This window comes from Pogoniulus pusillus, chromosome 12 (genome assembly GCF_015220805.1).
Source record: "Pogoniulus pusillus isolate bPogPus1 chromosome 12, bPogPus1.pri, whole genome shotgun sequence".
In the NCBI taxonomy this organism is placed as follows: Eukaryota; Metazoa; Chordata; class Aves; order Piciformes; family Lybiidae; genus Pogoniulus; species Pogoniulus pusillus.
The window spans coordinates 13,841,906-13,963,977 of record NC_087275.1 but is presented as its reverse complement, the minus strand read 5'-3'; the positions used below and the strand labels follow the sequence as shown (position 1 = coordinate 13,963,977).

Here is a 122,072-nt window from a genome sequence, read left to right as displayed (position 1 = left end):
TGGATATGTTGCTGTGCAGCCTGATCTGGGAAAACCTTCTTTAGCAGGAGCAGTGGACTAAATGATGGGCAGTGGTCCCTTCCAGCTCCTATAATTTTGTGATTCTGTGATTCCTAGAAATATGAAAAAAAGAGGATTTTCCATCTTTTTAGTTTTGTACAGAAGGAGAGCATGCCCAAATTGATGAATGCCCAGAGCCATCATATCCTGGGTACCTGTAATTGGCTTACAACAGTTGCATAAGTCACTTGCTGCTAGCGGGATGAATAGTACTTATTTTTGACACACATGTAAAATACCAGTGTAGGTTTTAAATCGGGTTCTATCTCAGGATAACCAATGGCATGCAGCTTTACAGCATTTTTTAACCTTTTTTTTTTGTGGAACACAGAATTCAGGCAAGAAGTACTTTTGAAACTATGAGGATGGTGGTGGTGATCTTTGTTGAGGAATTTCAGGAACAGCAGGAATTCTGCGCTTCTTTTTCTCTTTACTCAACTGAGAGAGAATGGCAAAAAAAAAAAAAACCTCTTGTAGGAGCAGTCCTTCAAATGTTAAGCCTATTCAAATCCATAAAATGGCCTCTGTTCTGGAAAATGTGGAGGATAATGATTCTCTTTCCCCCTGCAAATGACAAATGGCCTTGGATATATTCAGCTACATTCTAGCCTTCAGATACGTATGCTACCATGAACTACGCATTCACTTGCATAGCATATTAGTATAGGCTGCTTTTACCCTGGTACAATAACGGAACAAACAGTTGTAAACCACTCATTTTTACATTCTTTGTTGACAAGCAACCGAGATTTTTCTACTCTGAATTCTAGTTATGATGTCTCTTACTACAGCACAAGTTCATCAACAATCTTTGTGCTATCAAAAAAGTCATCTTTATTTTGCATTGTGATGCTGACAGTGCTAAAGATGTTACACATTTGAACTTATTACTTAGTGCTACTTACCTGTAGCATTTGGATCGTAAGATAGAACTTGCCTTCTATTAAAGATTCTGTTGATGGTTTTCAATGTAACTCACAAAAGAATAGTGAACTGAGTGCTCTGTGGGTAGCTGTTATCATCCAATTTAATTTAAGGTTTGATAAACAAGGGGTACAAAGCTCAGGGACAGCTCACAAAGGAAATCCTTGCCACTTCTGAGAATTATTTTTCTTTCCATCCATCTCTCTGTTCCTGTTATTCTTTATGTTTCTCATTGTGGCTTCCAGATAATAATTGGGATTTGGTCCTATAGTTCAGTATCTTCCCATTTTATGAGCTTGCATATAGATGTTCCTGCAGTTAGCACCTTCTACAAGCTTTGAGTGTACACATGATGAGCCACATCCTTATTTGTTGTTGGCTGGTATAACTGCTCAGATTTTGTTGGCTCTACATCAGTTTACAACATCACGAATTCCAAACATAAATGGCATGTTTCAAATATCTGTCATGACTTCAGTGTTGCATCTATTGGGTTAGCTGTGGGAGACGTGCTCAAGGCCCTGACAGATCAGTGTGATCAAAAGCAATGTCACATGGACTCCAGACGATTCAATGTGAATTATGCCAGAGACTCTATTGATTGTTCTGACTCTCATTATGTAGTCTTTGAGCATAGAGCACACACCTACACGTTATCATAATTAGACAAGGATAACCCAGTCTATCTGCATAAACCACACCCTGTTTTCCTCATTAACAAGGTGTCTGTTATCTATCCTTTCTGAGATAAGGTAGCCAGCAGCTGGTGGGAACCAAGGTCAGCATCAGCCTGTTATTATCCTTCTTCACATTGCATTCCCACACTTAAGCATTATGGTTTTGGTTTGGTTTTTAATTGGAATGCTAAAGCATGATTTACCTTATCCTCAGAACACTGTTTTTAAATGTTTTGGGGTTGTATTAAATTTTAAATGTTTAAAATACTTTATTATTATCCCAGCTGTCATCATGCCCTGTGAGGATATTTCTGTCAAATAAGAGTCAGAATATCACTGTTTCCTGAAGAGGTCACTCCTTGACAGCTTGTCACATGCACACAGAGTATTATTGACCAATAACATTGCCTTTAAGAAATCAAAACAGTATTTCTTTTGATGGTCATGGCTATGAAGGAATAAGTATTACATGTGCCAACTTTGTTTTTAAATGTTTTAGTAAAACTACATGTGGCCAGGTGATGTAATACAGTGGCTGTAATTTAGACAGCAACTTTGTTTTAGAGGTAGTATTTTCTACTCTGAATAGAGAAAATACCAGTCACTATGTGATAGCTGTCTGCAAAGCCTAATTTTCACTGGCAATCACTTTACTGGAATTAATGACATGCAAACTTATGCATAGGCTGTGAAACATCTTTAAGATTACTAACATTCATTGTTACTTTTTTGATTTTAGATGGTGCTGCATTACCAGCTGAGTATATACAACCGAATGCAAGAGACCTTTGGAGATGATTTTCAGAATCTACCTTTTGTAGCTTCAGATTTCTAGCCAATTTCCCTGAAGTGACCCTCATTGGTGATCAACCAGTTATAATAATTATCACCATAAGCAGATGAATGGAATTTTAAACTTGTGCTTTATCACAGGAATGTCTGATAGTTCCTGATATCACAGGAAGATAAATAGTAAGTGCAATGTAGGAGGCTGGTTTCTTCGATAGATAGGGACTCCATAGAGTCACAGAATGGTAGGGTTTGGAAAGGGGACCTCTGGACATCATCTACTCCAACCTCCCTGCTAATGCAGGTACACCTGGATCAGGTTGCACTGGATCATATCCAGATGGGTTTTGAAACTCTCCAGAGAAGGATTCCACTACCCCTCTGGGCAGCTTGTTCCAGTGCTCCACCACCCTCAAAGTTTCTCTTCATGCTGAGGTGGAACCTCCTTTGCTCCAGTTTGCACCTGTTGTCCCTTGTCCTATCCTGAAAAATGCCCAGCACCATCCTCATGACCTCCATCCTTTAGATATTTATAGGAATTTATAAGATCTCCTCTCATTCTTCTATTTTCCAGGCTAAACAGTGCCAGGTCTCTCAGCCTCTCTTCTTAAGAGAGATGCTGCAGTCCTCTAATTACCTTTGGACACTCTCTCAGTAGTTCCCCATCACTCTTGAACTAGGGAGTCCAGAAATGGATACAACACTCCAGGACAAAGTAGAGAGGGAGGAGAACCTCCCTCAACCACACTCTTCTCTAATGCACCCCAGAATACTCTTGGCCTTCTTTGCCATGAGGGCACAATGATGGTTCATGGTGAACTTGTTCACCAGCACTCCCAAGTACTTCTCCACAAAGCTACTTTCCAGCAGGTCAACCCTGGAAACAGAACAAAGGATATGGAAAGGATATGCTCATTACATATACTGTGCCTTGCATAGACCTCTGGCCCAGTTTTGCTCACAGAAAATCACCCAACCAGGAAAGCTTTTAAAAAAAACATTAACAATGGTTGGCAGAGCAGCTTGGGCAGCCCTGCTGATTTCCAAGCCAGAACAAGAGAAGGTAATACCAAGAGTAGAATGGGAGCATGGGTGCATGATGAGTTGGCTATTTTTGGAGGAAGTTGTGCTGCCCTTTTTTTGCAGGACTGAGCTCATTTACAGTTTCCATATTGACATAATACCCTTGATTTTCATGGGAATTGCCCTGAGCTGGCAAGAGAATCTAGGCAGCTGTCCTGTGAGTGAATTACATGATTGCATTGGTGTGTTCTTAGTAAAATCCCACACCAATCAAATTTGACACGCGGGGAAGCTAGGTAGCAAAGAGCTGTAGAGACATGAATTTCCAACAGAACAGATTTTTTAGGCACTCAGCACCAACATGCTGATACAGATTTTCCCTATGTCCCTTCCTCATCCATCACCCATCTTCCTGGCACCCTAAATAAGTCTGCACAGACTGTTGCTTTTGTGACACAACGAGGACAAAGTCCTGTGCTGCAACACTTTTTCACAAGCTGACCCATTCTGGTGTCTAAATGGGAGCTTCAGAAAGAATGTCCCCAAGGGTAAGGGGGTAGGGGGCTGAAGTCCTTGATAAAATGTTGCACTTACTGCATCCAGTGCATGTGGATTAATGCAGGAGGGAAGAATTCGCTTTCCCCTATCCTTTGTAAAAAAATAGTTACTAATTGTATACATGGTAATTCATTGTACAGGGATAAATCTGGATAGATGCAATTAAATCTGAAAGTACACAGAGATGTGTTCTCTTCTGATTAAGTTAGTAATCTCTTGGCATAGTTCCTACAACCCATTTTAGCAAGTCTTTCATCACTCTGAAAAGATAGTTTTTTCAGTTCCAAAATGGAATGTATATGCCTTGATTATAACACACGCCTCTGCCTTATGATTATATGCCTGTGCTGTTCCAGTCCTTTGCTTTTCAGTTCCACATCTTGTGTCACCACACGATGAACTCTGAAGAATACAATTAACAGCTGCTGTGCTGCTGGCAAGGGTGACACTGCACACAAGCTGCCTCCCAATTTGAGAGAAAAAAAAAAATATGAGAGATTGAAAATCTACCCCCAAAGTTAAGGTGTACCACAAAAAATCGGGCCATTGCTCGAAAAAGGATCACCTGAACTGTTATGGTAACAGGCCATGAAGTCTCTAGAAAATGTTTTCTTCTTCAAAATTTATTCCTTAAACAAAAACCTCTGAGCTTTGATCTTGGCAGGAAAGAGTGGGACCTAAAAAACCTGAAATGTCTGAAAAGAATAAAGAAGATGTATTTGTCATTTGTTAGACATGTTGTAATTAATAGCATTTTTCATTCCTGTTAACAGCCCCTCAACCCCAGTATGTCCATTTTATGGCAAGAAGTCTTTGCAAGATGTCTGTAAGGCACTTCTTAGAAGGGTGAGCTTTAATCTTCTATTTATTAGTCCTTGGCACTTGCTTCTGAATCCCTGTATTTCTTCTCTGTATCTAGCCCCTGGACTTGAAGATTTTAAGCTTAAGAAAGCTCTTGTGTGTGTATATGCTTGTAAAAATATTTAGATGTGCACACACATATATATGTGTTAGGAAGAAAAACCATGTGTATAGTTTTTATATTGCCATACTCGATATCTGCATTTTGAACTGGAGTAAAGCCATAATTCTCAAAGCACCTTTTTCTTTTATATGTGTGACCAGAGTGTGGTGCAAGTTTTGTCAGCTTTCTCACCAGAATCCCTTGAGTTGAAACCAGTCTGCTTAATATTTCTACTGCTATATTCAGGATAATACTCATGACTGCACTTGATCAGGAGCTCAGGTTCATTTAGGTTCAAATCTTCCTCCTGTCGTTGATTTATAGTGAATTAGAAAAGACGTTCAGTCTCTTTACCTTATTTTCTTAACAGAGCAGGAAGTGGAACACCACTCTAAGAATACTGACAATCTTTTTCTTCTAGAATACTTTGTTTCATGGGGGTTGATACAAAGATGATTGTACACAGCATTGAAAAAAAGGAGACACAATTTGCTCAGTTGAGCTTTTCTGGGAAGCTGAAAAACATGTAGCAACTGTGGGCATGTGGGGTTATTTTGCCTCAGCTTATTAATACAAATCACTTGTTTCTATTGCCAGTTCTAGTGAACTAGCAAGGTGCCAAGGTGCTAACGAGAATGACAGTCTGAATAGTTAATTCCAGTGCCACTGGCCAAGATGATTAGGAACGTTGCTGAATATAGATAGGGTTGTCTTGACCTTTCTCTCTGCCTTCAACATCAATGAGTTTTACCCTGCTCCAAAACATTTTTTCATCATCTTTAACTGAAGAGTTTAGAACGTTTTGGATTGATTTTTAACTGCCACTTATGTCAGATGGAGAAATAGGCAAAGATTTGCTCCTACATCCTAAAGTTACTCAAAGAAGAGCATTTTGTCCAGAGCAATTCTAAAGCTGAAGGTAATACAAGTGGCCACCTTCAGACGTGTGTCTTTGAGCTCTTTCGTAGTTGTAGAATTGTGATTATGGTATTTGGGTTTCTTTCTCTTCCCTATCTCGTCAACTCATCTGGTGCTGCTGTTTCTCATATTAATTTATGTAACAGTTTGAGGTGTAGACATGCAAGCCAAAAAAATTCTGAAAGGCAAGGCACTGAGTTCAGCTAACAGGGTCTGGGTTCTTTCTTGTGTGACAATTTAATGAAATAATGTTGTCACATACCACTCTCCTGTTTCAATCCTTGAAACAGGATACCGAAAGGGATAACAAGGAGGCAATTACTGTAGGCTATCTGCTGAGTTAGTGACATTTCACCATCATTTCCATGAGGACCATGTTGGACTGACATCCTTTCAGATCAGCTATCTCTATAGCTCCTTAGGCTTCAAGAGGGAAACTTAAGCTTTTTTAGCGCAATGGTTCCTGTCAAGTCACTCAATCTTGAGAAGCACCGAGAGCTACATAAATTTTGTTGCAACTATGAGGATTATAAGGATGCAATACAAGAGATGCCCTTTTAAAAAGAGCAGATAGCTATCTTTGCCCAAGCAAATAAGTAAGAACATAGCATTACAGAAGATTACCTGCTTCAATTCTGCCCTGTTTTTAACTCAGCTGGCAGCTGAGTCCTGGCATTCTGCTCACAACAGAGGGGTTTCTCCTTTCCCCCTGCCTCCTCCTCCCCTCTGGGTGGGCAAGGAGGAAAAAGACCTGGGAGCCAGAGATGTTAGATGAGATAAGGACAGTTTACTACTTTACTGCAGGGATGTAAGGTTACACAAAGGAGAACAGAAATAGCAGCAGCACTACTGGAGAGGTCCTCAAAGACTGGAAGCTGCCAATGTGATGCCCATCCACAAGAAGGGCCAAAAGGAGGAACCAGAAAACCACAGACCTGTCAGCCTGACCTCAGTGCCAGGCAAGGTCATGGAACAGGTCATCTTGAGTGCCATCACAAAGCATCTACAGGATGGCCAAGGGATCAGGCCCAGCCAGCATGGGTATAGGATGGGCAGGTCCTGCCTCACCAACCTGATCTCCTTTTATGATCAGGTTACCTGCCTGGTGAATGTGGGGCAGGCTGTAGATGTAGTCTACCTGAACTTGAGCAAAGCCTTTGACAGCGTCTGCCACAACAAGCTCCTGGCAAAGCTGGCAGCTTGTGGCTTGGACAGATTCACTCTTATATGGGTCAAGAACTGGCTGGAGGGCCAAGCCAGAGAGTGGTGGTGAATGGTGCCACATCCAGTTGGCAGCCAGTCACTAGTGGTGTTCCCCAGGGATCAGTGCTGGGCCCAGTCCTGTTCAGTATCTTTATTGATGACCTGGACCAGGGGATTGAGTCCAGCATCAGTAAGTTTGCAGACGACACCAAGCTAGAAGCAGGTGTTGATCTGTTGGAGGGTAGGAGAGCCCTGCAGAGGGACCTAGATAGACTGGATGGGTGGGCAGAGGCCAATGGGATGAGATTTAACAAGGTCAAGTGCAGAGTTCTATACTTTGGCCACAACAATCCCAAGCAGCTCTACAGGCTGGGGACAGAGTGGCTGGAGAGCAGCCAGGAGGAAAGAGACCTGGGGGTTGTGGTAGATATTAGGCTGAACATGAGCCAGCAGTGTGCCCAGGTGGCCAGGAGAGCCAAAGGCATCCTGGCCTGGATCAGGAACAGTGTGGCCAGTAGGACAAGGGAGCTTCTACCCTTATCATACCACCCTCTTCTCATAAATAGTAACTTAATGTCAGCCTCTGCCATGTTTTCAGAGGTGTAGCTTTGTTTTCATTGTATCTGACAGATGATGACATTTCCTATTAACATTACAGGACAGTAATATTCACTTGTAAAGAATTAACTTTATTAAAAATAATATTTAGTATTTTCTATTTACAAATTCCAGCTCAAATTCTTAGGTGTGACATCCCTGAATCAACATGTGAGAGAGATTCAGCAGTATCCATAGTTCCTTCAGTCCTGGGCTGCTCATCTTTTCCTAAGACACAAAACTAAATATTAGAAAAATGCTACATCTTGACTGCTGGTAATAGCCCCTGACAAACTATGGGGATTTATGACTTTCTGGGGTACATCACTTTTCCTGACACCAAAATAATTTGGTACAGAGCTCTGCATATTATTTCAATGCTTTCTAACATAATTGAAGCCTTGGCTGATCTTCTAAAATGCTGTGTAGAAGGAATGTGAAAAATAAGTGATAAGGACATTGATATAACATTTTAGCTTGGTAATTTCCACCTTGTTTCTCATGCCCATATACACTTTGTTCACTGACTAAACTTCGCATTCTAAAAGAGGATGCTCTTCACAAAAACTTACCATTTTCCCCTAAAAACCATGTGCAGGGTAAAATTTTCAACTAAAGTCCCTGAAGTATGAAAGGACAATAAGCATGGTTAGTGAATTTTCTCCAGGTTTTGTTACTGTTGGCTAGGCTTCCCAAGTTCTGCTGATGAGTTTATTATGCAAGTGTTTAATTAAGGAAACCAAGTGCCTGTATTTTTACATATTGTTTATCAAGTCTGAAGGAAAATCAGCCTTTCAGCAGATGCCTATTGTCAGCATAGGGTTATAAATCACCATCTGGTGCTCTACTTGAAAGGATTCAGCATTTTTTAGACATTCTTTGCTCTTAGTAAAAGTAATGCCAAAGGTCTTCCACTCTTTCCCTCCCTGACAATAAATGCATGAAGAGGATATAAACCAGAAAAGGTCTATCTTGAAAATAATTTTAAAAACATTCACCTACCCTCTCTGCTGCCTTAATCTTTTCTAGAGGCAACTTGTAGGTAAAGATTTCACCAGCTCTTACACAAGTTTACAAAAATAGTGTATTTTCACCTGTAGTACTAGAATAATTCTGCAGACATAACCATTGTAACCACAGAGATTACATCTATCTTAACGTAGTAGATGTAACTGAAGGGGTCATAAGAGATGTTGTTTGCTGCCTAGGAATAGCAGCATCCCTGCATTATGCTTTTTGCAAGCTTTATACAGGAACAGGCAGGAGGATTGAATACATTCCTCATGTGACAGAGACTGACTGTCTGGGCAGAGAAGACTCTCTCATAGCCTTCTAGGAGCTCTGTGATAGATTCCTCAGTGTCAAAGGTACTGGTAGAGAACAGAAATCCCAAAAGAGATAATAAGGTGGCTTGCATGGAGGTAAGTAGCAATGTAGTCAGAGCCAGCAGTTTTGAAAAAGAAAGCAAGCTCTTTTTTTTGCCTTTTTTTGTTGTTATAGTCATTAAATAGTGCATGTACAGCTATATGCCAATACCACAATAAACTTAATACGTGCTAATGGAGCAGTGAGGAAAAGACATGGCACTCTGTCAAGAGGATAGACTTTGATATTGAAAATCCATTTGAAATGTTGCATTTAGCATTCAGGCCATCCTCATTAAAAAAAATAGCAGAAAGAACATCCCAAAGTGGCAATAAAACTGATCAGAACTGTGAAAAGATTTCCATTTAAAAGAGAAGAAAAGATTGAGTCTTTTTGACTAGCGGTGAGGTAAAGGGAGAGAGAAGGAGATCAGAAAAATTAAAATCCCAGTTCAGCTAAAAGTGGAATCACTGGGAAGCCTTTCATTAACTTTGGCACAGGTTGGAGTATGCCCTCTGTCAGCTGATCTTGGTTGTTATTTCACAGTGCAGGAGAAGAGAAGATACTGAATGAAGTGTGAAATGAAATTACACTCATCATCCAAACTAAAGTGTATCTCTGTACTGTCTACTGCTGGGCACTGACACAAGGAACCTACAGGAAAACAAAGGTGATGTTTACATTTCTCCTAGATGGAAGACCACATACAGGCACTGCTCCTGACTTGAGAATCACATTCTCAGATATTACAAAACCAGGAAGAGAAGATGGTGCTCTGAGGTGCACAATGTTCAGAACATGAGACTACCTTTTCATGCTATTACCTGATAATATGAAGCAGAGCTGAACAGATATTTTTCTCACTGCTCCTCTTTCTAGAACCAGGAGTTTGCTGCTGCAAACTTTGCAGATGCTCAGAAGTTGGTTGTAGTAGAAAATATGTAGAAAATTTATCTTTTCCCATGTTGAGTCAGTTAGCAATGTAAGCTCAACAAGGGACCTCCTTAGTATGTATATAAGGTATCCTGTTAATTGTTTTGAAGTGATTTCTCTAGAGGTAGTCTAGAGGTAAAGAAGTTTAAATGTTTGTCCTGAGCATGTGCCTGTTTCTCTATTAAGATTCCTCTAGTGCTCCATGTGTGATAATTACTGTTTCTAAACTACTAATTAAGCTTCTGGAGACAGAGATGCCTGATTACAGTGAGTTTCAATATAGTAGTGCACTGGGAACAAGATTTTCTCCTTGAACTGTGCCTGAAGATTAGCACTTCAGGGATAGTACACTTAACATAATGTTATCAATCTTCTGTGCTTTTCAAAACCATCACTAAAAAGTCATTTCTGATAAGAGATGATTTTCCCATCATGTGGTGCTGATAGGGAGTTTTATAAGGAGTATCATCAGGGATAGGATTTTAGCTCCTTCCTTTGGGTGGTCTTCTTACCTGGGCAGGGGGCTACCCTAGAGCAACCCTTGAAGATGCCCATGTTTATGGAACAGATCCTCCTAGAGACTATGTTAAGGCACATGGAGGACAGGGAGGTGATTCAAGACAGCCAGCATGGTTTTACTAGGGGCAGAACCTAGTGGCTTTCTAAGATAAAGTGACTGTGTTAGTAGACATGGCCTATGGATGTGATCTGTTTGGACTTCTGCAAGGCCTTTGACACAGTCCTCCACAACATCCGACTCACCAAGTTGGAGAGATACAAATTTCATGGGTGAACTGTTCAGTGGATAACAAATTGGCTGGACAGCCACATCCAGAGGATAGTACTCAACTTGAAGTTTAGGTGGAGAGCAGTGACAAGTGGTGTCCATCACGGGTCCTCCTAATGGGGTAATTCGTAACAGTTCAATATTTTTATCCATGATATAGACAGTTGGATTGAGGTTGCAGATGACACCAAGCTGAGTGGTGCTGTCAATATGCCAGAGGGATGGGATCTCATTCAGAGGGATCTGCACAAGCTGGAGAGGTGGGCCCAGGTGAACCTCATGCGGTTCAACAAGAGCAAGTACAGGGTGTTCTGCACCTGAGCTGGAACAATCCTCACTACTAATACAAATTGAGGGGTGAGAGAAAGCAGCCCTGTGGAAACAGACATGGGGTGGATGGACAAGAAGCTGGACATGTGCAGGCAGTGTGAGCTTGCAGCACAGAAGGCAAATCACATCCTGGGCTTCATGAAAGGTGCACTGCCAGCAGATCCAGAGAGGTGATTATGCCACTTTGCTCTGGTGAAACCTCACCTGGAGTACTGCATCTAGGTATGGAAACATAACCCCCACTTTCAAACTGGGAAAGAAGGATGATCCATGGAACTATAGGTCAGTCAGTCTCTCCTCTGTACCCAGTAAGATCATGGAGCAGATCCTCCTGGAGGCACTGCTGAGGCAGAAGAACAACAAAGAAGTGATTAGGTACAATCAACACAGCTTCACCAAGGGCAAATCATGCCTGACAAATCCGATGGACTTCTAAGACAAGGTCACAACATCAATAGACAAGGTAAGAGCAGCTGAAGTAATTTATCTGGACCTGAACAAAGCCTTTGACATTGCCCCACATGATGTCCTGATCTCCAAGCTGGTAAAACATGGGTTTGATGGACCACTCAGTGGATAAAGAATTGGCTGGATGACTGCATCCAAAGAGTGTCTGTCAATGGGTCCATACCAAGTGAAGGCCAGTTAAAAAGTGGAGCCCCTCAGGGATCAGTATTGGGACCAGTCTTGTTTAACATCTTCCGTCAGCGCCATGGCAGTAGCATTGAGTGCACTCTCAGCAAGTTTCCTGATGACACCAAGCTGTGTGGTGTGGCTGACATGCTGGAAGGAAGGGATCCATAGAGAGGGACCTTGACAGGCTGCAGAGGTGGGCCAATGCCAGCATTATGAGGTTCAACAAGACCAAGTGCAGGGTCCTGCACCGATATAGGCTGGGCAGTGAGAAGCCTTGAAGAACTTCAGGGTAGTGGTGGATGAGAACATCAATATGAGCCACCAGTGTACACCTGCAGCTCAGAAAGCCAACCATATCCTGGGCTGCATCAAGAGAAGTACAGCCAGCAGGTTGAGAGATGTCATTCTCCACCTCTACATTGCCTTTGTGAGACCTTACCTGGAGCACTGTTGTCTAATTCTGCAGCTCCTATTCCAAGAAAGATATGCTGGAATGTGTCCAGAGAAGGGCCACAAGGATGAACAGAGGGCTGGAGCACCTCTCCCATAAGGACAAGCTGAGAGAGTTGGGGCTGTTCATTTTGGAGAAGAGAAGGCTCTGAGGAAACCTTATTGTGACCTTCCAGTATCTGAAGGTGGCCTACAAGAAAGCTGGTGAAGGACTTTTTGGGTGTCAGGTAGTGATAGTAGGGGAAATGGATCCAAGCTAGAGGAAAGTAGATTTAGATTAGAGGTTAGGAAGAAGTTCTTCACCATAAGAACAGTGAGAGACACTGCAACAAGTTGCCCACGTTGATAGTGGAAACCTCATCCTTGGAATTTTTTAAGGCCAGGCTGGAAGTGTCTCTGGGCAAGTTGATCTAGTAGAAAGCGTCCCTGCCTATGTCAGGGGTGTTTAGATGATCCTTTCCTTGACATCCTTTCCAACTCTGCTAATTCTGTGGTTCTGTGAAAAGAGACAATCATCTTGAGACCCAGCCCTCAGGTATTTACAGACGTTGTCTTCAACTACTGGGCAGTTTTACACACTAATTATGGGAAACACTGAAATACAACTTGATGAGAGAAGCGTGAAGAGGACTGCAAGGGAAGAAACCAGCAACACGAGTGGAAAAGCAGAAAATAAATACCAACAAAAGACTTTTATAAGATAGTGTGGCATGGTGATCAAAGATGATTAATTACAACCAAAACTTGAAGATGTCAGAGTTTCTGGGAGTTACCTACCAGATCTGAGTCTCCTTTACCTGATAAATTATTTTCTTTGACTACCATTGCTATCTATTGGCAAAACCGTGTTACTTTTTCAAGCTTTTGTTTAGGGATGAACTGTGGCCTGTGGCCAGACAAAGACACAGGAAGCAGATGCAATTCCTTTACCCACCTGGTCTCAGTTTTACTTTCAGCAGCCTTCATGCACAGAGATTTTCTTTTACACATTAAATTCAGACTGTTGCAAAAACTAAGCGATACCTACTGCAGGGTAGTTAAAAAACACAAAAAGTTGTTTTTTTCGTTGACAGTCCAGGTTCTGCCATACATTTAAAAACCCCTTTTGTCTCCATTGCTAAGCAAAGCAAACAGCTTTCAAACGATTTGGCTTGGAAGTTTGGAGGTAGAAGAGCTAAACCTTTAAAAACAATTCACTATCCATTTCTGTGTGAGCCTTCCCCTCTAAGCTGCTGGCAGCAGGAAGCTCTTTATGAGCAGAAACACCTGTGGATGTTTCTCATTCTTGTATGCATACTTCATACTTTCAAAGAGCGTTCCTCGACTTGCAGCTTTTCATGCAAACTCAGGCGTAACTCTTTTGTTTTCTGAGACGGCAAGCTGAGTGATCTTGGCCTCTGGGCCCTGCCTCTGGAAATGCTCGCAAGGTGTTAATTGTGGCAGCAGTTAGAGGGTTATCAAAAGCTACTCTTGAAAAACACTTCAGACCGAGCATGTTTCTAACCTGGGCACGGAAAATCTTTAATCCTGAGCAGCATGGACAAACATAATTGCATTTTTTTAGGCAGCAGCATGGTCACGCTGAGGTTCCTGGTGGCAGCAGACTGCCGAGAGGCAGCTCAGGGTGAAAACCACAGGCACAGCAGCCCCACTGGCAGAAGTCCGCTTTTGCCACCGCTGTGGCTGGTACCCAACCTTTACCAGAGCGCATCCCTTCCCGCACACAGATTCCGCGCTTGCCTTTACAAACAAATCATGACCTTAATCCTACTTTACAAACGACCACTATTTTAATACCACTTTCTAGCACTATTTTAATCCCAGCAGACAAAACCAAAACCGCTCGAATTCAGCGTCTGATCGGGGCAGTAGGAGGACGGCTGTCGAAGCCTTTCACGCCCCTTCAGGGCTCCTCCGCGGGCCTAGCCCCGGCCCGGCGAGGGCCGAGCCGGACAAAGGCGGCGGGAGGCGGGGAAGCGTGAGGGGCCGAGCCGCGACGGGGCAGCCCCGCTGCAGCCACCCGCGGAGCCGCTGGGCTAGCTTGGGGGCGGCAGCGGCGCGGCGGGACGGGCTCGGCCCGGCCTCGACGTCGCCGCCCGCCACCGCCACTGCCACTCTCCCCACCCCGGGCCCGCCACCGCCCCCGGCCCGCCTCCGCGCCGCACCGCGACGGGGCGGTCGGCGGCTCCGTGGCCGCCGCCGGCATGGAGGTAGCGAGGCGGCGCGTCCGGGCCGAGGGGTACCCCCCCTGGGGAGTGCTGCTCCCCCCTTTCCTCCTCCTCCTCTTCCTAGCAGGTCAGCGGGGCCGGACGGGTGCGTGAGGCGGGGGGGAGCCGCGAATTCACAGGCAGCGGGTGCAGGCGGGGCTGGGAGGGCGTTGAGGGCCGCGCTCGTCGGTGGCCCTCACTCTGCCCCCCGCCGGCTGTCGCCGCGGGTAGCTAGGACCGGCCGTTCCAAGGCAGTCGTAGTGGCTTTGCCTTGTTGGTGATTGCGCTGCCAGGGTGCCTCTCTCGCATGAAGTGTGCTGTGTGCGAGTCCCTCTCCTGCTCATGGGAGGTTAGATCTGCACCCTCCAAGAGAGATTCCGTGAGGTGTCCTGGTTCCACGGCCCTGGGCAGAGCAAGGGCATCCCTTGGCACCGCCGGTCCCGGTGAGCACGCAGGAGTGGGAGCCACAGGCGGCAGTTGTGCCCTATCAGGTAGCAGTGCTTGCCAGGCACATTAGGGGCATAGCCAGGGACACAGGCGTTTGTGCCAAAAGCGAGCAATAATGCCAAAGCCATAGGCTGCTGGCATAAGGAGTCCTGCAAGGATAGCATCACAAAGCCTTCGCATGAGGAATCCTGCACTGCAGTCACTCCCTATTGCAGCTCCTTGGCAACAGGGCCTATGCCAGGCACTGGCCTTTCCTCTGCTTACAGATCTTGCAGTCCGTCTGACTCCCCTGGTTCACTTGTTGGCAGGGCTGGTCTCCAGTCCAATGGGTCAGTTGCACCCCTTTTTTCTGTGTGCTCAGTTCTTGGTGAGAGGGTAATGGCACAGGGTTAGGGTGCAGCTGCCTAAGCTGGCCTGCACTGCTGTGTTTTACGGCCCTCTCTGCCCCTCACCCTCACTGGATGCTTGTTTTCAAGCAGAGGCCAAGCATGAGTAGGTTCAGAGAGCTGACTTGCTAAAATCTAATGGACAAGGTGAAGGTTTTGGGGTGGATCTGCAGCACAAGCTGTTTGCTATACTGTCAGTGTGCAAAGGAGCCTCGGAGTGAGGTGAGACCTTGGAGTCAGAAGTGGGGTGGGAACAGGAGTGAGGCAGCAGCTGAGATAGGGTTGGTCCTGCAAGTTAAAAATTGGGCCAGCACAAGTGGAAGGCAGAAACGGTGGGAACAGGAGAGTGGGAACCCCTTACAATGATCAGCTGCCTGGGGAACAGAGGCCACAGCATATTGGGACTGCAGAAGCATAGTTTGTCATCTTCAGGTCTTTTCTGTGGCAGTGTGTATGTTGCCAAAGTGGTCACTATACATTGACAGTATGGAGGGCGAGGAGTCTGTTTGGATCCATCCAGGCTACAACCGAGGCTCTGGCAGTGAGAAAGGAGAGACTGGGATGAGATTTGGGAGGCATAGGAATCCCAGAGGACAGTGCAGTGGCAGTATCCAGAGACCATATAATGTTATTTATTTGGGAGGAGATGATTTAGGACTTTGAAAACACTGAGCTGCAACAGCATAAAATGCCAATAGCTTTAAAATAGCTTCTTGTGGCAGTAAAAGGGTATGTGTTCTTTCATGCTTCTTAATTGTAAAGAGCACTCTCACTGTTGTCGAACAATTTATATTTTTCCTCAGTCCAGCAGAGTTTACTGCTGGAAATGTGACCCTGGCCACCACAGTCTTGGGCAGTGGGGCAAAGAAGGCACTTCTGACTCCTGTGCCACATGCTGGTGTGCCACATGCTGGTGTGCCACATTGGCTATGGCCCTGGAGCTGGATCAGAAAGAGGAGAGCTGCTGCCAGCTATCAGGGGCTGAGGGCTGATTTGCTGAGGGCTGATTTGCACCTGGGGCTGGGCAGGGACTGGGGAAGGTAGTCAATTCCCAGCATGCTCTTTCTTCTCTGCAGCTCAGCATGGCAGGCAGCCTGGCTTCAGGTTTCACACTGAACTCCTTGATGGAGTGGAAAAAGGTGGTCCATAGTGTCTTGATGTTTGAATTTTTTAAAAATCTATTTTGAATTATTAAATATGAGAAGGAACTGATACAGGCATCTACAAAATACTTGTACACAAAGTACCTAACCCTGGACTTTCTACTGAAATGCAGAACAGTGGGAATAGACTGCCGTTAGGATTAGAGGGTCAGGTCATCTCACAAGTGAAGTCCTGTAATTGCTTAAAACTGTTAGATTGCATTTTAGATTGTACAGTTATGCTGTACAGCATTTTGTTGGTGCTGCCGTTTGACTGTGGGAATGTTATTTTTATTCAGCAGAAGACTGTCTGGCTCAGTGTGCTAATGACTGCAAAGCTTACTGCTGTGATGGGACTACTCCCTACTGCTGTTCATATTATGCTTACATCGGGAATGTCCTCTCGTAAGTATATTTGCACTTCAGAAAAAAAACACCGTGTGCTTTGTTCATGGGCTTGATACATGTGTGGATTGCAGGAAACTGTTTTGGCAGTAAACAGTGGGCAGAGTTTGGAGTGGGTTTGTTTTATTTTTTCCTTGCTGGCAACAAACGCAGGTATTCGTCTAAAGTCTCACCTTGGATATATTTTTGAAGCATACAAGAAAGCTTGCTAAAATTGAGGGGTGTGTCCTTAACTTGTGTACAATAATATGTGGAAGTAAGCTTTAGAGGTGGTGAGAACTTTGTTTCAGGCTCTTTAGACAAAACAGAAACCTCGTGTGTTTTGTTGAAATGCTTTGTTACAGCACTTGAGTCAAGCCGCTGTTGACATGGACTTGAGACTGTTTTTGTTTTGAGTACTTTTTAAATATCCTTTTCTTTATTGACTTGTTTATTTTTGTTAATTGTTGTTTTGGCTTTTTGGTGGAATTTATGGAACAGATTCTAGGTGAGAGTTATCTGACCTCTTAACGCTGCAGTATGGATATCATGTTTCCCATTCCTTAACTAAAACTCACAGCACAGCAGGTGAAATGGGGTAGCTATGAATATTTCCTATCTAAAGAAAAAGAGTGAAGTAGAAAAACATAGACTCCAGTGCATCTGTTTAGCTCTGCACAGGTATAAAAGAGGCTTGTGTGCTAGTGGACCTGACTATAGACTAATGACAGCCCCTAAGTATTAAATTCATGTGCAAGGACAAAATGAAATAAAGCATAAAATGTTGTTCTTCAAGATAGGACATCTTCTGTTTCATCAACCGCACCTGTAATTTCCTTAACCTTTAGTGAGCAGTCTGTGGCATCTTTTGATTTATATTCTTGACTAAAACCAGGAAAGGAAAAAAGAGGTACATCATACAGACTGCTCAGTGCTTGGGGAGTAGGGGGAAGGTGGTAGTTGCTTTTTCTAAAAAGACTCCTCTGTTACAGGTTTTGTATGAGCCATAGTACCTGGGGAACATGCCAGTGTTCCCCTCAGCATGTTTTTATAGCACTTTGAAGGAGTAGGCAGAATTATGTTATTTTAATGCAAAATTGATCCACAGTTTTTAAAGCAGATCAGATACTTTCTGGGCTAAAGTAAATAAAATGATGATAAAGCACCAGAATCCTCCACTCCTCTGAAAATAAAAGAGCATGTACTTAAGATTGATTACTGTTGGAGAATGACAAGTGATTTTTTTTTCCCCACTCCTCTGGGAAATGTCTGCTTTGATTTTTTTTTTTCTCATTTCAAAACTGCTTTCCCATTTATGTTTATGGAAGTAGGTGCTGGTCTGTAATACTTCATTCCAGCTCACATGTGGTTAGGAATGATGGGCACAGTAGCATAGGATATGCCATCCTAAGAAGGAGACTTCCTGTAGAGCATGTGGATCACTTACATGTGTGCATCACTGGTGTTTGTCTAAACAGTCAGAGCTGTACTTTGGGAAGGAATGACCTGGGGATTCTTTAGAGTGACTGCTGAAGTATTCAAACCATGCCTGTATTGCCAGGGTGACACCTAGTCCTTTGTATGTTTATTTAACGAGCTGTGCTGGTATGAGGCTAATTGGAATAGTTTGATGAGAGAAATTAGATTATTGGTTGTAAAAGAATAATAATGATAAAGTCTATATCATTCACTGGTTTGCTGAAAGGGATATGACATAGATTAGGAACTTCCCCACACACTACTGAAATTTACCAAACTAGCTCAGACAGCTTGGAAGTAAAATGAAGCTCTATTTACAGCATGGCAAAAATGTGTAAGCATATATACACAAGTATTTACAGTTATATACAAATAGAAATACTACAGAAATCCATACTCCCTCCTGGACAAAGGAAACTGCCCAGAAGGGCTCAAAACTACTCTTTCTTCCTATCTTCCAGACAGACAAACAAAACAAGCACCAAAGCTTACATTTGCTGCTAGCCAAGATTAATGGAAAGATATTTGACCAAGCTAAGAGGAAATTATTAAATCCAGCATCACAGACCAGACTGAATGAGATTGTTGAGAGAGAGAGAAACAGGCTTTGAGTCCCTTCTGGGTATTTTCTTTGTCCAGGAGGGAATTTGGATTTCTGAATTATATCTGCTTTGTATATAATTGTAAAATATAACTATATATACATATAAATTGTAAATCTATTGTGTATATATGCTTGTAAGTTTTGCTTTGTTGTAAATGTGGCTTTATACTTCCAAGATGCCTGAGCTGGTCTGGTAAATTCCAGTAGTGTGGTGGGTAGTTCCTAATTCCACCACACGAATGTAAACAGTTAGTGAATTAGAGCTGAGTGCAAGTGGCTCTGACATGTCCTAAGGGTTGGTGTGTTTCTGAGTGGTTTTGATAACTAGAGGAGCTCTTAAAAGTGCTGTTTGCCACAACGTGTCTCAAAGGAAATGTTTGATTCCTGTATTTTTTTTAATGACTGAGAACTCCAGTTCACAGACTTGAAGACCAGCCAGGAGTCATTATAGTTCTCTGTCCGGATGTTCAGCCATAGGTTTATTTTTTTTCCCTTAAAAGCTGTTTTGGGCGTGTCTTCTGTAAAAATATGTCATCACATTTTGAAAACCTTAGGCAATTAATGAGGTGACCATCTGCTCTGTAAACCATGCTGTAGTTCATTTACTAACATGGCTGGGAAATTTTGCTGGGAAATGAAGGTTGAAATCCCTACTGTCAGCTCTTAACTTATCTATGAGTTTCAAATGTGGCCCTAAATAGTCATCATGACAGCTTTCAACCTTATCACTGAGCTGGGTGAACTCTGTCAGCCTCACATGTAAGATTTGCTTTGGTTTGTTTTGCTCTGCTCAGGGGTCAGTTCTTTGGCCTTCCTTTGAGCTCCCTCTAGTATTTTGACATCGTTCATGAAGTGTGGCTAGAAGAGCTGAGCATAGGATACTGGCAGAAGCCTCTCTAGAATTATTTGTTCCCGTGTCTTTCTCTGAGTACTTGTTTTGAAGCAGCTATCAGTGGTGATCACAAAAGACATAAATGAACTTAGCAATTTGTTCCATCTCTGAGTCCTTAAGTTACAGTCTTCAAAGCATGTCTACCTCTTTAAGACTGCAAACTGTTCTTTATTAGAGTTACTACCTTAATTGCATTGCGAAAGATATTATTGTGGCTCAATGCTCCTTAAGAATTACCTTTTAATTTTATTTTCAAGATACTGGGGTTTTTTTGTTGGCTTTGGGGTTGTTTTTTTGTCAGGCCTTTCCCACTGAAGTTTCTTATTGTCTCATTGCTGAATGCCAAACTGAAGACAGTGCATTAGAAGACACAATCTCTGGAATTTGAAAATAGCCACTAGTGACCTACTTGCATATGTCAGTCTGTTAACAACGGTGTATAGAAGTCTTCTAAAGAACAGTTTTTAATTCAACAAACTGTGTGTCCTGATAATTACATATAAAGCTGCTTTTAAAGACCTTTCTTGTGGCATAATTTTTGATCCTGCTGTCTGCAGTATCAAAATGGGATTGATCTGTGTGGGTGCTTTCAGAAGTGCCTTTTTTCACTATCTTAAATACCATTAGGATTCTGCTGTGTTGTGTGAGCTCCTCTGCTTCTTTAGAGGTTGCCTAAGCTTCTTTATTTGTTAACCACTAATTTATATATATATATACTTTATAATTCTGCATGCCTTTCTGAAGTTTCTGTTATCTGTCTAATCTGTTGAGTTTTGGTTGGGTTTTTTTTCAGTTTTTCACAAACATAACTGTCTCTAGTTTGGGGAAAAGCCTTTTGAATGCAGCAGGTTCTCTTTAAACAGCTCTGTGTTTCATTTCATGCTTCTCAATCTTCTCTTTGTAGACCCCAGAAATAGTGCAGACTAACAAAGTCAATGTGACTGACTGATACTTAAGGTTTTTGTAGCTTTTAGGTGATGAATGATGTCTCTTCACTCATTAAAATTATACTCAACATTGAGATGCCATATAGGCTTTTAGAATTTTCTATTTTGAGAAATCTTTTTAGGACATTAGGGAATCTTTTTCTTTACTCAGATGAAGTTTTCAGCAAACAACCTCCAGGCTGTGTGCATCTGTGATTAGGTCTGTTTTCATTTCCACACATGAAGAACAGATGCAGAATTATCAGCTCATGCTAGTGTTAGGATTTCAGGACTTGTAAGAGATGTTCAATAAGTCCAACCTTAGTTGGACTACAGGTATGATCTGTAAGCTTTCAAGGTCTGTGATTTAGTCATCTGTAATCCCATGAGCATCTCTAATGTAAAGTAGCACATCCTTCCTCCTTCTCCCTCTGTGTCATGATACCGTTTCAGAGCAAGTTGCTACAGCGTTATTGTTGAGGCTGTATTTTTCTTCCTACTAATTTTCAGTAGCTGCTGTCATTTCCTCTGATGCATATGCATTTCCTCCTGTTCATTTGCTTGGCACCTAGTGCTTAATAGTTAGCTCTTCTAAAAATGTTTTTTTTCTTGGACAAATTACAGATTTATATTTGGACTTGTGGAACATAGTGGAGCTGTGTCTGTGGGATGAAGGAAAAGTGCAAGGATGAAGGGAAAAGTGCAAATGCAAGCTCAGGCTGTTCCTCCTGCCTACCTCTTCACTCTCTACCATATAATGGCTTGGAGGCACCCTTCCCAGCCTTCAGCATCATTTCAGCTCTTTGAGTCATGAAACTCAAACTACCGTCATCCTCAGAAGCTAGTTTCTAAACAGTTGAATCATATCTGACCAACAATTAGTTTTCTTCTTCTACATCTGCTTCTACAACTTTCTACCAGGCCAGGACTTCTGAGAACTGCAGCGTGTTTTCTCCATGTCAGATGCATTGGATTTGACCACAGTAGGAGTATCTCTCTAACTAACCAATCAACAGCATTTTGTTTTCTGTCACTCGGAGGAGTTGGTGACATCTCGTTATTGCTTTCAACTCCAGCGCTCCTCAGAGTTGGTATGAAAGAGGATTCTTCTGCAGAACACAGATTTTTATGTGTGTTTCTGACAATGTTCTTTGCATTTTCTTCAGAGAGACCCCAAATTGTCTGGCTCTCATACATATCCTTGTGGCTGCTGGATTTTGTATGGGCTAATTTCCAGTTCACTCTTTGGCACCATGTGGTGCCGTGTGTTTATCACTGTTCACAGGACACTTTTGAGCCACGGGGAACTCTCTGGGCATAGATGTCAGTAGTTGCATGCTGCTGGAAGTGGTTCTGGTTGCTGCCTTTGCTCTTTCATTACACTTCATGTCCTGCACCTGTGGATTGATGTAAAATAATCCCAGATTCCAAGTAAATAGTGGAGCAAAGAGGACATGTGGTCCATCTGTTCTTTCAGATAAATACTATTGGGCCAGATGGATATCCAGTGGAAACAAAGGGACTTAAACCCAGAGTTTGCCCATGGTATTTAGAAAACTTATTGATAAAGTATCCAACCTTGGTGATTGGTGTATATTTTCCTGGGTTAGTCTTTAAGTATAGCAAACTGCAATGCTGGCTTAATCAGCAGAAGAAAGCTAAGGTCCAGTGATGCTACATTACATAGCAAAGGATAGGAAGTTTCTTGGTAAAATGTCATCAGAATTACTTCCTGTAAGGCACTTGATTCTGAGGACTTCAAAACTAAGTGGAGGAAAAAAATGGATAAAAACTTCAGAGAACTGTAATCTCATTACAGATAGTGAACGGTGATTTATTAGAAATAATGAGGAAGCAGCAGCCTGTTCTGTGACAGCTGAAATATCAGGTGTTATTTATATGAACTTAATCTATGTTGCAGGAGGTTTGTTTTGTTTTCAGTCCAGAGGTTGCACAATGTGTCCAGGAAGGCAGACAGAGAGAATGTCCAGAGAAAGGGCAACAAAGCTGGTGAAAGGCCTGAAACACAAACCCTATGAGGAGAAGCTTAGGGAGCTGGGGGTGTTTAGCCTAGAGAAGAGGAGGCTCAGGGGTGACCTCATTGCTGTCTACAACTACCTGAAGGGAGGTTGCAGCCAGGTGGGGGTTGGTCTCTTCTCCCAGGCAACCAGCAACAGAACAAGGAGACCCAGTGTCAAGTTGTGCCGGGGAAAGTATAGGCTGGATGTTAGGAAGTTTTTCACAGAGAGAGTGATTGGCATTGGAATGGGAAATCACTCAGGGAGGTGGTGGAGGCACCGTCCCTGGAGGTGTTCAAGAAAAGACTGGATGAGGCACTTAGTGCCATGGTCTAGTTGACTGGCTAGGGCTGGGTGCTAGGTTGGACTGGCTGATCTTGGAGGTCTCTTCCAATCTGGTTGATTCTATGATTCTATGAATGGGAAGAAAAGAACTGGAGAAGATATTTAATGTAAAAATTGTGCTCATGCTTCAGCCTGCAGAGCTGAAGGAAAGGCAGTGTGTAGTGTATCTAAGTGTGGCATTTGACATGAAGTACTTCATATCCAGTAGTACTTCTGAGAGAAGCAGCTGACCTCAGAAAATGCCATTTTAGTTCATGAAGGAAAGAATGTCTCGGTACAAGAATAGGCTGGAGAGTGGGTATGGAGGAGTGTACGAAAGAAGGAAGTCACATTTTAAGAGTTAGGAATATAGAGATGTAGCCTTTGGAGTTCATAGTGAAAAGAATCCCAACCAAACAGGAAGCTTGTTGTTTGCTGTAGGTTCCAAATAATTAAAATTAGACACTTTCAGGCATCCCACAGTAAATATGTGAAGCAGCAGATGGATTTAGGAGGGTTTTATGTCTGCACTACAGTTTTATGGAACTCTGCTTAAAATAAAATTGTATTGCTTCTCGTCAGAGCAATGTTCAAGATTTCCCATGATTGAAGTGCTTTGGGACCATATGTAAGACTGCAGTTTACCTGGGCAGTGCGATTTCATGCTTCAGGCTGTGCGACTTCTGATGCAGTGCCAGAGCTATGCCAGAGGACTGGCTCAATTATTTTTTCCATTTGGCTTGCATTGTGACTTCTGATCAGAAGAGTCTTCCTGAATGAGCACATGGAGCAGAGCCTGAGGATGCTTATGCTGAGTTCTGAAGGCTGGCTATAAATATGTCATCAATAAAGACAAGGCTCTGATAATTAAACTACAGCCATTCCCCCTTCATTCTGTCTTTAAAAGTGAATAGAATTTCAGCCTGCTAATCCCTGATCTTCAGTGTCTGCAGTGTCTGTGGAAGCACACTATCTGTACTTCAGCTTGGGAAAACCTCCACAAGAGGCATCCAACACCTTCTGTGCAGGGAGCTGATTAATCACAGCTTAGAGGAGGATCTAGGACCATGTTTCCTTTGTAAGATATGCTGGAGGGAAAACTGGTATTCAAAATATGGCCTTTGTGAAGTGTTTGAACTTCCAGTTGTTTTTTATTCCATGCCTATTGTCCTAGTTCATATCCTCTAGCGGAGAATGTGTGATCAGATTTATGACCAGAGTTAGTATCTGCTCTTGATGATGGCTGCAGAGGAAGCCCTTGTCAGCACCAGAGTTAAAACACAGGGCCCCTCTTCTTTAATCTTTTGTGTTTTCATTTCTGACCCTGTGTTGTGACAAGCAGCTCAAAATGGGAAAATACTGTTTTGCTTGCCAAACAGCAGCTCTCGAAAGATAGCTCCCACTTAGTCTCCCACCTCTTTTTTTCTGCAAGATGTCTGACTAATTATTTTGAAATGTTTAGGACTAATGGAATCGAGTTCTTTTGTTTGATCATTTTTGTAAGTTTAAGGGGTTTTATTTTAGCAAGTAGCCATAAGAAGTAGAATGATTTTTTTAGTGAGAATGGGAGTTTGAGGCTAATTGGAGTATTTAATGACAGAAATTAGATTATAGGCTGTGAAAAGAAAGACAATGGTGGTGTCTACTTCACTCATAGGCTTGGTGAGATGTATAAAAACAAGAACACAAATATAGATAGTACAGAGAATGTGTGTCTCTGTTGGAGTTGGTGTCTGTGCTTTTCTTCCTGGGCTGCTTCTGTGTAACTAATCCTTCTGCTTCTAACCCCTCCTTGCCCATCCTCTATACTGACCTTGACTGTAAGGCATACTTTGGCATAAAGTAGACAGGTGAAAAGAAGGTAGAAGTGGGGGTTGGGAGCCCCTCCTGGGGACTCTGATTTCTGAGAGGGGTGTTGTGTTTCTGTATTACCTTAAACTTGTGTATTTCTGTATATATTTGTGATATATTGCAAATATCTCTTTGTATATTGTGCTACGCTGTGGATCTAAAACTTCACTCCTTAACTTCCAGATGGCTGGGTCTAGCTTGAGTGGGGAAGAGGGTAACTCCCAAACCATCACACTGGAAGTCTTTGTAAACATGCAAGTTCAATTGTTTATAAGAAAAAAGGCTAGCACAGTTTTGTGCTAAAACTTGAGTTGTTGACATCTCTGTGGATCATCTGCTTTTCATCATTTGGAGGATTGTCAGACTTTGGTCTGAAAATGGAAGCATTAAGGTATAAATCACGGAAATACTCTCTGTGGCTTACAGAAAACCCTAAGGGGGAAAAGTAAATATTCATAAGGAATTTGGTCATATTAGATTGCTTATACTGTACTGGCTTATTTTTTAAAAAGATTTGTCAAGGAAAAAGAGAGATAATTTTGTGTTTGTCACTTGAAGTGGTCTGTTTTGGAAGCCTGCAGCATTTCCCCATAAGGTTCAGTCATGTAAAACATAAATGTTTTCTTAACACTTAGTAAGATTGACCTAAAGGCCAAGCCTGGGCATTATGTTGATCACAAGAGTACTTTTCCTTTCTTTGTAAGAATTTTACCTGCTGTCTGTTAACTTTATACCCACTTACACACCTTTCCCTTTTTCAAGTAGAGTTTACCTCTGAATTTGGCAAGCTTAACTTCGTTCAGTCATGTGTACATCCAGAGCTTTTGAGAGAATTCATAGAGTCTGCTAGGCAGCAGTTCAGCAGAGTGGTTAAATGCATGTGTAACTTCAAGGTGGTGAGTGGATGTAATGGATAGACCTTTCATCCTACTGAAATCAATAAGCTAATTACTTTAGTGAAGAGTTCATGCCCTTGACTCTAATGGGACAAGTTGTGAGCTGAAGTACCTTGTTGAATGTCTTAGAGCATTTTTTTCCTTTTTTTTTAAATCACATACCTTCTATGTTCACTGCCACTTCATGCTGCTCAATAAGCTGTGTCACTCCTGGAGAGTCAGGAGATACAAAGGACAAGTCCTACCTTATCTGACTCATCCACTCTATGCACATCCAATGCGTGCCTGTCTCCCTGCCTCTAGCTGAAGAATTTCTGTTTTATTGACTAATTCTGAGCTTTCACTGAGCTCACAAGATTATTGAAGAATCTGTTTGTTGTATTTTGTACTGGCCCAGAAGACCAGTTGCATCCCAGGCTGCATCGGGTAGGCATGTCCAGCAGATCAAGAAATGTGACTCTGCCATTTTGCTCTTGTGAGACCTCATCTGGAGTAGAGTCCTGCTCTGGGGCTCTCAGCACAAGAAAGACTTGGACCTGATGGAGAGGGTCCAGAGAAGGGCCACAAAAGCAATCACAGGACTGGAGCACCTTTCCTGTGAAGACAGGCTAGCAAGTTGAGGTTGTTCAGCCTGGAGAAGAGAAGGCTCCAGAGAGACATTATAACAGCCTTGCAGAACCTGACAGTGGCCTGCAAGAAAGCTGTGGAGGGATTGCTGACAAGGACATGTAGCAACAGAACCATAGGCAATGGTTTTGTACTAGAGCAGAATAGATATAAAGTGGGTATTAGGAAAAAGTTATTTACTATGAGGGTGATAGAACACTGAGACAGGTTTCTCAGGGAGGTGGTTGAGGGCCCTTCTCTGGAGACAAGTCAGGCTTGATAGGGCTCAGAACAACCTGATCTAGATAGGGATGTCCCTGTTTACTGCAGGCAGGTTGGACTAGGTGACCTCTAGAGACCCCTTCCACCCCATAGTGTTCTATGATTCTGTTCTATGTTTGTAATATTACACCAACTCAACAAGATTGCTAATGAAGATACTTTGGATCAAAAGATCAAAAGCTGTGCAAGAGACAGAGATGTGTTTGATGCTGTGCAGTGTAATTGCAGCCAGTCCAACTGAAACCTGTAGCACTAATTCAATATTTGAATGATATTGTCCTGGAAAGATAAACTTATTTTAATCTTAAGAGAGGGAAACAAAGCTTGGTGTGTATAAGCAAGTTATTAAAAAATAAAGGAAATTAATTATTAATTCACAGGGCAGTTACAAGTTCCTTTGAGATTTGTAGTCACAGCTTGATAGAAACTCCACAGTTAACATCATCTTTAGAAATTCAATGAAGATTTCTCAATGGTTTTTGTATTTCAGAAAGAAAAAAGTAGTGATTTTTACTCCAAGAACCACATCTGCTAAAAAATTTAAAAAACTTGGGTTTGTTCCCCTGTAATTAATTATTTTTTGTAAAACACAGGGTCTCTCCTGGGACTTAATTCACATGTAAGTATTTAACAGGGGATAGGGAGGCACTACTACTGCAAACTGGGCAGGCATGTTTCATTGTCATGTCTCCCTCTGTTGGCTCATCTACACAGATAAGGAATTTTTACTGCTATCATTAAATGGAGTTACTCTTTCTGCTCACAAGGGAGGCTCAGTTTAATGCTGAGTGTTCCACCTTCTCTCTTATTATTGAGGCCTGTGGTACAGTTTGGCACAAGCACAAGAGGTACTAAGGATCTACAGCTATTGTTGAAACATCTGTTCATCAGCCAAGATGCAATGAACCTTATTTTTAGGTGCCTTGTGGACTTGCTATGCCGCTATTGAAGTGTAAAGGGACTGTACAAACTGCCTCTACTCTAATCCTTCAAACAGTCCATGACCAAGATGGTGCAGAGAAGATATAATTAGGGTACTGCTGTTCTGTAGCTGTTTCCAGCTGCTGAGCAGCCCATAGGGCATTAGTGTTAGTAAACTAGGAATAACATATAAATGCAGTCCCAAATGTATATGCTTATGCTATCACATTAACTGCAGTTTTCATCTCTGATACTATGTACTGCTTATTCCTGTTGTGCTCCTGCGTTTGACGACTTCCTCCCAATAACAGGATAAGAAAGGGTCTGGATGTCAGTAGTGCCTCCTTCCTTCCTTCCTTCCTTCCTTCCTTCCTTCCTTCCTTCCTTCCTTCCTTCCTTCCTTCCTTCCCAGGAAGAAAGAAGTCATCCTTGGAGACTGGCATGCCCCTCCATGGAAGGAGGGGAACCAGCATCACCAGTGAATGCCTTGCACTTCACAGGCCCCCAGAAGCAGTTTGTACCCCTCCATGTAGGGTAATGAGAGAGCAGGAAAGTTGTCAAGGAGAGAGCAGGGAATTGCAGCTGCTGCCTATGATCTTTCCTATATGATGCATTTATATCTTAGAAAGATTTATATGTGTATGTGTGTATGCAAACAATTACTATCTTAGAATTTATTTTCTTCTGAAATTCTGTTTTTCCATTTCCTACAACATTAAAACCATCCAGAGTACTGCCTGGCATTAGTATCTGTATTGTTGAAGCACAATATTGGTGTGGTTCTTCAACATTCAGAGTTCAAGGTGCCATGGAGCCTGTGAGACCCTCTTGCCAAGAGTGCTTCAGGACAGCCAGCCTCTGAGACTTTAGCTGAGGTGGGAAACAGGGAACAAGGAGGAGAGAGAAACAAGATGAGAGGTGCTTGTTCTGGTGTCACAATACCTCTGCAATAGACCTCTAGAAAAAAAGTACCAGAAATATTCTGATAGCAGCCTGAGGACAATTCATAAATGGAAGACAAGGAGTGAAAAGACTCAAAATTAATTAGCTATGTGTAAGTAGCACTTATAATAGGATGTTGTTTAAATGGTACATGACAGTAGCTCTTAATTCTTTTGTTTGGATCAAATCCTTCATGTCTCTGAGCTTTTTCGGGCCTCCTCTTCTGCTGCTTTGTAAATGTAAACCAAGATGAGAGGAAATAAGCAGACAGCTTAAATTTAAGACTTAACTTCTCATTGTTGGGAATAAAACAAATGTAATAATATTTTGTACAAGACCTTGAAGTAAGTTTCTTGGAATCTCTGAGATTTTCCTGGAAGAGTAACAAGTATTTTGTTATTGCTATATTTTGCATAAAGAATACAGCTTCTTTGAAGTTATCCTTGCTTTCTACTCATGTGGTGTATTTACTTCCAAAAGTTTGAAAACAGTTATCATTGACCATTGTTTCATTCTTGTGTTCACAATAACCTGTCAGAGAAGGCAGCAGTGCCTGGGCATCATTGCCTGTCTGCCATCCATGTAACATGTACTCCTGATGATGACAACTTCTCCATTCTAAAAGCAGTATGAACTACCACACAGAAAGATTAATTGTTTGGGTTATGTTCAGAATTTTGACTACTTGGAGCCAGAATTTTGTGTCTGAGCATAGACACTGAATATGCCATGGATAGGCATATTCAGATGAACTGCTCTGGGGATGGAGAATGGCTTTGTATTAGGAGTCTTTTTGTGCCTAGTGCAAAATTGCTGTCATCTGTCAGTAAGAAGCCATCTAAGTATTTAGTATCTTTCCTGCAAAACTTTTGTCAGAGCATCTCATGTGCAAATGTTGCATTCTTTTAAAGCAGCAGTTATTTTTTTCCATCTCTTCTCTGAGAAGAGATGGAGCTTCTCTGGCACTGGAGTTTTCTGACCACTCACTGTGCTGTATGGTCCTAGTCCCCAAAGATCTTGATGACTAATACATTTATATGGCTGAAAGCTAATATTGTTTCAGTCCATGGCAGTAACCCTGTGTTTGGTTTGGCAATGTCTGGCCTATTTACATAAACTAAAATTATGAAAAAGGATGACAGGATCACCAGTCTGCTTGCCTTGCATTGCTTTTCTCCAGTGGCTCCTTGCAGGAATAACTTGACATTAAATTCCAATAGAGAGCTGTCCTGGGTGAATACAGCCCACTCTCACAAGCCCCTCCTCCCACATAGATGGGAGGGAAAGTCATAGACAAAAATCCTGGACTGAGATAAGGAATTTACTGAGATAATACAGTGCACAATTACCTTAGCCTATCTGTAGGAAACATGCAGTGAAATGCAGAAGCAGCAGCAGAAGCCAGCAATAAACCAGTTCCCCCTATTAAAGCACACAGCAGCCAGCCCAGTGGAAAAGACTAACACCCCAAACCCAGAAACCACAACCAGAACAGGAAGCCTCTCACATTACAATCTGAACTTCAAGCCCCATGATACTTTGCTCCAGTCAACACTTTCATTGTAAAGCTGGCACAATGTCAACATAATACTGAATACCATCAGCAGATTCAACTCAACCCATGATGAGAGCCAAGAAATAGAGCTTCAAGAGCATGGGGGATGGATGAAAAGTTATAGCACTCATTCTCCATGTTCAGCAACATTTTAAATTGTCTGAAGTAAAGCACAGGGCATCTTTGTTCCTGAGCCTTCACGATTGTTGAATTAAATGTAATGATTGAATTCTCTTATTTCCAGAAATATAACAGAATGTCAGCTTGACAATAATGCTTTCAGATTTGCCGTCTGACAGGGGTGCTGTAAACATAGTGGCATATCTGCCCAATGGTTTGAATAGAACACTACATTAAGATAAAGTGCTGAGATTAGGAGGGAAGCAATCGTTATTTCAGCTTGTGCATTTGGTAAACTTAGAATGTTGCTGTCTTTGAACGTAGGGTTTTTTTTTTGCTGAAGTTGTGCCAGGAGAAGTTTAGATTGGATATTGGAAAAAATTCACTGAAAGGGTGGTGAGGCATTGAACAGGCTGCCCAGAGGAGTGATGGAATCACTATCCCTGGAGGTGTTCAAGAATTGTGTAGGAGTAGTGCTCCAGGATATAGTTTAGTGGTCATGGTAGTTGGATTACATTTGGACTTAATGATCTTGAAAGTCTTTTCTGTCCTTAATGATTCTGTGATTTTTTTGCATTAAAATTCCATATCAAGAGAAGGTTTTTTTTTTCCCTGCTCACACACCACCCAATCATCCTTTCTTCCAAAGTAGGTGAGGATGAAATACCCTCTGTGGCATGGCTGCCTGTGCTAGCAGACAGTGGATTTCATAGAATCAGTCAGGTAGGAAGAGACCTCCAAGATTATCCAGTCCAACCTAGCACCCAGCCCTAGCCAATCAACTAGACCATGGCACTAAGTGCCTCAGCCAGGCTTTTCTTGGACATCTCCAGAGATGGTGACTCCACCACTTCCCTGGGCAGCCCATTCCAACGGCAAATCACTCACTCTCTGAAGAACCTCCTCCTAAAATATCCAGCCTACACCTCCCCTGGCACAACTTGAGTCTGTGTTCCCTTGTTCTGTTGCTGGTTGCCTAGGAGAAGAGACTGACCCCCACCTGGCTACAACCTCCCATCAGCTAGTTATAGACAGCAATGAGGTCCCCCCCAAGCCTCCTCTTCTCCAGGCTAAACAACCCCAGCTCCCTCAGCCTCTCCTCATAGGGTTTGTGTTCCAGATCCCTAGGAAAACCTAGGAAGTTCTTTTCATATTAGCCACAGAGGTAAGAATTTTTTTTCTATTTTGGATCTGGGCTAAAAAAAAAACATTTTGAAGCTTTCAGCAAGATGGTTGGTACAGGGTTTCTTTTCTGTATTCCTCTGCAGTCACAGTCTGACAGCAGCTGCTTACAAGCTGACCTGCAAGCTGGCAGTCATGCAGCAGACAGGAAACAGTATTTTTTTTTATCCAGCAGGGGCAGTCACTTCTGCATGTGAACTGGCCCACACACTGCTAGGGAAACAGCCCGGATTTACATCACTCAAATTTAGCAAGTTACAAAGCAACTTTGTTTTGGTTTTTGAACCATGAGTCCTTGTGTAAAGGAGGGATGGTCTGGTTTTTCCTCATACAGGAGAAGCTTTGTTCTGCATATCTGTGAGTACTTAGCCAGAAGGATGCTCCAGTAGGCACCTAAAGAGCCCTGTGATGCCCTCCAAATGGCTGGGAAGCTCTGCCAAGGGATCCCACTTGGGCAGATAGGCAGTGGGAGATTGCAGGGAGGCTGCTGTGATTGCCAGTCAGGGCTTCTCCCTGGGTTCTGTGTTGAGTGTCCACAAGATTTTCATGTATTTTTAGGAGTCTAGAAAGAAAACATCTGTAGTTGATCTCCATGCCATTAGAAATGTCATGTGCAAATACGGTTAGGTGCCTTGGAGACAGCATCAATTCAATGTCTTTATACCTCTTTTATATTTTCCTTCCAGAGATTTGTTGTTGTCACAGTGCTACTTGCAATCCCAAATAACCTTGGGAATTTGCAGCACCTAGATTAGACTCTCCTTAAAGGTTGACTCATTTCTTCTGCAAAGAAGTTGCATTGCTTGGAAGTTCTTGTTGCTTAAAACATGGAGAGGTTGCTCCCCAGGGGCAAGGCTTGCTGGGTCATTCAGAAAATCATCGGGACTCTTTCTGAGGAGCTTCCAGCCGGCCAGACTGCGTGGGAGAAGGCAGGGCTGTGGTGAAGAAGGAAGACTGCTGCTTGGTACTCTCTTGCAATGCCTTGTTGTATACTGGGGCTTAAAGGAGTATTGTTCACAGTGTTTGTGCTCTATGACTGAAAGAAGAGGGCAGACCATTATTTTGGTGCTTAGAAGCTCTTCCCAGGCATGTTCAATTGGTGGGGGCCTGACCTTGCTGCTTGTCCCAGTTGGACACTCGCATTTCTCATTCCTGCCCTGCCTATGGTGCTGTGCCCTAGGAGGGGCACAGTTTTGAGTGTGTTGTTCTAGCTTGATACTCAGCCTTTACATAGTGAGTAAGGGCTGGACGGAGGGAGCCTGTAGGAGAAGCTGAGACCTCAGTTGGGAGGACACAGAGGCATTGCAGCTGGTGAGAATGTTCTCTTTTTGCATGAATGCCCTCTTGCACCTTCCTGGTAGTCCCTCAGGGCCATCCCCATTGGGATGCAGCCCTTGCACTGAGGGCAAATGCAGTACCTCTTTCAGCTAATGTAAGAGCAATTCCTACTCTGTGGAACCCGTAGCTGTAAAGCAAGTTACCAGGAGCTGATATTCAAGTCAGGATTTGCCCTTTGGCTTTGTTTCGTGTCAGTAATATATGTTGCAGTTGCTGATAGGGCTTTGTAATGAGATGTTGTTTTTCCAGGCTGAATACTTGCCGTGCTCACAAAGAACACTGAATGTGTGGATATGTGAAACAAGTCAACTGATTTATTACTCTTATCTGTCACTTGCATTGAATGGTTTTAATAACTGCCAGAACTAACAGTTCCTTCATAACCAGCAGTAACACCACTGGAGCTGTGCTGTATTTTTATCGCTGTCATTTTTCCCAACTTTTCTCAGAAGATGCAAACTGTCAATTAACTGGGCAAAGTCCTCAAGTCACTTGATTTATACTGACACACTGACTGAAAATACAATCCAGCAAGAGAAGAACCATCATACTTTTCCAGTTTTGGAGGAAAGTATTTTGGGCTGTCTCTAGCCCACCAAAAGAGCATTGCATCAGCTCTGCAACCATAAGGATTTCCAGTGCTCCACTGGCCATGTTCAGGTGTGAAAAGTACCTTTTCCCATGGTTTTGTCAATGAAATCCTTATATTGGCTTTGCAAGAGCAGCCCAAATCTTTCTGTCCAGATGCCTGTGCCACAAAAGAAGGATTGGAGTTTTCTCCCTCTGTGAACTCAAATCTTCAACTTTTGGTTTTATGTGTTAATTTAAGAAGTTACTTGAGGCTGAACTTCAAACTGGCCCCTGTTTTGTACCCAGATGTTTCCAGTTCTCTTTTCTTCTTCTGATTTTAGCTGCTGCGTCAGAAAATAGCCAGATGATTTTACTCATTGTCTGTCTCCCACCTGCCTGGCCTACCAGTAAACTTGCAAAGTCCTGGTGATGACTGCAGCAGAACAAAAGCCTCAGCTGTGAGAAAGTGTTTTGGAAGAGCTCCCCTCACCAGGCATTTACTTTTCCACTGTGGCAGCTCCAAACAGGCCCAGGAGCCAAAATGAAAATAGTTTGGACTAGAAAGTTCATCTTGTGCCCCACAGGACCATAATGGTTCAGAGGAAAAAGCTTTTTATGTAGGCTCAGCATCACTGCTGCTGTTCCTGTGTGGGCATGATGCTGTGCCTCTCATGCTGTAGGGGTGCATGGAGGTCAGGCAGGTCAGCCTTCCTGAGACAGATCAGGATTCAGGCCCTGGGTGAGATCTGTGAATACCAAGCTGTAGGCAGTACATCTCTTTAGAAGAGATTGTGTGTTGCGGTGGTGTTACTCCTTAGCCCTACAAGCCCATTACTCCTTTTCCCTGTCTGGGAGTCCCATCCTCTCAAAAGGTGTTTGTCCCAGAGCTGTCCGTCCCTGCAAGCAGGATCCAAGCCCTTTTCTCACTGCCATGTGCCCAGTGAGCACTCTCGAGGAACAGATTTGTGACCTTCCATGGGAAGATACCATTACATAACTGCTCCTTCATTAAGAAGTTAAAAGGATTAAGAAGTAGCTGACATGTCAAAAAGTGGAGACAGCAAAGAATTATTGTGTAATGAGGGTTGTTTGCAGCAAGGTTCTTCAGGGATTAGTACTAGCACTGAAAATTTCCCAATGCCAATCAGGACCTAGGATGTAAATGCAAAATCCCCAGACTTAAATGTGTGTGTGAGAAAGATAAATTTTACATGAATGCACTTTGGAAGTTCTCAGATGATAGATTTAGGGGGTTTCTGTAACCTTCATTTGTTCCTCTTTTGTATACTTTGTAGTGCAGCCTTCAATTACATGGTTTTCATGGAACAGTGAGTTTAGAACATTTGTATGTCTTTTGTGGAGATGCTTTCAATGTGTAAGGGGATACACATTTCTGTAGAGATTTTAATTTGCCCCCTTAGTGCATATTGCATGTAGAAGTGGAAAAGCACCTCTGTGTTCTGTTGTGCTAGTTTGAGCCTAGCTGGGATATTTTAGTGAGAGGAATTAGATTATAGGCTATGAGAGGCTTGCTGAGATGTATAAAAACAAGAACATAAACATAGATAACGCAGTTTGCTCTCTGGGTTTGGGCTGCACTTCTCTCTAGCCTGCTGTCTGTGTGACTAATCTTTCTGCTTCCTAACCCCCCTTTCTGACTCTCCAAACTCATCTTGAACGTAAGGCAAAGTCTGGGATAAGATAGAGGGGTGGAAAGGAGGTGGAAGGGTGGTTGGGAGCATCTCCTGGGGACTCTGGTTTCTGGGAGGGCTGTTGTGTTTCTCTATTACCTTTTAAACTTGTATATTGCTGTATATATTGTAAATACCTGCTTGTATATTGTGCTGAGGTGTAAATACAGCTTCATTCTCTAATTTCCAGATCAGCTGAGCCTAGTCTGGGTGATTTTCTTAAGTGTGGGAGGGCAGGTAACACCCAAACCGTCACATCTGTATATGGGAGATTTCAGACTTGAAAGTGCTCAGGCTTCTGATGGTTGAAATCTTTACCAGCTCATACATGTGTTGCTGGCTTCATTCAAGCTGTTACTGAATACAACCAACATTCATCACAGCTGGTGCCAGGCAAAGTATTAGTTGGATAGCTCCAACCAGAAGCCCAAGGGCCAGAGAACTCAGTGTGCAAACGACTTCCAAGGCAGAGCAGGCTTGTTCTTTTCTTGCACACAAACAAGATATGTACTTCTGTGATGTTAGCAAGTCGAGAAAAGACAATAAAAAATTCAGTGTAGTTGTCACTATGATTGTCATACTTCTTGTGGTGTTTCAGGAATTCAGTGACAGTACAATGAGAAGTTGTCTATGCAACCTAATTAAAAACTTAACAAAGTGCTTTCCAGCCTCTGTGTTCAAAAGTGCTTAGGGATCCCAAATTCTATTTTCATGTATCCAGCAAGAGGCTTGCTTCCAGTGGAAATGTTCTGGGAGGCCTCAAAAGACTCCAACTTCCTGCAGGTGGTCTCCTTTGAAGTCACCCCATTTTTTTCGGGACACTTGCTTTCTGTGACCTGAATTTTACCCTCTGTATTGGAAAACTGCATGTCTTTCTGTACACTGACATCAGTGCACTTCCAGACTTTTGGCACCATGACTCTTTCTTGTTCCTTAGAAAAAAAGAAATAGCCCACACATGCACAGCTCAAAAAGCCCTTGCATTCTCTGCTTGCTCAGTTATTCTGATTCTTGATCTTTCCTTAGCTTCCACTAACATATTTGCATTATTTCTTCTAAACCATTAAATATAATAAATTAACTCTTAATCAGATGTGACTGTGTTCCTATTTTTGAAAGCTGTCCAAGATGGTGAATTAAATGAGAGGGAAAGGGTTTGGATTGCACTGTGATCTCTGGTAGCTGAATGCAGGTTGAAAACTTCTTTGAATTAGTGCCATCAGATGTAATATCTGGAGTTTCAGGGCATCTTCTCAAAGGTCAAGAAGAGGGTGAAATCTCTATCCTGTTTGAAATACATATCAGTAACAATATACTTATTCTCTTAAGATACTTAGCATATTTTTTGTAGCAGTGTTATTTTTAATCTGTGAAATAGGATTTTTTTAGTTGTATTTTTAGCAAGATAGTTTCAAGACTGTTGAAAAAAAGAATAAAAGTCAGCTTTTCTATATCTGTCTCAGTCTTAATTTATACAGTCTGAAACAGATTTTCAATGTTCATGAAAGTGACAGCTTGAGTTAACTTGAAGTCAACAGGAATCTTGCTGAGAATGGAGAATTGGCCTGGTAATAAATGTGGTCCCTCTACGCAGCGATGGTTGATGCATGGTTCATGTGAACCATTTGAATATGCAAAATTAAATAGATGGAAATGATTTTTTTTAAATCAAATCATCTTAGCAACACATTATCACTGCAGAGCATTTGTGGCATTCTTCCATCTCTTCATGCACCAGGATGTCTTACCATTCAACTTCACACAGTGAATGGGCTCTAGAAATTTGTCCAGAGACTGTTTGCTGAAGGGAGCTACCTTCATTGTGGTTTACTGCATGGATCTATCAGCTTCAGTGCTGACTTGATTTAAAGCATCTCACAGCCACAGTCAGGGTGAATTTACTGTCTTACTACTTTTTAAGTTCTCAAAGTGTTTGATTATTCCCTGGCAAATCAGTTGTTGCCTGCATCTTCCCATTTAATAAATCTGTTTGATTTACTTTACCTATTTGTGTTACTTCAGGGTAAGTTGTCTGTCTGGAATAGCTCAGAAAGGTGGCAGCAATGTTCAGCAGGCAGGTAGGAGAAATGAGGGGTGAGGGTGGACTGCATCTGCTCCCTTTAGAAACGCTTCTTGTTCAAGGACAGGCAGAAAAGGAGTTGCAGGGCTTGTCATCCTCCATATATATGAAGTGCCAGTTCCCAGGGGTGTTTCTTCTGTCATACCAAGCAATCTGCAGAGTGTAGAAGCTGAAAGGAGTTGTAGAGGAACATCATCTACCTAACCCCACTCGTTCCAGAAGCCTGGCCTGTTTTCAGAGTATGAGAAACTGGCCAAGGCGATTTCATAGATCACCTCCTCTTTCTGCCAGGTTGCTGGTGCACTGATTGCCTGAGCAGCATGTGGAAAGGCTGCTCACTCCCCTGCATGCCAGGATTACCCATGCCTCTGTGGAGATGACCATCCATCTCCTTTGTCTTCTACTACACTTCATGAGGACATCAAGAAGATGGCATTTTACTCTAGTAGGATCAGCAAGGCAGGAGGGGGATGTGCTTTTGGGTAGCCTGTTGGGCTGATTCTTACCAGAAAAGGGGAATAAGAAGGAAGCATCTACTGTGAAACACAGTGATGTCTAAACCTAAGTGACCTTTCCAGCTTTTGTACAAGTTTCTGAAAGCCTTTGTATTTACTGGGATCCAGAGTAGTCTTACGGTATTGAATCATTTTACAAGGGCCAAAGTGTTATTTAAAGTACTATTTCTTTTGAAAGGACAAGTGATTGTCCTGGGACAAATTCTGTGTGGATATTGCTGTAACTTGTGTACATAGTTTCTTTCTTGTTTGTTTGTTTGTTTCATTTGTAATGAGCTTCTTTTAAATCTGCTTGGATTGTAAGCTGGGTCTTGGTTCTGTTCCTGAGAAATTGGCAGAGTTTCACACTGTTTCACGGGATGTGGTGGAGGAGATTGGAGGACTGTCACATTCCTAGCAGTAATGCTGTCCTCTCCTCCTCCATCTGAGCAGAAATTGCATTCACTTCTCAGTCCTACTGCTGACTTGAGAAATTGTGATTGGGCATCAGTTATGGTGGCTTTAATAGCCAGTTACGGCTGTTGGGAGCTGGATCGCTTTCAGTTCAAACAGTGGAGTGAAGCCGTAAAATAATTTCTCTGCTGATCTTGCATCAGTGTTTCTGGACTGATACATGGATGTCTCAAGCTTGCAAGCAGCACATTTAAAAGTCAGTGTAATCTTCATTTAGAACCTGAAGCAAAGTCATACACTAAACATAGGACTGCAGATTTTGGCTCCAAGGGAAGTACTTTGATGTAAAATGGTGAATCTCTTTCCTTAATGCCAGAAAGCAGAATGGAGAATATTGCAGTGCATAGTCCATGCCTAGCCATTTGCAGTGATTTAGCTGTAATGCCATGAAGAAGGCGTGTAACAGAGGCAGCGCCTGCAAAAATAGCTAACGTGCTGTCGGCTTTAGGGCTCCATTTAAAAGGCAGGTGGTTATCGAAGCACATAATGTTGCTCAGACATGAACATCTATCTCCATGGTCTGCAGGTCATGCTGTAACTGCTCTCTATATTTAAACAGGTACTTACTGTGTGCATCTGCACCAGATGGCATGGGTTTAGCTTCTGCCGTACTGAGTGAAATGGAGCCTTTTTAGTTGTTGTTGGTAAGAGTATGTCCAGCAATGCAGAAATAGATTTAAGTACATAATTTTATTACCCACATAGTACTTTTTGCTCCTGTGTCTACCAGTGAAGATGATGCTCTGTAGAAAATGAATGACCGAAGGGGAGAGTGATGACCCTAGCTGAGAAAACAGTTATCATCTTGAGCAAATGGTTGATTTCCTGGAAGATTCCTTATACAGGGATAAAGGACTAAAGCCACCCTCAATAGAATGAAAGTGCAATCTTTTTAGCAACTCACTTTACTATTCTCCTATTACCACTTCAGTAAATGGCTGAAAAAGTCTCAGAGTTTCAAAGGATTTGAATCTGCCAGTTCAGCCATGTTACATCTGCCCTCATGTTTAACCACTACAGTTTCCAAACCAGAAATGCAAAATTCCAGAGATAAATAAAGTTCTAACTATTTTTTTTAAGTGTTCTGTCACTGGCTTTAAGCTTTTTTGTGGTCTGTTTAAGCCAGGATGTGTAGGAATTGTCCATTCCCTCTTAAATCTGTGCTCCCCTTAGCTGGCAGAGGCTTCCTGGCATGCTCAGACAATCAAGTTCATGCACATCCTTTGACTGCCTTGGTTGGATTCACAGTGGTCCTGGCATTAAGGATCTTTGCACAAGCACTGCCTTCATAGAAATCTATTTATAGCACAGACTTGAGGGAAATATAAAATAAGGTGTACATGGGTAGGTAACAGAGATACATGCTTTAGGGCTGAGTGGAGGGCAGGTCAGTTGACCTTTGTTTTGCCAGATAGGAATTACAAAGTATATGTATGATATCACTCCATGTTTCATGAAAAACAAAAGTAATTAGTTACTCTGTCATTAAATTACTTCAGAAATGCTAGGTAGCAACAACTTCCATCAGGTAAATCATGCCTGACAAATTTAGTTGTTTTTTATGATGAAGTCACAGCAACGGTGGACAAGGAAAGGGCAACTGACGTCATCTACCTAGACCTGAGTTAGGCATTTGACTCTGTCCCACGTGACATCCTGGTCACCAAACTGGAAAAACACAGACTTGATGAGTGGAGCCCTGCTGGATAAGGAATTGGCTGGATGATCACACACAGAGAGTGGTGATCAATGGCACAATGTCTGCTTGGAGACCAGTGACTGACCTCAGGGGTCAGTGCTGGGACCAGTCCTGTTTGACATCTTTGTCAGTGATATGGACAGAGGAATCAAGTGCACCCTCAGCAAGTTTGTAGATGTCACCAACGTGTGTTGCACAGTTGACTTGCTAGAGGGCAGGGATGCCATCCAGAGGGACCTGGACAGACTGCAGAGGTGGGCCCAGGCCAACCTCATGAGATTCAACAAGACCAAGTGTAAGGTCCTGCACCTGGGTCGGTGCAATCCCAAGCACAACTCCAGGCTGGGTGGCAAATGGCTGGAGAGCAGCCTTGGGTCTGGATTAGTGAAAAGCTCAAAATGAGCTGGCAGTGTGCATGTGCAACCCAGACAGTGACTGTGTGCAGGGCTGCATCAAGAGCAGCATGGCCAGCAGGGCAAGGGAGGGGATTCTCCCCCTTTACTCTGCTCTCGTCAGACCCCACCTGGAGTACTGTGTACAGTTCTGGAGTCTCCAACACAAGAAGGACATCAAACTGTTAGAGCGAATCCAGAGATGGGCCACAAAGTGATCAGAGGGCTGGAGCACCTCTGCTATGGGGACAGGCTATGGGAGTTTGGGCTCTTCACCTGGAGAAGAGAAGGCTTTGAGGAGACCTTACAGTAGCGTTCCAGTATCTGAAAGGGACCTACAGGAGGGCTGGAGAGAGACTATTTACAAGGTCTTCTTGTGACAGGATGAGGGGTAATGGATTTAAGCTGAAAGAGGGGAGATTTAAACTAGATGTTAGGAAGAAGTTCTTTACAGTGAGGGTGGTGAGACACTGGCACAGGCTGCCCAGGGAGGTTGTGGCTGCTCCCTCCCTGGAGCTGTTCACGGCCAGGTGGGATGAGGCCTTGAGCAACCTGTTCTAGTGGGAGGTGTCTCTGCCTATGGCAGGGGTTTGGAACTGGATGATCTTTGGTATCCCTTCCAACCTAAACCATTCTATGATTCTGTGATTCCTGTTTGTGAGGTGCTATGCGTCTGGAATTTCTTTCCTGATGTTTCAGAGAGAGTAAAATTGGATTTGTTCTCCTGAGAGTCAATTAGTTGTCTGCTAGTAAATATTTCTAAATCTGCATAAGAAGTGTAAAGTTTCATCAGGAGTACAGAGAACAGATCAATTGTGTAACCGCTTCTGCAGAATTCATTAGCAGAGTAACACATCAAAGCAGAAGGGTAATTTGCCAAGATTTGTGATCTTCAGCCCCAGGTCCTCCAAGCTATAAGGCTACTACACTTGCTAAAGACCCTGGTGCTCACAGCAGACCAGTTTGCCTGCAGGTTTTTTTGAGTCACATCATCTGGTTTCTGAATAAAACAGGAATTATGTTTTACAAGTGGAAATCTGGTAGAGTGAGGGAGTCTGTCTGTCAGTGGCTTATTCCATCACCTGCTTTGTGTTAAGAGAATACTGGTGTGCCCCTTAAATTGTAAGATTTACCACCGTCATGGAATTATAGAATCATGCAGAGTTGGAAGGGTCCACAAGGATCATCTAATTCCAACCTCCCTGCCATGGGCAGGGACATCTCACACTAGATCAGGCTGTCTAGAGCCTCATTCAGCCTGGCCTTAAACATCTCCAGGGATGGGGCTTCGACCACCTCCCTGGGCAACCCATTCCAGAGTCTCACCGCCCTCTATGGCTTTCCAAGGATCAGTTTTGTGACTGTGTGTCACTGTAGACTGTGACTATGATATTTTAACTTCAGAATACAAACTGCTGGCAGGGAAAAGATAACTGCCACAAATGCTGTTTTTTATTATTTTCTATTTAAAAATATGCAGGTGTGATGTTGAGAGCTGATATAAAGAAAACTAAATTAGCTCTGAGATATAAAAATACCTGCTTAGTCTAAGTTCAGTTTTTAAGGAGAATTGGTTGCAAGGCAAATCTCATCTCCTTTTCCATGTGTGGGCTGTCGACCCCAGGGTGTCAAACAAGTTGCAGATTCTTAGAAGTTGCACTCATACATTTAAAAGAAATTCATTACACTTTTTAAAGAAGGAGCCTGACCCTGTTCTCCAATTTATAAATATTTCATGCTGAAATAATGCACGAGGTAGCAAAGCTCACGCCACGCTGCAGGGCTGGAATTGCTCTTTTCAGATTCTGATTGAAGTGGATCACTGGGGAGCTATACGTATGCTGAAACCAGCGTACCCAAATCTGCCACTGCAAGGTTTGCTTCTCAGCAGAAGTACTATGAGGGAAACCATTTGGCCAGCAGGCACTGGGTGCGGTCTGTGTTGCTGGCAGTCTAGATTAGTGCAGAAGTTGAGCTCTAAGAAAACGGGGGAAAAAAATAATGTGTCTAATGTCATTGTGTAATGCAATTACAAATGCTTTCCCCTTTTCACCAGGTAGTGGATAAATGAAATTGGTGTAGGAGTCGTTAAGAAAACAGCTGCCTTTTTTTTTTTTCCTCTTTTTTTTTCCCCTCCTTTTTTTCCCCTCCTTTTTTTCCCTCCTTTTCTTTCTCCTCCTTTTTTTTCCCTCCTTTTTTTTCTCCTCCTTTTTTTTTCCTCTCCTTTTTTTTTTTTTTTCTTTTTTTTCCCCCCCCTTTTCTGTTCCAGAGATTCAGATTTTGAGCTGCTGGTGCTTAAGTACGGTAATGAAAGGCCTACTCTCAGGAGACAATTATGGGAAAGAAAGAGAAAACCTCCTTTGGTTTTTGTGGCTTTGAGGTGGAAGGGTAGATTTTCCTGAGCATGAAGTCAGGAGCACTTCATGGAAATGGGGTTTGGCTGCAGCAGCAGCATGTGGTGGTGTAAACCACGGGTGGGTGAGCTGCCCCCGCCCTGAGTATTGGCAGCCTTGTGGGGAGAGGTGAAATGAAGTTCTGGGAATGCTGTGCAAGGAATGCATGAATGCCCATTACAGCTCGTCATTTATCATGGAAATTAGGTGTACAGGGCAGAATATATAGTGTAATTTAGTACTATTTGTATTCCCCAAGTCAGCTCATTTCATCTACATAAGACACTTCATTTCCTGTGTTCCATCTCTCCTAATACTAAATTTTGTCATAAGCCCCACAGAATATGGGGATTCCTAGAGGTCATCTGTATCTAGTTACATGAGGGGGGAGATGTAAAAGAACTGGAGCTGAAATAAACTCTCTGTCAATTAAAATATTATATGCTTCCCTTTCTGAATCACTAGTAATTTGCATGATCTGGTCAGAGCTACTGGGAAAAAGCCCTTGGAGAAATACTACAAAATGCCCAGATGATTTGCATATTTAAACAATTTATTTAGCAATCTGTTACATCTTAAACGATCTGTTGAAACCGAAAATATAAATTACCCAATATTTTAGTGCAAATGAGGTTTCCTTGTCCAAAGATTAAACTTAATTGTACATTCTGATGTTCTGTTAGGAGGAAATTTATTCCTGTTAAACCTTTATAAGGTCAGTAATTAATTGTTTTACCAAGCCAGTGGTTTGTTGAGGATTGTCATCATGGTCCTTGTTTCTGATGTGTGGGAGAGAAGCACATGTTCCAGCCAGACTTAGTTTTTGTGATTCATCAGACTTACCTCAGCTAAGACTAGAATTTCTTCCCTTTTCATTCTTTTTTGAAAGCATTAAGGAGACAACTCAGGCTGAAGTGCTAGATGAGAGCTAGTGAAAGTCACAGGTAAATTCTTTGCTCTGGCTCTGATACTCTGGGCAGCCTTGGGCAAACTGTCGTCATCTCATTCTACAAACACATGGAAAGAATGAGGTGTTCCCAAATTGTGAGTGTGTGTGTATAGTTGGTATTATTTTCTGTTCTTTGTAGCTGAGTAGGTTCATAGTCTTGTTTGAAACCCTGTGGTACTCTTAGTTATAATAAAGAGTATTCCCTGTTTACTGGATGCACTTTGACAGAATTTAAGAGCAAAATTAAATCATAATTACCCCCACATTTTATACTGACAGCAATCCCAAAGCTGCTAGGAGGCAGATACTGCTTTATAGGTCCTTTGGAAGCAGTAGAAAATAATTCGTTCCCCGTTCCTGTGCCCTATATTTGCAGTGTGGCACCATGGGATGGAGTGAGTTTGTCTAAACATTTCAAATGAGCAAGGGATGGAATTATTTGACCACTGACCAACTATTTCTCATGATGTCTGGTCCCTTACTCCACTAACTGCATGTCTATGTAAGTCCTTATGAGATGCAAATTGGTAGGGTCTGGCATAGCTAGTGAACTCAGTCCTTGCAGACAGCTAGTTGGACCTAATGTTGGCGTTTGGTTTCTTTAGAAGTCATTCATTGTTTGAAAACAAACAGGCTGTTCTGGCTGCTGGCATAAGAGACTGAAAATTACTTGAGTGTAGGAAGCAGACTGGTTAACATCCAAGTACATACATGATACTAGTTGTTTTTAAAGTTATTGTAAGCAACTGATTTTGTGTGGATAATTAAATACTTGAAATTCTTTCGTCTGGCATTAGCCATTTCAAACACTAGGGACAGGGTGGTTGTTTTTTCTCCTTGAAACAAAGTCATAATTAGGTTATCAAGTGAAAATACTGGCAGATTGGCAAGGAAAAGTTAGAAAATATGAAACTTCAGTTATGCATGAAGGATAGCATCAGGGCTGCTACCTTATCAGACTGAGTTGTACCAACACCTATACTTCTGTCGTGGGGTGACATTGGCCAGTTTCCAGATGTCCACTTAGCTGCTCTCTCACTCCTGCTCTTTGACAGGTAGACAGGTAGGAGAAGATAAAAAGGAAAAGCACATGGGTTGACATGAGGGCTGGAAGATCACTTACCAGTCACTGCCATAGATGAAACAGACTAAACCTGGGGAAAGTTAATTTCATAGAATGATATGGGTTGAAAGGGACCTTAAAGATCATCTAATTCTATCCCACTGCTATGGGCAGGGGCATCTTCCACTAGAACAGGTTGCTCAAAGCCCCATCCAACCTGGCCTTGAACAGTTTCAGGGAGAGCACGTTCACAACTTCTCAAGGAATCCTCTCCCAGTGCCTCATCTCCTCCTTACATCTAATCTAAACCTAGACTGTTTCAGTTTGAGACTGTTACTCCCTGTCAAATCACTGCACTCCCTAATAAAGAGTCCCTCCTCATCTTTCCTGTAGGCCCCCTTTAAGTACTGGTAGTAGGCTGCTATAAGATCTCTCTAAAGCCTTCTCTTCTTTGGGCTCAGCAACCTCAACTCTCCCTCAGTCTGGACTTGGGGAAGTGCTCCAACATCTTAATAATCTTTGTGATGTTTTAATTTGTTGCCAGTCAGCATACTTTCTTCAGCTAGGGAAGGATGGAGTTCCAAGGATTAATAGTGTCTGAATCTTGGTTTCTCAGGTAGCAGTAAGATTGATTGCAGCACCCTTACTGAAGCAGAAGTATCTTGGTCATGAAGAGGTACTAGTGGGAAGCAGCACTGTCAATTCTGAACTGAGCTCACTCTGCATGTTTGGAAGTGCCCTATCCCAGGCAGGGATGGATGCAGAAGAGAGGTCCACCAGAGTCAGTCTCATGAGGTGGTGTTGGGTTCATCAGCCTGGAGACAGCCATTGTCGACGGACATTGCCCCAAATTGTGGGTTGATCACCCACCACATCCTCTGTTTCCTTTATATCTGCTGTCCTGGATGCAAAGAAGGAAATGGCCTCCCATCAGCCTCTCTGCGGCTTGAAAGTCCTTTGCCATTTCCCTGCTGTGGATTAGCAGTGGTGGTGATGAGCAAGCAAAGAAGATACTGAGAAGATGCTGAAGACCTCTGTGCCACCAGTATTCCTTCTGTTTCAGCACCCATATGGCTGGAAACTGTACTCTTCTCTCCCCTGTCTCCATGGTAATCACCTGAGGCTTTTCTAGACAGCCTTGCTTAATGACAGGGCATCCCTTACTATTCCAGAGACTCTCACTGATGAGGATGTGACAGCTGGAAATTTAAGGGGCATGATTGCCTGATTTTTAATCATGACATGAAAATTACATTAATTGGATTTACCACACAAAAATCCTCAAAAGCTTTTCACAACTGAGAAATTAGTTTTACAAATCCTTCCGTGCCTTTACAGTACAAATCCTTCCAATAAATCCTAAGTATGCTTTCAAATATAAATCCTTTCTTTACCCTTGGGATGGAAATCACTGATTTATGAATCAGAACAGCAAAAATCCTGAGGGTCTACCAGGTTTACAAATCCTGGTGTGATTTTTAAATGGAAAATTCTGGCCTTACATTTCTGGGTTTTGTGTCACTTCACCCCTAGAAGAGCATTGCATGATTTGCATCTGCTTGTACTGCCACATGCATTAGCACAGGTCCTGGTATTGTATTTCACCCTGAGTTGTCAGTAAGAAGCATCCCACTGGATATGGTAGGAAGAACAGGTGTGTTTTCTCCTCTGGAGACTTCAAACAGTTATATATGAGAGGCAAAGTGGTGTGATTTGTTGCTGACCCTTCTCGGCAGTGGCTCTCTCTGATGGCTCTTTGGCTGGTGCTGCCATCTTCTCTCAGGGCTGACAGTCCAGGTCACCCTCTTGTTCCTCTCCATAAAATGAGAGGCAAGCTGCACATTCACTCTGCACAGATGCAAGCTGTTGCTCAGGGCTGGATGTGTGGTCCCCACACATCCATTACAGTTGCCTGTATTCCTGTGATGAGTTTGCTACAGCTGCACCTTGGGTAACATGACTGAGTATGGTGGCTCAGTGGTAGCAGTTCTCATCTTGTTTCTTTGCACTTTGAGTAACTTTCTGGAACAGCTCAAAAGGCTTTGAGTGTGAAACTGCATTTGCAGAGGTGTTGCAGAGGTGCAGGTGCCTCAGTCAGCAGTGGCTTTTATTGCAGCCCATCCCTATACGGGAGCAGATGCTTTCAGATGCTGCCTCGCTTCTTGTCCTCTTTAACACCTCTACTCCAGGACTCTCACAAACCTGAGCGCTGGACCTTCCAGGACATGCAGTAATGCTGCAACCTGCAACCTCACCTTATATGGTGCTGCTCCATGCAAACACAGCCCTCCACAGCTGTGATATGCAGACCCGAGATTGTCACTGCTTAGCTCCTGTGAAATAGCTGTATCATTTTTCTGTCTTAGGCTTTAACTGAGCAAACACATATGCACAGGGATATTAACCAGGAGGAAGGAGGTGTAGAGAAAGAAAGGAGAGCATAAACAAAGCATCAAGGAAATCTTTGACTCCTGAAGTGAAAGCAGACCTGATTTTAACCATTACTGTTTTAATAGTCACAGTGGTGAAATGAGAAAAGCAAATACTTCCCTACATCAGTAGATGCATTGTCACTGATGGAAAAGATACCCTGAAGACCTCTTGGCTCCATTTCCTTATTTTGAAACTGCCAAGAAATCATCACGTGACATTCTGCATAGTTTTCTAGTACAAATGTTGTCCTTGTACTCCTTGTACTATCATTGTATTCCACATAAGCCTTGAAAGAAGTACTGACTGAAATACAGATAACTGTGGGGGGAGAACCTGATGCACCAGGGTCAACACCCTGAATGTTTGGTAGGTCTGTGCCAGCAGCCATTGGCAGCTTGACTTTGCACCACAATTTACTTCTGTGCTCACTGTGCTATTATCTAGTACAAAGCCAAGAATGTATTAAATTGTACTGACCCTCAAGAACACTTTCTTGGGAGCACCTTAAAAATAACTTTGATCAGGTGAATAGTGGCCAATGGAACAACTTGGAAGAACATATTTGCAAGCTGTCTTTAATTATGTTAAAGGCTTAATTTCTTCTCCATTTGACCCGCTGCTAGCCTCTAAAAATTATTCAAATAGTTTTAAAACAGATTCAGACTAGATATAAGAAAGATCTTTTGTGTGTGTGATGAGGGTGGTAAAGCACCAGAACATGTTGCCCAGAGAGGTGGTGGATGCTGCATCCATTGAAGCATTCAAGACCAGGTTGGATATGGCTCTGAGTAGCCTGTTACAGTTGCAGATGTCCCTGCTCACTGCCAGATGGTTGGACTCAATGACATCTAAAAGTCTCATCCAACTCAAACCATTTGATGATTCCGTGATCCATCAAACCTATCTTTGGCTAGTTTTCTGTCATGTAAGGACAGCATTTCCACATTCTGCACACCTCATGAGCAGGCATTATACCACTGACACAGACAGGTGGCATGGTTTAAAGGTACTTTTCCTGAGTATCCACAGCCCCACTTTTTCCAGGACATGCTACCCTTACCACATGTATGCAACACGGTACATATACACATTTTTCTTCCTGGGAACAAATACTTGGTTTCAAGGTGATTAATGAGAAGCTTAGGCTCAGAAAGATGACAAAGTGAAGCTTAAATGTGACACTGTTTTGCCTTATAAAAGTATCAAGAATATTAGCAGAATGTAGATTTAAGGATGTCAGAGAAGAATTACCAGCTTGCCTTAGAGGGTTTTTGTTGTTGTTGTTGTTGCAGCTAGAGTTTACCCCAAGAATGACTGGGACACAGCTTTTTTTTATAACACATGCTGTTCCTTGTGATGTGGTTGTGCTTGTTGTAAAGCATGCTCTCTTTCTTAGTGTCATTTTGAAGATTTATGAGCAATGCAAACTAATTCAAAACTTTATGAAAAGGAAGAGCAGGAGTAACTCACACTGATGCCAAGCTTTGAGTCAGTGCTCAGAAATGGTTAATAAAAATGTAGTTCAGAGGTCTTTCTTTATGAGACATGTAAGATTTTTTTTCTCTTCTGTTTACCAGGGACACAGGGCTTCCACTAAAAAGAAATAGGGAGTAACATAATGTTAGTAATCCTGTGTCCAACTCCAAGATATGTATTATGCATGAATAGTTTTGCCTGGCAGGCAATGAATTTCAAAAGAGGTTGGATTTACACCACATAGATAACATTGAAAGAATTATGTTGCCAATGCTGTCATGGCTTCCAAAGAATTTTATGTTTGTGCAGACTCAATGCTGAGGTAAAATAACTGTTTTAAGTCATCGAGTCCAGAGCCGAGAGCCTTCCTGGTCCCTGAAATGCATTAATAGTTCCTGGTTTGTTTGAAGCATGGGAAAAATGATGGAAGGATTAAAAGCACTGAAGTGTTGAAATGGGGGCAACATATTGGCAGGGATTTTGGTCGTCCTTGTTCTACAAAAGCTCTCTTTTTTTACATACCTTCTTGACTTTTCTGCCAAGTTCAAAAGTGCACGGCAGTGCCATTAACTTTCACAGGGCAGTGGGAACTGTCTTCTTGTGTTACATTTGTGCCAGTTTCACTCCCAGATTTTAAGGTCTGGGCACATACTAATCAACTGAGAAGTGCATGTTGCTTGTCAAATTACTTATCCTCTGCTAGAGCACCAGTTGTGTGAAAGAAGATGAGATGCATTACCAGATTTTCCCCCTGTTTATTTACTGATAGGTGTCTTTCCTTCCAGGAATTTGCCTCCATTCCTCCAAGTTTTTGCCCCATGACTTAGTGCTATATAAAAGAAGTATCCTATATTTAACCAGACCTCAGGAAAGTTGGAGGCCTTTTTCCCCCTTCTACATGACAAGCAAACCTACAGCATAACTCCTGCCTTAAGATTCCCTTGTTCCATTCATCCTCTAGTTAAAGGGGAAGAAAAAAATCTGAGGGTTACTGTATGGAGAATAAATGCCTGTAGTGTACTACATCTGACAGCTACAGGAGCTTATCTGTAGCCCTCAATGCTTATGTATTGAGCACATCAAGGGTTAGTGTTTCAGTAAGCATTCTGTTCTGAGTCTGAGGCAGGAGAAGCACCCAGTGAAATCAGTCTTGTTTTGAATAAAGATGCCTGGATGAGATTGAAACTACCTGTAGTATGTTCTGAGGATGCATTCTTTTGTGTATTGCCAGCTTTGCTTATGCTTTGGGCCCCTAGCCCATAGCTTCTTTAGTTTCAGTTTGTATTTAGCCCAGATCCAAACCAACGATCATGGAAACTTGCTGATAGCCACAAACTGCTGTACATTTATTTATGACTGCCAGCCTCTTCAAGGGAGAGCTCTTTGGCAATAGTGAAGGAAATCTGAGCTTGGAGCCAGACTGAACCACTGGCAGCTTGGCACCAATTTTTTTGAGCCCATTTTTTGTGTGCTAGACCCTTTGAATGCATATGCTAAGAGAAGGAAAAGATCTACAGCCTGCCTCACACTGTACACATCTTTGTGCTCTGTCTGTTGAGGGAGCCTCTAGCACTGCTTTTCAATATCTCCACATCAGTGCAGTAAATCACTTGGCAATACAAAGCTTTATTTTACAACAAGGATATAGATGCCTGTGGGAAACAGCTAATATGTATGAGGATTGGAAATCCTGGGCACTTCTTCAGGAAGTCCTGTAGTTCAACCTCTTGTGCCTCCTTTTTCTTCCCTAAAATGGGGTTATTTTTACTTACTTTACATGAGTACTTCTGTAAAGGTAATTTGCTGTCCTAAAGATTTGTAAAACCTGGTTAGGGTCACCAGCATCAACTTCCACAACTTAGAAAATGTAATTTCTATTGTTTATAATGGCAAACCACAACCTTGGAGTTAATGTATAAATCCATTTGTCTTTTCACATAGGGAAGACAGGCACTGGAGGCAAAATCCAGCTTGTGACCTCTAGTTTGTCCAGCCGTGCTATTGCTTTTACTGTGACACCTCCATTTTATTTGATTGCTTCAGTCAAACTTATTCAGGTCCTGTTTCCAGGACTGGAAGCTAGAACAGTAGGAGAGGACTAAATATCATCCACTTCTCGTGTGCCCCAGGACAGCAGCAAATCTTCTTGCTACCACTGCAGCTTCAAGGCTATGATTTTCTTGGCTGCATTTTCCAGCTTTGCCCTTCCAACACTGATTAATTTCTTTACCGCTTCACATTACAGAATGCTGCTCACATACAAAAAAAAAGTCTCCTAAGATGTCCCTGTGGAAGGTTAGTAGGGTGGGCACAGTCTTCTTGACAGGTCTTATCTGGCTTTATCTTCATAAATTTGGATGATATGCAGTTTAGGCTTGCAGCTGGCTGAGTTTAGACTTAAAGAGACAATGTGTTCCGTTTTGTGGTGTTTGGGTTGTATTTTTCTTTCTACACACTAAATTGAGGAGATTTGGGTTTTTTTTCTGGAAGTGATGGTTAGCCAGCTACTATCAAGTCTTCTTAAATGTTATTGAACTGCTAAATATGGAATTTTTTTTGCCCCTCATGCTACTTTTGCTTTCAATTTAAGCTATTGTCACTTATCTCCACTTTTTTCAGTATGACATTTTAACAAATGGCCTGTTCCCTCTGCTCAGCTCACAAAAGCTGTGCTGTGTTTGATTTTATGTTATGTCAGCTTGAGACCAGAATAGGTGAGCTTCACCTCTGAGCACCTGTGTGTTACATTTTTCAACTATAATGTATTCTTTGCTGGCTTCTGCCAGTTCTGATGTCTCTGTAGCGAATTGCTTTGTATTTGCTCTCACCAAGCAGAAAATTTTGGAAGAGGCAGAACTTTTTGCTGCCATGATTCAGAGGTCACATTAACATTACCAAAACAACACAAAAGAAGGCCCAGGCATTCAATGAAAAACATGCCTTGTGTCTTAAAATGCAGTTAAGCTCATTCCACTTTTGTGTTGTCTTAATAAATCACAATGTAAGTTTTGGCAGTTGAGTAAGTAATTAGCAGAAACCCCAGTGTGGATGGGAGAAGGTGGAGTGAGCAGCTAAGGGCTTGTCCTGGGATTTTCGAAGATCTTCCCTTTATTGAGCTATTTGACTCCTCCTGGCATAGGTGCTGGGTACTTGGGTATTTTGGAACATCTCCCTCTAGGTGCCAGAGTCATTAAAGAATATTAGAGTTAGTGCTCTAGATTATTCATCTGCTTGTGGTGGTTTGACCTTGGATGGCTGCCAGATGTCTACTCAGGTGTTCTCTGTCCCCCACTTCTCTACATAAAAGGGAAAGAAAGTAAGATGGCAAACCTTGTGGGTTGAGATGAGGATAGGGATAACTTATGAGTTACCATCATGGGCAAAACAGACTAAATTAGGGAAAGCTAATTTCCTTTACTGCTAATTAAATACAGGGTTGGATGGTGACAAAGATAAAACTAAAACATCTTCCCCATCCCTCCTCCTTTCTCTTGGGCTTTATCCCAAGCTTAGCTTCATTCCTTCATCTCCAAATCCTCTGCCTTCCCACGCTGAGTGGCACAGGGTGGATGGGGAATGGAAGGTGTGGTGTGGCCCTAATAGCTTGTCTCCTCTGCTCCTTCCTTCTCATTTTTCCCTCACTGCAGCATGCATTCTTTAATGGTCTGCAGTGTGGGTATCTGCTCAGTACAGTGCTTAGGAGTCAGAAAAACTATTTCTTCTCTCTTTGACCATAGTTTTACACAGTAAGGGTCAGTTGAATGCTACTGAGGAGAAATTGTTTTAAAACCCACTGAGCTGAGTCCTTGGCTGGGGAATATCCACATTAATATTTGTCACCTTTTGTAGACCTACATCCTTTAAAGCCAGCTGGGGATCTAAGGCAACTTCTTTGTCCTTTGAAGAGAAAGGAGAAGCTATTTTCCATATTGCGAACATTGTCTCATATGCATAGTGTTGATTAATTGAAAAGAGGTAAACCTCTTTAGGAAGCTGGGAAAGAGATGTCTTTCCCTGCCATACGCTTTCCCTCTCCCCGAGAAGGCTTATCCACCTGAGGCTGAAGATTGAGTGATAGGACCAGTAGTGTGATGCAGAACACCAATCAAAGACAAAAACACCTACTCCAGTGTGCATCTTTGAAATTCAGCACAGCTGTAAGACTAGGAAAAGCTGAATGTTTGATCATAGCTGATGTATTGGATATGCATTTAAACTCTCATTTCAAGGCAGACCTAACTGCTTGCTGGTAGTCTAAACTGCCAATGACTGAGCATCATTTACATTTTGCGTTTGTAGATTTTAATTTTATAAGGAACTAAATATGCTAAATGAAACAGCTTTCTATGCAGTTACTAAATGAGGAAAAGGCAAAATTAAAGCGTGACAGTTCCCTCTGACAGTAGAACAGAAGAAAGAAGCACCATGGTTTAAAGCACACAAGCTTTTGGCTAAGCCTCTCATTAGTAGAGAAAACCTCTTTTTCTGAAATCTCCTGAACTCTGTTTCTGAAAGGACAAAAATGCAGGGAAAGCACTTTGTCAAATTGCTGGTTTGAAATGGGAGGATCATTTAATTTATCTGTTTCTCTGTTTCCCAGAAGTCAGTGTTTACAACAGGGTCTTCAGACCACCTGTAATCTGGTAATGGGTCTAGCACAACCTTTGGGCTCTAAACAGTTGTTTATCTGCGCATTATGTGATTCCCTTGTGGTGGGAGGGTCTGTTAATCCCCAAATCCATTACAGCAATGAAGTGCTTATAAAAATATTTTTAAACAGATGAAACACTTTTCAAGATAAGTTGCTGATAAAGGAAAGCAAAAGCACAATGGGACTGAAATGATTTCTTGGATATTTCGTGTTACTTCTTTGGCAGCTGTGATATTTATATCTTATTGTGATGACGTCCTGTAGGGCATGTACTGAGCAGTAGTTCCAAAATAAACATCTTAGATGTTGTAAAGACAGACTACTTTTTATTTTACTTTCTTATATTCACTTTTTTTTTTAAGAAATTGCTTCTTAAAAATAATAGTGATTTTGTCATTGCAGTCCTGTTAGAAACTGTTCTTTGGTGACTACATGAAGGCTGAAAGTCAAGTGATATCCTGATATTTGATATCAAGGCCTTATAAAACATGCAATCATCTATGCTGTTTTGTCCACATGAGTTCTCTGATTAGAAAAAAAAAAAAAAAAAAAGAAGCCATAGGTCTCATTGTAATTAAAATTGCAATAATAAAGCAGGGTATTTAAAAAAAAAAAAAAAAAAAGGTGGAAAAAATCATTAAATAATTCCAAAGCAAAACTAGAGAAACATTACTATAATTGAGTAGCTAAAAAATCACAGACTTCATTACTTCCAATCTGGTAGACCATAAGAAAGTAAAAGTGCATTTTTATGGCAAGAAATATGTCCATAGAATTATACCATAAAGACACACTCACCAGTCATTGTATTCTCTTGCTTTGTGGGGTTTGTATTGACTTTACGTTCCATTCAGTGCTGAAAACGTGAGAGTAGCTTTAAAGACAGGCAGATAAAAATACATTTACCTGATTGTTAAGTCATGTCCTTTGTTCAGGCAGATAAACACAGTTGAGTAGGAAGTAGTGAAATTACAAGAAAACAACTCAAAGTGTAAGCTGTCTGTTGCAAAAGCCTGAAAATAGACCTACATGATAGAATACCTGTGTATTTTAACCTGTTTTCTCTGGTTTCTTCATTGCATTCAGTAATGTTTTGCTTTCATCTCCCTTTTTTTTTTAAGTCTTAGGGTTTTCTTCTTTACTGTTGCTTGTTTCTTTGCTTTTGTGCAGTGATCCAGTTTCCTTAAATACAGAAGTGGCTAATTTGACAATTAATGCAGCTGACACCTTGCTAAACTGCTGTTCTCATTCTCCATTGCCTCTTTTGCAATTTGTGCCTGAATCTATCTTTATCATGTGGGCAAAACATAGTGAAGTCCTGTGACAGGATTGCATTCTGTGGTGGAAGCATTCACATACCAGGTGATACAACTACGGCTTTCTGGTACATTTCTCATACTTGTTGATGCTCTGGTGTCAGGTAATTAAATTTGGACACTTCCATCACCCTCATTTTGTTCCATCCAATAGTATGTGTGCCGTTGTTCTATTCTTCAAGTGTGCTTGTTCCAAACCTTCAGTGTGGTTGAAATGTTCACTATTCACGTAAGGAGTGAGAAGCATCAGAAGCGTTGTTAGAAAAGCGATGCACAGCCCAAAGGCAGAGCAGCATTACTCATAAAACTCTGTGTTAGATAAATCAATGCACCTCGTTAGCAACATTTAACTTCAGGCTTAGACCTTCTCAGCTATTACATAATTTAGGCTGCTGGTATGTAAAACCCTGTTAATTCTTAAGTCTGATCCCAGCCTTCTTCCGTTTCAGTGCACATCACGTATTGGATGCAATGCATTCTGCTACTGCTGCCAAGTCCAACATACTGCCACTTATTTTTTTGTTCCTGCTTTCCTCATTCCCTTTAAGTGCCAGAGTCCCAGTGCCACAAGGCATTTCAGCATATGTTCAAGTGATGAAGTGTTTTGCTGACTCAGGACCTTTGTATTCTACTCAACCTGCTTGAGTGCAAGTAGCCCTTGAAGTTTGAAAGGCACGTGGAGAGATCCTCAGTGCCTCAGAGAGGACCAGTTAATTCTTTCCTTTGTTAGTCTCTGGTTCTAATGTAGTTGTTTTTAGATTCTCATTTTTTACTTTCTTTGCCTCGTTGTACCTTCAGCCATTTTGCTTCATGTCACTCTGTTCTTATTTTGTTCACCACATCTCTTCCCCAGAGTTGGGAAGCATAATTCTAGTTTGTACCTCCAGAAATTTGCTGCACAGTACAATTTGTTTAATTGAGCTGGCAATTCAGTCCAGATTGACTGGTCTGTGACATGCTTCTGGTGCCATCAGACAGGTGACCAAGAATGCCATCCCATGCCATGAGAGCTGTCCAAGGGAAATATCTTACTTCCATTTGCACTGATGGGAAAAAAATATCTCTTCTGGAGTGAATATTTGCTTAATACGAGAGTGTTCTTCTGTTTTATATGGGAATAGTTGATGCATGCAGCTGCTTCAGAAAGAAAAGAATGGAAAATTTAGCTAAGTTTGAAATGGAGGCTGCTAATTAGATCCCCCTCTCAATCTCAGCCCAGAGCTTTGGTGACTTAGTGCTGACTCAGAGACATGAGTAGTTTTGATGTCTTTGTGCATTTGTCTTTCTTTATACCTACTGCAGCCTAGCTCTTAATTCAGAACTTTTGCTAACAATGCACTCCTGGGTCACTGCGACTGGGCTTTTGCTATCGCATCACATGATGGCTTTCATAAATGTGCCAAGCTCAAATTTCACTCCTCTCAAGCAGATGACCCCTGCAGTGTTAACGAAGAAACTTGTTCCAGAGCCATATTCTTCTGATGGTCCAAATATTTTCTTCTACCAAATATGTTAATTCTAGTAATATATCTGCATATGCCATTTTAATAGAAAACTATGAAACAGCTTATTTGATCCGTTATCAAGTGATGCTTTTGCCAGACTGAGTTGTTTTGGGGAGCTGCTGTGTGGCTGTGATGGTTTGGATGTTCCCTGCCCCCGCCCCCCCCACTTTAGAAATCACCCAGACTAGTCTCAGCCAGCTCTGGGAATGTAAATGAAGCTATTTATTTACAGCTAGCACAATATACAAGCAGATATTTACAGTATATACAATTATAGACAGAAATATACAAGGTAAAAGGTAATACAGAAAACACAACTCCCCTCCCAGAAACCTGAGTCCCCAGGAGGGGCTCTCAACCACCCCTGCACCTTCCCCCTGCCCTAAAGAAGAATAGAGGTTCAGCCAAGAGGTTAAGAAGCAAAGGTCAGTGACAGGTGAGGTTAGGGAGATGCAGCTCAATCAGAAGCCCAGGGCAGAGTGAGACAAAACGGCGAGAGTGTTATCTAATGTTTTCCTTTCTTCTTCAGCAAGACTCTGAGGGGAGTAGACATCACCATTGTTTTCCTTTCACAGCCTGTGATCTAGTTTTTCTCACCAAAACATTCTACCTTGCTTCAAACTAGCACAGTGGCAAAGTACATGTCTTTGTATGCATGACAGTGTTCCTCTCTGTTGTATTAGTTAGCTCTGTAGGCTAAAGCACGTTTCTTGATTCAGGAGTGTAATTGTTATTTCATCAGTGCGGTACACAGTTTGCTTATGCCAAGTGATAGAATTTGGTTTCTTTTCCTGGGGAAACATTTTTCCATGTTCCTTAACAATGCTATTGACTGACTTGTCAGCGTTTTCCAGCAGTTACACTTATGTTAGAGACTATGAGGCTTTGAAAAAAAAATGATCCCATGAGCATATATTGTAATGCAAACTGTATTAATACGTGGTTTGGTGGTTGTAGATGATTGTGGTGCTGGACATTTTGTAAGCCAGGTAACAGCATTCGGTTACTCTCTTCACTGTGCTGCAAAATGGTGTAAATGGTCATAGCATAACAGCAGTTCTTAAAGCCTCAAGGAATACTCACAAAATGTTATGTTTACAGATTGTGCTCTCAAAATATCTCAGATTGTCACTGCATCTCTATTTTTGCTACCAGAGATACTTACATGGATATGCCTTCTGGCTTCTGGATACTCTTGTTTCACAGTGCTGTGACAAGCCCTCAGCCCTGTCAAAGACCATGAACTTACTAGAGCATGCAATATGGCAAAGGACACCTGAAGGTTGGCTGTGCATTGGTGTTCCCAGTTGTGTTTAACTACTGTCAAATGCGATAATCACAGCATGAGAGAGCCTTCTGCCAGGCATCCTCACGTTTCCAAGAGGAGGGAGCACAGCATTGCTTTTCACTTAGTCAAGTGAATGTCAGAGCTATTACCTTAGGCAAAACTAAAATGGAGGGATAACATTTTAATTGTCTGACAGACAATGGATTTAGACTTTTACTCAGTAAAGCATACGAAGTCTGTTGACTTCATTAGCAGTGTGATATTTAAACATAAGCATATGTTCAAGTTCATTCCTGAGGTTTCCAAATGAGGCTCTCGGGAAAAATGCTTCTAACCTTACCCACGTGAGAGTGGAAAAGGCATTGGGCTCTGTGCCTAAAGAAGTCAGAGCATTTTGTTTGCTGTATCTCATTAGTGTAAAAGGCAAAGTGAAGTGATACCAAAACTGTGAGGATGGGAACAAGGTGAGGGGGTGTCTCTTCTCCACAGCTCAACAGAAATAAGCATTGTCCCATCTCCTGGTAAAGGGGAGGAAGATACTGGGTCCTTGGTCTGGTCTCCCTTGGTGCTTCATAGGGTTTTCCTGTCCCTTATCTGGGCTGCTTAGAAAGATGACCAAGGATTTCATGCACTTGCAAGGGAAGTTATTGCTGAGTCGTAAGTAAGTGGCTTTTGTCCAGCCCCAGAACAGCTCCTAAGGTGGAGGAGGTCAAATGGATCTCAAAGTTACTTAATGTAGCATGTGCACATCATTTTATCATGCAGTGACTTCTGTATCCTCTACACATCTGCCTTCAGATAAAGTGACTTTCATCATTTTATGGACCCTGTGAGAGCCACAGCAGGCTTTTGTACCTACAGTTTAATTTTCAGGGTTTTTTAGTTTTCTGACTCATAGCCCTTTTCTCCAGAAACATGAAATGATTCATACACTCAAGCACTTAACTCCCCTTACATTTGTAAATGGCACTTCATGCATGTTTAACGAGGGTGTTCCAAACCACTAAAACCATCATTTGTTTATGCTACCTAACAAGGTTTGAATCCTGCAATGACTTCTGTAAATACTTTCAAGTTCCTTAAGGGTTTTTGCAAATGATGACTTCAAGCTAAAATGTCCACTGGCTTAGACTGAGTTTTTGTGGTCTTCTTAAACTCCGACACAGCATCTGGGAGGAAAGAAGGAGAAAGAAAATTTGAATTGATACTATAAATCTGATGAAGAAAAGAAGGCAGAAGAGGCTCTTTTATTGCTTTCACAGAGGTTAGAGTTGAATATTACAGTACATTAGAAAAAGGACACATAAAGAGAAGATGAAAAACTTATTCTTTCACTCCAGAATTTCTAAAATTAAAGTCTCAGAGTCTTACTGTTTTTATTAGAAGATATGAGGGGGAAATGCATATGCTGGGTAACTCAAAGACCAGATTCATATTCAAAATATGCTGTACTAGTTAAGTTAGTACTGCCTTTTAAAAAAGTTATTACTCAGGCAGTGCATGTAATTTATGATATTCTTATTTAAAAGGTATAAAAACAGCTTATGATGCTGTAGTTTTAATCTTCTAATGCAGACTTTTTCTTCCAGGTCTTCCAGGAACCACTTAAGATTATTCAATGACAAAAAAAATTCCTACACCTTTTTTGTTTGTCTAACAGACAGAATTCTAAAAGCAGTAAAATACTCAAGTTTGAGTTGAAATGTAAAAAAAAAATTATAAATGCCTTTTGGGACCATGATTTATTTTTTGAAAGTCAGATTGACCTTAAGTATACTAATGCTAGAAATCTATTACAAAAAGATTATGTTAGAGTTAAACCATTGAATCAATTCTGAGGGAAAAAAAAAACATAAAGATGTTACATTATATAGAGCTCTTTGGAAATGCTGACATATAGAAAAAGAAACCTTTAAGTCAGTCAACCTAAAAGAGAGTTACTAACTTAGAAACTTACAAACAAGTTATCCTACTATAATTACTCCAAACTTATTCCCATTATAACATTCCATTATAATTACTAACCACTTATCATATTCTATTACAATTAGGAGCTTTAATATTGTGCCTTCTTCTTCAGTTACTCTCTGCCCCATCTCACCCCTTGCCCACTCACCTCTCTAGGGTGCCTGTTGCAACGGTCAACCTCTATCTTATTCCCGCAGTGTGCACACTGCAGCTCAGTCACAGTTCCACTGCGCCGGCTCTTAGCCAGGGCCCCTCTCCAACAGTGGTCATCCACCAGCTGCAGGTTCTCCTTCAGGATCATGTTGGGGGTCGCCACATGCCAGTGGGACAACACAGACTCTGCATGATTCATTATGAATCCCACTGGAGATGTTTATTGTTGGTTCTGACTCTTTTTATATAGTCTTGAACATAGAGCACACACCTACACATTAGCATAATCTAGGCAAGTACAGCCCAGTGTTTTAAATGCATCACACCTTGTTTCCCTCTTAGCCAGATGTCCCAGTATCTTTCCTCTCCTGTGGGAGGCATCCTGAAGGTGTGAGAATGAAAGGCAAATGCTTGTACCCAGCTTGCTATTATTCTCTCTTACACTGCATTCCCACACCTCCTCTTCTTCAAACTAAACAGCCTCAGCTCCCTCAGTCACTCTTCGTAAGATTTATTTTCCAGGCCTTTCACTAGCTTCTTGTCCCTCCTCTGCACTCGATCCAAGACCTTGGCATCTCTCCTGTATTGAGGTGCTCAGAACTGAACACAATACTCAAGGTATGGCCTCATCAGAGTCCAATACGGGGGGACAATCACCTCCCTGCTCCTGCTGGACACAGCATTTCTAATACAAGCCAAGATGGCATTGGCTTTTCATGCCACGTGGGCACACTTCTTGCTCAAATTGAGTTGCTTATCTGTTAAAACCCCCAGGTCCCTTTCTGCCAGACAGCTTTCCTGCCACACTGCCCCAGGCCTGTAGCACTGATTGGTCTGTGGCATTAGCTTAGTGCCTTCTCCCTCTGCACTGTCTGGTCTTCACTCCTCTGAAAGTTCATATTTGGCTTTTGCTGTCTTTGTCAGGAGCTGATAGTGATCTTCATTATAGACTCAACAAGTATTTATTTAGGAGCTACACTGCATCTAGGCAGAAATATTTCTATAGTAAAATGTCTTATTTTGCAGTTTACATATACTACTAAATTGACATCTAGGTTACTTCTGTCTTCAAAGCTGACCACCAATAACAAAAAATATTTCTGATGGCCTCATCTTTTCCATAATTGGGAAGGAAATCTTGAGTCAGCAACATGCAATTTTATGCAAAGCATGACTTGAATGCAAGATACCAAGTTTGGGCTTTCTCCTCCCTTGAAGTATTTGGAGGCTGAATGCCTAGCTGTTTTTGGGAGGCCCTGAGGGAAGCCCAGAAGTTCTGAGGTCGAAGCCTAAAAGAGCCACGTTTACATAATACAAACAAATTTCTCATTAGCAAACCAAATACTATCATTGCTTTAGAATGATATTCAGTGGCATTTGGCTTCTCAAAGTCAGTCCTGTCATGGGAAGGATTTGACTGGCAGGGAAATAATGGAGTTTTACCTCTGTTCACTCAGTCAGAGAGTGTTTCAGTTAGAGATACATGATCACTTGAGTTGATATGTTTGTGCTGCCACCAGGAAGGGACAGGGAAAGTCTTTTCCAGTGCTGCTCTCCTGAGCCACTCAGCCCTTGTCGCTGCTGTGCCACTGTGCCAGTGTGAGCACTTGTATGTAATGCCTGGAGGATGCCTTGCCTGGGAATCAGGTCCCAGCTCGTAACAGCTGTGGAAAGTCATCCTGATGCCTGTCCTCTTTCACCTTGGCACCCAAATGAAACACAGAGGAGAGTGCCACTAATATTTCTGTTGTTCTTTTTGTGTAGTTATTTTTCAGAAGCTGCAATGAAAAGGTGTGATTGCCACGTTCCAGTAACCAAAAGCCAGTTAGACCTATGCAGGATGTTTCTTGGCAGTCCTCATACAGACCTTCATCCTGACTTAATGTTAGGAGTAAGAAAGTGATCGTGCCCCTGTACTTGGCACTGGTGAGGCTGCATCTCAAGTACTGTGTTCTTGTGGGCCACTCACTGCAAGAAGAACATTGGGGTGCCCCACCCCGAATTCACCAGACTAACTCAGCCATCTAGAAGTTAAGGAACGAAGCTATATTTACAGTGTGGCACAATTTACAAGCATATATACACAATATATACAGATATTTACCACTATATACAATTATATACAGTTTAATACAGTATTACAAGACCCCTCTTGAACAGCAGAACTGCCCAGGAGGACTTTCAAACCAACTCCCCTCTTTCTTTCCACCCCTCCTCCCTTATTTCAGAATCTCTTACATGCAAGCAATGAGACGTGGGAAGTCAGATAAGAAGTTAGAAGGAAAATGATTAGTTGGGATTATATGCATCCAGGCAGAGGAATTAGTGAAGCAAATGACAGCCAGACAGAGATTGACTGACTTTGTTTCTGTTTCTTGTTTTTATATCTCTCAGCAGAACAAATGAATGATACAGACATCACTATTATTTTCTTTTCACAGCCAATGAGCTAATTTCTCTCATTAAAATATTCCAATTAGCCTCAACCTAGCACAGGTAGGGGTCAGTCTTTTCTCCCTAGTATCAAGTGATAGAACCTGAAATTGTGCAGGGGAGGCTTAGATTGGATATTAGGATTTTTTTTTTTTACTGAAAGAATGGACAGGTATTGGAATAGATTGTGCAGGGAGAGGGTGGAGTCCCTGTCCTTGGAGATGTTAAAAAACCATGTGGACATGTCACTTTGGGACATATTTTAATGGCCATGGTGGTATTAGGTTGATGGTTGGACTCAGTGATATTAAAGGTCTTTTCCAGTCAAAACAATTCTATGACTCTATGTCAGAATCACATCACACGTGCATGGCTTGGGGGTTTGTTGCAGGTGCAAAGCTGGGCAATTTCGACTGTCCATAGCTCACAGATTGCAGGATCTTACAGGCAAGTTGTCCAAAAATCACAATAGTAAGTCAGGCTCCTACAGCAAGAGTTTCCTTGTAGGGAATCCTAAGGGATTCTCCTGTGTTGAGGTCATGGATAGCACCAAGTCAAGCATTTGCAGAAGCTGGTATAAATACAAACTCTGTCAGAAAGACTATGTTAAGAATTACCAGAATGGGAATATTCCTGGGATTCCTCTAAGTGTTCATCTATCCAGTAACCCAACTGCCAAAAGTGAGGCATTAGTGGGGGTTACTAACTTTGTGGTCTTCTTGGAAGCCTACCACATTGTCATGACCTTTTCTGCTTTGATGCTCAAATTGCTGGAAGTTGGGCAGCAATTTCAGTCTCTGCTATTGCTGTTGATTCAGGAAGTGTTTCAAATGGCAGGCTCAGCCAGCAATGCAAACTGCAGGCATAAAAAAGAATAAAATATCCTGAAATTAACCAAAGGGTACATTAGGTACAATTGTGCCATAATTTTCTACTTAACTCGATGTGAAGTTTGGTCTTGGATTTCTGAGCACAATGAATAGCGTTTTGGAAACTGGAAATTGCATTACAGCTTCTGTTTCCTTTCCAGGGAAGCATATGAAGCACAGAGCAAGGGAAGGTCATGACTAAAGGGAACAACACAGGATGTCTGAGAGGGAAAGGTGGGGTGAGAGGAGCTGCTTCAAAACAAGGACAGAGAAGCAGCAGGAGAGCATGAGGGTGAAAAGTGGTAACTGGAAACCTTGCAGTATCTTAAGCAGAATACTTTAAAGGTCAAAAAAAAGAGCTTGCTTCCCCACTATTTTTCCACATGCTGGCAATGTTATGAAACTTTTGAACTGCCAGACAGATAGGTTGAGTGTTTCAAACCAGCATCGTATTAGTCTGATGAAAATGGTGGACAGGCTGGAACTGATCAGAGTGTATTCCTTAGCCATGAACAGTTAATAACACCACTGTGCAGCAAGTATTGTGCTTGCTATACTGTGGCATACACCTCCCAGATAGATTTCATACACCATTCTCTTTGTCTGTAAATCAGTTCTGAGACAGCCCTTCATTGGGTCTTAAGCAAGGTGGAATTGATGCCATCATTCCTATCCCCACTGTCTAGGGCAGCAGGAGGATCTCAGGCCAATTGTGCACTGGCATGAGAAGCAGTTTGGGAACCTGATAGAGTAAGAGCTTGTTTTCTCTACTCTCCTTTTCCAGCGGCAGCTAAGTTGGCCTTTCAAGAGTAGCTTATTTAAAGCACTTTGCAGCCCTGTGGGCCAAGCAGCACCTCCAGCATGTGGTTTGGCATAAAGGAAAGTAAGCTTAAAATATCTATGTGTTTCTCAAAAGGCAAATTGCCTGAAAAGCATGTCTGATGATAGCCCAAACCAGAACAAGGTGTAATTACATACCCTTTTGGTTTGCAGTTTGTATGATTTTTCTCTCTGGCTTTGCAAGTGTGCCATAGTTGTGCTTTAGTGGCTCAGCAGCCTTTTAACAATCTGTAGAAGGTGCTCTGTTGCCCAGGCACCGGCAATGCTAAAAGACAGAACACAGTATCCTCTGTAAGATCATGTAGCTTAACAACATGGACCAGTCACAAAGTAATGACTTGGCCACAAGTAGCTAGGAGAAAGGAGACCAGAATTGGGATGATTACCCTCAGTGTTTTCATTGTAGAGTTCCTAATCAGAACATTTTGATGCTTGAGTTAATAATCTTGCAAATGTAACAAGGTAGACAGGGAATAGCACAAAGGAAACTATCTGGAAAGAATTAACTATTAACAATGCACCTTAAATAGAACTGACTAGGAGGAAAAGAAGAGAAATATTGGCCAAGTACAGTCTGTACTCAGTTTCAGTAGGTGGGTGGGATTTGTTTACAGAAGCAGACAATCATCTCCTTCCTCTCTGCAGTAAAACATGTATTTAAAGGAAGTACTAGTTGAAATTTTGTCTTAAGTACAGCTTGCAAAGTAGAGCCTCAAAGCAAGCCTGGTCCATTTGATTTGCTACTCTGTAAAGTAATGATTTAATTTAAATCAAGAGGCAGCAGCTGTTGAACTGATATCTGAATTGGAAGGCTTTTCAGTCCCCACTATGGTGTCTGTATTCGAGGGCTGTAAAACTCTGTATTGAGAAGGGCACCCCAGCTGATTCACTTGCTTCTCCATCAGCTTTTGCTGTGAGGGTGGCCAGGTACCCCAGCCATAAAGCCAAAATGCCTTGGTAAACAATGCCAGCCACTTAAAGGATCACTCAGTACATGGGTTTGTCCTTATGAAAATAAAGGAACAGTCATGAAGTGGGACAAACCACCCAGAATGAGTCTGTCTTCTCCAATGAAAGCAGGAGAAAATGGCACTGCTGCACTTCTGTTGTTGGTCCATGTAGACTGGAGTTTGCCAAATAGCCCAACACCTCTTCCCTCCAATTAACATCAAGTCTGATTAAGAATCCAAAGAGTCCTTTTTCAAAAACATCAATGTCTGGATCAGAAGATCAAAGATCAATGATTTTATATATATATATTTTTTTTTTTAACCTGAGAGAATGAGTTTTTAAAAATCCCTTATCAGCTTCTTTTTGAATGCCTGAAAGGGGAAAAAATAAAGGGTATCTATTAATATCACCAGTAATATTCCAGAATGTATCACATGCATTATTGTTAAAATTATTCTAGAGATAACAGTGCCAGCAACTCATAGATACAGAGTTAGCTATAAAGTCCCAGAAATTGAGAAGGATGATGAGGTGGAAGAGAGCAGCTGAACAAAGTGAAGACTGGGAATGGCATGTCTTTCTTGCACTAATATGGTAATGAAATATAGCAAAGGCAGAGTGGAAATACTTATCTTCACATCCTTCTAACAACTTCTCGCCATACGCACTCAAACTGCTGCAGAATTGCTAACATGAGCTATTAGAGGATGAAAAGACCTTTATACCAGTATAAAGGCATCTCTGGTGAGCAGCTCTGTCACTTCTGCAGTGACAGTTCTCAGATCAATACAGTACTAGAGAGGGAGATGGGCTTTGGAAAAACTAGGGGCTTAAGTTCACCCATGCTAGCTTCAGCCTGTGTCATCCAGTGGAAGACATGAGTCCAGGCACCATGGCAGGAAATCCAGGGCCCAAAACCACTACATAATGCACACGGGGGAAGAAACAACCCAAACTGCAGTAGGAATTGATAGGCTCTGAGCTAACATTACCTCTCAGAAATGAGATTTGGTGTTATGGTAAATAGTGCCATAAACCCTTAGTTCCCAACTGTTTGGCAGTCAAAAAGCAGCAGATCTAATACCATGGGTTATTTAAGAGGAAAATAGAAGAACGTGCTTCTGTTGCAGCTCTCAGAACTAACAACAGGATGAGAAAAAGTGTAAGGAAGGGTGGGCAGGGTGATCCAGAGGTATGGAGTGGTCCCTGTACACAGAACAGACAAGCAGGACATAGCTCCTGCACAATGGGTAAGAGTTTGCTACCCAGTTGATGCTGAAGGTCTGTAAAATCACAAGCAAGTGCAGAAGCAGTAGCTTGCAGTTGATGGGTTCACATGTAGGAGGCTCAGGTGAAATAAAGTGGATATTCAGTTCAGAATATTTCTTCAGATATTTAGTTAAGCTGGGAGCTCTTTGGCACATGAGGAGGCTGTGTATGCTAAAATTTACATGAGCACAAGATGAGGCTGCACAGTTTTGCAGAGAAGAAATTTCACTGAGCAGTAGAGCTGAAAAGCCAACTTCTCTGGGTCAGTAAGTTGCTGAGCTGTGAATCATTGAATGAGGACAGGAGAGAAAGTTTTCTCCTTTTTCTTATACTCTTCTCAGAGTTTCTTTTTAGCTACTTGCCCCTTGTAGCCAGTTTAAGAAAGCCTTTAAAGGTGTTCTAGAGAGAGCGAGGGCTAGAGGAAAACAGGAACTTTAAAAAAAATCTGCTTCTGAAGGACAACAGATGCAAAAAATGGTAGGGGTACCAAGGTCACACAACCCAAGTTTGAAGAGTTAGGAGCATGAGGACAACCAGCAAAGTGCCACCAGCACCCACTTCCCTTTAGGGCACCCAGGGAGCAAGGAGTGCTGCCAGGTGGAGATGTAAAAGGACATGTAAATACAAACTGCCTTCATGGCATCCTGAAAGGAGAATGTTGCCAGCAGCTGAGGCTACCATGGCACACTGAGATGCAGATGTGGAGGCATGAGTGCAACCCTAGCCATTGCATGCAGGAGCAACCTCTGGTGACAGCTGTGCCACTCATGTAAAACATACAAGTTACCAGTGCCCTTATTGCTGTCTACAACTACCTGAAGGGTGGTTGTGGCCAGGAGGAGGTTGCTCTCTTCTCTCAGGTGGCCAGCACCAGAACGAGAGGACACAGCCTCAGGCTGTGCCAGGGGAAATTTCGGCTCGAGGTGAGGAGAAAGTTCTTCACTGAGAGAGTCATTGGGCACTGGAATGGGCTGCCTGGGGAGGTGGTGGAGTCGTCGTCCCTGGGGCAGTTCAAGGCAAGGTTGGATGTGGCACTTGGTGCCATGGTCTAGCCTTGGGCACTGTGGTAAAGGGTTGGACTTGATGATCTGTGAGGTCTCTTCCAACCTTGGTGATACTGTGAAATACTGTGAAATACTGTGAGAGAGTAGTTCTCTGACCGCAGACACCTTAGTCGCACCAGCTGCAAGAGCATTGAGAGTCCTGCCTAGCTCCAGGTGCCACTCAGAGAAAGGCCTGATTCTCTGCACAGGGTTGTGCTCAGCCAGAAGTGTTTCACTGTGAATGAGATTTATGTTCTTTCAAGCAGGATATTGCTAAAACCAGGTGGGAAGCTATTTCTTCAAATACCTATTTTTTAAGCCAACAATGTCACTTGACATTCCCACAGCTTTAAAATTACCTTTCCCCCTTTCTGTAGTTTCTGTGCAGCTTTTCCATGGCATTCTTCTTCTCTTCGTCATCATTACATCTGTAAAGGATTTAACATCATATTTTTCTTCATATTGTCCCACTTCAGTACTTTCCCTTTGTTTCAAACTTCTTAGTTGCTGTGTCACTCTAATGTGTAGTTTCTAGGTCTTCTTTTGCTTTACAGTGACCATTTTCTCATAGGCACTTACTCGTGAACAGTTCTGCAGTGACGGTAGCATGAAAACTTGCTGTATCCCTTATGTCTCCATACAGAACTCTAAAATTAATCAGTGAGAGAAAAAGAGACAAAGTAAGGTTGTTTGCTTGGATTTTTTTTTTTTTAATACAAGGGACATTTACTACAGGATATGTATTTTCAAGTATTCCCTAATTGCATGGAGAGAAATTTAGCCATTTTATAAAAAGCACATGCTTATTTTTCTTCATACATTCCAGTCATACCAGAGTCTTCCCACAAAAAGAGCAAGCTTTTGTTTTTGTGCAGTGTGCTCACAACAGCTACTGCACTAACATCATCCTGTTAAGATTTGGTGTTGAGGAAGGGATGCTTAGAGGCTGAGTGCAGTGGGACTGCAGGTCTCTAAAATCAAGTTGGGTTTACACTTTGACTCACTATCAGAAAGTGGTATAGTGTTGCATGTGTTCTGTTGTCCATATCTGTGAGAGTGTATCTCTGAAGTCCTTTTTCTTTTTTGCAAAGGCAAGACACTGCCTGTCAGACAACACCACCAAAGGGTTACTAGAAAAAGCTATAGGATTACAAGTGAATCCTTGCATCTCAGCTCTCTCACCCAAAGCAAGCTGACAGGTGTATAAGAACCTGCTTAATATGTCACGGAAGGTAGAAAATCTTGATGAAGATGATATTAGTCCTTTTGTCATCTTTTTCTTCATGAATACTTAGGTAAGGTCTCATGGAATTGTCATTTCAATTAGTGGAGCAATATTGCTGTTCGTGCAGAAGGGGAGAATGGGCTTTGGGTGTGAGGCTAGGGTCTCTCGTAGGCACTGGCATATGAATACTGCACTCCATTGCTCAGGGTAGATGAGTGAATAGCATCTGGCTGACCATTCTGGATTGGATGGGGCACCTTTGCCTTTGGAGACAGTTGAGACAAACACTATTTTAACTGTGTTTAAAAATAAACTTCATTAATATAGAATTTCTAACTTAATATTGGGGAGGTGACATGCTGTTTGTTACCCACTTCTGTCAGCCTTTAAGATTGATTTTCCTCAGGGATCAGCTGGTTAAAAGTACAAAACACAGTTGTGGCTTCTGGGATTTGAGCAGATCAGCTAGACAGAGCGTACCTAGGATGCAGGAGCCCAGAACAGGATGCAGCCTAGGATACCTAGCATACCTAGGATGCAGGAGCAGAGAGTTTCTAGGATGTAGCATTGGACCCTGTAAAAAGCAGAAACACAGTGCAGAACCCAAGGCTAGTGGGTGGTTCTGCTTCTTTCACTTGAGAGAGAGATTATTTAATTCTGCATATCAGAGTTTCCTGCGACTCTGTGATGCAGTGCTCCAAGCGAAGGGCACAGCCATTCATCCACTAAGTGGATGCATCAAAAGCAGCAGTGATTCACTGTTGTTAAAATAAAGGCACCATGAACTATGCCTGAGTTTTTAATTGTGATATTGTAAGAAAGCTTTCTGGAATGAAGAGAGTATTGTGTCAAATTGTGTCTTGAAACTGTTTTCTCATATGGCAGTTTTTTCAGGGTAGTGGCAGTGTTCCCAGAGAGACCAGGATGAAAAAACTGGAGGTCTCTGGATCACATCTTTCAAGAGCATCAGACCTTCTTTTTGTTAGATGCAAACGTGTCAGGGAATGGAGGGGTGCTTCTTAGTTACTCATGGTGGGTAATAACAAAGCACTTGATCCCATTGTTATTTTGAGCTACTGGCTTTATGGCCAGGTGTTTTCTGCCATGAGTTAGGATTTTGTAAATTAGGCTTCTTTATAGTCTGAAAAATATTAACATGTTTACTCTTCCTGCACACTCTCTGTTCATTGCTACATAACAGCTGAGAGCAATTTAGCTCCCTGGCAGTATATTTTAGTAAGACAGCAAATTGTCTGTGTTTACTTAAGCTACACAGTTCAGTAGTTGTACTGCAAATGTTGGTCAAGTTCCTGAATAGCTGTGGGCTAAAATAAAGTGCTTAAATTCGTATTTGGGTTCCTAAATAGAAGGTCTAATTTTTCAAATATTCAGTCCATCCTGACTCTTGATGACTTTTTGGAAGCCAAAAGGCCATCAGCATTTTGAAAATCAGGCCTGCCATGTGTTCCCATGCTTGTATGGGGAAGCTGAACTATGGCTTAGAGTCCTTTAAATACTTGTTGTAGTATTGCAGTGCCTGCTTTACTCTTTATGTTGCAGTAATTCCTAGTGGAGCTGATTCATGTTGACAGACTATCAATTGGGATTGATTAAAATGTCCAGTAGAAACGTTACCAGCAAGGTTGCTACTTCAAATCTTTACTGGAGGATGGAGAGATACACAGAGTAAGAATATTTCTGGCCACTCTTGGTCATTTTTTTTTCACAAGAGGGTAGTCTATAAATACCATCTTTCTTATAACATCTGTTTCACTGCCTGTGCCTGACAACAAGCCTGAGTGAACTAGAGCTCATCAGAAAGGCTGATTTTGCCCTCAGTATTGTTGGGAGTTCTGCAGTGCTTCTTGGAGAGGTTTTTCTCCCATGTGTCAGTGTAATGAGGCTTCCTTTCCTTTCTCTATATAATTTCAAGGAAAGTCTGATTCATTACTTCAGGGGCTGAGCTAAATTCTTTCCTCTGGACTGTCTTAAAAGAAATCTTTTAAGCCTCAAATGCTTGTGTTGGCTGCGGCTGCAGATGTCTGAAAGAGTGGGCATTCTCATTGCTTCTTGCTGCTTAGCCACAAGAAGAGGAAGTTCTCCTTAATCTGTGGGCTCAGAAGCACAGCAGAAGGACTTCTTGACCTAAGATAAAACAATTACAAAAACTGTTTCTGTGGAAGCGCAGCATGAAGGTGCTTTGGGATGCTTCTGGAATATATTACTGGGGATAAGTTACTCTTTATTTTCAACAGAGAATCACACTGATGCCTTTAGGAACAAAAGAAAAAGGAAAAAGAAAAAAATCTTATGTGATGAGGGGGAAGGGAAGAAAATATTCTTGGTAGGCTCAAGTGGCTCTGGAATGGGGAGATTTAATATACATTAAATCAGCAGAGTGGTCTGGTATGTCTGCAAAGGTAACTTTGAAAGAGTTTCTCATTTTGATCTTGGAGATCTTTCATTTCTTCAATTCACACACCCTGATGGACCAAAGTTTGCAGCGTTTTCAGTAACAAAGAGGTACTCTTTCTAGAACAGAGGTCCCTCCTGAGAGGAGAATTTTGTTTCTAAACATTTATTGGCTGGGGCTGACTGCATGTTCCCATTTCCTTTGCAGAGGCACGGCGATAGCTGGAATTGTTTTTGGTATAGTATTTATAATGGGAGTGATTGCTGGGCTTGCCATCTGTATCTGCATGTGCATGAAGAGCAACCGTGGGACTCGAGTAGGGGTCATCAGAACTACACACATTAACACCATCAGCACATACCCAGGTAAGGAAGTGAAATGACACTCCTGCAAGAGTGCATATGACCATAGTAGGAGTGTATCTTTGGGTAATTATGGCTCCACAGGAAACAAGGGATGTGAATACAGCAGGAGGCCATTCTCAGTCTGAGAGGGGGAAACAGCATGATGCCCTGCCGAGAAACTCAACACAGCTCAGCATGCACAGTGTTCATCAGAGCAGCACTCTGCCTGGGCTAATGTATTCAGCTACTCAGAGGGGTAATGAGATCTGGACAGGTGCCATATTCACACAGCTGTATGGCTTGTGGTGCCCATAGCAGCACATTGACACCTCACTCAGAGCAGTGCTGCATTGTTATAGATAGACCTTTTCCCTCTGCCAGAGGCTCTCTGGCAATGGATCAGTTGTTTCTCTTTTGTGTTCTGGTTCCTGTATTTGCTCTTTTTCACGTACAGTTGTCTCAGGTTCATTCTCTCATATAATGGGGGCCCAGCATACTACAGAGGGGGAAAACTGAACAATAAGGTCTGTGGATCATAGTGCAAAGACTTCAAGTGGTGCCATGTGGAGTCTAATGCAGCCTGGGCTGGCTGGTACTCAGCCAGAGCTCACAAGCCCTGCTGAGTGCTGCACGATCCCAGAAAACTTCTACAAAGGCATAGGGACGTCTTTGCAGGCTGTTTTCTGCTCTGCATCCCAGGAGGCACTGCTGGCTGGCATGCAGTGCTGAGTCTGAGCTAGCTCTGCATCCACCTGGCACCATGCCTGAACAGATAGGAACTGGGAGCACAGTGCAGAGATGCCTGTTATGTCTTGATCAAAGTTAGCTGAGTGTCAGACATGCTTGTCTTTAGTTTAAGATTGTTATGGTGGTTGTAATGGTTTTTTAGGTGCAGGCCAGCACCAGAGGAGGCGCAGAGCCTGTCATAGAATTGTAGAGTCATAGAATCATAGAATCAACCAGGTTGGAAGAGACCTCCAAGATCAGCCAGTCCAACCTAGCACCCAGCCCTATCCAGTCAACTAGACCATGGAACTAAGTGCCTCATCCAGGCTTTTCTTGAACACCTCCAGTGACAGTGACTCCACCACCTCCCTGGGCAGCCCATTCCAATGGCAAATCACTCCCTCTGTGAAGAACTTCCTCCTAACATCCATCCTGTACCTGCCCTGGTACAACTTGTGACTGTGTCCCCTTGTTCTGCTGCTGGTTGGTGTCAGATCTGACACGCAGCTAATAATCTGTCACAGGCTCTGGGCCACCCCGGGGGATAGTAGGGCCCCCTCATGGGTCTGTTCCAGTACAGTTGTGCCTGTACTGAGTTAGGTTAGGTTTGTGCAGACTGTCTGCACTACAGTAGTCAACTCATGCCGGCCTAGGATTGGGGTACAGAAGTACCAAAGGTGTATCTGCACAGGGCCTGGCATCTGCAAGGCTCATTTGTCTGGGCTTCCCATTACATGTAAGTGACCTCAGTGTTGAAGAGCAAAGCTGCTCCTGAAAACAGCCTAATGGTGGTTATGCCATGCAGCTGTGTCTTTGTTTCACTGACATTGTTAATTACAAATCCAGGAGCAATTGCATTGGGATAACTTAAGACCTCACTGTAATAAAAAGCAGTGGTGTCTCATGGATGAATTCCCCTCTTCCCACTCTTAAGGGGGACATCCTCTGCCTTTATGTTGCCTCCTGTTACTAAGGTTCCTGCAAACCCCAGGTGTTTTGTGTATACTTATAGGCAAGTGATACAGTATTTATTGTGTATTTCTTTGTCACATTTACTTCTCTCAGTGTCTGTTTTCTCCCTCATGCTCTTACTTTCCAATTAAACTAAAACCATCTATAATCATCCTATTTTTGCAACATTGTTTTTGCATAGATAGATGAGTAATGAAAGAAACCTGCAGTATTCTCAACCATGGACTGCTGAAGAGCAACTTCAGAATCTAATAATCACCGCAAGCTGTAAAAAAAAAGAGCAAAATGAAGATTCTGGGGTTGTAGATTTTCTCTCCCAAACTCTGCTCCTGCAGTGACTCACCCCTATTTCTCCACCTCCAGGCAGTTTGACTCTGCATGCTCTGGTGCAAACGTTAGTTTGAACAGTTCTTCCTCTCAGCAGCAGCAGTTTTTGGAGGATGGGGAAGGTCTAAAATTATTTCTGTGTTTCCCACTGTCATGAACAGTTCTGGAATAATGACTGACCTTGCTTTGTCAGCAGGGTTTGTGACCAGCACTCCCTGCTGCCCATACCTGTTTTGGACAGGAACAGCAAGCAAGGGAATGCTTTTCCTTTTGCCTCAGCGACAACAGCAGCTGAGGTCTCAGAAAGCAGGGAGTGCTTTGCATAACACAACGGGATTTGAATTTCTTCCACCTATCACAAATATTCTAGGTTTCTGTTTCGTCTCTATTCAAGCACTGTCAGTTTGCTTGAGACATCTAGAGAGGGGATAGGAAAGCATCCATGGTGACATAAACAGAGGCATGAGCAGACTCTGGACTTTGAAATCTGTAGAGACTACTCAAATGGGGTCTTGTTACAGAGCCTTCAGTTCTTACTGTGCTGTCATTCTGCATCATTTCCTGTCTTTTTGATCACTGAATTAATCCTTTTTCTCTCAGGTTAGTAGAAGTCCTTGCAAAAAGAATTTTCAGCTGTTTGTGAATATTTTTGTTGTTTCCTGACCCCGTTCACAGATGCTGGCCTCTCCTTAGATATCTCCACTGGGGTGAACAAGGCAAAGCGTTGGTCTTACTCAGCCTAACCCCTGGGAACAGCCCATAAAGATGTCTGGTATTTGCCTGGGAGGTGTAATGCTGCTGTGTTTGGCATGACATGGCATATCACACATCTCCTGGGGATCCAGAGGGTGTGTGAGAGGTCTGTAGACATAAATCTGTGTTGCTGCTGAAAGAGTTGGAATGGAATTGATCAAATGAAAACCCAGTCTGCCTCTCCTGGAAAGGTATTACTCTGCCACATCACCCTGGTATCTATCTGCCATATGGCCACTGAAACACTGTTACCAGCACAAGAAGTTGGTGGGCACACAGCTAAACAGTGAAGGAAAGGGCAATAAGCAAGGACTTGCATTGACACAAAGTGATTGTGTGATGACTCAAAAACAAGCACATTGACAGGAAACTTTACATCTATTGTGTGGAAGTCTGAATGTCAACTAGAAAACACTTGGGGACCTGCATCTGAAAAAAAGGTGTTTAACTGTGTCTTCTCTTTTCTCACCTTTCAGTGGCCCCACCACCATACAGTTATGAATACGAAATGGAGTACCCAGCTGACCTACCTCCACCTTATACTCCTACCCCACAGACTTCCATACAGTATCCCCCACCCCCTCCATACCCTGGATATTCAGGGAAATAACTACATGGCTTCACATGGATATTGACTGCCTGTTCAAACAGCCAACGCCATTGGGACAGATATTATTGTCTCAGGGACAAAGAGCATCCCTTGATGGGGTCACATCAACACATATGGCCAAGTGTTGAAATAACCTGGAAGGGTTGACATGGCTCAGGACAAAGAAGAACAGTGTCCACTCCAGACCGTCATGTTTCACAATCAAACAAAACATGACCAAAGAAACAGCTCCTGGAAGTTAGTGCCTGATGGGTAGTGCTTAGCATCAGCGCTGGGCTTCAGCCGTGGCTAGTTACAGCACGTGTGAGTCGGAATCTTCCCATGTAAGAACGTGCAAGTGCTGCACATGGTGCAACAAGCTTGTTTCAAGCTGCTTGGGCTGGACTCTGGGGATAAAACTCCAGCTGCTGTCTTCAAGTATGTGTTACACCTTTCCTTGAAACGAGGAGAATAAGGAAGAACAAGGAAGACCGAAGCTATTTTCAGTTTATACTTCAGGCTGATGATACCCAACAGTCAGCTGTACATACCGGTCTGATAAGCTGTTGGAGTTATTCAGTAGCCAAAAAAAAAGATGGATGTTTTTGTCCAAGTTCAGGTTGTTCTAAGTGCCTGTTTTTAAACAGTTTAAGAGTATTTTGTGGCCTAAAATGTAAACCTAAACAGCATTTTTGTATGTGAAATGCACTAATTTATAGCTGATTTACTTTATCTGGACCTAAATACTGTATACATTGGAAATATGCTACAATGCCTTTTTTATCACCAAATGGTAACTTTTTTTTTTTTCAATATTGAATCAGGAAAACTCAGAAGTGGGAGAAGAAATACAAACAAAATATTGAAACACCACAGATCTATCTTCAGTTGGTTTGCATAAAGACTTTAAACAAAAACAAAACCCCTGTTGTTTACCAGTAATAATGATCATCAGCCTAACCAAATAGATAAGCATGGAGACTGTGAACATCAGATTACTTTTGAATGTTATCTCAGGCATTTTAAAACTGGAAGTCACCAAATAATATTTTATGCATTTGTCACTATACAAAGTACAGACCTTTATGATTTAAAATGTTCTATGTACTTATGGGGCTAACTGTAGTTTGGCAGCGGATACATGACTTCAGAGCAGAATATCCCTCTTGCCATCCTTCAGTAGTAAGAGTAGTGTTTTTTTCTCACTTCTATATGCAAAGCACAGTGGCAGTGATTCTCTTCAGGAATGTAAAAGTGCTAAATGCCTAGTTTGAATTGGGCCATTGGAGAATGATAGAGCCAAAGGAGCAGAAGGTGACAAAAATACGGCACCTAGAGTTCAGGACAGCTGTGGTCCATTTCAGAGGGAGAGACTGCAGGTTACTGCTGATTCCCAGAGATCAGAAGACTTTTAAATGTTTACCAATGAAACTCTCATCTTCTTTTCAGCTGTGTCGGTGAATGTATTAATGAATAAAAAAGCAGCTTGCAAGAGGTGGTGCCATGTCCCAGGGATGTCAACTGACAACCACTCATCACCCTCTAAAGTCTGATATTTCTGGCATTCAGTCCTGATGCAGAGAAGAACTCGAGAAACAAAACCTTTCAGCTTTGGCCAGAAAAGTTATTCAGAGGCTTTCTTGTAAACAAGACCTTCTTGGCTGTTCTTGTGCAGATTTTGTAGTTGCTTCCAGACTGACTGAGTTTATCTTCTTGAAACTCCACTTGAAAGTGCAAAAGGCCCCTGATCTCACCAGTGTAAGCTCAGAAAATCTGTGCTGTGGCAAACTGAGCCTTGAGTCACAGGCCCATTAGCTACCTAGGCATTTGTAACCCAGTCAGAGGAAAACTGAGCAGTGGTACAGGTTTTGGTTGCTGGTTTCTTCAAGTCTTCTCCAAGGAAAGAAAGTTATATTCTCATTCCTCTCTTGCTGTTCAAAAGTGACAGATCCTGAACAAGTTTTTCTTTAAAATGACTTCGCCTCTGGGCTGTGTCCTGCAACATTTCAGCTGGTAGCTTGACCTCTCAGGAGATGGGTGTTCCTCAGTTGAAATCCTCCCAAGAAGTGCAACCTTCTGCATGCGGTGTTTGGCAGTCCTTACTCAAAGCCATCTGCTGGTTTATCGATGTGCCTGCCAGCATGGTGTTCAGCATGTAGAACAGAACAAGCATAGTTTTCGCTACAGGGAATCCTGTTTCTGCCACATCATTCTATGTTAACCTCAGCACTTTCCAGTTGATCACACCAGATGATAGTGTGTGCCAAAAAAATACCTATAGATAAAGAGCACTGTCATTTTCCCCATTCTTGTATTTAATTTCTTTGTGCTGAATGTGCAGACACACAAATCAAAGAGCAGTTTGTATTTGATGAATCCAGTCTTATGAAATACACAACTATCCTATAGGTCATAAATCTTCCCTCAGAGGAAGAATTTCTCCAGCCATGACATTTGTCAGAACAAATTACAAAGCAAACTTCTTAAATGAGAAGGCATTTCTGGAAAATAAAAGTATTTGCTTGCAGACTCCTCTGTTTTTCAGCTTTGTGATTATGTGTTGTTTCTGATGACGACTGCACGAAGGTCATAGTAACCAAAGTACCTATGACTTACACATAACTTCTTCCAGGGAAAAGTTATGGAAATAGGAAATGGAAAAGTTCATAGTATAGAGAGCAGTTTCTTTGCTATGAAAACACTAGTGAAGATGTTGATTTTAATATGTTATTTAAAGTTCTGCAGATCCACATGTATTGGACCACAACAGACCATTATTTTAATCTCAAAGGACACCGCATCTCTTGTCCTTGCTAAGGGAAGATGTTGCCCTCCCAGCAAACCAGATTCAGAGTAGCCTATTTTCAAAAAGAAGTGATGATTGCATTGGAAAGAAGTGAAACAGAGAGCCAGAGAGAGGAGGGAGTCTGAAAAAGAGTAAAAGAACAGAGCAAAGAAGTTGCTGTATAAACAAATGGAAGTATTTGCTAATAATAAGGTTATATTAGTTGAGTTTATTTGGAAAAGTTGAAATGTGCTTATGCTTGAAGGGTTCTTTTGTGTGGAAACATGTAATTTGTTCAATACCTCCACATTCAGAATTCCTGCAGTGCAGATACTGCTGGCCAGTCGTCAGTGACTGTTTCACATGAATAGCCTGCAGAGAAGTGGGTTAGTGCAAAGAGTTTTCACTTAGTCATGTGCCAGCATGACTAAGAAAGAAAAGAAGATGACAATCTAACCTATGGCTAAGAAAGGCCAAATGACCTTTTGCTTTTCTTACTTGGCAGTGGACATTATCACTGATTTGGTTGGTGACTCTAGCGTTGCCTTGGGCAGTTCACATACTTTGACCAAGTGCTTCTTATTTTGTGGTCTCAGATTGCTTTGCCTTTGGTTCATGATTTCTAGGCTTGGTGCAAAGAGAGAAGGTCACCATGTCAGGAGAACAGAACCTGATCCTATGAGCCTTTCTCCTTGTTTTCCTTGTTCAGCACATTAGATGCTTGCTTGGTTGTGCAATTGCTGTTATAGATTGGGAGCAGCAGGAGTTGCAGGTGCTTACCAGGGCACATATGCTTGCATATGCTCTGATGGCAGTCCTCTTTTGTGGGGAAAAATACTTCTGTGTGATGTCTTAGTTAATCATGTACCTGGGATATGTCAAGTCATGATTCACTTCTTTAACTTAGTATAATTAGGCACTTCTTTAACTTTTTTTTCTTTTTTCTTTTTCCCCAGAAATTGCTGCTTCCAAACCAGTTATCTCCCTGGCAGCCCTCTGTTCCTACAGTATATACCAAACAGCAGGAGAAGCCTATTTAAGAACTAATGACCCATTTGGGAGACTTTACAAATTAGGTAATAATCAGTTGGAGGAGTTAAAAGGCAAAGGCAAAACCAAGTGAAGTTAATATGCTAGGCTGCCATTACCTAAATGGCACACTCTGATGAAAGGATCATTACTGCTATTATAGGCCCTTTTTAATTAATGAAAAATGTAACAATTTACTTTTTTAACGTTGGTAACTTTGAAAAATGCAGTTTCACCAACCTACGCGACCAGATTCTCTCCACAATGAGAGGATTAGATGGCTCCATGGAGCAGCTGGATCAATAGTAAGTGTTCTTGGTATAGCAGAAATAGAGTCTTTCAGGTTAAAGCAAATGTTTTCAAGACTCTTTGTGAAATCACAGTGATGTTTTTTGGATCTAATGGGGTAGTTTATAAAGCACTGATGTCTGTCAGTTAGAATAGTAAATGTTTGGCATTTCTGTATTTGCTTCCATCCTAGAAGCTCTCCAAATACTTTAGTAATGAGAGAAGCAGTATTTTAGTCACTTTGAATAAAATGCAGCAGGTGTTTAGCAGCACGCAGTAATATTATGTAACACACTGAAGCAGAAATTGCACAATAGGACTCAAGGAAATTGATTATATTCCTTCAGGTTTCCTAAAACATCACTGCTTGGGCAAAACACCTTGAGAAGATAATGATCAGGTCCTTTTATCTGGTGGCCCCTATTACAACTTTCCAGTAGGTAACCACCAGTCCAGTGGTGGTTTTAATATTACAGCAGTATCTGAGGTCTGGAAAGCATAGCCTGGACTGTAGTGCATCCACTGTCAAAAAACATCCCTCCCCCTCTGTCATGGTTTTGGGTGCAGCTGAAAGAGATCAACAAACAGAACTAAAGACAAGAGAGGAGGTGGTCCCTCACTTTGCTAAAGGGAAAGAGAAATGGAGAAAACCAAAACGGTCAGAACTTTGTATGACCTACAGCACCTACAGTCAGTGGTGCTGCTGCCAGTGACTCAGTGTAGGAAGAATAAAACAATGATCACAGATTGTGCTGAAGAGCTGCCACGCAATCAGAGCACCCCAGAGAAAGATCTGGGGGGCTCCATCTTAGGGGGCATGTAACTCAAGGTGCTGGAGGCAATAACTAGAGCAAAAATGTTAGTCTGTCCATTTTGCTTTATTAGATGCTCAATATTTACACAGCACTGGAAATGGAAAATGTTAATTGTTTTTGTTGACCTATGTACCATTGGTGTTTTTCATCCTTAGTGGAGATCAGGAAGTTCTGGTCTCTGGATGTCATTGCTACCACAGTGATGACTAAGCATGGACTAAAGCCAAGAGAAGTAAGAGGAAAGCCAGAGAGTTAGGTGTTTCTGCAGAAAGTGGGGGTTTTGTCAGCCTAGCATATGGAGCTGGTTTCTTCATGGAGGCGAGCTGGCCTGCTGCCAGCAAAGGCAGCTGATTTTAAACAGCTGAAGCCTGCAGGAGGGAGGCTGAAGTGGGAACTGTGTAACTCTGGTTTTCCCCAGGCCTGAAATTTCTCCTGACCCCTTTGCTCACTCACAGGAAACCTGCTCAGGGGCAGAGTTCAAGCCAGCCCTGTCTTTGCATTAGTGCCAAGATGGCCATCTTGGCCCATAGCCTTTACAACACAGCTATGACATTTTCGTTTTTGAGAACGTGGGAAAAACTTTTTTCATGGCCAGTAAGCAATCCCCACGTTTCTCTCAGTAGATCCCATGATAGGTTGGACTGGATGGTCTTGGAGGTCTCTTCCAACCTGGTTGACTCTATGTTGTATTGATGGGAAGTCCTCCATTACAGGAGCTGATACAAAGACTGGTACTGTCATTTGTCAGTTTATATCCAAATTGCCTCATCTTTTTTATATTACAGCCTATTTACTGATCTCACAGCCATTAGTTCATGTGCTTACTCAAGACCCCTCAGGGCTGTGTTCTTATTTTACTGCTGCTTGCCAAAGAACTTTTCTGAAGAGCACTGATCACAGGAAAACATTTTCCAAGCAGACTCCCTTCCCTGCCACCCTGCATCACCGCTGCCAGGAGCTGCCGGAGGAAGCTGGGCTCTGCAGGAGGCACCCATGTCTTGGTTTTAAACATCACCTCCTCTGCAGGAGAGGAAGGCCAGCTGTTCAGCAGCTATCCTGAGATCCCTCTCAGCCCAGGCTTTGCTTGTGATAAAATTCACCTCTCCTCTCTCCCTCTAGCTATCTATTTTTCCAAAAATACAAGTGTGGCCACTTAAGTTTAAAAAGAGGAAAATTAAAAAACCTTACCCACATCTGCTTTCTGACTTAGTTCACCTCTGAGCAATGTTTTTTTTTCCCTGTGTATTGCCAGCTATATCAATGTTTCTGTTCTTCTTCACTGTAGAGCATCTTTAACTGGAGGTGAGGATGTGTTAGGGGCAGCTGTGCAACTGCAAAGCCCAAATGTTCCCTGGGGCCACCCTGTGATTTCGGTTCCTATAGCCTTCTGCTTTGCATCTGGGCCTTTATGACCAATCATCCAACTGGGAGATTCTTTTTTACCCTGTTTGTTGGAGTAGAATCATAGAATGACCCAGGTTGGAAAGGACCTTTAAAAATCATCTAGTCCAACCCCCCTGCAGTGAGCAGGGACACCCTCAGCAAGATCAGGTCTCCCTGTGCCCTGTCAAGCCTCACCTTGAATATCTCCAGGGATGGGACCTTAATCACCTCCCTGGGCAACTTATTCCAGTGCTCAGTCATCTCATTGTAAAGGACTTTTTCCTAACATCCAATCTAAATCTGTAATTAATGTCTAGATGTCTAATATTCTTTGGCCTTACAGAGGCAGTAACTCCTTGGTGGCTGGGCTGTGCTTAACTAAAATGTTAATCTGGCCAAGAATCCAGTGAAACCATGTAACAGATTCAAATTCTTTCATCATATCTTGAAGCCTGGCTAACTTGGCAACTATGGGTTGTGTAGATTATACAGCAGCATACATGTAGAATAAATTTGCATACTTGCAAGTAGCCCTTGTCCAAGGCAGAGTATCATAGCAGTGAACCACTCTGTAACACACTGGTCCTGTTTGATAACTTGCCGAGGTGTAAAGGGATACCAGGCTACCTGCTGTTCATTGACAGCTAAGAGTCAAGGCTGCTTCTGTACCTACTACCTCACAACAAGAATTTGTGTAGTCTTCTGATTGGGCTGCCATTGTCAGTTGCCATCATCATTATTTCTTTCATTAAAATACAAGGTCAAGTTATTGTGGGCATTCATCAGAGAAGTGCTGTGGTAGTGCAGTCTCCACTGCTATGCCTTGAGATTTAGGATTGAAAATAAATATGTGCATTCTGCATTGCTTTTCCTCATTTGGTGGTGCTCTTCCTCTGATGTGGAGGGTGAGAGATCAGCCACCTGATTCAGGACTGGAAAATCAGCTGATAGTGTGTGTGAACATAGTGATGAATGTCAAGATAAACCATCGCAGCTGGGTAATAGATTTGGACTCATTACCAACAAACTGTGAACCTCTGTTTAAGAGGTCTGCCACAGCTACACTCTCACTATATATCTATTTTCATCATCTACAAGAGGCTATAGTGAGATGCAAATGGTCTCTTACATATTGGAGGCACTGGCAGAGGTGGCAAAGTTTCCACCAGCTCCACTGTTATTCAATCAAACTAGGGCAGTTAAGTAAGCCTTCCCTGCTGATTAGTGGTCTTTCCCCAGCCTGAGTCCTCACACCCCCCTCTACAAGCACCTGCTGTGTACTGTACACTCCTGTTCTGCAGGAGTTGATGTGTGGCACCCACAAAATGACAGAATAAGTGGGAGACACAACAGTAAATCATCTTAGCAAGAGTCAGTAGTTCCTTTGATTGAAAGATTAATTAAAATTCACATTTTGTTTAGGTTGCTGGTGTTTATTGCTGATTACAATTTCTGGTCAGCTTCTCTGAGTGAAACTGAGGACAAGCTGTGACTAGCGATGTGGTGTAGAGAGGGGATGCTGTATGTCTTAAGGATTGAAGTGCTGCAGAAAGGTAAGATTGACCCAGTAAGAAACCTGGGGAAAGTGACAACACAAATGTGCAGGTTCACTGGTGTTTATCATTACAGTGAGAAGAGTAGCGTCCTGATGTCCCTATCCTTTCCACACCTGCCATAGGTTAAAAAAATAAAACTGAAAGATCAGCAGCCCAACAGAAGTTCTTTCTCTAGTCACTGAGTACAGAGAAGTTCCTTCTTAAGCCCAGTCTACTCAGTGCTAAGCTTGGACAATGAGCATTCTGACATGAACAAGGATAATAAAAGGGACCAATTCAAATCTTGGATCTTGGCCTTGGGAAGTTAAGGAAAAGCAGGTGGAGATCAAGTCTCACTGAAGTTTTAAAACCCTTCTCCATCCCTGAATAAAATACTTGCCTGGCTCATGATAGACAAAGGTACCTGATGGGAGTTTTCATAAATGAAATAGGACAGCAATGATCAGTTGTCTGTGATGGAAGAACAATTCTGGTCTAGGCAGAGCAAATGCATCCTGTTCCCTGTGCTCTGCCAATCCTTGCACCCCTGTAGAGCGCAGTGTGAACAGAAGGAATGGACACATCTGCATCCAGCCTTGGGAACATTCAAGCAATTTTTTGGCCAACTGTGCAGTCTCCAGAGTGCTAATTTTTGAGAAATATGGTTATTTTGTTGTCCATATGGGAATGCCTACCTAAGAGTTGAGTTTGTTTGACTTCCCATCCTTCCTGTATGAAGGATACATTGCTATGAAAGGTCAGTTTCAGTGGATCTAAGAGTTAGACAAACAAAATTCTCAATCTTCTCTGGGCTTCACCTGAAGACTGCATCACTTCAGGTCCATTAGCTCTAGTCCAGCTTGGGTACAAGGGCTGGAAAATGATAGCCAAGGATTTCTGCTAAAGGGAATATCTCATACAGGACAGTGGGAGTGCCTTTGGTGCTGCTGCTTTAAAATATATATAATGCAATGTGTAGTTTATAAATATCTCATTTATGCTGGTTACAAAAAGGAAGCAATAACAGGAGGTAGGGGAAATTCTCAAGTGCAGATAAATCTTCCTGTTCTTCATCTCTTGGAAGGTAAGCTACAAATAAAGATCTTCAGCAGTTTTCAGTCTGCTCTTACCTATATATTTCCCAAGTGGCCATCAAGTATTATTTCTTCCTGATTTTGTCAGCTTCTATTGCCTGGTACATGATATATATTTTAATTGACAACCATTCCAATCACAGTGGAAATGGTATTTTATAGCCAGTGAGGATGGAAGTCATAACTTGAGGAAGTGTCAGCTACTTGTTGGAAATACGAATAATTGATACTGAACACAGTAGCTTTTCACAGTCTCTATTTATTAGAGACGATGCAATCACTAAATAGCTTCTAGTTAGGGTCTGGGTGAAGAGCTGAACTTACAAGTATAACTAGGCATGACAAAATATTCAGGTTTGCCTGTGTAAATACTGAATACAGGGTTGGTAAAGTGTTTTGCTAGTGTCGTTCATTGAAATGTGCTGGCAAGACTTCAGGTCAGGCCTGCATGGTGACATGGAAATGCAATTTTCACATGTCCTACACCTGGGAGAGCAGCAGAAAAGACACAATAGTCAGATCCACAGTGGGGAGGTACAGAGGCTCCCAAGAGACTGCACCACACTCCAAAACCACTGCTATAAGCCCCTTGCCCCCATGACTTTGCTGCTGCCATTACTCCTGTTACTGGTAAATTTGAATTGGGTTGAGTAAAATCCAATCTCACCAAAGGCAGCATGAGAACAGGATGCAACAGGAGAGGTTATGCCTTTTAAAGGGCCCTTTTGGTCTGAGCATCCATTCTTATGGTGTGTTTGGCTTCACCGGTGATGAACATATTCTCTAATACCTGTGTGCTATTTCTGAGCTAGGCTAAGGCTCAACACTGGCTCTGTCACTGACAGTGAGTTTTTCTCATGGGCTGTAGTGTGATACAGAGACTTAACCATCTAAATCTTTTGCTGTGACCATGCCACTGACATCAGTTCTTGTGATGACTGCAGGCCACCAAACCTGTCCTAAGCCCCTTGGCAGAAGGAAGCATTAGAATAGAATCATAGAATCAACCAGGTTGAAGAGACCTCAAAGATCATCCAGTCCAACCTATCACCCAGCCCTAACCAGGAAATCTCCAGCCTTATATAAAAGGCCAAAAAAAAGGACACTTTACCACAGCTTAAACTAAGAACAAGTCCTAGTTATAGTATTGCAAAATCAAGAGGAAATAAAAAGCAGAGTTGCTTGATTTAATGTTGTGTTACAAATTATGCAAAATTAATAATCAATATTAGTTTTGATATCTAGGTGATGATTGTTAATAACTATGAAAATTGTTTATTAGCATTAAATCTTGCCAGAAAACTTATTTGCAATGTTTGAAATGCATGGGTTGGATATTTATGCACACAGGGAACAGGCAGTCTAGAACACTTAGGAAACATCTAGCAAATACTAACATTAAACTTAAAACCAGAAAGGGGTTCTTGGTTTCAGTCATACCACTTGCTCCCTGGGGGACTTGAGAGGCTCAATAGAGCCTTGGGCTGAACACATAATAGAATCTAGTTACAGAATTTCTTAGAGAGAGGCTTTGAATATTTACTGACAAAACAGTATCAAGACAGTACCCACACACTTGAAGGGAGTTCTGTTGGTGTCTTAAGTCGTTGCAAGCAAAGCAGAACATAATGTGGCAGGGCAGAGGAGGCAAAAGCGAAAGTGAAAGCAAAAGCCAAAAGCAGCCATGTGGCAAAAGCCTATTTATTGATTGCCCGAATGTAATGGCCCCTTTGACCACAGAGATTCACCAATCAGAGTGGCACTTATGGCACTTTGCCAAACATGACCACATTAGGTGAAGTCATGAGCTTGCTTTCCCATATTTGGGAAGTACAAGTCTGGGCAAGTCTTCAAGAAAAGCCTGGATGAGGCACTTAGTGCCATGGTCTAGTTGACTGGATAGGGCTGGGTGATAGGTTGGACTGGATGATCTTGGAGGTCTCTTCCAACCTGGTTGATTCTATGATTCTCCCTGCGCTCTGCTTCCTCCAAGCAGAGGGAAGGAGATGGTGGGATCATGCCTGGGCAAGGCAGGACATGTATTTTCCATGACAAGTTGGCAGCAGCTTTCAAAAGGAAAAAAAAAGGCAAATACCCATCTTTCACATAGGGAAGATACATTCTCTCAGGTATCTCATCTGAGCTGAAGAGCTTCCTTCCCACTCAAACCTGAACAGAAGCTGCAAGTTCAGTTTTTATGCATCAAACAGGAAGAATCCTGTCAGCTGCCCTGTTGCAACAAGGCACAGCACCACAGAGCTTTGCTTTCTCAGACAATGCCCATGGCAGCTGCATTTTGTGGGGACCCTGTGCAGTGAGGGAGGCAGGGGGTGATGGTGGAGCTGATCTGCACTGCCATCACATAGCCTTGGAGTAGGCTGGCTGCCCCCACCATCCCTGTCCTTGGACTGCCTTCATCCCTGGTGGCTGGCACCTCATATCTAGCTGGGATATGCCAGTTTCTTCTCAAAACATTACCATAAATGTAAGCCTAATGAGACTGAAATCAGCAGGTAGCTTGGCAAATTATCTTTTTATGATTGTAATTTATTTTCACGCATCACTTCATCCTCCCTTTCCTCAGCTGCTGTTGAGCAGAACTATGAGTACACGAGTAAAAGTCCCTTGACCCCAACTCTTCTGATTTGAGTGTAATTCCTCCTCTCAGTAGGGTGAGACGCTTTGAGCTCTTTGTTTCTCTGTTTTGAGAGAGGACAGTGAATGCACTGACAGGTAAAATCCCAACACAAGATAGCTGAGTCTTCCACAGATATGGTCCTTCATCATACCACATCAAATCAATCACAAGAAGGTAATCAGAAAACCGTCACAAACAGAATTATTTCACAGTGATCTGTGCTGTCTGTGGGCAGTTTTCTTATAAGTGCCCAAGTCCAAATCATGGCAATCCCCTGAAGAAATGACAAGCAACGTATTTGCTCTGGAAAAGACCCCTTCACTCCTATGTAACAGTAAGGGCAAGGGCAGGATGTTCATTTTCAAAATTAGTATAGTTTATTAATTTTTGTATCCAGGAATTTTGCCACAATACTTAATTTTTGATAGCAGGTTCTTCACATGATCCTGAAAAATACTACACAGATGAAAAAGCAGAGGCACTCTAGAACACTTAAAGTATAACTAGCAATAATACAAACATTAATTCAACTAATTGAAACTGGAAAGAGAATCTTACAGTCAATTATACCACTTGCCCACTAGAAGGACAATAGGCTTCTTTCTGATTAAGGCAGAAGGCACTTGGATTTAGTTACAGGGAGGCTTTTGAATATTTACTCACAAAATGTTATCTGGATTCCTGGGGCTAAATTAAAGTTTCAGACAGTACCCAAATGCTTGAAGGGAGTTTTGCTGGTGTCTTGTTAGTCGTTGAGGCTTCTGGATCTTCCCAGGCTCTAAAAGGGAGTTGGGACAGAGGCAGACTATATCTGGCCTGATCCTGTTCCTCTTGGCCTCCAGACTTGGCACAGAGGTTTGCAGAAGTTCAGGCAGGATGTCTTGCAGATGGGCACAATGTCACGCTGGCTAAGTGAGCCTACCTCACAAAAGCACTTAATGCTTATTCCTGGTAAGCTAAAGTAATTCCAGGTACATGAGCCCAAAGCATCAGGGCTTGTTATTATGCAGCAAAGCTGGCTTGGAACTTAGCAGATATAATGCTGCAAAGCAAACAAGGCAAAGGCATGGCAGAGCGTGGCAGGATATAACATCAGAGAGCACATATGCAGTGGCAGAGAGCACTGAGGCAGAGCACATATTTGCCTGCTCAACTCTTTTTTTTTCAATTCAGCCTGAGACTAATGGCTCTTTGACCACAGATTAGCCAATCAAAATGACAGTTTGCCAAACTTGACCATATTAGGTAAGCTGGGGCTTGTTTCACCCTTTTAGGGCAGCACACAAACAAGTGTATAAACATGTGTGGGTACCTGTTTATGAGAGAGAGGAGACTTAATGACACCAAGCCTTTGTCTTCCTTTCATGTGGTTGCTTCCCCTGTCAGTAGGAGAGAAGGGGGATAGGGAAACATATCTGGACAAGCCAGGACGTGTTTAGGCCTATTTTGGCCTTCCATGACATCCTGCAGAGCAGGCACCACTAGTCTGTGATCTGGGGGGGAATCTGTCACAATGCATTAGATTCTCTATGCCTATAAATACCTTCTTTCTGACTTTGTGCTTTATCTTGATCTGAAATACTCCTTTTTATTGGAACAACTGCTTTATTAACTGAGATACTTTCCCCCTTTTCTCCGTTTCCCAGCATATAATCAGGATTTTTATTGGCATCAGGGTGCTACACTGCAGTGTTCTGCCTGAGTGAGAGTAACTAACTTTAAAAAAAAATGTTCTTCCCCATTTTTTAAAGAATGGGTGAATTCTTTTCAGGTGGCATTTCCCAAAGTGCAAGAAACAGCCAGGTACAATTTTTCTGTTCTATGAAACTTTGAAAAAATACCCAAGCCTAATAGGAGTTCTTAATAGAAATACTGACATAAATGGGCATAGGCAAGCCTTGCCCACCACTAGGGCACAGAAGAGGTGGCTTTTGCAGGGCAGAGCACAGCCAGTGTACAGCACGCCCATCAGCTCCGAGTAAAAGCCTAGTGCATTTATTTTAGTCATCCTTTTAGGATGGGTGGTTAAATCCATGACTTGAAAAAATTTACAGGATGAAGAGCTTCTCTATTCTTGACCCTGTTCTCACCATGAAATAATAGTGCATTTTGGGATCTCTGCAGAGCTCAGCAAGGTAAAGAGTTTTTCAGCTGACAAAAAGGAGAGGCATTTTCGTGAATGCCACAGAGGTGTAACCTCACATAACCTCACTATATTTTCAGGAGATAGCATTTCAGAACCAACTCTTTTTTTTCTTTTTTTTTTTTTTTTAAGTTTATTTTTTGATAGAGATTCCCCACAAGGATTCTAGGATAGGAAAGACTTTTACAAGCAAACTTCTCATGTCAGCCTTCCTTAACTAGCTATGTGTGGGCAAGAGGTTTTGGGTCCAGTGGTTGGTGATTTGAGGAGGGGCTTAGCAAGACAGATGCAGACTGGCATGCTGTGGCACTATGGATGTTATTTGTTTTCTTTCCACCTTGGTGGCCTGCTTCCAGAGCCCAGGGCCTTCACAAACCTTGTTTCCATTAGGGATGAAATGTGTATACATTCATTAAAGAACTGGCTCATGAAAGGCAGCATTAGCCTGACCAGGAGAAGGGCTTGTGCTGCCCACTGGCTTATGCTGCTCTGTCAAGGGCCCTGTACTGCTGTGCAGAGGGAGAATAGCTGAGTCCTTCAACATTAGCAGAAATATTCTCACTGCAACATGTAAAGTGTGTGCTTTGGTCTTTTATGTGTGAGAACCTGTGGTTGTGACATTGCTTTCTTGATGATAATCTTATTTTACATCAGTTACTTGAAATGGATCATTCTTCCAGCAAAGTCCTTTCTCTTCTGTGTGCCATTTCTCATACTTTCATAGCCCTTGTGATAAGCAGGTATTTGTTACATGTATATTACATGCTGATGTGAAGCCCAATTTCTCTTCAGCACAGAGAAGAGGTGGAATAGTTAATATCCCCTCGCTCTGAGAAACGCTGCAGAATAATAACATGGGAAGCTGAAATAATCATTGTGCCATCAGTTGCTCTCCCTTGGGCCTGCCTACAAGAAGTCATCTGAAGAACTGTTACAGGAAGGCATGGATGAAGATTGCCTGCTAATTTTACTATCTGTAACATAATCTGTTTATTCAGAACAAGCACTCTATCTTCTCTGCTGTGATTTGGAAGAATCTTAATCTGACATGATTTATTTCATTCTCTCTCCTTAGTAATTAATATTGCTGCATGAAATCTGAGGCTTACTCTTTATTGCAAGCAATGTATTATGAAGTGATTCCTCTTGTTGAAGAAAACATAGTCTATTCTTTATTATTAACTCTCTAAATCTGCTTTACTTTTATAATGATAGTGTTGTCTTCTGAGATGCTAGTTAAGTGTCTAGACTTTTGTTCTTATAGCAGAAGAAAACTTGATTAAAATGAGAGCAGGAATAGTATAGAAAAAAAAACATTGTTCATATAATTATTTAAATACAGCCTTTCTTTGAGTTTCAGCTTCCCAAAGGTGAGTATCTGTTGACAGCCTTATTTCTGAGCCACCCAAGGGACAGTGGCTCTATTTTGCAGAATGGCTGGGTTTCCTTTTCTATTTATTGTGCTCCGGTTAAGTTTGGCCTCAGTTTCTGGAACTTGGGTGAGAAGTAACTGAGATTCCCTGTGGTGAGTAGGGAACCTTCTCCCCTCTCCCACAGTTCAAATTTACCAGACCAGCTTAGACAGCTTGGAATTAAGACAAAGCTGTGCTTTACAGCAAAGCTATATTTAAAAGCATGTACACACAATACATTGACATGTATTTACAATTATATACAATTTAGAAATCATACAGAAATCCAGTCTCCCCCTGCCCAGACAAAGAAAGCCCAGAAAGGACCAACACCTCCCTCTCTCTCCCTAGACAGAAAAACAACCAGCAAGGCTTATGTTATCTGGTCAGTCAAGGGATTAGAGCAGAGTGAAAGAGCAGCAAACTGATCCAGTACCCAAGAGCCAAGAAGAGCAGATTGTTTATACATTGGCTTTTTATGCCTCTTAGTAAACTAATGAATTATATAGACTTTATCATTATCATTCTTTTACAACCAATCCCCTGTTCATTCAGCTTCTGTACCAATTTCTCTTATTAGAATATTCCAGTAAGCCTTAAACCACCACACTCCCCCAGGGAAAAAATGAGTTGAGCTTGTAGCTTAAGCAACCTTGATTCATGGTTTAGTTCCCTGGGCCAGGTTAAGTGCATGTCACAGTGAGTTGCCCCTGATCAACTGTGAGATTGGTACAGTCAGATGCCTCCTCAAAAAAAAAATTTCTCCTCAACACTTTGACACACATAACTGCACAAGCAATTATTCTTCTGCATTTTCAGTATTTTCTGCCTAAGCATCATAGTGGCAACATCTGAGACTTAATATTTCAGCCAGTCTAGGAATAAATTACTCTTCAAGACTCTAAAAAGGGCAAAGACAGGTGGTTTAACAATAAATAGTACAGCTCTGCAGGCCTTTTGGGAGAATCACATGGAGAGTAATGAGAGATAGCCTTGTTTTGCTTTATGTTCTACTGGGGCTTTTTTGCCTCCCCCTTCCCTTAGCTTTAGGTCATTATTTTAATTTTCTTATTAATTTTCCTTCAGAACCAAAGCACTCTGCATAAATGATGGCAGCACAAATAACAAAATCGTATTTCAGTGGGACATGCACTCTAGTGAGGTGAGGATTGCTGTGTAACTGTGTATTAGCACTGTAAAATGGCTTGCCACATGACTGTGTTGGCTTACATCACCCAAGGAGTCTGACAAAACAGGCAGAAAGGGAAGAAAAAGGCCACTAGATTCTGGTTCACTCTCCCTTTGAACCTGCAGGAACTCATTCCTTGATAGTCCATCCAGAGAACAGAAACAGGGAAGACTATAAAGATTTCCACGAGAGAGGTTATCAGACAGTGGTGTGTCACCTGATGATGAACTTCTAAATGTAAGGTGGCAGTTCAAGTTTGGTTTGTTCTCAGCTCCATTCTCTGTGTATCAGAATGGGTTGATCCTGCTTTTTGAAACCACTTTTTGAGATATATCACACTGTACAGGGATTACTGTAAGGAAGATCAGGACATGCCTGAACTCAAGCAGATCTGTTGGATCAGCACAGTTAACACACACCATGCTTCTGTCAGGAGCATAGCTGAAGTGGTAACAAGTTGCTCCAGGAGCAGATCTCAGCAGTTTGCTGGAGGGGAAGGATCAGGGTGAGCCAGCACGGCAGCAGTGGAGTTACAGCCACAGCCATGCCACATGGGTCACTGGTCTATGCAGGTTGGCATATCTCCCTCATTTCCAAGACAAATGTTCTCAACAAGAAATCTGAATTTCATGTAAGCCAGGCAGAACTGGCATCGCCAGCTGAAGTCTTAGAAAATATGAAGGAATATTTATGCATGTGGTGGGTTAGGAACTTCCTCAACTACCCCACTATTGAAATTTACTAGACTAGCTCAGATGGCTTGGAAGTAAGATGAAGCTGTATGTACAGCAAAGCAAAATGTACAAGCATATATACACAATATATTTACAAGTATTAACAATTATATGCAAATAAGAAATAATACAGAAATCCAAACACCCTCCTGGATGAAGGAGACTGCCCAGAAGGGGCTCAAAGTTACCCTCTCTACCCAGTCTTTCTCCCTCTACTTTCCCAGGCAGGTGAACAAAAACAACCAGCAAAGCTTTCATTGTTGTTAGTGGAGATCAGAGCAGAGTGAAGGAGAAGCAAAAAGAAGCAGCATCCTGGACCAAAGTGGGACAATTTGCTGAAAGGCTTCTTATGCCTTTCAGCAAACCAATGAATTATACAGACTTCATCATTGTTTTCTTTTCACAACCAGCTATCTAATTTCTCTCATTATAATATTCATATTAGCCTCAAACCAGCACAATGCAAAAAAATGTTTTCTGCTCAGCCAAAAACCTTCCTCTGACTTTGTTGTTCTCCTTGATGAGAAAGATGGGTTGCAGTAAGCACACCTTTTCAGACTGCAGTTTCCTACATGTGTGTTGTGCTTTGGACTTGTAATAAAATATTGAAGAGACAAAGGAGACTTGGCAAGCTGTCATACAGCAGCCTACTGTCATACAGTTTCTCTGAAAGAAAAATATTCTGAAACAGATGAGATAACATACTCAAAAAAAAACACAACCCTAAACATTCACTGGACAAATAGTCTCATAGTATTTTATCATCAGTACAAGAAAATCAGTACTTCTAAACCACCTGACTGTGGCAATGGTGGTTGAAGGTCCATAATAACATGAAACAGGATTTTTGCAATGGAATTTTGAGTTTTCAAGGGCCACTATCTTTCTGTTTCTCTCCAACCAAATTAGGCTCAAAACAGTGGAAAGCCAGCTTGCAGACATCTCTTGAGCAGTGTATTCCTTTTAAGCAGTGATAAGCAAGAGTTTTTTGAGGATGTCCTAGCTTTTGGTGAAAGGCCACCTTTTCTTCTCCCTCCTATTATGATTTTCAAAAGAATCTCCAATAAAAGTGTACCAAAAGAACTAATTATAATAATTATATCTGTCTCAGTAGAAATGAAGGGCTTATGTCTGACTTTCTCAGAAAAAGGGATAAACTTGGTGCTTTTCTAGAAGCTTTTGATTATTACTCATCCATGTATCCCTCACCTCTCCCATTTGCCTTCAACTGAAGATAGTTGAGGTGAAAGAATGAATAAATAAACACAGATCTTAAAAAAATTGCAACTGCTTGGAACACTTCTGCTACATGCAGCTCTCAGATAAAAAACACTGCTAGGAAATTTCACTCCATTCCATCTAACTGGTCTTAATTATTCACACAGCTTAATTAGGGAGGTAAAAACTCCAGAACCTTAATTGTCAGTAAAACATAGGTTAGATGTACACAAAACTTCCTAGCCTGGGGTTCAACAAGTTTGTGTTCTTGGTAGTTTTATGCCTTTCCTCAGAACTGGTTTCCTTCAAAAGAAAACAAAGAAAAATGTGCTTCCTGAGTTCTGCGGTCAGGAGCCGGGCTCTGACCTGCACAACCACTTACAGCTAAGCTGATGTCCCTCCAGCTAAATGTTCCAAGGCTTTTAGGTAACACCAGGGAGGAAGCCAGCTTCCTCCTCTTTTAGCTGTTCACTAACCTCAGCATCAGTGAATGGCTTATCTGCATGTCTGTGCTGTGTGAAAATTAAACCACTAAAACCTCAGTTGAATAGGACAATGCTTACACTGAAGTTGCTTTTGCAACTTTTTAATGACTATAAGATCATTCTCTTGTGCTTGCAACTATGAAGGTGGTGAGACACTGGAACAGGTTGCCCAGGGAGGTGGTGGAAGCCAGGTCACTGGAGGTCTTTAAGGCCAGGCTGGATGGGGCTCTGAGCAACCTAATCTAGTGTAAGGTATCCTTACCTATTGTAGGGGGTTTGGAACTAGATGCTTGAGGTCCATTCCAGCCCTGACAATTCTATGATTCTATGATTAATTAAGACCACTGGTGCCAATGGAAGTGACTATAGTTAATGATGGCCCTCCTGGATTTTTCTGATTATCAGACCTAAAAGTCTTTTATTTTTCTATACATTACAAAAAATTCATGTCTAGACTCTGAAATTACATCAAGCTCAATCTCTTCTACAACTTGTCAGTGTTTTCATGAAGAGAAGGCTGCTTCCTTGGGAGAACAGGGGCAGCCATCGCTCTTGTCCACTCTGTAGAAAGGCAAGCAGTTAATAAGATCCTAGGCCATTCTAAACCAGGGACAAAAGCCAGGTCTCAGGTTCTCTCTGTGGATCCAGAGAACATGGGCAACTCAGGAACCTTGGCTCTGACCACCTTCAGTCCATGCACAATGCCTCTGGTAAAGTGGATGCGCTCTGTGAATTATTTTCTCATTAATCAAATCTAAATTTGAGCTTCTTATACCCTATCAACTGTCATCTGAAGAGAATACAGTGTTTGTGTGGCTTCTGTTCTGCTCTATAAATTAAAGCAAGACAAAAGTCAGGTCTCGTAGTCAAAATGCCAGGCAGTATTTGTAGTACTCAGCAATAAGTAAAACTCTTTTCTTTTTTTCATTTTCTGCCATCTTCTCTGATTCAGTAAATTCCATTTTGAGGGTAATCATATTAAGTAGCTTAGCTTATTATAGGCATGGTGGCAGGCAAGCACACTTAAGACTAATACCCTAATTACTCTCAGGGAGACAATCCATTGTGTCAGCTACTGATCAAAGTGTCCATTTATATTCACAATGATGTATAAAAAATTACTTAATTTCAACATCTAATTTCTTTTAGCCATAAATGATTATGTGATAAACAAATCATTGTAAATATCCCTCTGTTTCTCAGCTTAGTTAATAAGAGATGCCAAAAATCTGAGAAACTGTGACCCAAAATGGTTCCTTCAGCTGTGAGAGGCTGCATTTCCAAAGGCACATGCAAAGAGACAATACTGTAAGAAGTGACCCTGCTCTTCTCTGTCCTCCCTAAGGTTGTACTCCATCACAGGTATTTTTATATTCTTGCCTTATACTCTAAGCCTTGTTTTAAATACACAGTCCAAGGAACCAAGAGCTCTTATGGCAAGCCTTTGTTTGGAGTTATCTCTCTAAAATAAAGAGCTGGGATTCTTTTCTGAGTAAGACTTCACAGCTATGGCAGAAGGCAGTATCCTCTTCATGGGACACTGCAGAACTGATTGATGTTTTGAAAGTTAAAAAGACAAAGTATCTATGGATTTAAGGTCAGAGTAGTGTAAAACAACACAGGCTCCTTCTTAGCTATGTCTTCATTAAATAAAACTCTGCTAAAGCCTTACAGAACAGTAGTGTAACAGTGTCATTGGTTTAGCCAGTTGAACTGGTGGATGAGTATTCAATACCATGGTGATGTCATGTTGGCTTCAAAATGAAAGTGCTGTTGAGGATAGCAGTTCAAATTGTAAAATGAGATGCTTCCTGTTTATAGTTGCTGCTTCTGGTTTCTGGGTTTGGGGTGTTGGTCTTTTCTGCTGGGCTGGCTGTGGATTTGGCGGGTGGGGAGGGTAATTTTTTGGCTGTCTTCTGCTGCTGCTTCTGCCTTTGCAGTGCTTTTCTGCAAAACAGGTTAAGGTAATTTATTTCCAGTAAGCATCTCAACCACAGGGCTTTGTGTTACTTTCCCTCCATCCACAAGGTCAGAAGGAGGATTCAGGAAATTACAGACCTCTCAGCCTGCCCTCAGTGCTATGCAAGTTTATGGAACAGATCATTAGGGATAGGGATCTGCTGGAGAGGGTCCAGCAGAGACTTATGAGGAGAGGCTGAGGGAGGGACCTGGGGCTTTTTAGTCAGGAGAAAAGACTTAGAGGATGTTTGATAAATGTTTATAATTATCTGAAGGCTGGCCAGGATGGGGGGGGAGGGAGGGGGGCAGGCTCTGCTCACTTGCTCTCTGTGATAGGACAAGGAGCAAGGAGTGCAAGTTGCAGCACAAGAGGTTCCACCTCAACACAAGAGGGAACTTCTTTACTGTAAGGGTCACAGAGCACTGGAACAGGCTCCCCAGGGAGGTTGTGGAGTCTCCTCCTCTGGAGACTTTCAAGGCATGTCTGGATGCATTCCTCTGTGGTCTGTGTTAGTATTCTCCTGCTCTGGCAGGGGGGTTGGACTTGATGATCTCCTTGGGTCCCTTCCAACCCCTAATATCCTGTGAGCCTATGATCCTGAGGGCAATCACAGGATGGCCAAGGTATCAGACCCAGCCAGCATGAGTGGTTGAGATAATGAGAAGTGAGATAATGAGAAGATTCAATTAAGGGTTGTTAAAATAATTTTTTATATCTTTTTTTTCCCCCCAGTAGTCTGTTTGTCAAGTTCATGCATTTGCATTTTGGGGGTGGCTGGGGCTGATGTCCTGAAATCCAGTGCCAATAATGTTACATAAAACCTTATGCACTTGTATTCAATGTGCTCTTTCTGGTGGTGCTTATCACCTCAGGGGCATGGATTGGTGCTGTCATGTGGCTGTGCTGGATATTGTCATGTTATGATATGGTTACTTCATTAGCTACTTAGTTTAGAAGTTACCTCACCCTGCTGATGGGCCTGGTATTCTCCAAAGAGATGCAGGTCTTTGGAGATCTGCCCTGAGGCTGGATAATTATGAGTGACAGGGTGTGTAGGAGAGTATAGGCAGGTATCAAGGATGCTGGTCACCTTGGGTGGCTTGGAATTCCACCCCTGAGGAAGTGCAAAATCCTGACAAGCTGGTGAAATGTTTGGAAAAATTCTATTCTCAGCCTGGAAGTTCCTGAGGGACAGAATTCACTGCAATGTGCTGAGGCCTGGCCCTTCTCATCACTGTTCAGAGTTCACAAGGGCAAGAGAAGGTCTCTGGACCTACAGGTAGACCAGCAGACACCATGGCTACTCATATCCTGTGTCAGAGACTGAGATCATAGAATCACAGAATCAGCCAGGTTGGAAGAGACCTCCAAGATCATCCAGTCCAACCTAGCACCCAGTCCTGTCCAATCAACTAGACCATGGCACTAAGTGCCTCATCCAGTCTTTTCTTGAACACCTCCAGGGATGGTGCCTCCACCACCACCCTGGACAGCCCATTCCAATGGCAAATCACTCTCTCACGTGTAGTCTGAATCTCCCCACCTCCAGCTTTGCTCCATTCCTCCTAGTCCTGTCACTACCTGATATCCTAAAAAGTCCCTCCCCAGCTTTTTTGTAGGTCTCCTTTAGGTACTGGAAAGACACAATAAGGTCACCGCGGAGCCTCCTCTTCTCCAGACTGAACAGCCCCAACTCTTTCAGTCTGTCCTTCAGACTGAAATAACAAATAATAATAATGATGAATAAAAGCTCCATCTGTCATGTTGCCTAAACTGTACTGATGAGAAGGGAAACCAGACCATAGAAGTGATAATGCGTATCAGATATCTGGCAGCCTGTGCTGCCATTGTTCTCTGACTGAAATACTTCCCTGGAAAGATAACAATGCTGTCTATTTAAAAAAAAATCATCTGAAAAGGAGGTATACTCTGCTTTTTTGAGGGCAGAGGCTTTTTTTAGCTTAGGGTTTTTTCTCTTCTTCTTTTTTTCCTTTTGTTCTTTTTTTTTCTTCTTCCTACTATCTTTAAGGTAGACTAAACTGAAATCTACCGACCTTCATAATAATCACAAGTATTAGCACATCTCTTAAAATATCCCTTGTTTAGGCTATCTGATACTGAGCTCCTAAGGGAAAAATATAGCCCTTACAGGACAGCTGTTAGATAGCTGTTAAGGTAGATGAATCACCTGCTGCAATCACCTTGTTCTCTTCATTGCCTGCAGATGGATTCTAGATAAAACATATAGGCTATAAACACCTGTGGTGAGATTCAGGTGCTTAAATATCAGTCCTCAGGTTCAGTTCCTTTAGTTTCTTTGGGAGAGTGGTCTGAGGTTGGTAAAGATGACCTTGTGCTGGTGGAGCTACGTGTCTTCTGAAGTAGCAGGTAGGGTGCACAAATGATGCTGTATGTTTGTGGCTTTGTTGTTCTTTTCTACCTAGAATGCCATAGTTATCAGGGGGAAGTATTTGCTTGGTTTCTCTCTATGTGCTTGTATTGGGTATGGCTGAGCTGGAGTTAGTTCTCCCCAGGGCATCTTTTGTAATGCTGTGTTTTGCAGTACTGTAGCTGGGTGCTGATAACACAGCATTGTTTTGGCCACTATTGAGCCAAGGTTGTGCTTTTCCAACATTTTTCCCGCAGCAGGAGGCTGATAGATAGGCAAGATCTTGGGCCAGCTGACCCAAACTGAACACAGAGGTATTCCAAAGGGTTTATTCCATGTTGCAGGACATCATTTCAGATTTAAAAAAACGAGTGAAAGGAAGTATGGGGATATTTGTTGCTGGTGTCTTTCCTCCAGAACAACTGCCACCTGCATTGAAGCCTTATTTCTCAGCAAGTGATCAAACACTGTCTGCTAAAAGGAAGTAGAGAATAACATATTTGTTTGCTCTTGCTCCTGTGCACAGCCTTTGCTTTTGCTTTTTGTCCTATTAAATATCTTCTATCTAGACTCATGGACCTTTGATTCTGTTTTCCCTCTCCCCTGCCCATCTAAGAAAGGGAGTGATAGAGCAGCTTTGGACGTGTGGCTCCCAGCCATGTGGCAGCAATGAAGTCAGGCTGAAATGTCAAGATGTGGAGCAAAGGTGTACATATCTATAAACCGTGGGCATTCTTTGCCACCATCGTAATTGCAAGCTCTCTCCAGTCTAGTGAAGTTCTTGAGGTTCCAGTTCCTGTTCAAAGACACAAAAAATCATTTTTAAACCTGACCTTTTGCTGGAGCAGTGAGACTAGCAGTATCTTGTTGATCAATGTGTTCTCTTGAGTTCTTTAACCCTCTACACTCTGGCTGTGGTATCCATTAAGACCTATTTACACACCAGCATAGCAAGTCATTCACTTAGCATAGACCTCTAATTGCTTGTCAAGTTTTGTTTTCTGATAGGTAACAGAATCTTTTTGCTTTAGTGCCACAGAAACAAGACCTGCTTTGTGTGCAAGTATGTGCTTATACATGCGTGTGACCAAGCACGTACCACTGTATATGGGTGTGTAGAAATTCTGTAGGGAGGGGGAAAACATGGAAAGAATTCCCCATCAGAGTAATTCAAAGGGATAGGAAAATCCCTACAGCTGGCAACTGAATCACTTGCCAGCATGTTCCTTGGCGTGTAAGACCCAGAAGGTACTGCAAACTCTACTCCCTCCCTAGCATGCAAGAGGACAAAAAGCTTAAGGAAAGTGAGAAGTAACAGTTTTGTTGTTGTCAGTACCATTTGCTGTAAGTTCTTTTTCATGCTTCTGCATTTCTGATGGAAACAATGAGAGCAAACAAAACCAGGGAGAGGGGTAATTGCAGAACAAATCCAATATGATCTCACAAAACACATCAGGAAGCTGTATGCTGTGAAGGTCCTTCTCCCTCTCCTTTCTTAGTTCTTCAAGCGGCTAATATTGTCCCTGAATATCCTTAATACACTCACAGCTCGTTTTTTTGTAAGTAAATATCTACCGTGTGGCAAAACTCCAGCAACCCCTACAGAGCTCCAGTGCTGTACCCTGTTGTAGATAGCTTCATGGGCTGTGTTTGGAAGCTGTGCACTTAAATAGGGACAAATCCTCAGCCGTCATAGAATGCATCAGGTTGGAAGGAGCCCTCAAAGGTCATCTTGTCCAACCTGACTGCAGTGAACAGGGGCATCACTGATGACATCAGGTTGCTCTGGGTCACATCAGGTTTGACTGTGAATGTCTCCAGGGATGGTGCCTCCACCACATCTCTGGACAACCTGTGTCCAGTGTTTCACTACCCTTATTATGAAGAGCTTCCTAATGTTCAAAGGTTCTGCCTTATAGACCTCTGAAGTTCTGGGTAATTCAGCTCTCTGTCTGATAATCATATTTTGGTTTATGTAACTTCTTAATTATACCACGAGCATGTGAGGAAATGGCCCATCTTTTTGCAGTGTGAAGATTAAAATTAAAACCAGTTTTCTGCTACCATGTGGCTGTCACTTCATATGGAACAGAGAACTCTCAGCTGAGATGTCAGGAAAGGCAGTCATTCAGCAGCTGGAAAGGCTGCCATTGACTTTATTGCAGAAGGAAGCGTTTGCTTAGTCTGTGTCTGTGGGTAACAATGAATCTATTAAAACTCGATCTGTTTCCTGGCACGTCACATATCTTGAATGCCTGATCTCTCCATAGTAAATGGAAATGTTGTCTGGTTTTCAAGGACCAGATGTGAACAGGTCTCCAAAGAGTGAGTGTCTGTTTGTTTAAAATGTTGTGTTTGCTAACAGTAGCTGTGAGGGAACTCTTGCCTCTTCCATTTATTGTTCTGCTGTAAGCATTTTGAATCTGTTGTGTTTCATGAATCCAGTTACTGTGTGACCACTGCTTTTGTGTTCCTGGTGTGTATTAAATTGAGGCACATCCGTTTTTGGGGTTTAATCCTTCAACCTTATTCTGGAGGGAATAGCGTTCTAATCCAAGTAGAAAAGGAATGGAGGATAATTTTATTCACCTGCTCTATGGAGGTAAAAGCACTCTTCCACAATGATGCTTACCCATGAATAAGAAAGACTAGGGAAATAAAAGAACTGTCAATATATTTTGGGGCATAGCTTGGAAGACAAGGCATGTCCTTGTCATCTCCATCCAACAGGACTGGCTTGATTCATGTTTACTGGTTAGTCTTGAAAGAAGGAGATGTAGTTATAAAATCTCTAGCATTAGAGATGTCAGGTGCTCTTGAGATATTTGACTTGTAACTAGCAAATATGCTCACTGCTAAAACACCTCAAAAGAACCAGACAGTACTTGCTACAGTAAGTGTAAGACTCAGTGTGACCCTGGCCATCATGGTCTAGTTGGAGGTATCTCTGCTTGCTGCAGGATGGTTGGACGAGATGACCCTTGAGGGTCTCTTCCAACCCAGTCTAATCTGTGAATCTCTATCTTCACTTTGATTCTTGACAAGCATCTGTTTGGCTTGAGTTCTTCTGAATAACTACTGGAATATGTGAGTTGGATGTAGATTGGATTGTTAAAAGATGAATTTCACTCCTCTGGAAGATTCCTACTTAGTGGGCTTTCTCTACTGGTCAGGAGTGAGTGGCTATTCCTGAAAATGTGTGAGCTGCCTATTTGATTACTGTCAAAGTGCAGGGGTGCAAGGTCACAATCCTCTGGACTGTGGAGGAGACAACCTGACCCACTAGAGCTCTGTTATGGGTCATCCCTGCTGCTTGGTGGAGAAGCAACAAGAAGTACAACTTTGGTCCTGCAGGAGTTTTCCTTTGGCTGCCTCTCTGTAACCAGCCCTGGCTACTTGCTGCCCCGCAATGGGTGGGGATTGCAGGAGGCAAGCAAAGTGGGTAATCCCTTACCTGTCATCTTGAACTTCTGTGAGATGCCTTCTAAGGTGTCTCTCCTGCTTTTTATTAATTTTTGGGTCACCTGATGGAAAATGTCCACATGGAGAAGGACTTTGGAGTGCATTAAGAGTGTGTCCATCAGGTCGAGGGAGGTTCTCCTTCCCCTCTACTACACCAGGTTGAGATCACATCTGCAGCATTTTATCCAGTTTTGGGCTCCCCAGTTCAAATGACAGGAAAACACTAGAGAGTCAAATGGTGGGTTACAGGGATGCTGAAGGGACTGGAACATCTGTCTTATGAGGAAAGGCTGAGAAACCTGGGGGTGTTTAGCCTGGAGAAACGACTGAGAGAGGATCTTATTAATGTTTACAAATATCTGAAAGATGGGTGTGAAGAAGGAGCCAGTCTCTTCTCAGTGTTGACCAGTGATAGGCGCAGGGGCAACAGACCCAAACTGAAACACAGGGAGTTCCACCTCAGCATAAGGAAAGATTTCTTTGCTGTGGGAGTGACAGAGCACTGGAACAGGCTGCCCAGAGAAGTTGTGGAGTCTCCTTCCCTTTTCAACTTTCGGTCTCTTTCAGATTTTCAAAACCCACCTGGATGTGTTCCTGTGTAGCCTGCCCTAGGAAATCCTGCTCTGGCATGGGGGTAGGACTTGGTCTCCAGGGGACCTTTATGGTTCTGTAATTCTATTTCTGGTTAAAAGTGGCCTTTCTTTCCGTGCCCCTGTGTTTAGCATTTCACTGTTTCAGCCCTTGATGATGACTAATGTGGGTACAACTGGCAGTGAAAGACTGCATTAGTCCAAATGTATTTCTTTCTAATCACAAATCATCTTGAAGTGGAATCTGGTGCACAGACCATTAACCAGCTTTAAGCAAATGTGGCCCAGTCCAGCCCTTTAATTGCTGGGGGATGTCTCTTGTACGTGACTTGGTTCAACCCCAGCTAGCAACTAAACCCTGTCCAGCTGCTTGCTTACTACTCACAGAGGGATGAGGGAGAGATTTGGAAGGGTGAGAGTGACAAAGTTTGTGGGCTGAGATAAAGCCAGTTTGTAGGCAAAGCAGAAGCTGTGCACACAAGCAAACAGGACAAGGAATTAATTCATCACTTGCCACTGGCATGTAGGCTGGCTTTTGGTCATCTCCAGGAAAGCAGGGCTCCATTGCATGTAGTGGTTACTTGGAAATGCAAACACCATCATCCCAAATGTCTTCTTCCTCCTTCTTCCATCAGCTTTATATGCTGAGTACAATTTCATATGCAGTGGAACATCCCTTTGGACAATTGGGGTCAATGGTCACAGCCGTGCCTCCTCCCAACTTATGTACCCCCAGCCTACTTGCTGATGGGGTAGTGTGAGAAGCAGAGAAGGCCTTGACCTTGTGTGAGCGCTGCTCAGCAATAATGAAAACATCCCTGTGTTTTCAGCATGAATCCAAAACATAGCCCCATGCTAGCCACTGTGAAGAAAACTGACTACACGCCAGACAAAACCTTCACAGCACAGAAGCATTAAATGCACAAGTACTGAGTTTCCTTGTAATAATTGTACACCAGAATATGATGTGACTTAATGAAAGAGGCAAAGAAACTACTGCAATGCAAATAACTATTGGAGTACTTCAGTAGATGGGAATAAACTCTAAGTACTGCCTATACACAGTGCTGATAATCGTGGCTGGATTAAAGGAGATGTGTATTGTGAATCACAGGTCTGTTCTAGAACAAAAGCCTAAGAGTCTTCTGTGTAGATGGAGGAAGAAATCTGTTCTTCTCTAAAAACAAATTTCCAGATTTACACTTTGAACAAATGCATAGCATCACAATTTGGGAAGAAACAGGGTGTGTGAGAATGTGTGGGTGGCTCCTTTCCCAGACACTGGGTGAAGAACTCCTGTCACATGATTGTAGTTCTCACGGTGCATTAAAAGGATGGTTTTGAGAAGACTTTCTAAACGCAAAGCTGTTATGATGTATTGATCAAATGTACTTCCTGACATGTTGTCTTTGAAGCAGAGCAGTATGCTGCTTCGAGGGACTTAGAGAAAGCAGCTCAGAATAGTTCTATAGAGAGAAACAGAGCCTAATGAGACTTAAGCATCTACTCCAAGCATGTGCTTCAGTGTAGACAAGGCACTGTATAAGGATTCCCTGATTTCTTTTTTTATTCCTTTTCCCCCTCTCCAACCATCAAGACTTTGAACTTAAAGTTTACCTGCTCAGTGCAAGTGAGGTTTTGGAAAAAGAAGAAATATTGGATTAAGCTGAAAGCACTATTAAATACTGGAGAAAACTTGGAATTGCAAATAGCTGGAGGAGAGACCAATGCTTTAGTAGGACCAGTTATTAAAATTTCACCTTACATTTGAGCTAAAAATTACAATCAATAATCTTAGTGGCTGGATCTCCTAGAAGCAGATTAAAAACTGAAGTTTTGATCATGTGAGTCCATCTTGGAGGAGAGAGATGTTTCAGCTGACTGTTGTTTTCTCTAGAACACAAGTCATCAGAGTGTTTAGGTGGCCAAGAAAACCTACAGCATCCTGTCCTGTGTCAGGAATAGTGTGGCCAGTAGGCGAAGGGAAGAGATTATGCCCCTATACTTTGCAGTGGGAGTCTGCACCTTGAATATTAGGTTCAGTTTTGGGCTCCTTGCTACAAGAAAGATGTAAAGATACTAGGTCGTGTACAGAGAGGGGCAAAAAAGTTGTTGAAGGGTCTAGAGAATAAGTCTTGCATGTGATGGCTAAAGGAACTTGAGTTCTTTAGTCTGGAGAGGAGGAGACTCAGGTGAGACCTTACTACTCAATACAGCTACCTGAAATGAAGTTTCAGTGAGGTGGGGATTGGTCTCTTCTCTCTAGCATCAGGTGGTAGGACGAGAGGAAATGGCCTGAAGTTGTGTCAGGGAGGTTTAGATTGGATATTAGGAAAAATTATTTCCCTGGAAGGATGGTCACACACTGGAATTAGTTACAGTGGGGGTTAGTGGAGTCACTGTCCCTGGAGGTGCTCAAGAAAGAGAGGGATGTGGCATCTGGGATGTGGTTTAACAACTATGATGGTATTATGTCAGTGATTGGACTCCATGATCTTGGAGATCTTTTCCTACCCAAACAATTCTATGTTAAAAGTTTGCTTTTGAATATTCCAAATACCAAGCTTTGGCAACAGTGTAATTGTATCCCCTTAACCTTGGTATAACTTTTTGCTCAAGAATAAATGCTAGTGTTTATTTGCTGCCAAGCTTCCAGTTGCTGGAAAGGATGTGATGTTTGCAGTTCTAACATCTGGAGCCTGAGCTAAAGTATTTGGCACATGGGGCATATGCAGTGCTTATTTTCATATACTGTTGAGTCATTGCCCCATCCTTTATCTGATTCTAGAGGCTGCATTCAGGAATGATAGAAGATGGTTTATTAATGGCTGGTTTGCTTTCTCTTTCATTGTGTACCAGTGTTGCAGCAAATGTACTTCTGTTTCTGGTTAAGTCTCTTGGGATATTCTTACTGTGTGCAAAAATTTGCTTCTGTCTCTCTGGCACTATGACCTTTTCTGATTTTATTTTGATCACTTTTTTTTCCATGAGAGGTGACAGTGAGAAGAGATTTTGTGACTTTGTGTTAATACATTTTTAACTAGAGGCAGATTAAAGATATGTAGCTGTGGCGCTACAGCTGTGTTCTGCTGTTCACCTACAAGCTTTGCTCCCCAAGCAAAAAGGGGGGTTGGGAAAAGATGAAGGAGTACAGAGGAGTTGTTCTCTTTGTCCTCATCAACATGTTAGACTCTTCTCAGTGATCCTCAGTGACGTCTAACACACGTGGTGAACATCAGATGTAAGTGGGGTGTGCATTCAGACTTAGAGCTCAGCTTCTAGTCCTTTCAACATGGGTGGAGTTCCAGTCAGTGGGGCCTGTATATTGATGGTTTGGGGGTTAGGTGTACACATGTGTAAATGGATTTAAGACTGGATTGAGACATTCTTCTCTTGAGATGTGAAGTTATCTCCTCCCCACTGCTGAGCTGGTGTTACATGGTATCCCACGTGGGCTGTATGGATGATGTTAAACAGAGCAAAATTCACTTCGTTTCTGTGAGAGTCAAACACTGAATAGCCCAGTGTGTCCTGGAAAGAGACTAAAAGATAATTTAAAACTAGAATAACTAACCTATTCATGATTGCCAGTTTGATGTCACAAAATGACTTGGTCAATCCTTGCTTTTTACCCTAGGTATGTTTTGGCCTCTTTACAAGCTCAGTGGAATTGTCACATCTGTTTATACTATTCCATTTTAAGTTTATCTCAAACCATGTAGACAAGAAATGTAATTTAAAAGTAAAGCCAGCTCATGTACTAGAATGCATTCCTTTGCCAAGAAGCAAAATTGATTTTGTGGTCAATTTTACAAGCAGGAAGTCTCGTGATGGGGCATTGAAACTGGTGTAGGTTCTGGAGGACAAGGGTTTTTTGAGGAGTGGCTGAGAGAAATGGGATTATTTAGTCTGGAGAAAAGGAGGCTGAGGGGTGTCCTCATTGCTCTCTGTAAATGCCTAAAAGGTTGGAGTCAGGTGGTGGTTGGTCTCTTCTGCCTAGCATCAAGTGACAGAAGAAGAGGCGATGCCATGAAATTGTGCCAGGAGAGGTTTAGATTTGCTATTGGGGAAAACAAAATTTCAGTATCATCAAGGTTGGAAGAGACCTCACAGATCATCAAGTCCAACCCTTTACCACAGAGCTCAAGGCTAGACCATGGCACCAAGTGCCACGTCCAATCTTGCCTTGAACAGCCCCAGGGACAGCGACTCCACCACCTCCCCGGGCAGCCCATTCCAGTGTCCAATGACTCTCTCAGTGAAGAACTTTCTCCTCACCTCAAGCCTAAATCTACCCTGGCACAGCCTGAGGCTGTGTCCTCTCGTTCTGGCGCTGGCCACCTGAGAGAAGAGAGCAACCTCCTCCTGGCCACAACCACCCCTCAGGTAGTTGTAAACAGCAATAAGGTCACCCCTGAGCCTCCTCTTCTCCAGGCTAAACAATCCCAGCTCCCTCAGCCTCTCCTCGTAGGGCTGTGCTCGAGGCCTCTCTCCAGCCTTGTTGCCCTTCTCTGGACAGGCTCAAGCATCTCAATGTCCTTCCTAAACTGGGGGGCCCAGAACTGAACACAGGACTCAAGGTGTGGTCTAACCAGTGCAGAGTGCAGGGGCAGAATGACCTCCCTGCTCCTGCTGACCACACCATTCCTGATGCAGGCCAGGATGCCATTGGCTCTCTTGGCCACCTGAGCACACCGCTGGCTCATGTTCAGGCGGGTATCAATCAGTACCCCCAGATCCCTCTTTGTCTGGCTGCTCTCCAGCCACTCCGACCCCAGCCTGTATCTCTGCATGGGGTTGTTGTGGCCATGCATGGGGTTGTTGTGGCCATGCATGGGGTTGTTGTGGTTTACTGAAAGGGTGATGAGACATTGCAGTAGGTTGCTGAGGGAGGTGGTGGAGTCACTGTCTCTGGAGGTATTTAAAAAAGTGACACTTTAGAACATGTTTTAATGGCCATGGTGGTGTTAGGTTGGCAGTTGGACTCCATGATCTTGGAGATCTTTTCCAAATTAAATCATTTGATGGTTTTATGATAACAGGAACTGAATCTACTGTCACCCTAGACCTGGAGATATCAGTGTCTTGTTGGAGAATGAAAGGGCTATGACTGGCAAAGCTCAGAAGATTAAAATATACCTTCATACACAGTTGTGCCTTTAAGTCAGGGAAAGATATAGAGTTAATGGTTTCAAGAACCATTCCAGCTCTTAGCAATTTTTGCTCCACATACAAATTATTTCCTCTTTGTGCATCCAGGTACTTCCAAGTGGAGAAGCAGGATTGCTGGTAGCATCCAGTAAAGCTTCTTAGTGCCTCTCTTTCATGGGCCACTTGAAATTTTGTGGTACATATTTGCTGCTGTCCCTTTGGCTGATACTAGGAGGAGGAGCAGCAGCTCCAGCAAAATAGGCATATACAACTGCAAATGGACTTTAAAGTGGTTGTCAGACATCTAGAAAACACCTAGAAACCCATAGCTTTTGTTTAATGGAAACACAAAGCCAGCTCTAAGAAACCCTGAAGGCAACCAGTGTTACAAATATGACTTATGCAGCTATTCCATTGAGATAGAAACCCACTGTGTTCAGAGCCAGGCCTGTCATCAAATACACAGCAGAGCTCAATGTTTCTGCATTATAATTTCATCCTTCTGAGGGAATATTTGTGTGATTGCAGAGAAGGGAACCTCTTACCTTCATTATAAGATGTTATAAATAGCTCCTCAGAAAAACGAACCTTTGCTACATCCAGACATCTAATAAATGTAATATTTTAGTCTTTTTGACACAGCATGACTTCAGCCACTGATTAGATCTCTGCCCTGCATATGCATGCACAGAATGCAGTGAGAGATGAATTTGCTTTCTCAGCTGAAATAACAGAAAATTTTCTTAATGCTGAATTCTTTATTTCAAGCATATGGTGCAATAAGCTTTTATTTGGTTTATCTTAATTGTTAAAGCAAACAGACACGAAATGCATGCCAATATTTTGCCTTTCATTTTGTTGTGTTGTTTTTTCTTTAAGTCTCTTGAAACATTAATCTTCACACTGATTGTGTTTGCAGCTCTCTTTGTGAGCTCAGCAGGAAAGTGAGATGCCTGCTGAAGGCCTTATAGGACCCAAAACTCAATGTCTTGAAAATGTTGGCTTTACCAAGGGATTTCTCTCATGAATTCTTACTGCAAGTAAAATGACCCTGGGGGGAGAAAGGGAACAGTGAAGAGCTGGAAAACAACAAAATCGTAATCCAGCATTCCTAGTAGTGCTCATAAAACTGAAGAGCTAAGAAAGCCTATAAAACAATACCTAAAAATATTTAATTACTGTATTAACCAGTCTCATATGCTTGTTAAAATTAACCTAAAGGATTTTTTCCCTAACACCATAATGCAAACAAAAAACAAAGGCTAAAAATGCCAGTCTTGCAGAAGTTGATGTGATTTTATGTATCACTTTGCACCTAAAGTGTTGCACAGAAAACCTGCTTTATACATTCAAGAAAGTGTTTTGATTTTAGCATTTCTGATTTGTTGATACCTCCTTCCTAAGGAGCAAAGGCTTCAACTTGTTATGCTGTTAAAAAAAATCCACTTTAATTCAGAACAAGGGTGAATATATAGCCTTGTCACTGGTCTAAGTGAATTGGTTTCAAATCCTACTTTAACTTGATCCATGGTGGCTTTTTCTCATAGCCTCAGATGCCAGCTATTTCTAGAAGTAATTAGGCAAGGTTTCTTTTATTTTGGGAAGGCATTGTACTTAATGGTCTGAAAATTATTCCTTCAAATGTGTACACTGAGCCTCCCAAAAGAGCATGTTAAAGGATGTAATGTAGCCATAATAGTGTTTGTTTCTCTTGGTAGAACTATTAACTCTTCAAAAGCTGCAAAGAAAAATCTTGTAACCCTAATTCCAGCTAGATAAAGTGAGTAGAATCATAGAATCAACCAAGTTGGAAGAGACCTCCAACATCATCCAGTCCAACCTAGCACCCAGCCCCATCCAGTCAACTAGACCATGGCACCAAGTGCCTCTTCCAGTCTTTTCTTGAACACCTCCAGGGACGGTGCCTCCACCACCTCCCTGGGCAGCCCATTCCAATGGCAAATCACTCTCTCTGGGAAGAACTCCCTCCTAACATCCAGTCTATACTTTCCCTGGCACAACTTGAGACTGTGTCCCCTTGTTCTGTTGCTGGTTGTCTGGGAGAAGAGGCCAACCCCCACCTGGCTACAACCTCCCTTCAGGTAGTTGTAGACAGCAATGAGGTCACCCCTGAGCCTTCTCTTCTCCAGGCTAAACACTCCCAGCTCCCTCAGCCTCTCCTCATAGGCTTTGTGTTCCAGGCCCCTCACCAGTTTTGTCGCCCTTCTCTGGACACATTCCAGCACCTCAACATCTCTCTTGAATTGAAGAGCCCCAAACTGGACACAGTACTCAAGGTGTGGCCTGACCAGTGCTGAGTACAGGGACAGAATAACCTCCCTTGTCCTACTGGCCACACTGTTCCTGATGCAGGCCAGGATGCCATTGGGTCTCTTGGCCACCTGGGCACACTGCTGGCTCATCTTCAGCTACTATCTACCAGTACCCCCAGGTCCCTTTCTTCCTGGCTACTCTCCAGCCACTTTGTCCCCAGCCTGTAGCACTGCTTGGGGTTTTTGTGGCCAAAGTGCAGAACCCTGCACTTGGCCCTGTTAAATCTCATCCCATTGGCTCTGCCCACACATCCAGCCTGTCTAGGTCCCTCTGCAGGGCTCTCCTACCCTCCAACAGATCAACACCTGCTCCTAGCTTGGTGTCATCTGCAATCTCTGTGATGCTGGTCTCAATCCCCTCTTCCAGATCATCAATAAAGATATCGAAAAGGACTGGGCCCAGCACTGGTACAGGAGGAAAAATTTGTGTAACATATTTTCAGCTTCCATATTTTTCACCTTCTGCTCTGTGACCAGTGCATACTGAAAAAAAAAGTCAGTTTAGTCTATCAGTTGTTAGATGGGGATAGTAGACAGCTCAGAGTGAGGAAAACCAGGAGAATGTGCCAATGTTTCTGGAAATCTGTACCAGTCAGCCATCAAAAGGAGGATTTCTGGATTTATAATTCTGTATCCAAAGAGAAGTCTGAGCTTTTGTGAGTGCTTTTCAAGGACTTTGTGGCACTTCAGTACAAGATACTTTCATTCTGGCAGTGTAATGTTCCTACTAGTGTGTCGCTTTCACAGGATAGCCCTGTGTTAATATATATGAGTATGGCTGACTTTGATGTTGCCCTTGCCTATACTAATGAGAGTATGAAGTAAAGTGAAACTTTGGCTGTCCAAAAAAACTCCTACTGCATTCCAGAACTTCCACAGACTTTGCTGGCGTCAGATGTTTCAGATACCTATGCTCTAGTTAATCTAGCTACAGGGGGTGAAAGCAGGGGGCAGAGGGCTTCCGAAATTCATAGGTGGCCCTGAAGGGACATTGTAGCCAGGTGGGGGGTGGCCTCTTCTCCCAGGCAACCAGCAATAGAACAAGGGGACATAGTCTCAAGTTGTGCCGGGGTAGGTCTAGGCTGGATATTAGGAAGAAGTTCTTCCCAGAGGGAGTGATTGGCATTGGAATGGGCTGCCCAGGGAGGTGGTGGAGGCACCGTCCCTGGAGGTCTTCAAGAAAAGACTGGATGAGGCACTCGGTGCCATGGTCTAGTTGACTGGATGGGGCTGGGTGCTGCTTTGGACTGGATGATCTTGGAGGTCTCTTCCAACCTGGTTGATTCTATGAATGATTAGATAATCTTGTTTTACTGTATTGTAAATCAATATGGAATCAATATTCTTCTGTGACAAAAGCCCAGCCTTTGTGGTGGTTCTGTCACTGTTACAGCCAAGGAAACATTAAAGTTCCTTCTAATTCTGACATTTCTCCCATGCCTAAGGAACAGTAGTCATTAAAAAAAACTGAAGTTCAAGTCATGCCATAATTTTGAGTAGTAGCAGACTTCACTCACATTTTGAGACAGACCTGTCTCTTGCAAGAGAGGAGCTTTTTGGAGCTGTTGGAAGATCTGTCTGAGTAAAATCCAAAGTGCAGTGGATTTTTGAGGAATGCTACTTTCTGCCAATAAACAAAATTGTTTCAGTATGTGGTAGAATAGAAGAAAGAAAGGAGAGATTCGTGAATGCTTCAGAGAAGGAATCAGTTTGTGTGTTGGAGTGAAGGCTGGGATGGAGAACATGAAGAGTATTATAGCAGTGTGTAATCTCTTCTCTATTCATATATTCTTTTACTTGTAAATTACACCACTCATCCTGAAAGAAGAGGATGTGGACAATGTCCCTGAAGCGCAGTCAGGGATACTTAGAAGCTTCAGTCATTCCCTTGCCCTTACAGAGCCTTGACTTCCTCTAACACCAGAGATCTGTGAACTGATAGAAATAATTTTGTTTTCAGTCTCCAGATAGAATATTGAGATCCCTCAAGACTGTCTCCTGCTGCTCAGGTGGACCTGCTGCTAGGCTATCAGTGTGTTCATAGGAGATTTTACAGCTGATATGCTCAGAGCTTCACTCTAACTTCCCAAAATGCTGCCACAAAGACAAATACAGTGTAGAGCCAAAAGAATGCTGGTAGCTTGTGAAAATCAAGGGAAGATGGATTCTCAATCGTTGGATGCAGAGCTGCTGGGATGTATCTTGCTGATGGGAACTTTGTCAAAAACTTGATCTGTTCTTCCTGGGAAATGCTCAGGTTGCACTTGCCCTGTGATATCCCTCTGAGATGCTGCTGACTATTAATTCCTGATTTGCCACCACCCTGCAGCAACCACAGTTAATCCATTTCTTGAGGCTGGGGCTCAGTGGACCCCACAAATACAGAGAACTTACATGATCAGCCTGTCTATGTTGGCTTTTTGAGCCTGGTTTGTTTGTTTTAATCTGCTGAGATAGCAGCTGATCTTTGACAGATGTGTCCTGGAAATGGAAGTATGATTAAGGAGACAGGATGTAGCCAGAGATGATAAAGGGCTTTATTTACTTCTCAGTGGGTCTTATTTAATGAATATTTTAATCTTCTTTTATAAAAGATGTATAAAAATAGAGAGAAGCAGCTTACCTCCAGCCTACAACTTTAAAAGTGCAATAAGGTCTAATATTTTTTTCAGTGCTTTCCCTTGCTACTCTCCAGTTCCTGGTGCACCGTTCACATCTCACAGGCTAAAATCTGGAACAAAAATTCTAGGCTGAGCTGGTGATCATTTCCTTAAGTGCCCTTTGCTAATCAAAGGTAATTGCAAAGTAAGAAGAGTTTCACTGAGAATCACTTAAATGCATTTTCAGTCATTTGGTGTTCTGCAAGCTTGTTCTCATGAGACTGGGGGAAGCCAACTGCAATGGAAACACCAGACTTTTTGCAAAGTTTTGTCTTGTTTTGTTTTTCTTCTTTTCCTTTTTTCCCCCCATTTTTTTCCTGAAAACAATTTACTCTAATCCCAGAGCAGAAAATCTAACTTAATATAGAGGGAAGGTAATTTATGTTGAACCTTTGATGTTCAGTAATCAGATCGTTGATACTGGATGATGAGATTATGTGCCAAGGGTATTTTCAAGTTAGAGAAAGAACATTTCAACTGATAAATACACTTTTCTTCCTTCAGCTAACACTTTTGCCTTAGAAATTAATTCCAGTATATCTGACTGCACAAAGGAACTGGGACTGTTCCACAACTATTTTACCCAATTATTTAAGATATGTAAGAAGCTTTTTAATTAGAGTTTACTGAAGTAAACCAAAGAATCGAAAGCCTATGATGTTTGTACATATTCTTGGCTTAACAAGTGTGGCTTCAAGAGATTTGTTTGTAATTTCCCATTTTTTATTGAAACTACTGCTTTAATCACTTTCAAATAAACAAAATGCTAGCACTATTTTTTTATATATATAGGGTGTATTTTCTTACTGCATAAAGACCTAACACATGTTTTTACCTTTTAGAAAATAATTAGGCAAAAAATATTTTGCAACTCTCCTTTAAAACCCCAAGCTGCTAAGGTTACTTGGATCAGGGTTTCTGGGGCAGCAGAATGGTGACACTGGCGTAAGGGAATGTTTGACATCAAAGCCCACCTATGAAGATATGTTACAGTTGGCCTTGAAATGTGAAAATCACACTTATTTCATATGTGAAACTCATTCAATTGTTATTCCTCTCTCTCATAAAGCATAAGCACTTGTGCTAGTTTGAAGCTAGCTAGATGTTTTGGTGAGAAGGGTTAGATCACAGGCTGTGAAAGAGAAACAGTGGTGATGTCTACTTCACTCATAGGCTTGCTGAGATGTATGAGAACAAGAATACAAACATAGATAGGAGAGCTGCTCCTCAGGGCATTTCTCTCTCACCCTCTGTCTCTCTGATTAATCCACTTGCTTCCTCACCCCCCTGGCCGACCCTGCATTCTTCATTGTGGCACAAGGAACATCTGGGGTAAGGTAGAGAGGTGGGAGAAGGTGGAAGGGCAGTTGGGAGCCCCTCCTGGGGACTCAGGTTTCCTGGGAGAGCTGTTGTGTTTCTCTGTTACCTTTTACCTTGTGTATTTCTGTATATAACTGTATTTACTGCAAATATCTGCTTGTATGTTACGTTAAGCTGTAAATATAAGCTTCATTCAAATTTCCAGAGCTAGATGAGTCTAGTTTGGGTGATTTCCAAAGTGTGGGGGGGTGGGGAACACCCAAACCACCACAGCACTCTGTGTGTGTGTGTGTATATATATATAAGAAAACAAAACCTTGCTGGATTCCATGAGTTCAAGTAAACTATTTTTCAGTTTTTAAATTCTTTTCAGTGCTGGCAGACCTCCAGCTGCAGGGGCTTGTTATTCAGTGCTTTAAACTTGAGCTGTGGAGGTTAGCTGGCATTGGTCTCAAAAAATCATCCTTGTTTCCTGACTGACTAGACAATGCCATTTTGTTTCTTTTGCCAGCTGCATGAGTTGTGATTCTTGTAATCACAATGAGGCTGCTGCTGTGTTTCTGTAGGGGAGAGTGTCAGCTGATGAGGAGTAGTTGTAAAATCAAAAGTCTCTTCCTCTGAGCTGCCACAGGTCTTGTTTCTGTGCAGGTTAGGCTAACTAAGACTTTGTGCTTCAGGTATAAATTTAAAGTGTAAGGAGGGGGTCTCATTGCATTAAGATAAATATCTTGGTACAAGTGCTTAGATGCCTGGAGAAAATGCTGATTGTTCTGGAGAGCTGCTGTGAGAATTTGGCAGAAGGCCTGGGCTGCCTGGCCCCCACCACAGCCCTTTGCCCTCCTGAGAAACCCCTACTGCTGAAGTTTGGCTTTGGGGGGGTTTATTATTTTTCAGCAAGTGTTACAGGCAATTTATTCGTAACAGAACTATCCACTTTGCACTGCTCAGCAGAGGTAATTTTGGAGGAAAGAAATGGCAGAAAGCCGCCTATATGCAGATTCCCAGTCTTGTCTAATTTCTCAGGAGTTGAAGTCCAGCAGGAAAAGTTGGCAAACTTTAACAACATCACAGAATTATCAAGGTTGGAAAAGACTGCACAGTTCATCTAGTTCCAACCTCCCTAACATGGGCAGGGACACTTTCCACCAGGTCAGGTTGCCCAGAACCACATCTAGCCTGGCCTTAAAAATTTCCAAGGATGGGGCATCTACCACCTCCCTGGGCAACCTGTTCCACCACCCTTATGGTGAGGAACTTTTTCCTAACCTAATCTCCCATCCTCTAGCTTGGATCTCTTCCCCCTAGTCCTATCACTACCTGACTTCATAGGAAGTCCCTCACCAGATTTCTTGTAGGCCCCCTTCAGATACTGGAAGGCTGCAATAAGGTCTGCTCAGAGACTTCTCTTCTCCAAACTGAACAACCCCAACTCTCTCAGCTTGTCCTGATAGGAGAGGAGCTCCAGCCCTCTGACCATCCTTGTGGACCCTTCTCTGGACATGTTCCAGCATGTCCATATCTTTCTTGCAGTAGGAGCTGCAGAAGTAGACACAGACACTGGAGGGAGGGGATCCATCCAGAGTAATCAGCTGCACCACACAGTTTGGTGTTGTCGACAAACTTGCTGAGGGTGCACTCAATGCCACTGCCATGTTGCTGACAAAGATGTTGAACAGGACTGATCCCTGAGAGACTACACTTGTCACTGACCTCCACTTAAACATGAACCCATTAACAACCATTCTCTGGGTGCGGCAGTCAAGCCAATTCTTTATCTACTGAGTGGTCCATCCATCAAATCCATTTTTTACCAGCTTGGAGATCTTCACTTGCAATGGGCAGTTTCCTCTTCCAGCCCCCACCATTATCTTCTGTGATTTCAGGAGTGTTGCTGAAGCCCTTGCCAGTGAAGACCAAGGTAAAGAAGTTGTTGAGAACCTCAGATATCCCTGATACTGAGATTACATTGACTAGACTAAATGTATCCTCAATCATTTATTCTTGCACAAAGCACTACCATGTTTATACTCTGAAATGTAATAACTTCTTTTTGTCTTCTAAAAGCTGTCTTTTGTCCTTTGAAAAATTTAAATGCTGAAAAATGGACACTATGCTCTTGTAATAGGTAAAGCACAATATATTGTAACTGTCAGCAAGCTTTGATTACTTTTGTTTAGCACAGAAAATAGTTGCCTCAACTTCAGCTCATCTTGGTGATCTTTGCTAGTATTTCTGCAAGTTTTGGAGCCTTTTGTGAGGCATGACATACTTTAACACTACCAAGACTGTCTGCAAGTGTACTTCAGATTGATGTGGTTTTTAAGTCTTTATTGTGATTTTGTTACTGGTTTAGGGCTGCATTGATAGCCTTGTGTTCTTTTTAAGGAAGCACTCAATGGAATTGAAGCAAATAAATACAAGTATCATGCATCAGACATTCTCATAAAACCACCCTAAATTCATTCTGCCTGCTGATCAAACAAAGAAGTGTCTCAGTTACTTCCTCTTAATGCCTTTCTTGTGGGTTTCGCCTCTCTTATTGTGCCCTCGCACAGACATGGATTATCAAGATTTATACTGAGCTATATTGATTTGCAAAGCAAAGTAGTGGCCCATCCATATTTGACCTGCCATTTGAAAAATTGCTGTATCTGATAGAATAGCATCAGTGTTATGTGCTGGTGAGAAATGGAGAGAGGAGAAAAACAGCCATGCCAGCAAAGCCTTACAAACTCATAATAAATAGTTACGGCTCCCAGTTCATTAATGTTCTTAAAGGTTGCTGACCTCCTTTATAGTTACCAGCTCCTCAGCTGAGGAAGCTGGGCATGTGCATCACAGATGAGGTCAAACTGTAGACTTACACTGATGCAGCCTCACTAACTTAGGTATGACTGAGAACAGTGTGTGGTCAGCAAGATCATAGGATGACTTAGGAGATAGGCCAGGCACGTTCTTTCAGCAGATAATTGTAGACCTCTCTCTTAAGAAGTTGTTTGTGGGTTATAAACAGAAGAGAGGGAGAAACCTCTGTGTGGCCACAATTCAGGGGTGTGGCATCCACAGGAGGACAGAACTCAGATCCACAGATATTTTGTGTTCTCATCTTTAGACCACCTTTGAAAACTGAACTGCATGCAAGATTTGGTCAGCAGCATCTAGCCTCACTCCATGGAGGCTGTGCAGGCCTGAAGCAGTCTGTGTGAAGTTGGGTGTTTTTTTGATACATCAGGTCGCCATCTGCAGCAGTGAAAGCTCAGAGTCTTCACTAGCAATTCATCCTTTCCCATAGGAAGAAAAGGTGGAAACTTAGAAAGACATTGTGGGCAGCAACAGGCACCCATGTCACTTTTCATTGCAACATAACATAGTCCCAAGACACAAGGCAGACCTGTTTTCTCTTGGTTGATGTGATGCTTCACTCTGGACCCTTTTCTGGGTAATAAGTCCCTAAAATCTGTGGGTGTGAACATAGGTGCTGAATTTGATGAGTAATAATTATAAAAAGGCAATATAGTCCAGTAGTCTGATAGAGATTTCTGCTCCTATATGTGGGATAGTGGAATGACTTGTGAAATAATTCAGAATTATGATCTGAGTATTAGAGTGCAGTAAAGCTGCTGCTGGGTTAGAGTAAGAACCTCAGAATGATGAAAAGCAGTTTTCTTTATACAGAAGCCACAGGTATAGAATGGAATAAGCAAAGTCTGCATGTGAACATTTGTTTGCAGCATTGTACTGTTCATACACTTGCTTGGGTTCTCAGCTTAAGATTTCAACGCTAAATATGCCACGGTGATTGTAAAAGACATGCTGTGTTTGATATCATCATTTGTGGTTGTGGATTTCCTTCCACCTCGAAACTGCAATTAAATGTTCCTATCATCCTGTAAATTAGCCTTTCTCTTTTAAACATCACATTTGCAACTCTATGTTCATATAATCCTGTAATTATGTAACTATTTTCATTTCAGCACTGATTCAGCAATGTACTTAAGCATATGAATAATCTCTTTGAACCCAATGGGACTCCTCACATGCTTAAAATTAGGCATGGCTTAATTACTTTGCTAAATCAGCAGCTATACTGGTGTACAGGAATGGGGATAAAGGAGGTGGCTTGCATCTATGCTGTAAACACTGCTATTTAACTGGACTCTTTTAAACTCTAATTCTTCCTTCCTATTTTACGTGTTTTCAGCTGAATCATAGTAGTGGAGAGATCATGTGTGAGGTGCTCATATTGGATCATGCCTTCTCAAACGATATTTTCTCTAAAGGCAAAGCAGTTTTAAGAGGCTTAAAGCCCTCCTTTACCCTGCGTGCTCTCTTGTAGTCGACTGTGCTTTCAGGCATCCCATTACCACTGATTGCAGATCAATCCCAGAGAGGGTTGCTTTCCCTGTTAGAAGTGGATTGCTGTGCTTATCAGGATTACAGCAGAGTTTCCTGTTGCATAGGTGTATCTGAGATGGTGATAAACCTTGGTCGATGAACTGTCTGGATGTATTCCTCTGTGATCTGTGTTAGATAGTATTGTCCTGCTCTGGGGGGTGGGGTGGTGGACTCGATCTCCTTGGGTCCCTTCCAACCCCTAGCATCCTCTGAACCAGAACTAATAGTGGAGATGGGAGGATTTGGGACTACCTCAATCCACCGCACTATTGAGGAAAATATACTTCTATACCTACACCCTCAGAAATTTCTACTGTGATCTCTTATCCTAAAATTATATATTGTCTAGGACCTACAACATTAACAGTTTGAGCCAAAACACATGCACTTTGTGTGAGCTGGGAAACTTGAAACATAGGCACTGAGTTGGAAGTACAGCTCAACTATATTCAGAAGAAAACAGGACAGCATGAAGTACTCTTGAAGAAAGTGAGGACTTAACAGAATGAAATGAAACATTGCAGGCTGCCTTTTGTAACACAGTATGAAAGTCCACATCAAGTATCTCCAGTTTTCACGTTAGGAAACAGAGGCAAACAGGTTCAGTTCTTCAGAGTTAAGTGGAAATGACTGAATTCTCTGAAGCTGAATGTTATGATGATTTTAAAGAACTTTTTATACTGTAATAATGTCACATCCTAGCACGGAAGAGCTTTCAGAGAGTGCTGGTCTTACTCTGAGTCAAAACAGGACTGGTAGGTTTGCTGTCTTTAATACTTAAACAATTATTGTTTTACAAAATTCTCAAGACAAAATCAAAATTCACTACAACTGAAGAGGCAAGGTCAGAATTCTTTCCTGAAGTCAGAATTTAATTTTACTGCATAAAGAACATGCACAAAAAAAAAGTGACAAAATATGCTTAAAGGCTATTCTAGAGACACAGAATCCATATAAGAGCCATTAAAGTATCTGATTGTAGCTTAATATTCACTAATGGAGATGGACTTATCTAGAGCTGTGAATAATGAGAAACTGCTCAGAAAAATATTTGTGGAACAAGGTAGCAGTCTGTAGGGAGCCTGCATCTTAATTAAAAAAAAAAAGCACAGCCTCATATAAAAAAGAGGACAAAAGGAGTGGAGGAGAGAGATTTGTATTCCTTGGCTAGGAGATCTAGTTGGATGTATTCACAGAATGAAGGGGAGTAGACCCCTTATGAGGAACAAAGGCTTGAGGAAGGATGAAACAAGAAAGGATTTGATTTATTTCTTTTACAGATTAAGCTGTGAAAAACAGATCAATCTGTAAAGACCTAATTATTGATTTATAGTTGAAGTTCTGTTCCATGCAGGCTTTTTTGGCAGCGTTCTGGTGGTGGTAACACTGTGCTAGCAAAATGACTAATGCCCTGGAAGGCATTACTGAAACAATTTCTTGCAGAGCTCAGTCTGTAACTTCACTACATATTTCTCTTTTTGCAACAAACCCTTACCTTCTCCTTGAACCTTTAACATTTATTTACAGATATGCTTGGATGGAGAAGCACATCTCCTTTCAGCCAGGAAGATGTGCTTTTTGCATTAATTTCTCTAGCCTCAGCTACCAGACATGGTACAAGTCAGCTGAAGAGATCTTTTTGTATCTCATTCCACCCAAAAGGATCAGTGTGGTGCTGTATGTTACATAGAAGAGCTGTTTTACTTTCTGATGCTCTAACTCCAGAAGCTAGGCTACTATGGTACAGACAATCCAACAGCCCTGCATAAGAAAAACATAGCAATGTTTAGCACTTCAGAATGCAGTTTAGCTACCTAAAAGCTACTCTATGCAACTGAAAATTTGGGTTATAAAACTCCCATTTCGATTTACATATGCAAACTAGACATGAATAGCGTTTTGCATAAAACCCTGAATTTTACAAGTGAGAGGAGGAAACACAACTACTTATTTTTAATCTTTACTTTGTTGTCAAGCACTGAGACTGAGGTGTCCACACAATTTTGGTATTGCCACAGTGAACTTCTATGTACTTGGTGTCACTGGAATAATGGTATGTACTGACTTCTCACATGCTGTAATAGAAACAGCTAGCTTCCCTAGCTGGATCCATAAACTGCTCCTTGGTCTGTACTCTGGCTATGTGTAACCTTAAAGAAGATGAAGATAAGGGCATCTCATGAAATTCTGCCCCAGGGCTCTGGAGTTTACTTGTGGCTCCATGTCTTCCTCAAGTCTAATATCTGTGTTTCCTGGTAGTTTTCTTTGTTTCCTGGTAATTATACATCAAGGACTGTTTTCTCTTCGGAAATATCAGTCAAGAGAAGGTTTTGTGTATTCTGTTGCAAGCTTTAACTGCCAGTTGTGGGAAGTCTTTGGCAGTGTTCACTGGAACGTGGATCTTCCTTCTCTGTGAGATGACTATTTTGGGCATATAGGTGCTCGTATTACTTTCTTTCTCAGATCTTTCACAGTTCCAACAAAAGGAATAGGGATTCTGACTTCTCGTTCCTATGTTACATTTTTCATGGAATCTTTTGGCTGAGAAGGGCCCCCTGGAGCCCTCTGATTCCACCTCCTGCCCAAAGGACCAGCTCGTGCCAGGCTGCCCCAGGTTTCCACATGCAGGTCTTGAAAATCCCCATGGATTGAAGTTTCTTTTTCTTTCTTGTCCCATGGATTATCCTGATCATGCCATTCTCTTGAATCAAACAGGCCAATGAGGTGCTAGCTAAATGGGATTTCTGGTGTTTTATAAACCAGGGTAGTAGCAGCCTCTGTTTTTTCTGCCAAGCTTACAACCACTACTGCAGTGTCTTAACACATCCAGATCTGCTAGTGGTTGTCAGGTGCCTTTCGAGTGTTTGCTGGAGCGTGGATTTTGGGACATACAAGTAAGAATTGACTTCAGGGTTGTTGTTATGGCAGTAGATGAAATGCCTTCTTGTGGTATTTAACTGTGGTTTTATTTACAAACATTTATTTCAAACACAGTTCTCTGGAAGGCACTTCTCCCTTGTCAATTGTCTTCTCCCATTTCAGCTTCTTGACATTCTCAAAACATCCTTCAAAGATTGTGCTCAGGCTACATTGCTGGCAAAACACTTCATCAAAATTAAAGGACAAAAGGCTCATTAATATTCATGAACAATGAATCATAGGATGTTGCCCTTAAACCAACCATAAACATTAATACAAGTGACCATTTAGTGTAAACACAAGTATGATGTTCTAATCTATTTTCTGTTTCCTTTTGTTTGCTAATTCATTGATGTATTAAAATGCTTAACTGGAAAAAAGACTTTGCAAATAACAATTTCGTTTGTTACACACTTATAAATGTTTCATATTAGTAGTTTAGGAATCAAGGAGTGGAAGTCTGTTGGAGTGATGCTACCACCTGTGCAACATCATCTTCCTAACTTCTCCTTCTCTTCTGGCTTAGCACAGGGCTCATGGCAATCTCTGACTTGTGTGTACTCTGTCTGTACAGGACAGGGATGAAATAGCTCAGAGGAGCCTCCTACCTACCATGTGTCCTACCATTCTATGTGAGCAATCAGTATACTCAAGGAAGAAGGGGAGTACTCGGGCCCCAATGTGTGCTCTTGCACTACCCAATAGGTCAAAACATAATAGATTTGAGGGCTCTATTCATCAGAATTTGTTTGTTATGTCAAATTGTTTGCTGTGCAAAGTACGGAAGTTTTATGCCTGGTACAGCTGTTGTATTTTTACTACTATTGCTCTGATTTGTCACTGCTTAGTAAGAAATTACTCATGCTGGTGATGAGCATCATACAATGATGAGTCATATAATAACTTTTTAATGCCACATCTTCCCGGTATTCATGAAGCTATTTGGTTTCACTTTAAGAAAGAAAAGCAAGTCTGAGTAGCTTCTCAGCTCCTGCCTCTTCCACTTAATTTTCTCATGACCTAAGTTTTCAGATGTTGGATATAGAATTATTGTGATGTAACTCATGATCACATTACAGAAATGATTCATTATGAATTATAACCTGTTACAATAGGAAGGTGTTTTTCAGCTGACAAGCTTCAGTGCAGCTAGATTCCAAGCAGTTATCTTCATTTTGCTTTGCTCATGGATTACACTTTGAGTGGAGGAGCTGCCTGACAAAAGCTCATCAGGGACACAGGGTTTGTGAGGTGTGATTAAGCAGGTATCATGACCAGCTCTCAGGGTTAATCTGTTTTCCTATTCAACATATAAGAAGGAATAAGCTTTCTTAAACTTTGCCTGGAGTAGCCCTTTCCCACTTTTTGTTAAAAAAATCAACAAAGACACCTAAATTCTCCTTATTTCTGTTTAATTATCACTTCATGTTGTGACTCAGTCTTTAATAAAATTGTGTCTGTAATTCATTTGATCCAGTCAATTTTAAAAGCAGTAGACTGCTTTCTTATTTTTTCCTACATATATACTGGTTTCTTTAATTTTTTTTTTTCATCACAACCTACAAGATGGTAGCAATCTTCTCTTGTACTGTAAGTATATGGATATTTATTTTCACAGGCTTGAGGATCATTTGTTTACCACATCCTAATAACCACCCTGATTACCAGAAGGCCTTGATTATAACCCATAGGCAGTACATTGTCTGCAGCCTTTTGAGTAAAAACATCCTTAAATTTCACAGTGTTATTCATCAATACTAAATTCTTCCTTTTTTCTTAATGTGTTTTGCCTTTTTAGGATTCATTATCCCTGCTCTGTGGCCATTGTTGTTTGCTTCAAGAGATTTAAAACCTAGTTAAATCTGTTTTAATCATTAGAGCCCCAAATTGCCAAATCTTTTGTGAAAATACTTTCCAGGGACCAAATAAATCTTTGGAAGTGTTCAAAAGCAGGCTGGATGAGGCTTTGAGCAACTCGGTCTTATAGAGGCTGTCCCCACCCATGACAGGGTAGTTGAAACTAGATGATCTTTGCAGGTCTCTTCCAATTCAAACCATTCTAGGAAAAGGGTAAATTAAT

General features: G+C 42.2%; 1 protein-coding gene across 1 annotated transcript; it reads left to right on the top strand.

Moving 5' to 3' along the window:
• The first annotated feature begins 14,382 nt into the window (after window positions 1-14,382).
• CYYR1 (cysteine and tyrosine rich 1) lies at window positions 14,383-74,379 on the top strand. The gene is made up of 4 exons (XM_064152371.1): window positions 14,383-14,509; window positions 16,696-16,801; window positions 70,562-70,719; window positions 73,953-74,379. The coding sequence occupies exons 1-4, from the start codon at window positions 14,419-14,421 to the stop codon at window positions 74,084-74,086; spliced, it is 489 nt and encodes a 162-aa protein (XP_064008441.1). The 5' UTR covers window positions 14,383-14,418; the 3' UTR covers window positions 74,087-74,379.
• The last annotated feature ends 47,693 nt before the right edge of the window (window positions 74,380-122,072 follow it).

Coding starts and splice junctions, on each gene's coding strand:
- CYYR1 (XM_064152371.1), top strand. CDS start 14,419: ATGGAGGTAGCGAGGCGGCGCGTCCGGGCCGAGGGGTACCCCCCCTGG. Junction 14,510..16,695: donor CCTCCTCCTCTTCCTAGCAG/GTCAGCGGGGCC, acceptor ATTTTTATTCAG/CAGAAGACTGTCTGGCTCAG. Junction 70,720..73,952: donor CACCATCAGCACATACCCAG/GTAAGGAAGTGA, acceptor CTCACCTTTCAG/TGGCCCCACCACCATACAGT.